Here is a 144,179-nt window from a genome sequence, read left to right as displayed (position 1 = left end):
GGGAGCCCAAGGCGTTACCAGGCCAGCCGAGAGACATAGTCCCTCCAGCGTGTCCTGGGCCATCCCCTGGGCCTCCTCCCGGTGGGACGTGCCTGGAACACCTCCCGAGGAAGGCATCCAGGAGGCATCCGGTATAGATGCCCGAGCCACCTCAACTGGCTCCTCTCAATGTGGAGGAGCAGCGGCTCTACTCCGAGCCCCTCCCGGATGGCCGAGCTCCTCACCCTATCTCTAAGGGAGTGCCCGGCCACCCTACGGAGGAAGCTCATTTCAGCCGCTTGTATCCGGGATCTCGTTCTTTCGGTCATGACCCAAAGTTCATGGCCATAGGTGAGGGTAGGAACGTAGACCGACCGGTAAATTGAGAGCTTTGCTTTTCGGCTCAGCTTTCTCTTCACCACAACGGACCGGCACAGCGCCCCCATTACTGTGGCAGCCGCACCGATCCGTCTGTCGATCTCCCGCTCCATTCTTCCCTCACTCGTGAACAAGACCCCGAGATACTTAAACTCCTCCACTTGAGGCAGGAACTCCCCTCCAACCTGAAGAGGACAAGCCACCCTTTTCCGGTCGAGTACCATGGCCTCGGACTTGGAGGAGCTGATCCTCATCCCAGCCGCTTCACTCTCGGCTGCGAACCGCCACAGCGCATGCTGTAGGTCTTGGCTAGAGGGGGCCAGCAGGACCACGTCATCTGCAAAAAGAAGAGACGAAATCCACTGGTTCCCAAACCCGACCCCCTCCGGCCCTTGGCTGCGTCTAGAAATCCTGTCCATAAAAGTTATGAACAGGACCGGTGACAAAGGGCAGCCCTGCCGGAGTCCAACATGCACTGGGAACAGGTCCGACTTAGTGCCGGCAATGCGGACCAAACTCCTGCTCCGCTCGTACAGGGACCGGATGGCCCCTAGTAAAGGGCCCCCGATTCCATACTCCTGGAGCACCCCCCACAGGGCATCACGAGGGACACAGTCGAATGCCTTCTCCAGGTCCACAAAACACATGTGAACCAGTTGGGCAAACTCTCATGAACCCCCGAGCACCCTGTAGAGGGTATAGAGCTGGTCCAGTGTTCCACGGCCGGGACGAAAACCACACTGCTCCTCCTGAAGCTGGGGTTCGACTATCGGTCGGACTCTCCTCTCCAATACCCTGGCATAGGCCTTACCAGGGAGGCTGAGGAGTGTGATCCCCCTGTAGTTGGAACACACCCTCCGGTCCCCCTTCTTATGAAGTCTGCCAGTCCAGAGGCACTGCCCCCGACCGCCACGCAATGTTGAAGAGACGTGTCAACCATGACAGCCCTACAACATCCAGAGACTTGAGGTACTCAGGACGGATCTCATCCACCCCCGAAGCCTTGCCACCGCGGAGCTTTTTAACCACCTCGGTGACTTCAGCCTTGGTGATGAAAGAGTCCAACCCCGAGTCCCTAGCTTCTGTTTCCACCACGGAATGCGTGATGGCAGGATTGAGGAAATCCTCGAAGTACTCCTTCCACCGCCCGATAATGTCCTCAGTCGAGGTCAGCAGTCTCCCGCCCCCACTATAAACAGTGTTGGCGAAGCACTGCTTCCCCCTCCTGAGGCGACGGACGGTTTGCCAGAATCGCTTCGAGGCCAACCGGTAGTCCTTCTCCATGGCCTCACCGAACTCCTCCCAGGCCCGAGTTTTTGCCTCTGCCACTGCCCGGGCCGCAGCATGCTTGGCCTCACGGTACCCATCAGCCGCCTCAGGAGTCCAACAAGCCAACCACAGCCGATAGGACTCCTTCTTCAGCTTAACAGCATCCCTTACTGCCGGTGTCCACCACCGGGTTCTGGGATTGCCGCCGCGACAGGCACCGCAGACCTTACGGCCACAGCTACTGGCAGCAGCATCGACAATAGATGCGGAGAACATGGTCCACTCGGACTCTATGTCTCCAACATCCCCCGGGATCTGGTCGAAGCTCTCCCAGAGGTGGGAGTTGAATACATCCCTGGCCGAGGGCTCTGCCAGGCGTTCCCAGCAGACCCTCACTATGCACTTGGGCCTGCCAAGTCTGTCCGGCTTTCTCCTCCTCCAGCGGATCCAACTCACCACCAGGTGATGATCAGTGGACAGCTCAGCCCCTCTCTTCACCCGAGTGTCCAAAACATGCGGCCGAAGGTCTGATGATACGACAACAAAGTCGATCATCGACCTCCTGCCTAGGGTGTCCTGGTGCCAAGTCCACTGATGGACACCCTTATGTTTGAACATGGCGTTCGTTATGGACAATCCGTGACTAGCACAGAAGTCCAATAACAAAACACCACTCGGATTCAGATCGGGGAGGCCATTCCTCCCGATCACGCCTCTCCAGGTGTCACTGTCGTTCCCCACGTGGGCGTTGAAGTCCCCCAGCAGAATAATGGAGTCCCCGGGAGGGGCACTATCCAGCACCCCCGACAGGGACGCCAAGAAGGCCAGGTACTCTGCACTGCCACTCGGCCCGTAGGCTGAAATGATAGTCAGAGACCTCTCCCCAACCCGAAGGCGCAGGGATACGACCCTCTCATCCACTGGGGTCAACCCCAACACAAGACGGCTGAGCTGGGGCAACAAGCAAACCCACACCAGCCCGCCGCCTCTCCCCGTGGGCCACTCCGGAGTAGAACAGAGTCCAACCCCTCTCAAAGAGATGGGTTCCAGAGCCCACGCTGTGCGTGGAGGCGAGCCCGACTATTTCTAGTCGATATCTCTCGACCTCCCGCACAAGCTCAGGCTCCTTCCCCCCCAGCGAGGTGACATTCCACGTCCCTAGAGCCAGCCTAAGCATCCGGGGATCGGGCCGCTGAGGTCTCCACCTTCGTCCGCCACCCAATCCTCTTTGCACCGGTCCCTCACGGTTCCCCCGGTGGTGCAGGTGGTGGGCCCACTGGGGGAGGCATTAAAGTGACCTCCGATAATAAAGTAAAAAACCTTGGTGTTATTTTTGACCAGGACATGTCATTTAAATCCCATATTAAACAGGTTTCTAGGATTTCATTCTTTCACCTCCGGAACATTGCCAAAATTAGAAATATCCTATCCAGGAGCGACGCTGAAAAACTAGTCCATGCATTTGTTATTTCAAGGCTGGACTATTGTAATTTTTTAATATCAGGATGTCCATAAAATGTCATATTGGAGATGGCTGACTTGACCCACATGCAGAAAACACGTGAAACAGAGAAACGTTTCAGGAACTTTATTTTCAGGATCCGGTACAGGAAAACAGAATCTGCTGACCAGCTGCAGGGAAACGGACGCAGGTGAGATACTGCAAATGACACCCTTAAACACTATTCTGTAAGGGAGCTTACGGTCTGGTTGGGGTCACTTGGAGCGAGACTTGGGCAACCTGAGACAGACACAGAGTATTAGTCAAGGTAATCAGAATTCTCAAAAATGCAAGTTTCTTCAAGATTCTTTAACTAGGAAATTGGCCAGGTAGTAATACCACGAAGAGGCAAAACACTCAGGCATCAAAGTGCTGGCTTGCCACCCTCTTATAGTCCTCCAGCTGATGATAAGATGCGATACACTTGTCCACCCTGATCCTTCAGCTCCTACGGTCCCTACTGGTGGAAAAAGCTTAGTAGGAGGCAGATGATAACCAGGATCTGACATAAAATGCAATTAAAAGCCTTCAGCTGATTCAAAATGCTGCAGCAACAGTTCTGATGAAAATTAAAAAGAGAGATCATATTTCTCCTACTTTAGTTTCCCTTCCCTGTTAAATCCGGAATAGAATTTAAAATTCTCCTCCTCACATATAAAGCCCTTAATGATTTAGCTCCATCATACATCAGAGATCTGATTGTTCCATATGTTCCTAACAGGGCACTTCGTTCTCAGATTGCAGGTTTACTGGTGGTTCCTAGAGTTTCTAGAAGTAGAATGGGAGGCAGATCCTTTAGTTATCAGGCTCCTCTCCTGTGGAACCAGCTCCCAGTTTTAGTCCGTGAGGCAGACACCCTGTCTACTTTTAAGGCTAGGCTTAAAACTTTCCTTTTTGATAAAGCTTATAGTTAGAGTGGCTTAGATTATTCTGAGCTATCTCTGTAGTTATGCTGCTATAGGCTTAGACTGCTGGAGGACATGATGACCACTTCACTATCTTTGCTACATTCTCACACTACTCTCCAATTTTGCATTATTTGCTGTTATTTCAGCTTTTAACTTTGTTCTCTCTCTTTTCTCTTCCTAGAAGCTACATCTGACCTGGCTCTGTATCTACCTGTGACACCTTTCTGGAGGGGGGCATTGTCCAAGCTTCTCCTGGCAACAACTTAATGCTCACCTTCTACCGATGATCCACTTGGCCCTGTCTTTCAGTGTTTAACCCTTTCTCTCTCCTAGACATGGCAATTGACTGAGCTTTTACTGTGACTAACTCTATGTGCTCTCTTTCAGACTCTAACCTTGAAAACTGGCTCAGAGTTTATCTGTTCTTTCTTTCTAGGTGAAACGACTAAAGGACCTACACCCATTAACATTTACTTTTCCTTCCCATTGAAAGTACTCCTGGATCAGTGCTTCTGTGTTCTTTTTGTGTCTCTGCTCTGTTCTCTCTAACCCCCAGTCGGTCGTGGCAGATGGCCGCTCACACTGAGCCTGGTTCTGCTAGAGGTTTCTTCCTGTTAAAAGGGAGTTTTTCCTCTCCACTGTCGTTACATGCATGCTCAGTATGAGGGATTGCTGCAAAGTCAACGCCAGTGACTGTCCACTGTCGCCACATGCTCATCCAGGAGGAGTGAATGCTGCAAGTCACTGACTGGATGCAATCTGCTGGGTTTCCTTAGATAGAAAAATGTTTTATCCAATTTGAATAAATAACTGAATCTGACTGCACCGTTCAATGGTTAAGATTAATTGGAATGTATGTGCCTGACTTTGTGAAGTGCCTTGAGATGACGTGTTGTGAATTGGCACTATATAAATAAACTGAATTGAACTGAACTTTTGTGTTCAACATGATTTGCAGTTAGTGTTCCACCACACATAGTGTGTTCATGTTATCCAGGCTTCTTATAACTTGCTTCAACAATTGCTTCATTTACCATAAGAGCTAAATTTGTTTGTGTTTAATTAATGTCCAGTTACAATTTTTTCCACCTAATCTGTTGATCTCTGCAGCTCCTCCAGAGTTAACATTGGTCTTTGGTTACTTTGTTGATAAATGCTTTTCTAGTTCAGCCTGTTCATTTAGGTGGGTGGTCACACCTATGTAGGTTTCCAGATGTTCTGTGTGGTTTCCATATCTTGATAGATTTGTTTTATTTTTTATTTTCAAATTAAGTGACTAAAATCTTGATGCCTCTGTATAGCCTATGGAACATATGTAACTTCATGGATGGATTGGTTAGTGGGTTCACCAGAGATGAGTTGTCCTAATCTGAATTTATGTACTTGTGGTGAAATCAGTAAGGATTAGTATCACCATTTGTTGCTCTGACATGCCACATGTTTCCAGCCAGTTTGCTTTCATACATTTTGCCAAAATCCATTCCACTTTGATTCTTCTTTAAATTGAATCCAGAATATTAAGGCCCCATTTACTGAGTGAGCACACCTTGTTTCAGGAGATTTGTGTAAAATCAATCTTTGAAAACTATGTAAAGGAAAAAGCCTGGCCTGCCAAAATATTTATGTTCACTAGTCAGCTGCCGTTTATACAGCTGATGAAAGAGGGATTAGATTTGAATCCAAGGAATAATAAAGAGAGTTTTTTTTCCCCCAGGCATCTTGTTGCAAAGACAGCGAGAGAATTGGCATTACTGAGTGATCAGATCTATTCTTCTCTTCTCTTTGCAGTGTCCAAAATATCCAACCCTACAACTAGTTTAAGAGTCAAAAAGTGAATGAGAACTCCTGAAGCTGTGATGTATTCATGTTCTTTATTTGTTGGTTTTACAGGATGCAAGCACATGTATATTTTGTTAAAACTGACTCAGGGCAAAGCAAAGCCTCATTGGGAGGACGTTCCCACTATGTTGGAAACCACGGCATGACCGGCGCCAACTCCAATGAAGCATGAATTATAACTCCATATTTTCCAAATTCAAATAAATAATCCCTCACATATTTAATCATTTAAAATCTCATTATGATTCGCAGTCATTCCAATGACAAACTATGATTAATGTGTCACACACCTGCTATGTTGTAATTGCCGCCAGGCTAAAATAGTGCAAAATTATTGTCAGAGCGTTTATCCAGCAGCAGCAGGGGTCACCATTCTTGCTCACCGGCACCAACAGAAGCAACAATATTCAGCCGACCTTTAAGCACATGCATCCACTCGAAATGAGACCCTAGTAGTTACAGTGTTGCAGCTATCAGAGTCTCTCAGCCATGTGTTGAGTGCAATAATGTTAAAGGTAATAACAGGCTCGGCTTATGCTCGCAATAAGGCTCCCCAAGTGCTAGGTGTGGAAAGGTGTCTGGCAGAGCGCCTGACCACAGCACTCAAAGACCACTTTGTCTGCTTGCTTAACTCCCACCGTTACCTGCTTGTGTTGTGGAAACAGCCCCAATGTTGTCACACAGTTGATTTAATAAAATTAGATCCTAGAAATGAGCCTTCTAGTGTTTCAAGGGTGCAATGATGGAAACACACAGACACTTCCCCCCAACCCTCTCTCTAGCTTCACAGACATCCTTCCAAAGTCAGAAAGAGCGGGGGAGACCTGGGGGTAAACGGATACTTTCCCACTGAAAGTCAAGTCGTCAGAGTATGGCACAAGTGCTGCAACACCGCATCCAATCCAAGCTTACATCCAGCCACAGCCCTCACTGTTGCTGCGGTTCACAGACTTGTTAAATGATGATTACTTAAACAGAAAACGTCTAGAAGGAAAATAAAGGTGGCACCCGTACATTTGAGGCTCTACTGTGGGTTTGTAAGTTGGTTTTGGGACTGACAGGATGTCAATTTATGTAGTTTCCTGTAGGCTAAAATGAAACCTATTAGATACTGACTGTTTTGAAGAAGCGAGTTTTTATAGTCACAATGAAACTACATTATAATTACTGGACATGGTGGATTTTTGCATGGTACATTTCAGCCGGTTTTGTCCAAAAGCTGGGAATACAGAAGGATGATCAACTTGCCAGACAAGGTTGGCAGGATAGAAGCTTGTAAAACATGAAGATCCCCCACTGATGTCCTAAAACAACTGATTTACAGCATTTTGTAGAAATACAAATTACTCCCTCTAGAAAGATTACACTTACCAGACAGCTTTGCCACTGCAATAATTGTTAATGTTTGGAATAAATTGCAGCCTTCATCGACAAACTCCTGTACATGTTTATAGGGACTAAATAAATATCTGCACAAGGGAACAAACTTTTCGTATTTAATGGTCAATTAGAGATATTTGATACAACCACTGCAAATACAGTGGTGCTTTTGCTCAACATTGTATTATATATGTGCCAGGCATAAAGTTGGCTACTCTGGTCCACTCTTAACGAAGCAGTTTCATACTAAAAGTTTTAGAAACAGAAAAAAAAAAATCCACATTAAGGGTCCAATATTCGTGCCACAAGGTAGTTCAGTCTAATTATTGTAACATGCGGACATTTTTGCATTAGGTAAACCTGTCACAAAACCCCTATTTTGCACTTTTAACAACAACTGGTGGATGAAGGCAGTATGTTGTTTTAAAATAATTTATTAAGTGAAAGAATAAATCAAAGATGATGGAAAACAAGACCAAAACTGCACGGTAGTCAAATATAACTAACACAAGAAAAAGTTAAAAATGCAAAAACTATCAATACCATCACATAAAGACAAGGAATATGAAGCATACATTTGAGCACCAATTATAGGTACTTCTCGTCTTTTTCATGACTAACTATTAGTCAGATTTATGTGATTTTTATGGGATAGTTGTGATGGCAACAGTAAATTCTTGTTTCTTATACATTCTTATATGTGAGCATGTTGAGTATTGTTTTAAGTTTATTTAAATTTCCATTGTGCTTGGAATCTTGTAGGAGGGTTTAGATAAGCACCCAAAATAAAAGGTTCAGAAAAAGGAAGTAGGGAGGTGAGTCACAAACACTTTTTTACTACAAAAATGGACCTGCAAGGCAAGTCATCAGAAACAAAGGTCAAGAATTAAATAAAACAACAAAGTTTGACATGGACCTACAAGGAACTGCAAATACTTTATTCTATGCAATAAGTTAGGATGCCAAAACATATAGCTTTCTGCCACACTAGAGGAGAGCAGAAAGTAAAACTAACTCCCCAAATCATGGAAAGCAAACCAAAGTATCGTGAACTCAAATCATGCTGCATATAAGATCACATAGATGTTAGCTGGTGGGGCAATGTTTAAAGAGTTTGTTAAGAAAGTTTGAAATGTGCAACACCTTATTGATTCAAGCAATGACTTTGAGCATTTTAAAGTTCAATAAGTTAATCTAATTATTACAACTTTGTAAAAGTTGCATATCAGTATACTTGCATGCTAAAGATATCTAAAGGTTTTCTAAATCCTATCAGCTATACATAATTCTACCTTTCTCACCCTACAACTCTGCAAAACAAAAACATGGCTTGTTTTTATAGATTTCAAGGTATGACTTATTGGGCTGTTTTACTTTTACAAGGTAAGGTAAGAGTAACTAACATTCATTCATTCTGTTCAGGATGGGGGATTATCTGGGCAAAGTATGCATTTTCACATTCTTGCTGTTTCTTGAACCTTTTTAGCACGTAGTTTTTACCAAATTCTGTTTTTAAAATGGTTTAATTGGGGTTACTATTTTTTATTTGATGTACGTTTTGTCACTGACATAAATGCAAACCTTAAGTAAAGGTGTTCTATTTTTAAGCAAGCAATTCAAATTGTTTTCCTGGGAAGGCATAGAGTACATAGGTAAACACCCTAGTAATTTCTGAAATCGTCATAGTACCAGAAATGTAATATAAAGGATGTGGCATCAGAGACTCATGTATGCCTGTCTTTGCACAGTGGGTCCTCAGAGTCCTTAAAGAGAACTATGTGATCGTGACTGGGTGCAGCAGAGACACCCCATTACCATAAGTAATGTTTTGCATTCTCACACCAGCAGACTTACTAAGTAGCATTTAATGAGTGTTTTTCTCAGGGATTATTTAAATAATTATTCCAGACATTCAAATCAGAAGCTTGATAGAGGCAAATCTCTGATAACATGAATGCACATTTCTTTTAGTAAAAAGTTTTATGAGGTATTTTAGGAAGGGGTTTCTATCCCTAAAATAGTCTATTTTTACACTTCCAAGTATACTAGCTGATATTGTTTATATCACACATGCATCTTCTGTCGCAATAATAGTGCCTTGCAAAAGTATTTACATTACTTATATACATTTCTTACTTCATTAAATATACAGATTATACACTACCGGTCAAAAGTTTTAGAAGCCCTTGTGAACACACATGGAATTATGTAGTAAACAAAAAGTGTGAAATAGCTCTAAATATTTTTAGATTTTAAGTTCTTCATAATAGCCACCCTTTGCTTTGATCACTGATTTACTCTCTTGGTATTCTCTCCCTGAGCTTCATAAGGTGGTCACCGGAAATGGTTTTCGAAGAGTTTTGAAAGAACTTCCCAGAGGTACATGGAGAGATGGCCAAAGGTTAATATTTCAGTCTTTACAGCAAAATCTTCTTTAAGGAATCTAAACTATAACATATTTAAGGTTCTTTAACAATTGTTTATTTAATATATAATTGCATATGTGTTCATTCACTCTTTTTCTGCATACAATGTAAGTAGTCATAAACATAAAGAAAACCATTAAATGAGAAAGGCGTTCTAAAACGTTTGACCGGTAGTGTATGAGTCAAAGAGTTGTTTGTGCATTTTAAGGACATGAACTAGTGAACTGAGTGTACTGAAATAAAGGGCATGATTTCAAATGTTCCGCTCCTGAGCTCAACACGTGTAATCTAACCATGAGTCAACAATGAAAAGTTCTCAAAAAAGAAACAACCAAATATTCGAAAACCCCAGAATGCCCCCTATCATTTTACTTCCCTTATGTCTTCTCTGTCCTCATATCCCTCTGTTCTTCTTCCTTGTGCAGTATTCTTAGGAGGGTAGACGGAGTGGGGGAACTGCACATCTGAGGTTTATTGGGCCTTCCCCTTAAGGGGAGCAGTGAAGCTCTGCATCTAAAGGAAACTGCCAGAGTTTTCAGTTCAGCTTAGTGTGTTTTTTTTTTTTTTTTGGTGTTTTTGGTTTTTTTTTTGGTGCTTGGTGGGTTCTTAGAAGCACAGGCAGACATACAGGCGTACATTTAAACTCTGCTCAGCTGGTTGAAGTCACCACATAGTGCTTTATGGCGAGAGGTGACTGTACAGTGGTAAACGCTGTACAGTTTCCTTGATCCTGGTGGTTTAAATCAAACCTGTGCAACTTAGGTAACAGCATAACCCCTTTGGTTTTTACATCAGAATCAGAATTAGACAAGTTTGTGCGCACAAACAAGGAATTTGACTTCAGTTCAACGTTGCTCTAAGTGAAGACATTTAAATATAAATATATCAGGAAGGAAATAACATGAAAGTTATTTGGAGGTAATATTTATATATACAGTGTTTTTTGAAAAGAGAAAGACTTTGTTGAAGTGGTGCATGTCAGGATGTGGGGTTTGTTGGTTCTGTGCCTGTATGTTTTTGTCCTGCAGCTATCCAACAGAGGGCCTCCTGCAGTCGGCTGGTGGCTGAGCACTCCTCCTCCTGCTGCACCTCTTCACAGGTGCAGCACATCAGGTGCAATCAGCCTGGCAGGATAAAGAGGCTGGAAGCCAGTCACTCTTTGCCTCACTGGTAACAACAACCACCTCTTGTTATTCTGAGCATTCGTTCTAGTGTCTAGCTACCTCTGAGCCAAGCCTGAGCTTTCTCCTGAGCATTTTGTGTTCTCCCTTCCACTAACCTTCGTTCCCGTGTCTCTCCTCTTCAAGGGTTTCCTCACACCAGCCCGGATTCTGATGATCATTAGTGGACTCACCTTTTCCGTTCCAAGCTTCCTGTTGTCTCTGGATCACCACGACTGGCTTCCGCCTTACTGCACTACCTGTCCGCCCAGCATCGCAGCCATCCGAGCCCTCTGGTTTGCACCTCCGCTGCAGGCAAGCAGACCACAAATCATTCTCCGGACATCTCTTACTGCCTTCGTTCCCCAAGGACCTCTCGCAACTAATAATAGGGTTTGGTTATGGTTATCTGTGTAAATAGTGGTGAACTTTAAATGCACACCACAATATTTATATTAAATCTGGAAAACAAAACTGAGAAGATAATAACAAAAGATATACATAGATGATTTTTGTCCAAGAGTGATCTCAAAAGAACTATGGGATTATTGGAGTTTGAAGAGGAAGATTGATGCTTGATCATCACCATTCTGCCCACACTGTAACGTCCAACTCCAACCACAGATTTGTAGGTGTTTCTGCTTTTAATGCAGCTTTGTTGAAAAACTATTTCTCCTTTATTTTCAAAAGGACATTTTGAAGAGGTCTGTCAGTCTAAGCACACCTCACCTCAAGACACACAGACAACAGCAGTGACACATCACCTCTCAAACACTGACTGTCCAAACCCCCTTCACATATGTCAATCCCCACCTGAGTGCCATTAGGGTTAACATCTGGATCATAGAGAGACAATCACAGAGAGACTCCTCCTGTGACCCGGGTGTACTTATCCCTCCCCAAGTCTGTCGACCCTAAGGAAGTGATTTGCAGTCCGAGTGACCTCCCCTGGTGGCCCTTCCTGTCCCCATGTTGCCTCTCAGGAAGGAAGGATGCGGTCTGTTGTCCTCAGGCTCCGCTCAATCACTCTCCCCTCCTCGGCTTGACTGGAAAAACCAGATTATTGATTCCAGGCTCGTCTCTTCTCATGCTCGCTTATTTTTGTCTATTCCATTTTTCATCCTCTCTCTTGTCTCAGCAACAGCTTGATCCCACTTTCATGCCTTTTTTTTCTTCTGGTATTTTTTATGTGTCCTTTTGAAAAGATAGAACCCTGCGAACACTGACAAAGCACCACAATCCCCCCATTCCCACCCAATTAAATTCAAGAGACTAACAAGTGATTTACTGTCTATGCTTTGATTTTTTTTTTCTGCCTCACATATGTTTAATTGTGTTGTTCTTGTTTTACTGGCCATACATTCACATTAAATATGACATTTATTTGGTGTGGTGGAAAAGTCCCAAGGTCAGGCTTCTGGGTTTGTGTCTGTTTTCAAATGATGCGCATGAGCAGCGTTAAAAACAGGACCGCCATTTAGGAAGAGAAGGGGCTTTCCAGGCTGGGAGATAGACAACAAAAACCTCACTAACAATATCAGACACTGTTTTGGTTACTCTTGGCAAAAGATTAAAAAGAGGAACTTAAACCAGAAAAAGGTGAGAAGGTCAGGACAACTCTTTGCTCAAAGCTCAACCATGAGTCAAAACTGTAGCTGTCAAAAAACAGTGTCATGGAGGACAAAACATCTGTAGCTTAAAGAGTTCTACATCTTTTTTGAGTTTTCAACAGGATCAAATAACATCAACTCTTTCACAACTGTTAGATGTAACAGTGCATGGTAGCCAGTGGCTCATTCCAGAACAGTATAAAATCAAAAGAAAGCTACAACAAAAAAATCTAAGTATCAATAAAGTTGATAAAGAAAACATTACAATCAGTGTGTAATATACATCTTTTGAGTGGTGTATGTATCTATCTTTCCAAACACACATCCATGTGTGTGCATGTATATGTGTTTATGTGTATGTATATAAAACGTGGTCTAAATAATTTTTGATATTGTATCTATTATAACTATTTTTAGTGTAATTAATAAGGTGCTTAAATTTCAGCAGTTTGTTGTAGAGGTATTACTTGTATCCATTTTGTATGTATTTAATTATTATTATTACCAATATTTATTAACTTTTTGTTTAGTTAAAAATTTTATTATCAACTGATAACATGTAACACAGCTGGACTGTGGATTCACTCCACTTTGGATTTAAACAGGTGCAAACATACTTTTTGTCTTAAATTATAAAGATATAGTTTGATTTAAGACAGGGCAAAATGCACAGAAGCAATAATTAAAATGCATGCATGTTTCAGTTTTAGCCAAGAAGTCACATCTAAGGTTTACATTTTTAAGGCTTTAAAAAAAGAAAAATTGGATAGTTTTACTTGAAGTTGGCTTCATAGAAAATGATTTCATCCAATTCAGCTGGAATTTTTCTGAAACTTCCAGCCTCCTGTCCATTTTCTCTTTCAGAAATCAAACAGCTTCATTTGATAAAAGTGTCATTTCTAGTGGCATGAAGTGAGTGTGAAGGGACATGGTGTGATTTGCAGGTGTGTTTCTATCTCCTGCTCTGTGAGTCTACAGCTGCATTGCCACCTAGTGGAAATCACACAAACTGACCCCTGGCTGTTGTGATTAAATTATTGTGCATTTAGCAAAAAGAAGATGTATCTTTTTATACATTTACTATGTTTCAGCTTGTAATTTGTAACAATCTTTATCAGCAAATTGTGGGGACGTCTCTAGCTGAGGTCCACCATTTACCCCTCCAACAAAGCCCAGAAACCAGTCAGAGGTTTTAAATTCATATCTGGAGTGTGTGTGGGATATTCTGGCTTAAGTGGAGTTAAGAAGCATCAAGGAGACTGGGAACAGATATTCTGAGCGCTTCAAAGTGGTCCGAGGCATTTTAAAATATGGCCTGGCTTGTCAAGGAAAGTGAAAGAGAATGTGAGGGAATAAATGAACAAAAGGTTAAAAAAAAACACTCAACGAGCTGTAAAAGTGAGATAACATTTAGCTTACCTGGTTTTACTAAATGGTCTCACTGGTGTTGATAATGGTTTAAGGTATGTGTACAAGCTTCGCTGAAAACATCATGTGGAAACTCACAAATGGTTTGCTGGTGTGTTTGATTCAGCTACAGTATAGGAATTTGAAGTGCACAAACGGAACATGATAAAATCACCTAATGTAAATCTAGAGATAGCAAATGCCACATATACATATGTATGCAGATAGCATGAAGTTTAACTCCTGTTTAGGTTTTTTAAATGTCAAAGTGTAAAAGTGCTTTCCACCATTTTATTAACTCCAATGTTTGTCTCCATCTTTCAACTGTCCCAGGTTATAAGTGGCCCTTCCCCCATCTTCCCTCAGCAGTCCGTTCTGTCCATCTTTCATCGGTCAGAGCTGAGGCATGCAGCAGCAGAGCTCTGCTGTGGTCAGGTGGCATCTGTCCACTCAGTAATCCTGGCATTTTCGCTACACATCAAAGCAGTAAAGGCTTGTATAATTGAGTTACCGAGTGTGTTTGGTGTGTAACCTGATGCTTTACTCTGTATGAGGACTGTGCTCACAGTGTGTGACCACAGATATGGGCATAGAGGAATAAAGGCCTTTAAAGCCATGTAACAACTGTGGGTTCCCACTGTGGGACTGGCAAACTGCTCAACACCATCAGCCAGCATTGGGATAATGAAAAAACAACATGGGGTAAACTCTGGTGTGGAGCTGGGACCACAGCACCATGCTCACCACACAACTGCCTCGCCTGGCACTAGCCACAGCACCAGTTGTTACAGCCTTAATCCTTTTTGCAGAGTGAGCTCATCATTGCCAGCTTGCAGTGGCTGCAAGTGACCTCACCTACTCAAAACACACGCACAGCCTCATGCAAAGCAGGCAGATATTGTGGTGCATTGTCCAAAACATGCAAAACTCATAGTATCTTACCATGCAAAGGGTTTCAGTTTTATGTGGCCAAAGACTCCACTCAGAACAGAACAGATGATTTTGTGATGCTTACAGTTTGCATTTAACCTTTCTTCTAGGGTAACAAAACTGCAAAAAATTCATTTATACCAAGGACTAAAAGCACTTGGTAATAAGTCAGGTTAAATAGTTTAACATGTATCTGTTGTTTTTACAAACTACTATTTGTTTTATAACATAGCAAAACTTACAGGTCCTTGTCTAATGACTTTGCTTTCTTCTTGACACATGTCATTATAAGCAAGATTTGAGAAGTGGTTCTGTCAACAGACACATGAACTTCGGATCTCTACAGCTCCTTCGGAGTCACCATAAATATCTTAGTGACCAAAATCTTTATTTGTCATTGCACATGTAATGCACATTACAACAAAATTTGTCCTCAGCATTTAACCCATCCCTTATAGGGAGCAGTGGGCTGCCATTGTGCAGCACCTGGGGCTAAGGGTCTTGCTCAGGGACCGAGAGTGGCAATCTGTAGGATACAAACCTGGCCCCTTGTGTCCCCTCCAGAATGCACACCTCCTGTTCTAACCACTAGGCCACAACTCCCCATCTCTAATTGATGCTCTCCTTGCCCAGTCTGAAGGCATTAGTTGCATCAGGTTTCATTTAAAGGTGGAATGGTAAATGGGGTTGCATAATATTTGCATGCTAACGTTTTAGATTTAAATTTGTAGAGTATGAAAACTTTTCCTTTCGCTTCACACTCTGAAACTTCTTTTTGCTGATTTATCATATAAAACCCCAGTAAAGTAAGTTTGTGGATGTAATGTCAGTCAGTTATTTTCCACCGCTTCTTCCATAGTGGGTCACGGGGAAGCTGGTGCCTATCTCCAGTAGCTGATGTCTGTGGAGGGAAGGCAGGGTACACCCTGGACAGGTCACTAGTTCATCGCAGGGCAACACACACCTAAGAGCAATTTAGAGAAACCAATTATCCTAACAGGTATGTCTTTGGACTGTGGGAGGAAGCCGGAGTACCCAGGGGGAACCCATCCATGCATGAGGAGCACGTGCAAACTCCCTGCATAAAGACTCCCAACTGGGAATCGAAACCAGGACCTTCTTGCTGCAAGGCAAAAGTGCTACCAACTGCGCCACCGTTCAACCTGTGGATGTAATGTAACATATGTAAATGTAAAGGTAACGTAAATTCAAAAAAGTCCAATAAATGCTGTTGCAAGGCACTGTAGCAGTAGTGAGTGCATGCAGGGATTGCAAATAAAATAATTTGTTCCTTATTTTCGTACTTTTGCATGTCTGCCTATTATGTTGTGCAACTAGCATGTAGTCCTAGTTTACATACTTTCCAATAATTCTAACAAAATCCGAAAACTATGAACTTCTCGTGTCAGACATAAACACATGTGCGTACAGTTCATTACTATACATCCACACGTACACATTTGTGTGTCGTGAAAATAAAGAGACACTTGCTCTGTTGGCACCTCCTCCAATCACACACGCCGCCTCCACTCCCTCATCCCAGCTGTCACAACTGCAAAAACTCTACAAATACACACGCACACTCTTGCATATTCACACTCACCCACACACACCACTTTTCTTGCTCACACCTTTTCTCGCTCGCCACGACTCTCTCCAGTTGGTGCTCGTGTGCCCACTCTCGGTTGCATGTAAAGTGTGTGTGCGTTCATATGTGAACATGCAGACTTTTTGTCGTTGTGGTTCCAGCTGAGTCCAGATATGATTTCACCCACCTCTGTTTTAGCTGGGCAAAATGGAAAAGAGATTATTTTAATTTCACTCCTAAATTTGATCTGTTGTACAAATGAGAGCAGAGAGGGGGGTAAAGTGACTTTTGGGTAATTCGTGCCCACTTTGTTTGAATTCCTACTTTTTATGTGTTTTACACTCGTTTATTCACTCAGCTCCAAGTGTCCATTCAGATGCATCTTGAAGTTAACAGGATGTTTGGCCCTTCTCAGCTCACTGTTCATGTGTAAAATTACTCTGCTGCTGAATACACATGTTTGGGTGTGTATGAGGGAGTTAGTGCAACACCAAATGCTTCCTTTTTTGATAGCAACACCATATGCAAGGTCATAAATCTGATCACCAGCGACAGTGCTGCTTGCAGGAAGCAACCGGGATTAGCGAGGATTTATGGTCAGGCCGTAGATAACACAACCATCGCTTGTGAATAAACCCATTTTCTGCTCTCTTAAGATGACAGTCTGACAACTTTGCAAGTGGAAATGAAAGTGCAAGTAGAAACACAGATGAGTTTTGGAATACATTTAATTTTACAACACCAATGTCCAAGAAAATGAGGAGACTGAAATACAGATCATATATTGGTTTGAAATTGGACTCCTGGTTGTAATGATTACCCATGTGGAGTTTTTCCACTCTGGTAACCTGGCTCCCACTTCTATGCTCAGATCCTTTAAAAGGCCCAGTGAGACATGTGCATATATTATATTCAACACATTGGATTAAAATTTACTATGGCTCCCTGAGGCATGACTAACATGCACCCCTCTTGAACAGTTATGGCTAAATTAAAAATAAGGAAATAAATAAATCAAAAACTCTTAAAAGCAGCTGAAAAAACCTGTTGGAAATTACAGTTGTGACATTTGGATTCTGTGATGTCTTTCAAAGGTAATATTACATGTTGTCACCTTTTTTATTATGCAAAGAAAGTGAATAAAAATTCTGAATGATGACAGATTTGAAATCCAGGCTTGGCATTGTTACTTTGCACAATTGTTTAGGATAAAACTAATAATGATGCCAAAGCAATTCCAAGCAGCTATAAAAGCAAAAGCCAATACCTTGCAGGCATAGGACACAGAGGAATTATGTTTCTTTGGGTTTTTATTATTTTTACAGAAAAAAGTTCTAACTAAGAGAGAATCAACACCATATAACATCAAATCTAAATATTTAATCTTAAAAGTTGCTTTTTAAGGTTGTTCTCTGAGAGTAATTAAAGTGAAATGCTCTTTTATAATACTATATATTATAATAAACAGACCAATTGAATACATTTAAATATTACTGAAAACTTCATGTTTATGATACAACACAATAAGATATGATTTCACATTGAAAAATACAATACACTGTGATGCAATACATTAGTAGGCATTATGGTGTGATGTCAGACTGTATTTACAATACAGTAGCAGTTTATAACATACATTACATACAATACTATATGATCCAATGCAACATTATGCATTGTAACAGGACATTAAATAATGCAATGCCATGTGATACAATGTACAATACAGAATGATTGAATATATATAATGATATAATTTATTTTTCATCTGATAAAATACAACATTATATGATTTATTCTGATAAAATATAATTCAATGTAATCAAACAATAGTAATACAATGCAATATAATATGATACGATACGATATGATATGATATGGTCAGCATGATACAACATGTAACAATACAATATTACACAATACAAGATGATGTGATACAAAACAATCCAAGTTATACTATATGATATAACATTATTCTGTACAATGCGATAAATGATGTGATACAGCAAAATGCTATATATTTTGCATGACCCCTAAAATAGTGCAGAGACACATAACACTGCCCGTTCAGCCTGTGGAGACATTACTTACAATTTTGAATGTGAGGACAAATTTATTTCTGAAGCAAATATGTTTGTATTTTGAGGTTTTAGTATATTTTGTTGTATATGAGAACATAAAATGTTCACTGTGTTCCAGCTGAAAGGAATAATTTTGAAACTACTAGATCCCTGGATTGTGGGTACTCTTCTGATGAATTTCCCAATCTTTCTAAGCTACTCAAACCTTTAAAATAAGAATTTGTTTCTCATGTAGAAATGTCGAGCCACTTTCTATATGAAAAACTTTCCTTTCTTCATATATACTTGCATGTGAAGTTTTCATTTTGGACAGTCCCTTGACGTTTTAACTGAGATGGTAACAGCTTTCGATTTTCCAACAGATAAATAAACTTATGTAATGCAAATGGTTAACAAGCTAATGTTTTTTAAATCTAATACAATAATTTTAAAGTCTTTTTAATATACAACAAACAACTCTTTTCTCTCTGTCTCAAAGATGCTCTGTGTTTTTCTCTTGGTAACGCCTCAGTGAGTGAATGTGTGCCTGGCAGTGCCAGTCTGCTCTCGCCAAGGCTTGACAAACAGGGGTGAAGCCTGGCAGGATGCCCCCTGGTGCCCCCACCTCCCCACACGCCACAGTCGGTCCAAAGGCAGCTGAAAAAGAGAGCCGCCAAGAGATCAACAGTTGCTCTGACTTTAGTTAAGCAACTGGCCAGGCTGCTGCACACCAACCAGTGCACACTTGGGGCACCTGACCCTGGGTAAACTGACAAATGCCTTGGCTTTGGGTGTGCCTGCAGAATGATGTGACCCTGAGGCCTTGATGACCTTTCTGCATTGGGTCTGCACACGCAGCCACATCAGGGCACTTACAGCCAAACGCTGTCTGTCTCATTTAAAAAGTCATAACACTAAATTACTTTTACATTTAAACCATCCTTTCCTAGTTGTTTGAGTTGGCATAATATGATCAAAAACATCTCTAAGGATGCTAGTGTTTCAGCTATTATGTGGAAGTGTTTGGATGACTTGTTGACTGTTGTTTTACAGTTCACAGCAATTCACAGAATCTTTTATTATGTTTGCTGCTTTATTGGTTTTAACAAAGAGCAGCCTCACCAACCTTATTTGATTTCTCTGAACTGGCTCCACAGTTTGCATTCATAGACCTGTTTATAGTTTTATAGTGCCATGTATTTCAACAGAGACATTTAAAAGTACATAGATGCAGATGGCACACTGACTATATGTCACAATTTTCCTATGTATGTTGCGGCCATTGGGAATGTTTAACTCATTTCTGCAAGGCTGTTAATTTCCCTGAAACCAAGAATGGATTCCGGTGACCCTTTCCTATATTCCCTCCAAAATGCCCAGCTGTTGCTTCAGTTGACAGCTGCTTTGGGGGCAGACCGAATCTCAGCTGTCGATGGGGCGCTATGAGTGGGGGTTGGTGGAGTCTGAAATTTGGATTCTCTTAAAACCAGTGACACTTCGATCTTCGGCTCTGCATGACGTTGGGTGGAGTGTGGTAAGATGCTGACAGGCAGCAGATTTGGAGACAGAAAGGTGTGTGTGTTTACTACCAGGCCCCTCGGTATAGAGAACTGTGCGCAAGAAGAGATATAAAGTCAACTTCAACGTGGTGATGATTAAGCTCATAATGAGGAGAGGAATAGCCACAAAGTTTTAATGTAAACTAATATGCAACCTCATTGGAATCAGCTGAAATACTCTTCAGATTCTGTAATTAGCTAATGAAGTTTAACAGGCACAAATGGCTCTGTTGTTTTTTATTTGACAAAACTAAACCTTTACATAATCTTTAACCTATGATTTCCTAGATCTTAATGAGCCTGAGATTTACAGTGCTATGCAAAGATGTTCAACCCCCTTGAACTTTCTCATGTATTGAGATAAAAAAATTGAGAGATTAATTGATTATAATCTGTAATTAATTAATCTAATTAATCTCTTTTTTTTAATCTCATGTAAAAATAGCTGAGAAAAGCCCTCAACTTTATTTTGATTTAGATTAATTACATTCTTTTGGCTGATCAAAAGATTGATATATAACAAAAGGGACTTATAAAGCATTTATTGTTTTTGACATGAACAGATGCAGTACTTTCCATTTACATTCTGCTGTATTTGAGACTAGTCCCAACTGCTACCTGCAACCTTCAGTTTTGAGCACCGAAGAGGAAAGGATATTGCTATGTTCTTTAAAGAATCTGTTCCACTTTTGATTTCCTCATTTTCACAGAAAAGCACAGTGGAGGGCAATAATTTTGTTTCTTCCCCTTCATAAATTGATTCTCTTGTTCATAGTGTTACTTCATCATTGCGTGGTGCATTAGACAATGCAGCCCCCTTGAAAAAGAAGGTAATTATTCATAGGAGCCTAGCTCCATGGTTTAATTCATAGCTGCGTACTTTAAAGCACAATGTTAGAAAATTGAAGAGAAAATGGCGCTCTACACACCTAGAGGATTCCTACTTAATCTGGAAAAATAGCCTACTGTTGTATAAAAAGACACTTCGCCAGAACAGCTTATTTCTCATCATTAATAGAAGAGAACAAGAATAATCCTAGGTTTCTCTTTAGTACAGTTGCTAAACTTACATAGAGTCATAGCTCTGTTGAGCCATCAATTCCCTTAGCTCTTAGCAGCCATGACTTTCTTCCAAAATAAAATTGATTCCAAAATAAAATTGATTCTATTAAAAAGAAAATCTTTGACATACTCCCGAAGATGATTACTTCATCCTCAGCAAGTGAGACAACATTGGAAATAACTGCAGAACCTGATTTGTGTTTGGACTGTTTTGATCCTGTGGAGCTTCCTGAGTTATCAGAAATATTAGCTTCATCTAAACCTTCAACTTGTATGTTAGACCAAATCCCAACAAAATTATTTAAGGAAATGTTCCCTCTGATTACCAGCCCATTTTAGATATGATTAATTTATCTTTAGCAAATGGATATGTACCACAAGTTTTTAAGTTAGCTGTAATTAAACCTTTACTTAAGAAACCTTCACTTGATCGAGATAACTTGAAAAATTACAGACCTATATCCAATCTTCCATTCTTATCTAAAATTCTTGAGAAAATAGTTGCTAATCAAATGTGAGCATTTACACAGCAATGACCTGTTTGAAGAGTTTCAGTCAGGCACTGAAACAGCTCTGCTGAAAGTCACTAATGATATTCTTATGGCCTTAGATAATGGACTTGTGTCTGTACTGGTTCTGTTAGATCTCAGTGGTGCATTTGATACCGTCCATCAGAATATTCTCTTAGAAAGGCTGGAATATGCTGTAGGGATCAGGGGAACAGCGCTAGGCTGGTTTAAATCTTATTTATCTGACAGATTCCAGTTTGTTCATGTTAATGATAAATCATCTTTAAACTCCAGGGTTAATTGTGGAGTACCACAGGGTTCAGTACTTGGGCCAATTCTCTTTACTATATATATGCTTCCAATAGGTCAAATTATCAGGCAGCATAGAATAAATTTTCACTGTTACGCTGATGATACTCAGCTTTATTTATCCATAAATCCTGATGAGCCCAACCAGTTAGATAGACTACAAGCATGTCTTGAAGACATAAAAACTTGGATGACTTTAAATTTTCTGCTTCTAAATTCAGACAATACAGAAGTTGTCGTCTTTGGACTGGAGTCTTTAAAAAAGAAACTGCTTAGTCAATCACTTAACCTGGATGGCATTAAAGTGACCTCCGATAATAAAGTAAAAAACCTTGGTGTTATTTTTGACCAGGACATGTCATTTAAATCCCATATTAAGCATATTTCTAGGATTTCCTTCTTTCACCTCCGGAACATTGCCAAAAATAGAAATATCCTATCCAGGAGTGACGCTGAAAAACTAGTCCATGCATTTGTTACTTCAAGGCTGGACTATTGTAATTCTTTACTATCAGGATGTCCACAAAATGCAGTTAAAAGCCTTCAGCTGATTCAAAATGCTGCAGCAAGAGTTCTGATGAAAATTAAAAAGAGAGATCATATTTCTCCTATTTTAGCTTCCCTTCATTGGCTCCCTGTTAAATCCAGAATAGAGTTTAAATTTTCCTCCTCACATATAAAGCCCTTAATGATTTAGCTCCATCATACATCAGAGATCTGATTGTTCCATATGTTCCTAACAGAGCACTTCGTTCTCAGACTGCAGGTTTACTGGTGGTTCCTAGAGTCTCTAGAAGTAGAATGGGAGGCAGAACCTTTAGTTATCAGGCTCCTCTCCTGTAGAACCAGCTCCCGGTTTTGGTCCGTGAGGCAGACACCCTGTCTACTTTTAAGGCTAGGCTTAAAACTTTCCTTTTTAATAAAGCTTATAGCTAGAGGGGTTTAGGTTATCCTGAAATATCTTCCTTATTTGTTACCTCCAACTTCTTCCCTCCCTGTTGGATGGAGTAAGGGGGAGTCAGGTTTAGCCTAAACCGGCTCAGTTATGGTTGAGGTGCAAACACACCCTCCATTTCTGCTACCTGTATGACTCCCTCTCTTTTCCAATGGTTATAATCAATCTGACGGAGAGAGGTATCCCAATCGTTGTGGTTTTTAGTATAACAAAGGCCATCAGTGGGCTCTAGATGGACAAACTGTCTACTTTTAAGGCTAGGCTTAAAACTTTGCTTTTTGATAAAGCTTGTAGTTAGAGTGGCTTAGGTTATCCTGAGCTATCTCTGTAGTTATGCTGCTATAGGCTTAGGCTGCTGGAGGACATAATGACCACTTTCACCCTCTTCGCTACATTCTCACACTACTCTCCAATTCTGCATTATTTGCTGTTATTTCAGCTTTTAACTTTATGTTCTCCCTCTTTTCTCTTCCTAGAAGCTACAACTGGCCTGACTCTGTGTCTACCTGTGACACCTTTCTGGAGAGGGGCATCATCCAAGCTTCTGCTGGCAACAACTTAATGCTCACCCTCTACCGATGATCCACATGGCCCTGTCTTTCAGTGTTTAACCCTTTCTCTCTCCTAGACATGGCAATTGACTGAGCTTTTACTGTGACTAACTCTATGTGCTCTCTTTCAAACTCTATCCTTGAAAACTGGCTCAGAGTTTATCTGTTCATTCTTTCTAGGTGAAACGACTAAAGGAGCTACATCCATTAACATTTACTTTTCCTTCCCATAGAAAGTACCCCTGGATCAGTGCTTCTTTGTTCTCTTTGTGTCTCTGCTCTGTTCTCTCAAACCTCCAGTCGGTCGTGGCAGATGGCCGCTCACACTGAGCCTGATTCTGCTGGAGGTTTCTTCCTGTTAAAAGGGAGTTTTTCCTCTCCACTGTTGCTACATGCATGCTCAGTATGAGGGATTGCTGCAAAGTCAACGCCAGTGACTGTCCACTGTCTCTACATGCTCATCCAGGTGGAGTGAATGCTGCAAGTCACTGACTGGATGCAATCTGCTGGGTTTCCTTAGATAGAAAAATGTTTTATCCAATTTGAATAAATAACTGAATCTGACTGCACCGTTCAATGGTTAAGATTAATTGGAATGTATGTATCTGACTTTTGTGAATGTTGTGAATTGGCGCTATATAAATAAACTGAATTGAATTGAACTGAACTGAATTTAGAAAAAAATAAATAAACAAACATAAAACATCAAGTGCATATTACGTGCTTTAAGTCAACAAATCAAAAAACAGAATGCTGAACAATACAAGCATTGAACACTAAACTTGTAGCTTTTGTTCTGCTTCAAATATAAAATAGATAAAACAGACTCATCAATCAGTGCTGTAAGTTTGCACAAAAGAAATAACATTTTTCATCAACACAAAATAAAATACTGAAATAACATCAAGCAATCACTTCTAGCAGGCTGCAGAGGACAAAACAGCTACCTCTTGCCTCTTATTTCCTCTTCTTCAGCCAGTCTCTGAGACAGACCAGTTTGGTCACATTTTCGGGGAGCAAGGCTGCCCTTTTCTTCTGTACTATGTGGCCTGCGAGGCTAAACAGTCTCTCACAGATGACAAAAACCAAGCAGCACTACAGAGCAAGAGATGTACCCAGCAGCTTAGTCACATATCTGCACAGGTGCATTAATTTGCAAAATAAACTTAGCTGAATATTTAATCTTACTGGTTTGTTATTTAATTGTCCCAATACGAAACTACATTATGTTCTTTCGTTTACACATGCGACAGTAGTTTATTTTATTAAAGCGGACTGGTCTTTATTTGGGCTTACCTGCATGGTTCGAGTGGGACCTCCAGTTTGTGCAGTTTCCCCCACTCATCTTCAGTTGGCATGACCAATTGTGGTTGTTCTGTTGGTCCAACCTAGCCTGGCAAGTCTCTCAGTTGCGTAAGAGGCGTGAGACCATTGGGATTGTGGAATTCCACCTGGTAGGTACATCTTGCATACGTTGCTCACTCTTCTTGTTGCTGGTTAAGTTCTGTGGTACTTGCAGAGCTTTGTGTAAAATGGCCAACAATTCTGCAGCACTTTGCAAGTACACCGGCAAACCCACTGCTATCGAGGCAGATGGTGATGGTCCTCTGGTGAATATGAGCATTGCAGGCGATGTGCTCATATGGAAGGGCTCTCATAGCAGCCGGCATGTTTGCGGCGCTGTCTGTACCAAATCCACCATTGATACAGAGAGCGCCGCAAACATGCTGACTCCTCAATTTTCACGACTCCTATATGCAACTCACGGCTCCTCATCTATGACCTTGCCCTCTGAACTACAATGGGAGCCTATGCTAAACAAGCCTAAACCCAATGGCAGCCAATCACTGTCCATTTCAAGATGTGACTGACTACCCAAACAAATCAAGGACAAGAAAACTAAATTAGAGATTAAAAATTACATTAACGTAATTAAAATGCATGATGCACTAAATATGACTGTAACTAATTAATTGCAATTAACTGGGATTTTTGGGTCACATTTGTATTCACCCCAGATGCCCCTAAACAAAATCCAGTACAACCAGTTGCCTCTTAAATTCAATTAGTTAGTAAAGAAGTCCATCTGTGGTAATATAATCTCATCATAAATCCAGCTGTTTTCTGAAGGCATTGGAGATTTGTTAAAGAACGTTAGTGAACAAATTGTCGTGAACCGACATCTCTGGTTTTGTTGTGGTCTTGTGTTTTCTATTAGTTTGGAATTTCTCTAAGTTTTTTAGTAGTTTATTTTCTATTATTTGTTATGGTTTTCTTATGACTATTATTATATTTGTTGTATTCTAGTTCTCTTGTCTTTCTTGTAGTTTCTAGTTTAGTTTCCCTTTTAGTATATCTGTGTTTATTTATGTTTAAATAGTTGTTCACCTGCGCTCTTTGTTTACCTGTTTATTTCCTCTGTTCCTTCTCATCCTGGTTCCCTTTTTGTGGTTTAAGTTTTGTTTATCTTCGGTCAGAGTTCCTTTATGGGTTCTTTGTTAATTATTAGGTTTTGATGTTTCTTCTATTCCCTCTAGTTTCTCGGTTTACTTTAGTTAATGATTATTCTAGGTTCTTATGTCTCTTTTGGTTTATTATCTTCGTCCATAGTTTTGCTTAGTTTCCTTGAGCTTTGTTATTTAAAGTTTTGTTTTTGTAGTCAGGTTCTTTGGTTATGTTCCTATCTAGTTTCCCTCATGTTTTGTTTCTAGCCTTGTCACCTTAGCAACTATTCACATTCCCTCAGTTCTCTACTACCTGGTCCACACCTGTTTTCCATTCTCCTCTGATTACCTGCCTCTGTTTCTCATTGGTTCGTACCTCACTCTCCTCTGTTTATAAGCTCTCTGGTTTTGATTGTTCTTTGCTGGATCTTACTGTTCGAATCTCCGTTACTACTCCGTTCACTACCTTCGTCTTAGTGCTATGCTTATCATCTGCCTGCAGAGTCAACTAGTGTAAGTTTTGGATTTTGGTCTATGTTTTTGTACCTGCAGTGCTTTGCTTCGTTTTGGATTATTCTTTGAATAAAGAAGAAGGCTCCTTTAAACATGCTGCTGCCTAGCTCTTGTCTGCACGTTGGTTACTCTAAACCACAGAACGCGTCACAAACAACATGTCGACCAAGACCAAGGAACCAAGGAACACAGCAGGGAGAAAGTTGTGAAGAGGTTTAGAGTTAAACTTCTCTACAACTTTCTGATCAGCTTACAAAAAATTGACTGAGCATTAAATATCTCATGAAGCACTGTTCAATCATCTGAAAATGGAGGGTGGAGGTATGCCACAACTGGAAGCCTATAAAGACATGGACGTCTGCCTAAACGGACAGGTCAGGCAAGGGAAGCATTTATCAGAGAAGCAGGCAAGAGGCTCATTGTGGAGGAGGTACAGAGATCAGAGTTCAGGTGGTAGAATTTGTTTACAGAATTACTCTTGGTCTTGCACACACACTTTATGGAAGAATGGTCAGAGAATAGCCCGAAGAAGTCCTGCTAAAACTTTGACACAAGATGTGTAGGGAGCAAAGCAAACATGTTGGAGAATGAAACTTTTGTGGTTGACATGTTTTTGTCTTCATGGTATTGGTGTTTGTAATGAAGCAAAATGTGAAACACTTCGAGAGGTGTAAATATGTTTGCAAAAGACTGTAAGTGAACCCTGCATGGAATATAGTATACAGAGAGGAACGTTTAGAAGGTAATCAACTGACTTTATTGTAGCTTTATGTTATTGCTCTAGTTGCACTTTGCTTTGGAAAATGACAAAATGTTTTTTAGTTCTTGTAAAACATATATTCAGTCTTGCCATACACTTAAATCGCCACATTTGACAACTCTAAACATACTTTGCGACTGCAGTATGATCATGTAATTTTCTATTATACATTAGTGTAGCTACCTCTTGTGGCGTTTTCTTGAAATCGCAGTAAACATGCTCCACAGGTGGCAAATGTGTTTCAGTTGTTTTCTCCTAATTAATCGTTAATAAATACTAACGACTATTATTCCTCCTATTAGCCAGTTTTTTTGTTTGTTTTGTTTTTGTTTTTGTAGTATGTCGACATCCTTGCCGTGAACTTCCAAAATTAAGCAGCTGATGGCTTAATACAATTTCTAAAAGAGGCTGTTTAAAACTTTTCATTCCATAGAAAAGAGGAATGCAAGCACATATAGATTTTAAAATCTAAATATTAAATGTGGAATGTAATTAGGTTTTCAAAGTAATAGATTACTTGCAGTTTATTTTGATTTTTATAGATATCACTCTTAAATTAAAACACCGGCTACAAGCAAAGAGAGCATTTCAGCACCAAGGACAGTGATGCATTGTTTCAGCAATGTCATCAATCAGTGTCATTGATGATATGTAGACTCCAGTGTTTCTATCCTAACCGGCACATCTCTTAACTCTAAGCGTGTTCTGGGTTTCAATTTTAACCAGTTGTTTTCAGTTTTGATGTGCCGTGAAGGTGAAGTTTTCTGCTGCATCACATGTGCTCGTTGCTGCAAATGCGCTCAGCGCCGAAGCTGCTGTCCTGAAACCAGAAGGAGCAGGAACCTGCAGAAGAAGCAGCCAGGGTGCGCTGCGTTTTCACTCCTACTTTGAAAAGCAGCGAATTGTGAACAAACATGCGTTCAACGCACAGGTGAACGAACTGATTCAACTTCTGCACTGCTGCAACTTTTCACATCCCATTTCGCGTGGATTTGGTTGTTTTTTTGTGGGGGTGGGGGTTTGGGTTGTAGTTTGAGATTGCCGAGAGAGATAACGCGGTAGTTTAAACCTTTTTGGGAAAGCGATGTCTCGCAAGAAGGCAGCCAAAGGCAAAGCCACAAACAGCAGCCCGTCAGCTGGCTACCCCACCGGGAAAGGCTCCGGAAAAACTGCGAGGAGCAGCTCGAGCATTGTTCAGATGAACGGCGTAGTCCATCCCATCAGACCCTCCATCAGCAACAGCAACGAGTTTTATGACATCGCTTTCAAGGTAAGGAACAACGGTAGCTCGGGTAAGAGCAAATTACTTTATGTCAGTCATTTTGATGAAAAGAAAAAAGGGTGAGGGACAATTTAATAACACTGGGGTGTCGACTTCATCAGACAAGTCTACACTTTTTTCTCATAAATATTAAATGTTGTTGAACTGACTAATATTTACACGATATAATTTCCTGTTTTGATTATCGAAAATTTTAAAATGGATAAAATATAGCAAGAAAATGTTTTTGTCATTCGGATTATACAACTAGTTTTGCCCTCCAGGTTGTGTACACAATAAGTAAGTGTTGCATGGTTTCATGCTCAGAGCACGTATGTGAGTGGAAAGCTGCCACTTCACAGGAACACAAACTCAGATTCACACCCACAGATTATCATTGTCTGCCTTAGAAACGCTTTAAGTCTGCCACCTACTTTGTGTTTTTGAAGCCACAGTTTGAAGCAAGTGCAACAATGTCCTTGTTTTGCTTGTTTACAAAGTACTGTGCCTTGCGAACCTATTCATACCAATTAAACCTTTCCACATTAAGTCTAAAACCACGGACTTTGGTGTATTGTATTTGGCCTTTTATGTGAATGACCAACATAAAGTAGAGCATATGTGTAATGCTGAAGGAAATGATACATGGTTTTCACTTTTTTTTTTCAAAATAAAAATCTGAAAATTGTGGTTTGCATACAGTACAGACCAAAAGTTTGGACACACCTTCTCATTCAAGGAGTTGTCTTTATTTTCATGACTATGAATATTGTAGCTTCACACTGAAGGCATCAAAACTATGAATTAACATGTGGAATTATATACTGAACAAAAAAGTGTGAAACAACTGAAAATATGTCTTATATTCTAGGTTCTTCAAAGTAGGCACCATTTCAGGTGACGACCTCTTGAAGCTCATCAACAGAATGCCAAGAGTGTGCAGAGCAGTAATCAAAGCAAAAGGTGGCTACTTTGAAGAACCTAGAATATAAGACATATTTTCAGTTGTTTCAAAATTTTTTTTTCAATATATAATTCCACATGTGTTAATTCATAGTTTTGATGCCTCCAGTGTGAAACTACAATATTCATAGTCATGAAAATGAAGAAAACTCTTTGAATGAGAAGGTGTGTCCAAACTTTTGGTCTGTACTGTATGTGTTTAGTCCCGCTGAATCAGTTCCTTGGAAAACCTTATTTTGATTATATTTCAGTAGCAGATGAAAGCATCTGCACAGCATAACACTGCTATCACCATGTTTCGTCTCTCTGAAGCCTTCACAGAACAGCTAAATTAATTAAAAGAGAGTCAATTCCACACAGGTGGGCTCTGTGACTTCTGAATGAAAATGGCTCCACTGGATTTTATTTAGGGCTATCAGCTTAAAGGGGAGTGAATACATGCACATGCCACTTTTAAGATTTTAATTGTAAAAAACTTTGCATGATTTTCCTTCTGTTTTCTTATATTGTACTACTTTGTGTGGGTTTGTTACAAGATCCAAATAAACTATGATGACCTTTCCAGTTGTAACCTGTTAAAAGTGGAGTTAAAGGGGAGGAATGCTGTTCCAAGGCACTGTATGTCTCTTTGTTACCATTGTCCTGGTACCATCAGTCCTGGTCACTGATGGATCTGATTAAAATTACACAAATATTAAAAATAATAAAAGCACTGGTTAAAAATAGCACAACACAATAACAATACCAAAGGGTGAGATTTGCACCTGCTTCTATAGCTGTGCATCTGCTGAGTGACCCTGTTCTTTGCATCCATTCACTCTGCTTCCTCTGTCTTTCATCTCGTGTCTGCATCCTCTCTGGACCCAGGAGCCACTTTTGATATCCATATCTGGGTCCCACAGTCCCTCAGCTAACCTGATAACTGTAATCACATAAAACCTTTAATCCAATCACTGCTCTGAATAAAACCATGTGCAAAGAAGCACAGTAATGTATGTTTGTTCTACATGCAAGAACACACTCACAGGAAGGATGTAAGAACATCCACTGGTCACAGACTTGGTCATGTTTGCCCTCTACACTGACCAAACACAGAAATACAGAGGAACTGCAGCCTTTTCATGCCCATATGTAGGATTGTCTTCTCTTTTTTGACTGGATATATTTATTATTATTTATTATTATTCAGTGGAGTGGCTCAACACTTGCCACTAATTGTCAGTCCTTCGAAGATGACTTTTCGGCTTATGTGTTTTATCGTGCAGGTTATGCTTGTTGGAGACTCCGGTGTTGGGAAAACCTGTCTACTTGTCCGTTTCAAAGACGGGGCTTTCCTTGCCGGCAGCTTCATCTCCACTGTGGGAATCGACTTTAGGGTGAGTTCGAATCAATGGGCCGAGAAAGCAATCACAAATTCCCCCACAAGCAATACATGTGCTTTCATATTTTTCATGTTTAGCACCCTTAGTGAAACAGGGCCAGTGTCTAATAGGATTCTTTTTAGAGCCATTCTGTGTCTTTAAAGCCCAAGAGCTTTGAGTATTTCCTGTGCCAGAAGATAGATATTGATTTCTTAAATTAGTTTGACATGTTTTAGTTTTCCAGCCTATTTGGGTGATTATGGTGTCTATCATGTACCAGTTTTGTGGACATTGATGGGCAGCTAGGAGAGAATGGGTCCATTTTTTATGAGACTTAAAAAGAAATCAATACATCATAAATTGCATCTGTTTTTATTTCATTAACTGAAATGCCCAAGGATAAGCATTCTCATTCACACACAAACATCAGCTCATCTCCATAAATTAGAATATCATTTATCATAAAAAAGTTAATTTCTCACATGTTATTCAGTTTATTCAGTTCCAAAAGTAAAACTTATACACTAGTTAGATTCCTCAATACATTTGAAGGGTTATTTCTGTTAATTCTGATAAATTTAGCTTGCTGCAAATTAAAACCCAGATTTCAGTTTCTTGGAAATTTTGAATACATAAGATCAATGAAAAGTGATTAAACACAGAAATCTTTTGTGGCCTATACAATTATTGGGGAGCTTTCTGACTTGCAGACAGAAAGGTAGGAATTGCTAAAGAGCATGGCAGCTCATAATGAGCTGTTTGCAATGATTAATGAAACTTAACTGGAAGGAAAAAGTGTGGTAAAAAAAAAATACAAAAGCAACAGGGATAATTGCACCCTTTAGATGATTATGAAGCAAAGCCAACTTAAAAGTTTGAAGGGGGATTCACACGTCATGGGCTGCAGCTGGACTTCCATGCTCACCACATATAGACGTATCCAGGACATAGGCTATGGATTGTCGCATTCCTGGTGTTAAGCCACTCCTGTGCAAGAAGGAACTAAAGAGAAAGAGAACTGGAATGCTGTTCAGTTGTCCAAGGTCCTCTTTTGAAATAAGTTTTACATTTCATTTAGAAATCAAAGTCCCAAAGTCTGGAGGAAGAGGGGAGAGGGGCAGAATCCAAGCTGCTTGAGGTCCAGTGTGACATTTCTACAGTCAGTGATAATTTGAGGGACCGTGTGTTTCACCAGTGTTGGTCATCTGTATTTTATCAAGTCCAAAGTCCAAGCAGCCATCCAGCAGGATATTTTACAGCACTTAATAGTTCACTTTGCTGACAAGCTTTATGGAGATGCTGGTTTTATTTTCCAGCAGAACTTGGCACCTATCCATACTGCATTAAATACTAATACCTGCTTTAATGACCATGTTATCGCTGCGCTTGACTGGCCAACAAGCATGCCTGACCATATAGGGAATCCACAGGTTATTGTCAAAAGAAAGATTAAAGACACCAGAGACAACAATGCGAAAGAGCTGAAGATGGCTATTAAAGCAACTTGGGCTTCCTTACCGTCTCCACAGGCTGATCCATGTCACGCCACATTGATGAAGTAATTTATCCAAAAGACTAAGCTATAATTATAACAATGAATCGAAATAAATGCTTGAAATATAACACTATAGTGTAGTGAATCTGTTTAATAAACTGTTTCCTTTTTTGGAGTGCATTTATAAAGCAAATTAACTTTTCAGTGGTATTATAATTATTGAGAGCCACCTGTAGTGGATTTTATCTGTCCCATGAAAATACATTGTATTGCTATCCTAAAGGCAATCCCTTCTTCTGTGGATTTATTGCTACACCCTCTGACTGATTTAGCTTCACAGATTTAGGCTTGCACTATTATTATTCTGTCCAGTTTGTACATTTTTTAATTATTTTAAAACTGCCCTACTCATATATTTATTTAAATCGGAGGATGGTATTCTCATTACCTCTACAGTATTATTTATTATGCCCTTACTGTCTTTTTGATTCTTATCATAATCCTTATTTTTACCTTATCTGCATACTTCATTTGCCTTTCTGGTAGACCTGAATATTCCCATTGAAGAACAATGAAAGATATCTCTATTCAATTCTATTCTGATTTACAGTTTAATAGAAAAAAACTGCATAAGAGTTGAGAGTGCACAATAATAGATATCATCTTGTCAGGCTCCACTTTATTCACATTGCAATCTGAAAAGTCATCAGCTGCAGACTAATGACTTTGCCTCTGGGGCCATTGACCAATATCTCTGCGCTCCTTGTGCCGGCAGCAGAAATCCTCATGATAGATGGAAAAAGACTTCCTGTTGCATGCATTGGTCATTCTTTTAATCTAAAATGTGGGGAATAAAATACTTAAAGAAAAAAGCTAAAAAAAAGATTGAACTTGTCAGCACATTACTGCTGGTTTTAAAACTAAATATTTCCAACTACACATGATTGGTTACAAATGGAAACCAAATTGCTTCCTATATCAAGAAACTAAAAACATAAAAAACAATCCTGCATCTACAGTTGGTTTGTTGTAGTATTTTGGCCCATTTTTGGTGACTGTGGCTCAGTGTGGATAAGCGGTCATTTGGCAATTTGTTGATAGAGAATTCGAATCCAGTTCCCCTCCACCACATGTTGAAGCATCTTTGGGCAAGATACTGACGCCCATGTTGCCCACCAATCTGTGAATCGGTCTGTGAATGAGCGAATGTCACTGTAGTGCAAAAACTGTCTGAATGGTCAAAAGACTAAAAGAAGCTATAGAAATGCAATTTACATTGTGTAAAAAGTACGATTTTTTTTTCTTTGCCCATTTCTCTTTGGTGCTTTTCAAAATGAAAAAAGACAAATATACCATTTAGATTAGACCAATGCGCCTTCATCTTCATAGGTAAGAAAACTGCTACATAAAATAGCTCCTTGTTCTAACTGGCTTGCATTTTCAGTCATAATGTCAGTGATTTAAAACTATTAGATCTGTGAATACTACATGGAAACCTCTCCTGTTCTACAATCACAAACATGAAAATGTGAATTTAGTTAAATTAGAGTCTTAAACTAGAACCATGTGCTTAGGTCAGATTAGACATGTCAAACACTCTCACTGACTTGTTTAAAAAAAGGAAACATATGTGGAAAAGCACCCTGGTATGGTATCATAAAATTATCTTCATTGGGTCATTCATATGGAAAGACCCTAAACATATGGCCAAGTCAATACAAATAGGATTCACAAAAAATCCAATCAACCTTCTTTGATTGCCTTCTCATGCTCCAGACTCAGAGGTCAACTGCACAATAGGCCACATCTGTTTTAAAGGCACAATGGAGACCTATATTAACAAGTTTATTTTAAGTAGCAGTATGTACCATTTTATGACATCTGATGGGAAAAATCAAAATTGCTACCCACTTACTACCCATTAATTACTAACTGTAAATTTATAGAATAAACTACCACAACATGTTTTAGAGGAGGCATCTGGGAGTATTTGGAGTTATAGACCCTCAGAAATCTAACTTTTTGTAAACACATTACATACTCTCATTAGACTGAGCTGAAATAATCATACAGTTGACCTTCCTTAGATTTTTAAGCAATGTGGTGTGTTTCTGACCATGAAGTAGTTATAAAGATGTTTATTTAGAGGTGTGTCAATGCATGTCATATAATGCAATTTAAAGTAATGATCTTTTTTCTGCCACTGTTGTTTAGAATGCAATATGCTTTAAAATTGACACATTATTTTTATTATTTTTCCTTCAAAGGAGTGCTTGTCAGTCAATGTTGAGCACAAACTAGCTCCATACAGTTATCTTCATTTCAAAAGATATTTTACTCTGAAATAAAAAACAAATAGTGCAATCTTTTGTTTTTAATGGTCACCTAATGACATGTGGCAAACAATGAGCAGTTGTCTATGAGCTAAGCTCTCAAACTGACTCAGAAGAGAGTGGGTAAAATGATGGACTAACAGATTAAGGGCACAGAGCCATCAGAGAAGATGTGTTTCAGCCAAATGCTAATTTTCCAGGAAACATTGTTTGTTATGTCTCCATGGACCTACTGTAGAGACACTCCAGATAACTTATTTTGCTTGCTTGCCAAGTTGTTTCTGAATCCAGAGATGAACCTCAAGATGTCCAGACTGTACTTTCCATTCAGTGAGGCTTTCCAAATGAGTTTTGTAGAACCTCATAGTCTCACAGGCTGGGAGATTCTGTCAGGTGAGGAAGACAGAACATGGTTGCAGCCAGTGCCAACAAACCCTCCAGCTGACAGAGAAAGGGCCTAGAACTGACAGACCCTAAAGCAGAAACCCAACTTAGTTCTAATAAAGTAATCAGCAATCTGATGAAATCATAGGTGCTCTCTTGTACTGTTTTCTAAATGTGGTCGTTCTGCATGGAAATTAACAGACCAAAATACCTTCCTCCTGTTGAATTACTACAATTTATGTCTAATAAACATTTCCTTTAACCAACTGTTGATAGATGAAATGGAATTGGACTTTGAGCAAAAAGTTGATTTAGGTTTTAAAGTTTGGAAAGGTAAATTAAATCCAAGGTCCTTATACTCTGTTGAAGCACATTTGCCACCTGTTTCTGTTAAACTGCAGTATCTGAGCCCTGCGTGGCCCTATGTGTGGGTTGGATGTGTTTGTGGGAGGATGAGCAGTTGGTTTATTTACTTGTGTAACACCTGGCATAACACTCACACATTTAGGTCTATCCAAGGACACCAAAGGCCTTCATCAGCTCTCTCTCTCTGCCTGTGACATTTTCTACTAATGATGATAAAGTAAAAAACTCATAGCTCTTACTGCTTACTCTGCTCTTTTGTCTTTTTGGCTGATCATTTAATTGGAGTGTGGTACAGAACTGCTTTGCTCAAGGCTCCAGCTCTTGTATGCTCAGTTTTGGTAAATGGGTTTAATATTTCCACACAAGTTGAAAAGATCTCACTGAACTTATGAGGTATTTTTCGACCTGTTTTAGTTTACAACATTTACACAGAAGATGTTTTTGTTTCTTTTTCTTGGAGCGTCTACAGAGATTGTGTGACAGGGGGGTGATGGTTATTTTTAGGAAAGCCAGTTTTGAATGCTTTTGTTATTTGGAACGCAACACAATTATCTGCTTTGCACTGGGATTTCATCCGCTTCCCACTTCAAAGCTGCAGCAACCATGTTTCTGTCCTTTTTACTGTACTTTCATGTCATTTAAATCTCAGCATGTTATCAGAATTATAGAGCTGCTTTGGTGCACTGGTTTGCTTAACCTGAAGCAAATCTCAGTGCAGTTTTACATTTACATTTATATTTATAAAAATATTCCTTTGAATCTAATTATGGCAGAGGCAGTGGCAGTATATCAATGATAAGCGACTGTACATAAATGTTATGATATGAATGAAATTAATTACATGCAAATTCTTCTCTAAAGCTGCCTAATGTATCAAACATTGAGACAATGCTAATATTCTAGATATTATCTTTGGTTTCCAGAGAATGTGTAATTATGTTAATTTTATATTTCTCCAACCCACACCACCATACTACTGCATGTATAATATTAATTGGAACCGGTAGATAAAACAAGTTCAGTTATGACAGTAATTCACCTTTTTATCTTTCTTTTAAATTTGAAAGCACAAAACAATGATGTAAAATGAGTGATATAGCATAGGATTACATTTTCAAACTATATGAATAAGAATATGACAATTTTCAAAGAATTTATTTATATCATAAATTGCCATAGTAGCTGTGTTTTAGATCTGGGAGCAGACTTCACTGTTATGACCCTTAAAAAATGGCTCTGCTTCTACTTCAAACTCCTGTCCTAATTCTGGCATCCAAGAGTCTTAATTTGAAAATAACATAAGAAGACTTTGAAAAAAATTTTCAAAACTGAAGAGTAACTTGAAGAAACAAAGATCTATAGAAAATTAATTATGAAGAGCTTAGGAAAGATAGTAGAAATGCCAGAGAGATTTTAGACACTACTGTATTCTTTTTTGCTTGCCTTTCATGAAAACCACAAAAACAAATTATAGTTTTATCTAGATTTTTTTTTTACTTTCAGATTTGGTCAGACTCAAAAATAGGTCAGTGTTAAAAAAATTGGCTTTCAGGGATTCCATCAATAGTAGATCACATGACTTGTATGAAAGTAAAGAAATGTTTTTGTGAAAAAAACAGTCAGATATTACCTTAATGTTTACAAGCATTTTGTAAGTTGTTTTGTGATTGTGTCTTACCTAACTCAATAACCAATTGATGTTTTGTTGTTTTGTTCTTTTATAGTGACTGGGATTATCATTTATTTTCTAAAGGTCTGTAGCAACATAAAATCTTAAGCATTGAATTTGAAAATTAATTAATGACTAGGGTTATTACTGCGTGCTGCGCTGTGCTTTGGACTCTCCCATGGTTGGTTGTTCTGAGTTACATAGACAGCAGCAAACACAAGCAACCAATAAAGATTTAAATTTGTGCAAGTTTTTCAAGTTTTTTTCAAGTGTCACTGATTGACTGCATTCATATACCATTTAAAATAAAAAATATTTCTTATTTCTTTGCTTCCTTCTTCCTTTGTTTCAAATGAAACTATTTCAGGAAGCTTGTAATTGTGAATACTCAACTGAAGTAAAGTTGAAAACTACAATGCCATTAATTTTCCTGTTTAACACATAGAGGTTTGGTTTATGTGTGAATTTCCAAAAAGCCATGTCTGAATCAAATGCCACATCTTAATCTCAGTAATTATCCCTCCTGGATGGTGATATGTCACAAGAGCTCATCTAGTGTTGGCTCACAATTTATATCAAAATACCTAACCCTGCTTCATTAAATAACACATTTCCAGTCTTAACATGTCCATACAGGCTGGGTATACAAATGGGTCTTTGAAACACTGATTTACATGTTCAGAATTTAATGTTGAATGACCTAAATAATAATCTACAAAACTGAATTTCTAATATTATTGTTGTCATTCTTTCTTCTGCCTCTTCCTTCCTTTGTTCGGTTTTAGTCCCTTTCTGTATGCACTATCACTGCTTTTCTTCTTTGTCCTTGTAAATTGTGACTTGAAAATCAATCTTGGAGAACATCCTGACTTCTAAAAGGTCCCTGAAGGACAGAGTTTCAAGTAGTGAATTGGCTTGTCAGGGAAATACAAGCGACAGTGCAAAGGTGTATCACTTCGAAAAGACTTATTGTTTTTGTCAAAGTCAAAAAATGTGCAGTGTTGTAACATAGCGCAGAAAAGATTGTTATACAGTGTTGTTAATTTGTCAGTGATCTTAATATTCTGCAAGCTTTGACAAAACAATATGCACGGTGATGCAGAGTAGCTACAAGTCATATTTTATTCATTAAGGTTTACCTCTGTCTCATAATGCTAAATATCTGTTCCTTTAGCTAAGTTATTTTCTTGCTTTGTCCAGCACCTTAACCAATACAAAGAACCTACAATCAACATCAATAAAAAAAACCTAATAAAAAATCAATAAAAAGGAGAAAAATAAAAAATTGTTTTCTTTTGTTCCACTGCTTCTGAACCACATGCAATTTTAAAATAGCATGCATGTATTATTTTAATAAAACTAATGCTTTGCTAATTCTATGTAATTTTCAAAGCCCTGATCCAGCATATTTGCATAATCATAGGTAAACCGATGCTAAATCAGCGAAAATGACCATAGAATATTAAATGAGTGTAAAAAAAAAAAAACATTTCAGTTTACTAAACAGAGACTTTAGCAGTGCCTAAAAAGTGGGGGGAAATCACTCAAATAGAAATTTTGTTAAAATTTCCAATCCAAGGAAGAATAGTTTCTGTTTTCAACAACACTCTGAAACCAAGGACTTATGTTGCATAACAAACCCTCCTTGGATGTTTAATGATTTACTGGGAACGCTTGTTGAAGTGGCCAGTTTATAAAACAGATTTATGAGAGATGAATCACATCGAGCATACTAACTGATGCCATTATGCTTGTACCTGGTGATACAAAGACAACCGTTCTTTGAATGGTTTACCTTTACAGCAGATGGACTGAGTAAGGTGCAGGGATAGCAATGGAAAAATAGTCAGCAGCTGTTTATTCTGGGATGTGCTAAACTATCACAGTTTATGAAAAATTAGCAATCATCTCAATAAAGGCGACAATAAAATAACGTTTAATACCCATTCGTTCGTTCGTCGTTCGTCGTTCGTTCGTTCGTCGTCTTCCGCTTATCCAGGACCGGGTCGCGGGGGCAGCAGACTCAGCAGAGACGCCCAGACGTCCCACTCTCCAGACACCTCCTCCAGCTCCTCCAGGGGGAGCCCAAGGCGTTCCCAGGCCAGCCGAGAGACATAGTCCCTCCAGCGTGTCCTGGGCCGTTCCCTGGGCCTCCTCCCGGTGGGACGTGCCTGGAACACCTCCCGAGGAAGGCGTCCAGGAGGCATCCGGTATAGATGCCCGAGCCACCTCAACTGGCTCCTCTCAATGTGGAGGAGCAGCGGCTCTACTCCGAGCTCCTCCCGGATGGCCGAGCTCCTCACCCTATCTCTAAGGGAGTGCCCGGCCACCCTACGGAGGAAGCTCATTTCAGCCGCTTGTATCCGTGATCTCGTTCTTTCGGTCATGACCCAAAGTTCATGGCCATAGGTGAGGGTAGGAACGTAGACCGACCAGTAAATTGAGAGCTTTGCTTTTCGGCTCAGCTCTCTCTTCACCACAACGGACCGGCACAGCGTCCCCATTACTGTGGCAGCTGCACCGATCCGTCTGTCGATCTCCCGCTCCATTCTTCCCTCACTCGTGAACAAGACCCCGAGATACTTAAACTCCTCCACTTGAGGCAGGAACTCCCCTCCAACCTGAAGAGGACAAGCCACCCTTTTCCGGTCGAGTACCATGGCCTCGGACTTGGAGGAGCTGATCCTCATCCCAGCCGCTTCACACTCGGCTGCGAACCGCCACAGCGCATGCTGTAGGTCTTGGCTAGAGGGGGCCAGCTGGACCACGTCATCCGCAAAAAGAAGAGACGAAATCCACTGGTCCCCAAACCAGACCCCCTCCGGCGCTTGGCTGCGTCTAGAAATCCTGTCCATAAAAGTTATGAACAGGACCAGCGACAAAGGGCAGCCCTGCCGGAGTCCAACATGCACTGGGAACAGGTCCGACTTAGTGCCAGCAATGCGGACCAAACTCCTGCTCCGCTCGTACAGGGACCGGATGGCCCCTAATAAAGGGCCCCCGATTCCATACTCCTGGAGCACCCCCCACAGGGCATCACGAGGGACACAGTCGAATGCCTTCTCCAGGTCCACAAAACACATGTGAACCGGTTGGGCAAACTCCCATGAACCCTCGAGCACCCTGTAGAGGGTATAGAGCTGGTCCAGTGTTCCACGGCTGGGACGAAAACCACACTGCTCCTCCTGAAGCCGAGGTTCGACTATCGGTCGGACTCTCCTCTCCAATACCCTGGCGTAGGCCTTACCAGGGAGGCTGAGGAGTGTGATCCCCCTGTAGTTGGAACACACCCTCCGGTCCCCCTTCTTTATAAGAAGGGGGACGCAATTTTGAAGAGGCGTGTCAACCATGACAGCCCTACAACATCCAGACACTTGAGGTACTCAGGGCGGATCTCATCCACCCCCGAAGCCTTGCCACCGCGGAGCTTTTTAACCACCTCGGTGACTTCAGCCTGGGTGATGAAAGAGTCCAACCCCGAGTCCCCAGCCTCTGTTTCCACCACGGAATGCGTGATGGCAGGATTGAGGAGATCCTCGAAGTACTCCTTCCACCGCCCGATAATGTCCTCAGTCGAGGTCAGCAGTCTCCCGCCCCCACTATAAACAGTGTTGGCAAAGCACTGCTTCCCCCTCCTGAGGCGCCGGACGGTTTGCCAGAATCGCTTCGAGGCCAACCGGTAGTCCTTCTCCATGGCCTCACCGAACTCTTCCCAGGCCCGAGTTTTTGCCTCTGCCACAGCCCAGGCCGCAGCACGCTTGGCCTCACGGTACCCGTCAGCCGCCTCAGGAGTCCCACAAGCCAACCACAGCCGATAGGACTCCTTCTTCAGCTTAACAGCATCCCTTACTGCCGGTGTCCACCACCGGGTTCTGGGATTGCCGCCACGACAGGCACCGCAGACCTTACGGCCGCAGCTATGGGCAGCAGCATCGACAATAGATGCAGAGAACATGGTCCACTCGGACTCTATGTCTCCAACATCCCCCGGGATCTGGTCGAAGCTCTCCCGGAGGTGGGAGTTGAATACATCCCTGGCCGAGGGCTCCGCCAGGCGTTCCCAGCAGACCCTCACTATGCGCTTGGGCCTGCCGAGTCTGTCCGGCTTTCTCCTCCTCCAGCGGATCCAACTCACCACCAGGTGATGATCAGTGGACAGCTCAGCCCCTCTCTTCACCCAAGTGTCCAAAACATGCGGCCGAAGGTCTGATGATACGACAACGTATTATCTATGGGTATTAAACGTAAACGTTGTTTGTTGACGTTTAATACCCATAGAAGATCAATTCCCTCTTCTCATTAAACTTGTTTATCTGACTCTGACCCTGCATGCCACTTGTTGAACTTTAACTAAAAGGCACACCTATGATGTATGTAAAGGCATATTTCTATTTTAATCACAACAGGGGAGTTTACCATGTAATATGCATCTCCCTTGATTCATATATCCTCTGATGTTGTTTTTGGCTGCACTTCGTATGTATGTGGGGGTAGGAGCTATGATTCAGGCAACCACTAAAACTTCCCGTGGTGTTTTTAAAAATTTCAAAATGCAATTAATTTCTCACTGTTGCAATAAATACAGCTTCTTCTTCCTGCATGAAAACACTCTGGGCAGTACATATGAAAAATTCTCACTGTTGTGTTTTAAAATCTGCTTTTAAATCAAGGCTTCTGTGGCTCAGGTGGTAGGAGTTTGTCCTGTAATTGGTGGGTTGCTGGTTTGAACCCCCACTCTGTCCATCTCAGCTGTTGTGTTCTTGGGCAAGACCTGACATGCCTGCTGATGGTGGTCAGAGGGCTCAGTGGTATAGCAGCCACTGTCAGTCTGCCACAGGGCAGCTGGGGCTTCATTGTAGGTTACCACTGTGAATGTGTGTTTGAATGGGTGAATGACTGATTGTAGTGAAAAGGACTTGATAAAGCACCATTTAAATCAACAGTTAACTCTGAAATAAATACCTGCTGTTATTACCATGTATTCCTATGCAACAGTAATTTTAATAAAGAAGTGATACAAAAAGAAATGGATATCTACTTTACACACAAATCATGACATGGAATACATGGGCTGCAAGTGTGGTTAAAACTATTTCCAACATGTTTTAAAGCACCTGTTGTGATCCTTAGTTTGTGTTTTTGGGGGTTTCTTTTATGTCTCTTTTTCCCTCATTTCTCTGCTGTTTATGTTCTCTAGTTGTTGCCATTTTAATTCATCCCTTGTGCAATAGTTTCTTAGTTTTTTTTTTACATCTTCTTTGTTCATTTAAATTATTTCTGTAAGATCTCTCTTAGATTTTTCCCCTGGGTGTTATTTGCTTCTCTATTCAGCTCCTCTGTGTTAATTAGTCTCCTACCCTCAGCTCCATCTGCCTCACCTGATTACTCTCACCTGCACTCTATGCCTTTCTCCACACTTCCCTTGGTATTTAAGCTTTCTTATTCTTTTTACCTACAGCTGGATTCTTCTGTTGTTATACGCAATATTTTGTTTCAAATCATGCCAGTTGTTATCCATCGTATTCCATGCCCTGTTCCTCTGGTGCAGTTCTGGAAGTTTGCCTTCGTTATTAAATATTCTCAGCTCTCCACCTCTTGTTTCTGCATGTGGGTCCAATTACCAACTAGCCATTACAGCGCCTTTCAATGAAAGTCCCAGCTGGGCTTTTATTAACTATTAAAGCTGTGTGTTAGATACAATTCAATTCAATTCAATTTTATTTATATAGTGCCAATTCACAACACATGTTGTCTCAAGGCACTTCACAAAGTCAGGTACATACATTCCAATTAATCTTAACCATTGAACAGCGCAGTCAGATTCAGTTATTTATTCAAATTGGATAAAAAGTTTTTCTGTCTAAGGAAACCTAGCAGATTGCATCCAGTCAGTGACTTGCAGCATTCCCTCCTCCTGGATGAGCTTGTAGAGACAGTGGACAGTCACTGGCGTTGACTTTGCAGCAATCCCTCATACTGAGCATGCATGTAGCAACAGTGGAGAGGAAAAACTCCCTTTTAACAGGAAGAAACCTCGAGCAGAACCAGGCTCAGTGTGAGCGGCCATCTGCCACGACCGACTGGGGGTTTGAGAGAACAGAGCAGAGACACAAAGAGAAAAAAGAAGCACTGATCCAGGAGTCCTTTCTATGGGAAGGAAAAGTAAATGTTAATGGATGTAGCTCCTTTAGTCGTTTCACCTAGAAAGAAAGAACAGATAAACTCTGAGCCAGTTTTCAAGGTTAGAGTCTGAAAGAGAGCACATAGAGTTAGTCACAGTAAAAGCTCAGTCAATTGCCATGTCTAGGAGAGAGAAAGGGTTAAACACTGAGAGACAGGGCCTTGTGGATCATCGGTAGAGGGGGAGCATTAAGTTGTTGCCAGCAGAAGCTTGGACAATGCCCCTCTCCAGAAAGGTGTCACAGGTAGACACAGAGTCAGGCCAGTTGTAGCTTCTAGGAAGAGAAAAGAGGGAGAACATAAAGTTAAAAACTGAAATAACAGCAAATAATGCAAAATTAGAGAGTAGTGTAAGAATGTAGCGAAGAGGGTGAAAGTGGTCATTATGTCCTCCAGCAGCCTAAGCCTATAGCAGCATAACTACAGAGATAGCTCAGGATAACTTAAGCCACTCTAACTACAAGCTTTATCAAAAAGCAAAGTTTTAAGCCTAGCCTTAAAAGTAGACAGTTTGTCCATCTAGAGCCCACTGACGGTCATTGTTATACTAAAAACCACAACAATTGGGATACCTCCCTCTGTCAGATTGACCATAACCATTGGAAAAGAGAGGGAGTCATACAGGTAGCAGAAATGGAGGGTGTGTTTGCACCTCAACCATAACTGAGAATCTGTAGGATTGGGAATCATTGCTGGTTCTTATCAAGCCTAAAATCTCATGCATATCTCATGAGTTTTTAAGTAAACTGTATTTAAATAACAATTCCATGGTTTCAATTTATCATAGTGCTTACACTAAAATTTAAAACATAATTGTATAACATGATCTACATAACTGATTTTATTTTAAAAGACTGCTGCTAAAATGATCTAAGATATTGATCATTACTATTCTAATATTTATTGGTAATGTCATTTATTATATTTGGTTATTGATTTAACATGCATTAGGTAAAAACAGAATAAGCACCAGTTAAATTTAGTTGAAGTCCTCATGCGCCTTTGAACCTTATTAACCTTTGTCCTGTTTATACAGGAAGACGGTTAATAACACTGGGATTATAACAAACTGATTTTAGTTGATTTATTGGTCAGGATGTCTGCTGAGGTTGCTAGCCTATGCATGAATTGTGTATATACCTAGTATATATAGTGCTGTTTCTACTGGATTAAAGAGACAAAACGAGATGACAATAACTGATTTAACTTCAAGGCAAATCTATCTTCATCACCTGATGAGGCAGGAGTTTGTTGTTTTTTTACATTTCAAACATTCTTATGGGCTGCACGGTGGTGCAGTTGGTAGCACTGTTGCCTTGGAGCAAGAAGGTCCTGGGTTCAATTCCTGTCCAGGGGTCTTTCTGCATGGAGTTTACATGTTTTCCCTGTGCATGTGTGGGTTCTCACTGGGTACTCCGGCTTCCTCCCACAGTCCAAAGACATGCCTGTTAGGTTAATTGGTCTCTCTAAATTGCCCTTAGGTGTATGACTAAGTGTGTGCATGGTTGTTTGTGTTTTGCCCTGTGATGGACTGGCGACCTGTCCAGGGTGTGCCCCACCTCTCGCCAATAGACTGCTGGAGATAGGCACCAGCTTCCCTGCGACCCACTATGGAATAAGCGGTAGAAAATGACTGACTGACATTCTTATTATATACAAACTTTAAATCCACCATGAGTTTCTGTTTGATGCCAACTTAATGTTTTAATTTAAACCACAGGCAAAATTTGAGTTGTTGAATTGATAAAAGAGGTGGCAAAACTGTGCAACACTTGTGATGTTTTTGTCCTTTCAGCTGAAACATGATCTGTGGATACCGATTTCATGCCTCACCTCTGACCCCATAATCCTCAGCACGTAATCGTTGGCACTGTCTTATTCACTGGAGTTGGTCACTTTGTTGTTTGATCAGCCTCCAGCAAACATGTTTTTTAGATAAATATTCCTATAATAGTATGGTCAAAAATCTCTGATTGTAGTAAACTGAAAATATGTTGTTTACCAGGTTTATTGTGAAAAATTAAAATACTGTATACTGTTTTGCTAATAAAAAATTATTTTAAAGGATATTGCCAAGCGTTGATTTTTTTAAGAAATCCAAATTCTTTTGCACCAGTTAATGATTAAAAATGGTTCAACCATCTGCCTTCCATTCATTTTTACCAGTCACACATTACGCAGCACATTTAGCAGCTGGCAGTGATCACATCTGCACAGAGAAAATAAAAACAGAGATTGATAACAAAGCTGAGCAGACGAGGAAGCTTTTAAATAGCCGGGGAAGGTTCAGGATGGCAGCGTTAGTAATGCCGATTCCTGACTACAGCCAGACATTGTTCACAGCCTCCCTTACATCACTGTTGGCTCATACGCTCTATGAAAACTGACAACTTCACCATGACAGCTGTTATTGAGTCTAAAGGATGAAAGCAGTGGGCCAACATGTAGGGAGTTGCTCTGGAAAATTAGGAGTAAATTTGTGCTTAAAAAAAACAACATAAAGCTAATCAGATTTTTCAAAAAAGAGGTCAAATACAAAGATATAAAAATACTAATATGTATAAAAAGCCTCAAAGTTAATTCATTTTGTATTGCTGTAGTATAATATTAAACAAAAATATTTTTGAAAATTCAGCATTTTTCTTATATTTATTCAGTGGGGATTCCACATCAAGAAAAACTGTTTCCACACCCAAGCCTTTGTTTATAATAAATGTAACTAAAACCTTTTTTATCTATAGACTTTTTTGAGTTGATTAAGTTTTGAACCAACTGAAGGTTTGAATTCTACAATAATAAGTACAGCTGAATGCCATTTGCATCTATCTATCTATCTATCTATCTATCTATCTATCTATCTATCTATCTATCTATCTATCTATCTATCTATCTATCTATCTATCTATCTATCTATCTATCTATCTATCTATCTATCTATCTATCTATCTATCTATCTATCTATCTATCTATCTATCTATCTATCTATCTATTTATCTAAGGGCGAGAGGCAGGGTACACCCTGGACAGGTCACCAGTCCATCGCAGTCCATTCACACCTAAGGGCAATTATAGAGACCAATTAACCTAACAGTCATGTTTTTGGACTGTGGGAGGAAGGTAGAGTACCCGGAGAGAACCCACGCATGCACGGAAAAACATGAAAACTCCATGCAGAAAAACACCCGGGCGATTGTGTGTGTGTGTGTGTGTGTGTGTGTGTGTGTGTGTGTGTGTGTGTGTGCGTGTGTGTGTGTGTGTGTGTGGCAAAAAGAAGGAGGCCAAAACAGACCCCTGGAGTACCCCACATGTTAGACCAGTAGAATCTAAAATGATTTGGTTTCTGTTTGACAGGTAAGATTTGTTTGACTCACTCCAAAACAGTTCCAGATATGCCAATAAAATTATGGTGGACATGAACCAATATTTATCTTGCCGCCATTCACACTGAGCTGAATGGAAAGTGCAGTAAAAATTATCTCTAAAGCTCAATATTAGAGAAAAAGAGCAAAGAGTGGCACATTGTGGTCTCCAAGTATCAATAACGAAGGATGACTCTGTGGAAAAGCACCTCATGGCCACTAAAGCTGTAAGTACAGTGAAGAATATGTGATGGTGTGGGCCTGTTTCTTCCTACTGACAGAAACAAAGCAGCTCGGTCGCTCAGTCTACCACTCAACAAGTTTTTGGCTGACTGTTGCTGCACTGTTTAGTTATGAAAGTTTTTGATCAATTATTTAGGTCAGCATTTTAGTTTTTCGGGCCAAGATTGAACCACATAGAGAGCAGAATAGAAAATCAAGATTATTTTGCCGCATTGTATCCAGTTTATCCATCCATCCATTTTCTTCCACTTATCCAGGGGGCGGGTAGCGGGGGCAGCAGCATAAACAGAGAGACCCAGACTTCTGTCTCCCCAGCCACTTGGGCCAGCTCGTCTGGGGGAATCCCAAGGCGTTCCCAGGCCAGCCTAGAAACATAGTCCCTCCAGCGTGTCCTTTGTCTTCCTTTGAGCCTCCTCCCAGTGGGACATGCCAAGAACACCTCACCAGGGAGGCGTCCAGGAGGCATCCTAACCAGATGCCCGAGCCACCTCAAGTGGCTCCTCTCGACGTGGAGAAGTACCCTATTCTGAGTCCCTCCCGGATGATCGAGCTTCTTACCCTATCTCTAAGGGAGAACCCAGACACCCTGCGGAGGAAAGTCATTTTGGCCGCTTGTATCTGTGATCTCGTTCGTTCGGTCATGACCCAAAGCTCGTGACCATAGATGAGGAACATAGATCGAAAGGGCCTGGTACACCATACTCCTGGAGTACCCCCCACAGGATTCCCCGAGGGACACGGTCAAACACCTTCTCCTTTTCTGAATCTAAAAAGCACATGAAGACTGGTTGGCCGAACTCCTATGCACCCTCTAGGACCCTCCTGAGGATGTAGAGCTGGTCCAGTGTTCCACTGCCACGATGAAAACCACACTGCTCTTCCTGAATCCAAGGTTTGACTATCCGATGGACCCTCCTCTCCGGAACCCCCCAATAGACCTTACCAGGGAGGCTTAGGAGTGTGATTCCCCTATAGTTGGAACACACTCTATGTTCCCCCTTTTTGAATAGGCACACCATCACCCCGATCTGCCAATCCAGTGGAACTGCCCCCGATGTCCAGACGATGCTGCAGAGTTGCGTTAGCCAACACAACCCTACAACATCCAGAGCCTTAAGGAACTCATTCAACCCCGGGGCCTTACCACCGAGGAGCTTTTTAATCACCTCGGTGACCTCAGCACCAGAGATTGGAGAGCCCGCCCCAAGGTCCCCAGGCTCCCCTTCCTCAGTGAAAGATGTGACAATGGGATTGAGGAGGTCTTCGAAGTACTCTGCTCACCACAACGTCCCGAGTTGAGGTCAACGGCACACCCTTCCCACTGTAAACAGTGTTGGTGGTGTACACAGGTCTCACTGTCATTGCCAACGTGAGTGTTGAAGTCCCCCAGCAGAACAAGGGAGTCCCCCTCCAAGAACTCCAAAATGGGTGGGTGGCCTGAACTGGTGCCCGGTGCATAAGCACAAACAACAATCAGAACCCGTCCCCCCACCCATAGAGTTCAGGCGGCCAGCCCGGAGGCCGTCCCAGGCAGACACAGAGTTCAAGCGGCGGGCCCGGAAGCCGTCCCCTGCAGACCCAGAGTTCAGGCAGCTGGACCAGAGGCCGTCCCCGGCAGATCCAGAGTGCAGGCAGCTGGACCAGAGGCCGTCCCCTGCAGACCCAGAGTTCAGGCAGCTGGACCAGAGGCCGTCCCCTGCAGACCCAGAGTTCAGGCAGCTGGACCAGAGGCCGTCCCCGGCAGATCCAGAGTGCAGGCAGCCGGCCCGGAGGCCGTCCCCAGCACATCCGGCGATCAGCGGGCCGTCCACTTAGATTGTATCCTCCATCTCTTTCTGTAAACATTTACTGAATATTTTTGGCAATAGATTATATCTTGCTTTGTACATTATCTGTGCTGTTTTATATTGAACCAAGTCCAGAAATTTCAATGTTCATGTTTTTGAAAATACTAGGTTTGTATGTTCTTTGGATCCTACTATGTGTATTATCCTTATTACTTTTTTCTGAAGTGTGCATATCTGCTTTAGAGTACTATTACTAGAGTACTAGAGTAACTATTTCCCCAGACCTCTACACAATAGGGTAGGAACGGTACAAACATTGACGAGAATAGTATAGAGTTTGTGATCCAGGATTACACCAAGACATTTTATTTATTTTACTTGTTCAATTTCTGTGTTTTCAATTTTTAGTTCCACATTAGTTTCTGTTTTATGCCTTCTAAAAAGTATAATATTTGTTTTACTTAGGTCTAGTTCAAAATCTATATCCTTCCTATTGTTCATCCAAGTTTTTTTTCACAACTATTATACTAAGCGGAGTCATGAAGTGACCAAAATGTTCTTTTAGGTTCTTAGAATTTGCATAAAACTTCTACTATTGAAGTGAATAACTGATATTTTATGTTTAGTTTCAAGTTTGTCATTATATTGCTATTCTTTTTCTTTTTTTTTTTGTTACAATACAGAATAGCATTATATTACTGTTCTGTACTGTAACTGCAGGTGTGGTTGATATTACTCAAAAAGATTATTCTCTGGATTAATATAATTTTCTATATCTAATGCTTTGCGTTCAGTATAGATGAAACTGTCCAGTTCTGTTTGTTGTTTTTTTCATGGTTGAATTCAGTCCCAGTCACTACAAGTTTAATCATGTCTTCATTTATGTGAACTTACTTCAATATTTGCCCAGTTCATTAATATCTCTGACCACAGCTATGGCCTTTTCCCGGGTTCCTTTCAGTTTAATGAGTACTTTGCAATTTTGTGTCCAGGTATTTTGTATTTTTCCTTGCTTCCTCAGTAGTCTTGCCTTTCTAGCTATGTCTGCATTTTTCTTTGTCAGATGCTTATTTAAATAGACATCCGATTCTTTTCCTTGCTTTAGTAATTCCATTTTGTTCTTTCTGTTTGCAAATCTTTTTATTATGGCCGGTTTTCCAGTGTTGTTTCTCAGTGGGATAAAATATGACATGCTTCAATGTTTTTGTTGTTTACCACTATTTCCTTAGAATGAAGAAATGTTGTCACCTGCTGCTCCAAGGGGTTTACAGTCTCCTCACTCTGATCCTCTCTTTCTCCTCCTGACACTGCCCGTGCATACGATTAAAGTTTAATCCGCAGCCCGGTCACAATGATGTCATTTAGGTGGGCCACACAGCTCTCAAGAGACGATCCTTTTCTCCTTCTCGATATTCTGTAACCACACAGATTTAATCTACTCCACCAAGTCCAATATATTTATCTGCTGTAGCCTAACAGTAGAGACTACTTCTTCATCCAAAAAATTGAGGGATTTCTTAATTTCTTCCAATTCCTCTACCGAGGGAATTTGTTTCGGAGCTGTTTTCGCTGAAAATTGGCTAATGGACATGTAGAGATTACTAGGAAATCTGGATTAATCCAAAGTTGACACCGAGCCTTCCTGCTTATAATGTGAAAAGGATTACATTATGCCATAGATAGGATGTGCAAATCTGAAAAATGTTTTGAATTATAGTTCATCAAATGCAAAAATGTACTGGCTATTACAAAAAAACACACATTAGTTTATTAGGTCATTATGAATTGCCTTTAGGTGTGATCATGTTTGTGCTTGGTGGACTGGTGGTATTGTAAATACTTGTGTTTTACCACGGCGACTTATTGAACCAATTTGTTAATCAAGACAGTATTTTTCAGAGATGGGGCTGATCATTAATTGCAGCATATGTGGGACTGATTCAGACATGCAAAACATACAAACATACTCGTGCTGAAGGACTGAGCCTCCAATCTTTGTGCTGCTGACTCATAAGCTTGTTCATCCTCAGTGATTGCACTCTAGAATGGAACAAATAAAGACAATCAATGTCTGAAGCTCTCAGACTGTGTTCAGAGGTGTTGTTTGTGTTTCTGTGCATACTTGAACAACCCAAAAACACTAAATGAGGGCTGCCTTTTGCATCAGCATCATCTGATATAGGGGCATTGAGTGCATCATTACATGCTGAAGTGTCTGTGACAAGTTAAACTGGTTTTATTATGAGAAACATGAGGTCATCATCTTCAGGTGACTTTGAAAGGCTGACTCATGTAACAAGTGGTTGTTAGTCATTGCTTCATTGCCGTCACATTGTTAGAAACTAGATTTACTTTGTTTTAGAGTGTTTTTAAAGGTCATTATTCTTCATTGTTATTGAATATTGTCCTTGGGTTTCCTTTGTGTTCAAAAATATGGTTGTTTAATCAACTTTTTGATGTGACATAGAATACAAATATAGTTCAAACACAAGCAACCTAGATTAGTTTTGCTGGTTTTGTGTTTTCTTTATCAGAACTTTGTAATCTTTGGACTTGACTGTAGAGGTTATGGAAGTTAGCAGTTTCTTATGTTTTACTTCCTACTGTACATCTAAATAAATAGAATATTTTGCAAAGCAAAGATCTAGATTATATTTTATAAATTCATGACATGCAAATTAGAGACTAAATTTGGGGATTTCATTATTTGTATGCCATAATCATCCAAACAAATAGAAAGAAAGGCTTGAAATATTTCACTATATGTGTAATGTATCTATATATGACTTTTAATTCCTGAAATAAGTGAGAAAAAAATAACTTTTTTCAAAATATTCACATTTTTTTAGATGTACCTGTAATTACCAAAATGATTTGAAATAGCAAATCAGTCACAGTAAAATGCTTAGCAATAGTATGTGTACCATTTGAGCATTTCCATATTTTGTCAATTATACGACCATAAATTTATTATTTTATTAGGATTTTTATGTGATGTTTCAACATGAAGTAGTGCATAAGAGGAGAGGAAAAAAATACACAGTGTTTATATAAAAGAAAAATGTTGATTAAATATTTGTCATGTCATCAGATTTATCCACCTGAACTGTGGATCTCTTCAGCTCCTCCAGAGTAACCAGAGTTACTTGTACTACCTATCAGTTTATCAGTGCAGATTTTTTTCTAATGATGGATTTGACAGTGCTCTACGAGATGTTAAAAGCTTGGGATATTGTTTTATAACCAACTCTGCTTTGAACTGCTCCACAACTTTATCCCTGACCTCTGTTATATTCCTTGGTCTTCAAGATGTTGTTTGTTCACTAATGTTCTCTAACAATTCTCTGAGACCTTCATAGAACAGCCTGGTTTACACTAAGATTAAATTACACACAGCTGGACTCTGTTGGAGAAAATGTGGAAAGGTTCAAGGGGTTTAAAATACATTTATTTTGCGCTGTACATCTGGTGAGTGATGGTTAAATTGAATTTTATAACCATTTTGGTTCGTCATGGAGAGTGAATACTGTCGAGCAGGCGGAGATGCAGCAAGAGGATGAAACACATCGTAAAAATGAAGGTCATGTTTTATCATGTCCAATTCTTTCAAATCTTATGTAAATGTGGATGTCTCGGACTATCCACTCATAGCCTCACTGATTTTTTTTCTGTTGTACATAATGAAGAGATGGCTGACTAGTTTCTCTGTTACCATCTGTGCTGCCTGCTAGTTTGTACCCTGCCTGCTTTCCTGAGTGGGTTCAAATAAGGCAGAGAATTATACAAAGTGGCGGTGCTTTTTAAAATGTTCTTTCATTCATTGAAAATGACTTGAATTAAAATATATTAGCTTGTCCACTGCCACAGAGAATTGGTTCTTTAATCAGGACCTACTGTATCTTGCAGTGCTTATATGCAGGTCTCTGCCTTCACTAAATCAAACGTATTGGATGGGTGTTTGCATTACCAATAGACGCGTTTGTTATTAATGATATGCAGCTTTGCTACCTGCTGCTCTAATGTCACTGGAATCTAGAGAGGTGAGCCCCGAGGAGCACTGTGTATTTTTAATGATGGAACGAAAGAGATGCGGACTCTATTGTTGGGAATACTGGGAAAAATAAAGCAGTAGTAAATAAATATCAATAAAGATACACTAATTGTGATTACTCAAAGGTATCAGGAGTAATTGATGAGACTCGACAAAACTAAATTTACTAAGCATTTCTCAGTGGTAAATAAAGTCAGAGACAATACTTTCTCAGTGTGGTTGCATTTAATGGCTGCTTGAGTCAGGGGAGTGCTCCAGCTATAGAATCGTTTGGTGGAACAGAATGGTGGAGAAATTAGATGTTTTGAAAGCATAACTTCGCAAAACTGTGATAAATCTTTACACCGGTATCTGCCCCATGCCTAGTTTGTGTATTCTTTAGACTCATTATCTAGAATAACATTAACATTTGAGAATTGGGTGTCAACTTGTAATTATTTTCACAGCTTGGTCCCTCGACCGCAAACGAGTATTTACTATCACACTTGGCCACAACACAAACACATACATAAAGCCGTGATGCCATTTCCATTTTTATCAAAACTCCTTATATAAGATCATAGAGAAGAACATTGGGAGAGTCGAGGCTGCATCTCACTGCTGTCAGATGAGAAATGACTGCATGATAAAGTCTCAAAAACTCTGCTTGTATATGACCTGCCTCAGGGATTGGTTTGCTCACACTGAGTCTCTGCGTTGGTGTTAGCATTTTCTGCAGGTTACAGATGAAGGATCAAACCCAAACTAGAGGCTTTCACTAAATCTGAAAATGCAGCGATAGTAAGAGAATAAAAGTTACCCAGGTAATTCAACTCACCTCTTGAAATGTAACATTTTAAGGTTTTATGCTTCAGCCAAATCCTATCTCTTTTTTTTTTTCAGGAAAATGACAAATTAATATGTTATTTAGCCATGCTTTCATACAAAAAGGTCAAACCTTGTCATTATGTCTCTGTTACGATTGTTATTCTAGTTGTTTTTCTTTGCTGCCATCCCCTGCAATGGAATGAGGACAGAAGATTATTTTTGCAGGACTGCAGTTTTAGTACTAAAAGAACCCAAAAGCCCCTCGCCCTTTCAATTAGTCTGGTTTCAACTTCACCTGGTCACCCATGTGAGAAAATCAATAAAAATGAAAGCTGCCTCTATTACACTGAAAACAAACGTTCAGTCACAAGACAAGAAAGCTGTACCCCAGAACTCTGCAGAGGGGTTTCAAATACTTTGATGAAACCTTATTTGTTTTTTTGCTGCATTTAATCTTTGCTATCAAATGAATTTAGAGAACTTTGGCAAAATCATTTTCCCTTAAGAAATATTTCCGTTGTCAACCAATGCATCATCACGAAGTTCAGATCTTTAGACGATGGATTTCATGGGATCTGTAGGTTTTATGGTATGTAAATCTGATTTAACATGATTTGTTGTAAACTATAAACATGTCCAGTACTTTCCAGCTTAAGTACTTGTGCATATATTTCATCTTGTAGTTTGCAGAGGGTAAGCAAGCTTTGCTCTAAATCTTCTGAGGAAGAAAACAAAGAGATGTATTCATTTATTTTTTTCATAACAGCATATCTAAGAATGATTAACTGCCATATAAAAAATATCTGTGCTTAATTTTGCGCAAAAGAATGTGTAATTTTAGGGTAGTTTAAGTTTGAATTTTTGTTGGTAATTTCATTCTTTTAAAGTTAATCCAGTAGTGTACTGAGTGTACAACCCGAATGTTTTAGAAATGCATTGTTAGTTGTGTCTTTTTTAATGAAAAACATGTGTTAACATTGTTATCAGGCAGCTAGCATTGCAACATTAAAACCACAGTAATGCTGGCGCAGCGCTGGTGGTGTAGGGGTTAAGCGTGCAACTGTATGCAGAGGCTATAGTCCACAATCCAGCCATCCTGGGTTTGTGTCCCGGACCCGGCGACCTTTGCTGAATGTTTCCCGCTCTCTGTGCCCTCTTTCCTGTCTGCCTACTGTCAAAAAATAAAGGCCTCTACTGCCAAAAAAACTAAATCTTAAAAAAAAAAACACGGTAATGTTTAATGCCTTGTTTATAATTGCAAGACCTCTTAAATGATGTTCAGATTTTCTGTTTCATTTTCATTATTAACTTTACATTTTAAGATACCTAGTTGCTCTGAATACGATTTAATCAAATCATTTGCAATTACAACTTAAAGCTATATTTACTGACAGCCCCACACAGTTGTTCAGGTCTGTTTCATCTTTAACACTAATCTCTGCCTTGCAAATATATTCATATCCTTTTTAGTGCATAGTTGCAAAGTTAAAGAAAAATTCAATTTGCTTGTAAAAAATGTTGACAAGCATATGGCACAAGCAAATGAAAGTGGTGAATACATTTGTTTTCAGCCCCCAGTTCAATTATTAAACCATTCTAAAACCGCTTTTTCCTGAAATATTAGCTGCAACTCTTCTAGAGTAAGTGTCAGTTTTTAAGACCATCTTTGCAAAATAGCTCATGATTAGTCTGAATGGATGGAGAGCATATCTTAACAACAATTTTAAATTAACATTCATAGATAAATTTAGGATCCTGACATTAGTTTTGCTTTGCTCTAAATCACCCCATCACAGCTCTGGCTGTATGCTTATGATCGTTGTGTTACAGGTGTCTTCCCTTACACTCTGACCAACATTCCTGTCTTGGCTGAAAAAACGTTTCTGCACAACATAATGCTGCCACTTCTCCACCATCTTTCAACGTTTCTTTGGTAGGTTTGTAACTGCCGCACTATTTTGCCATACTCCTTCCATTTTTTGTAGCTGGACTGAACGGTGCTTTGCAAAATGTTCAAACATTGAGATGAATTATAGCCAATCCTGCTTAAAATGTTCCACAATTTCTTTATGATGTAGTTTTTCTACTAATGTTTCCTAACAAACATCTGAGTCCTACACAGAACAGCTGGATTTATATTGAGATTAAATTTCACACAGGTACTGTTAAGACAATTGTTTGCAATGGATTTGATTCAGGAGTATCAGACTGAAGGCAGCTAAAGACACATAATAGCCACTTTTTTAGATTTGTACTCATATATAGAAATTATATAGAAATTGAAAATAGTAAAATACAATCTGACTCAGTCAAATCAAGATCTTTATTCAGTTCTTCTTTAATGGAGGTTAAAGAGTATTATTGAAAGTTTGGCCAATAGCTTTAAGCCCAGCTGGTAAAATGTGTATGTGAGAGGTTGTCATCCGACTGACTGTTTCAGTGCAGTTTGTTTGCACAGTGTGTCAGTGTGTGTCTGAAATGACAGCTGGGGACCGGGTTTATCACCATGCCTGACAGTATTTCCATTGCACATCTGTTCTTCACTTTATTGCCCTGGTGAGTTGATTTATAACTTGTTTGTTGAGTGCAGGTAGCGTCATGCACCAGTAAGCTGTGGACGCTGAAGCAAAGACATTGAGGAACAGCTTTACATGGCGTTTTCATTGCAATTCTTATCAGAACTAGTAATTTTGTCACATATAGAAGCTTTCTGTGGGCATCATGTTCCTGTTAGTTGCCTCATGCTGCGGCCATTAATGTTTTATATGCTCACACTTTGACGGGCTCCTCTGAAAGCTCCTCCAGCATCTGTAATTTATGATCCATGTGAAGTGCTGTTTGAGTGAATCTAACATTGAGTGTGTTGCTGTTAAGTGAAAGAATTGAAGATGTCCTTATCGTAGATGGGATATTTGCAGCAGTTTAGGGAATGAAACTTACCAGAAAGTGGAGCTATCTGCCAACACTGCATAAATGTTAGTTGAGAAAGACTTTTAGGCAAAGTGAAAGTAATGTCAGTTAAAGTTGGATTTGCTGTCCTTCTTTGTTTTTCTTCCTATGTCACAGTAATCTAGCTGCTATAAGATGATCAGAAGCTCAACATCATCCTGTTAAGTCTTTTTTTGGGATCAGTAGGTCTAAGCTAAAGATTTTTCTCTTGACAAATTCAGCATTATTATTAAAGCAATCAAGCTGAAGAAACCCCCGAAAATCCTGACTGTGCTCTGATCACCACACTTCTTTCTGGGTCACTAAATATTCATGAAGGCTATAAGCACATTTTGGGTTGTTTTTAGCAACAACAACAAGGAACTTGTCTTGTGAGATTCCTTTCAGACTCCACTTACAGTCTAGCTTGCAGCTCAAATCCTGCCATGAATATGTATGCCATTACCCCCTTTGTGACTCTCGAAGAAGGAGATCAGCTTCACATGTCAACAAAGACTATCCAGGTCTAAGGTTTGTCAGCAGTAAAATACCTTTGGTTTCTGCTCAACTATCAGGGAATTAGAAGGTCAGCACCAGCACTCTTTTAGGAATATCCTAGAGGTGTCATCATTCGCCTGTGTTAGGAATTTTGAATTACCTTGTTGTCTGTTTCCTGCTCTTCCCTCTTTATGTTCTTTAGTTGCAGTTATTCTAGTTTGTTCATTGTAGATTAGGTCAATGGTACATTCTTGTGTCTTGTTACGCTTAGTTATTTCTGTTATTTTCCTGTTAAGCTCTGCTAATTAGCCTACCTCATTCTGTTGCTCTGCATTCTCCGTGCCACAGCTGCTCCACATTTCATCTGGTTATCTCTTCTGGTTCATTTATCACTTCTCCTCCCTGCCTTTGTTTATAAGTTGTTTGATTTTTATTGTTCATCTCTGGATTTTACTTTTTGCCTGCCCGTTTCGTGCTCATTTCTTTGCCTATATATGCTCCATGTCCTGTTTTTACCTTGTAAGTTATCAGTTATGTTATTAAATACTTTACTCACCATGCGGTTCCCACATGTCTGTTTGCATTTTGGCCCTGCAAGAAACTGCCTCCTCATGACAAGAGGAAGTAGGTCGATTGTATTGGAAAATGTCGTGTTTTTATGGTATCGGGTGACATAATTTGTGTTGGTATACTAGTTTGATTACATGAAATGTGTTATCTCTTAAAACACAAATGGTAAATATCAACCTCAAATGGAAATTTAGACATCTGCTCTACCTCTGACCTAGTTTATCGTGGTGTGCTTAAGGTTCAGTTCTTGGACCTCTTCTGTTTATCATTTATGCTGCCTCTTGGTCAGTTCATGTGAAAAAAACAGTCTCTGCTATCATTTTTTGTGCTGGCCATAAACACAACCTTTTCCCATTACCAAACCCTCGGCCCAGCGCCTCTCACAATCAATTGTCATTTTTTTGTAATATCAAATTCTGAATTTGAAGTTTTTTTTTAATGTGTCCTTCTAATTCACATTGTTAGTTCTCACCATCCCAACATGTTCGCAGGCTGGGTGTCATTCAGGACTCCACAATTTTATTCCAGGCTCTCATTAAATTTGTCACCAAGGCAGCTTTTTCTCAATTGAAGAAAGTCTCTAACTGACTCTGTAGCAGATCCTTGCCTTTGTTACGACCTGCCTGGATTACATTATTGTGGTCTTGTTTGACATTTCCAGCAATGCCCTGGACAGATGTCATTAGGTATAAACTCTATTTGTAGCTGCTTGGCTACAAAGACACACTAAACCTTACTAGCAGGTCACCCTAACTCTCACAAATCTCTATTGACTTCTTGCCAGGTCCTGCATTCAGACCTCCTTCACCCATATCCACAATCCTTGGACACTATGACACTAAGCCTAGGGTTTACTTTCTGTCCCATGCACCAACCTTTCTGGCTTTGTGGATAGAACCTACAGTAGGCAGCACTCACCCTGTGATAATCCATCCCATGTGTCTTAGAAGAGCCAGTGATCTTGCACATACGATCACTGGTTCTCCTAAGAAGCTCTTCCCTTTTTATAAAGCATCCTTGGATTTCTTGAAAGGTGCCATTTAAAAAAGGGACCGGAACAATGGCAGATAAAAATCCAGACACCTGTGTAGGTGGTGAAAATCAAACATCACTACTAAACAAAAACAACAAGTGCTTGAGTGGTGTAAAATGCAAAGAAATACAAGAATGAGTGGTGGAAAAAGGGTTTGCTTTGGAGACATCATGTCCAGATACATCAATCAGCTATAATTATGCCACCTGGCTACTTGTGTGTTGCCCTTTTGCTTCCAAAAAATGTCCTGACCCACTGAGACATGGACCCCTCTAGACCCCCAAAGGTATGATGTGGTATTTGGCACCAAGATGTTTGCATCAAATCCTTAAAGTCCTGTGAGATGTGAGGTGGAGCTTCCATCAATTAGATTTCCTTGTTCAGCATATCTCTTAGATGCTGGAGTAGGTTATGATCAGGGGAATTTGGGAACTAGGTCAACATATTTACTTGTTGTGCAAACCATTACCAAACTACTGAGGGAAATTGGAGCCACATCATTTCATTTAGGGGTATCTTAGGGTGCTGGTTAAAAATTTACATTATTTATTCAGATTTGTCTTGTAAACATATTTATCATTTTCATTCTATTTGACAATTAAGCACCACTTTGCCTTCCTCTATCACATTAAATCCTGATAAATAAGACCGAAGTTAGCAGTCACAAAGCATCAATAGTTCAAGGGTATAAATACTTTTGCAAGTCGCTGCAAGATTTCAATACAGCTTAGAAGAAACCCTCCAGAGATGAGACAAAGCGAAGTGAGGAATGCAGAGGGGTTTAATCCTCCAAAGGAATTAAAATAGGCCACGCTTCATCTGAAGAGACCCAAGTGAGGTATAGACATGCAGTATTGATGGGAAGTGCACAGGAGTATATGTAGGTTATGTAGAGTATGACTGGATGAGATGAGACTTTTACCCACAAACAAAAAGAAACTATAACATGTTGCTTGTTTAAAAACATTTAAATTACTTATTTGTTTGCTTTCATTCCCAGAATAAAGTGCTGACCATTGATGGAGTCAAGGTGAAGCTGCAGGTAAGTGCTTGAATTTACCATAAAAAAGAAAGCTCATAGAAAATGATAAGATCTGTAGATGAAAGCTTCCAAAGATCAAAACAACATTGCTCCTTGCAATAGAAAAAAGGATGAAATGTAATTGGACCCAAATTGTGAGCAGTCAGGTCTGTCTGGTTTGCTTCAAAGAAACATGTTGCTGTTGAATGTCATGAGCCACACTGATTGAAAAACGTTAGTTGAAAATGCGATTTCTATATCTGATTTTACTCAGTTCTGTTGGCTACTGTTTATAAGTGTATACTCAGTTGTGTGGGCAGCTTCATTTCTTATTTTTATCTTACAAATTTTATAAAATGCACATAAAAAAGTCACCTATAGGGTGAAACAAATAGGAACAACAGTGTTCTTCAGTTGTGCTGAAACCTTTAGTTGGTCCAGCTGTTTCAGAAGCATTTTTTATCGAGCTATTTTATTTTGTAGTTTTGTCCGTCGCGATGGTATTGGCGACAGAGCTAAATCAAGCTGTAAGCCTGAGCTGCTCCCACATCACTTTCTTTTTTTTCCCATATTGCTTTCTTTTTTTATCCCCACATCGCTTTCGTCTGCTCTGTTCAGGCTTTCAGACTGTAGACTGGGCCCCCTCCCCTAACCTCGGCCCAGAACAACAGGCACGTTTGTCCCCCGCTTGACCAAGAATGTGTTTTACTTGCATCAAAAACGTTTTTGGAAAGCTGCCTCTTTTTTAGTTATTCATGCACATCTGTTTCCGATTGCAAACCTGCTTTGTTATGGCAAGAAAGACCCATAACTAAAAGCATATCAATGTTGTTTTGAAACCCATCTGTTTTCTAAAAAGTGGCTCAAAAGCAAGATGGAGGAGATTAACCAAATAAGCAATTACTGTGAATGGTATTTTTCTCAGGAGGTACAGATCAACACAGAGCTGTGATAAGAGTAAACATGATTTTATTTTGAACAGAAATGTGACTAAAACATGAATACAAATTAGCTTTAACTTTGCTGGATGTGTCCAAAGGAAACCATTAAAATTAATAAAATTGTACTAGGGATGTCTAAATTATTTAGCATTTATTGTTGTCAGTCCGTGTCATTTAAGACCTGGAATTTGCCAATATCGAGTCTGTCTCTCCTATCCATTTTTCTTTTTTCTTTCCATAATATTAAATTACAGACAGCACATCAACAGCTATTGGGAGTGGAGTTTGGTCAGGGACTCTGATACCAGTCTATTTAAAAATGCTTTTATTGAGACTCAGATCCAAAACTCTGTTGTTTTTACAATATTTCAACACAGCTGAGAGCAAATCATGTTCACCTCTTAGTAAAAACAGTAAACTGATGGTTCAGGCTCATCATAGTAAACCAGGATCTTCAAAGTAAACCATGTTTATGTTTTTTCATCAAATATTAATTTATTTTCTTTTATTTCTACTCAGTGATTACTTTCATCTTGTCTCCAGATCTGGGACACGGCTGGACAAGAGCGCTTTCGCAGTGTCACACATGCCTACTATCGTGATGCTCATGGTGAGAAACTCATGCACTCCTAATTTGAGCCTCTCGAATTTGAGGAAGAAGGCAGACTTTACTGTGTTTGGTTCTTCTTGAGATATTCTTATTCAAAACATAAAGACTACTTCATTCTCTGTAATTTCATTTGTGCTCAGGCTGGCAGATAAAATATGGTTAATATCTGATGCAAACTATTAGTGTCTTCAAACTGGCATTTTCTTAATACAAATGCACAGATTCTGACTGCATTTAATTACATTCAAGCTAGGCCATATTTAATTGAGGTGCATTGAGTCTGTGTAACTGGATTAAATCAGACCTTTTTCTAATTTCTAAATCTTGCTTTTTGGTTTGTATTGAAAATATATTAAACTATAATGCCTTTATATAGGTGTATACACTGCCTTGTTTTCATTGGCATAAAAGTAGTTAAGTGGTGTTTTGATGAGACGTTTAAATCAGAATCAGCTTTATTGCCAAGTTCGTGCATACAAACAAGGAATTTGACTCCGGAACACTTTGCTCTTTTGTTCTGTTTTTGCATTACAGAATATACAAATTTACAATTTACAATTTACAATATACACATATCTAACAGAAAAGGTGCATTTGCAACATCTGTATGCTGTTGTTCTGTACTCTATTGAATGTTCAACAGAGAAACAGCCTGGGGGAAGAAACTGTCTTTGTGGCGGCTGGTTTTAGTGAACAGTGCTCTGTAGCGGCGGCATGAAGGTAAAACTCTAAACAGTTTATGTGCAGGGTGTGTGGGGTCTGCAGAGATTTTGGCAGCTCTTTTCTTGACCCTAGACCTGTATAAGTCCTGGATGGAGGGAAGGTCAGCTCTGATTATTCTCTCTGCAGTCCTGATTATTCATTGCAGTCTGGACCTGTCCTGTTTTGTGGATGAGCCAAACCACACTAAAGGCTTCTCAACCGCCATCAAAATAAAATGTATGCTGCTTATATATCTCAGACATGTTTTAGATGTGAGCATTTTTCTTCCACTCTGCAGAGTTTATCAAGTACTGAGGTTTTATTCTATAAAAGGGGAAGGATGACACTTTGTAATCAGTCACACATCGGTCTGTTGCTGTGACTGGATGTGTGGACACATCTTCCATTTTTTATCTTGATGTTAACTTAGATAGCTCTTAGTTATGGCTCTCACATGTTGGTGATAATCCTGTCAGAAGGGATTTTGGGAGTAGTTTATAAAGTACAGCAGATTGTGCAAATGATGAATCAAATCAGCTAAAGGAATTTATCATAGTCTTATTTTTCAGGTACAGCCAAAGGTTTGAATGCTGACCTGTAATGATTGGATTTGTCATTAACATAAATATTTAATTTGTCATAAATAATTTTTACTGCAAACATGAAAAGCTGTACAAAAAAGAAATTACCTTGAAGGATAATTGCTAAAGCATCACTCGACACACTACTTTTCTTTTCAAGATGATCTTCAATTATATATTTGTACTTTATGCAGCTGTCCTGTGAATGCTCTTTCCTTGTAATGAAATGTAAGAAAGCAAATCTAAATAAAAAAATATATTTATTTCCCAACAAATGTATATATTTATACTATATTTGTACATTGAGAGCAAAGAGGAACCAAAGTCAAATTCCTTGTTTGTTTGCACAGACTTGCCCAATTTGGCTGATTTATTTGGTCTTTGAGTCTCTGGGGAAAAGTGAATCCTGCGTACAAAAGGGAATCTCAACTAATTAGCTTTGAAGTACAGTCTTACACTTCTCGGTATCAGAACTATGAGTTACTTTTTTATTAGTATTGAATAAAAGGATGTCCACAAATCCTAGTCAGGCTTTTAACCAGTATGGAATTCATGAAAATCTCCTCCTAGCTCTCCACATCAGGAACAACTTTGAGAGCAGAGCCAATCATTTACAGATTTTTATTTTCAGTTGGCAGACTTAAGCATTTCTTCACCATAGATCAAATTTCACAAAAAACTAATTGGCGTTAATGGCATGGGTTTGTGAAACCATGGTCCAGGTGCTAGTCATGGAGACACAAGTTTGTTTAGGAAACCTTCAGTAGGACCAACACAGTTTAAAGTCAAATCATCATAAATAGAACCAAATTCTTAAAAGTAAATAATAAATCAACAGAATTGAATTGCAGTATTTTTCTTGACCCACAAGGTTTTTCTGTCAGTTTGATTAGATCTGTTATTGAGTGTGCATGTACTGTGATAGAGTAAAAAACATACTGACACATTGACATATTGACAAAAAACATATTGACGCATAAGAATAAAAAGTCTAATACTGCAAACATTTTAGGAAACCACCCTGTTTGTTCGGCATGAGAAAATCCACGAGGAGATGGTGTATGTTTTTATTTGGCCTGCTGTGTTACTCTATCATCCAGTTTGATGGATGTCTCCGCTGAGGAACTTTAACATCTGCACTGAGCTTCATGATGAACATTGTTTAGACAACATTGTTTGCTGCTGGACTAAACTGCATAAGGAAATCTCTTTATCTCCTTTTGGCTTTTTCTATTAATTACATTTTTTTTTTGTGTTGCTTGAAAAATATTTGTTACTTACCGAATTATTTGAATTTTGAACCACATGATGACAATTTGAAAAAAAAAAGATTTTTTTAATACAGAAGTTAAACCTTGCTCCTTAACACTTTACAACAATAAAAATGTGGTAGTGCGGTGGGGTTACAACAAAACTAAAAAAGGTTAATAACCTAGTTTTTAAAGATTCAAAAAATCAAACCATGTGTTTCTGAAAAAAAAAACAATTGTCACTAATTAAAAATCTCTGTGAAAGATCTTTCCAAGACTCTCAACGAAATTACTTCAGCCTGATGTTTAATGCTGATTGCAAGTCCACAATTTTAATTTGTCCCTTTAAGATGTTTAGTGTAATGGAAATTATCCAAGCTCCATTTATATATTCGAATTACATATGCAAACAAGTCATAAAGTTCTAACACACAAAGTTTTTTCTTTGCTGTTTAATTTATTCTCCAGAGTTTTTAGCGCTACTTTCTGATCAATATAGTTTGTTTTCCTCTTATTTTTCTTGGTTTCTGCTTGTCCTTTGGCAAAATAAACAATGTATTTATGCTGCATCTGCATCTATTTGAATGTCTATGAAGTTTTAGTCTTTGTTTTGTGCTTAGCCTTTTGTCTATGATGATTTTTGTTGTTTTTAACCTTGTTCCCCAAATTGTGAAACAAAAGAACATCAAATGTATATTCAGTAAAAGCTGAAGTCAGCTGTTTAATTTCTTGTTTGTTGAAGATTGTAGGTTGACAAGATTTTTAATACAAGACATCACAAATGCACACACAGTCAGACAATAAACAACATTTTATTTCCCCTGATCCAGTTATGAACCACTGAATGACAAATGAGTATTATTATATGGTTTATGATCAATTTTATTTTCCTGTACCCTGAGCTGCAAAAGAAAAAAAGTGAGCTGAACACAACTTGGTGAATAATAAATGATGAGAAGCCTTTCTACTAAAGTGTTTTCAATATAACCCTTGTTTTGTCTCTTTCAGCTCTTCTCTTGCTGTATGATGTCACCAACAAATCGTCTTTTGACAACATACAGGTTTGTAATTTGTTTTTCCTTTTGAAGGCTCTCATTTGACTGTGAATATTTTTTTGTTAGCTCCAGCCAACAGCTGCTGTCGTTCTCTCCATCAAATTATTCTCCAAATATCACAGCTAACCTGTTTTTCATTTTAAAAGCTTGACGTTTTTGCCTCCATCAACGGCTCTCAAAAAATTAAGAAAAGGTTGTTTGCTACCAAAATTCCACTTTTCGTTATGTAAACAATAAGACCATGATAAATCATTTCAAAGCTTTTTTTTATATATATATATTTATTAAAACGAAAGAACAAACAATTCTGATTCATTTTCAATATTCAATCTTGTTGAGCTCAAACCATAAATGAATGTCTGATAAACCTTATTAACTTGCAGTCCTATTTGGATTTATTTGATTTCTTTCCACTTTTGCATCCTTTAGCTAAAGCCACAGTTTGCAGAAAGGTTACAAATAATCGAAAGAATCTCAAAGGTATCACTGGTGATGAGTTCAAAAGGTTCCACAGCATTATTTATATACCATGGTACAATGGTATATGATTGAAGAAAATGCAAGACAACATTCACAAACTAAATGTTTTAACAAAACCATTGAAAAATGAGATGGAAACTGGTCAGGGAGAATGTCAAGAGACTGACATGACTGAAACAACACTCAACAATGAAAGAACAGCATACCCATAGTGAAACATGGTGACGACAGCATCATGCTTTGGGATTGAACCTTTAAAGATAAAATAGAGCTTTTATTTGCTTGATGAAATTATGAAGAATTACAAACATCAGTTTGTCCTTCAAGGTCATTTTAGTTTAGGGATGTACACACTTTAGTGCAACCAGGTCATTGCACCTTCTGTTTTTTTTTAAATATGCAGATTTGTTCAATAAAATTGTAAAGGATACATGTCTCATTCTATGTGGAAAATGTTTAAGAATGATTTGTTGTTGTCAAATGTTTTACTTCACAAAGCTCTGGCATTTCAACAGGGTTCTGTACACGGTTACAACCCCTGGATGATTAAACAACAACTGGCTGAATAATTGCCCAGATTGTTTGGAGAAAAACAACACAACAAAATATAAATAGGAAATCCTAATTCAAGTAGACTGAATGTGACTTGGGATAGCTAGATTGGCCTAGATTTTGGGCTCTCCTTAGACAAGAAGAGTTTTGTACCGGACTGCATTGCCTACTGAAGCAGAAATACAACTTGTGAGAAGAATGTGAACATCAAGCAGTCCCAGGTTGCAACATGAATCACTGTTCAGAACAGAACAATGTGTAGAGAGCTAATGTGTTTAATCTCACCTCTCTTTCCTCTAATCTTTACATTGTACTGTACCTCCTAATCTATTTCCTGCAGATGTATGCCTTTCAAACAATTTGGTTAAGATCTCCCTGCAGGGGGATGTATCTTCTGAACTTGATTAAGATTAAGTATTATTGTTCATTGAGCAGAACCACTTTAGTACCTAAGGCAAGCTTAAATTCTCATATCGGCGTATTGTTAATATGACTATTCCTAAAAAGCTGTATTACTCTTGCTGAGTCTGAGTATTGCAGGAAAGAGTATGATAACTCGACACAGGAAGCTCCCAGCTGAGTCCTGGTCGCACTGGAACATAGTGATTTCATTGGATAACATCATAACTGTGGCACCTGGTTTGTCTTTTAGCGCTGACTGGTGATAACAATCACATAAGCACTCATCTAAAGGAAGCTGATCATTACAAATTTTTGTTATGGATGTAATCAGGTCAACTCAGGACACAGCTCATGTTATGGATAAAGACCTGAACTCTTGTCATCGATCTCCTAGTTTGGTGTTGTTTTGGTTTTTTATGCTTTATCTTATTTAATTAAACTAATTACAAGACTTTTACAATAAGCCTAATACTATTAATTTTTTTTATATTTATGTATTTCATGGAAACAATGAACCTTGCAATAGTTATCTGAGATGCTTAGCGAATCCGTTTTAAGCTCAAATTTCATCTAATTGTATTTAATTATTTGGCAAAAAAAATTAAACAGTTTATTAAAATAAATGTACCAGAGAATCAGCCTGCTGATTGTGATTTCAGATGATTTTGTCTGAGAATGAACAGCACTTTGTTTTCTCTTTAGAAACTGGCAGAAATTCTACAGGTTATTGGATTTTTTTATGCCTCCAGTCTAGTCTCCAGTCTAGCTCCACACTAATGATTATAACAACTGTATAGTTAACTTTTGGGATAAAGACCATGCACAACGACCCCCACCAATACATCACATCACATATAAACACCCCATTTCCACACAACTATCTTTGAATCCTCACACCCTCCACCTCTCCTTTCACCACCATTAAGTCACAGTTTTTTAACATTACCTAAGGGGGTCCAGGCTTACCACGTTTACTCATAAAGCCACCTTGAACTCCTGCCAAATGCCTCCAGAGTGTTTCCCTTAATTATTTGGTGTATTGTGCACTAGCAAAAATAATTAAGGTCAGAGCAGTGAAATAAGCAGCAGACACATATTGCCTTGCAAAAGTATTAATATCTGTTTTTTTCACATTTTGTCACATCACAGCCACGACAGGCCAACCAGTGATGCAGTAGAAACAACATTAAGACAAAGAAACATAGCAGAGAGAAGGTTATAGAGAAGTTCAAAAAAGGGGTTAGTTATAAAACAAAATCAGAGCTTTGAGTATTGAAGAGAACATCTGTCAACATTCAGTCAACATCGGAAAACTGAAGGACTATGGCACAACTGCAAACCTACCAAGAATGGCCAACCACCGAAACGGGCCACTAAAGGAGAGCGTTATTCAGACAGGCAGCCAAGAGGTCTCTATAAACTCTGGAGGAGCTGCAGTGATCCAAAACCTAGATGGGATAATATGTTGTACACTCCACAGATCTGGCCTTTATGGAATAGTGGCAAGCAGAAAGCTATTCCTGAAAGAAAGCCAAAAAAAGCCTTATATAGCATGTGGCAAATTGGCCACAAGCCATTTGGGGAATGCATCAAACATGTGGATAAAGGTGCTCTACTATGATGCATGGTACTGGCAGCAACATGCTGTGGGGATGCTTCAATTTAGCAGGTGATAGAAAGATGGATACAGATTAATCTTGAAAGAAAATTTGTCAGGGACTAGAGAAGACTTGAGACGGAAATGGAGGTTCACTATAAGCAGGACAACCCTAAACATACAACCGGTGGTTTAATGGAATGGTTTCATTGTGTTAGTATGGTCCAGTCAAAGTCCAGACCTCATCTGAAAATCAGTAGCAAAGAGTTCAAAATTATTGTTTACAAAATCACATTCAGAGAGAGCCTGAACTATTTTGCCAAAAGCAACAAGTTTTCGGTCTCTAGATGTGCAAGTTATATCCCAAAAAACCTGTAACTGCATGAAAAGGTGTTTCTACAAAGTATCGACTTAGGGGGGTCTGAGTACATATGTACAATTTCTTTCCACTTTGCAATTATGCACTACTTTGTGTTGATCTGTTGTAATAAAGTTTGTGGTGGTTCCCATCTAGAAATGCAAAAAGTTCAAGGGGTATGAATATCTTCAAAGTCATTGCACATCTTTAGAAAATAATGAATAGTTACCTTTAAGTGGCCTACTTACATCTGTACTTCCTCTGATAATATAACAAAACTTAAAGATACAACAAATAGTCAAGTGGTAGTCTTCCTCACTTTGGATGTGGGTTGTAAAAACATTTCTGACCTCCACATCACACCTATGCATAAACACACTGAGCTCTGACCATGAAAGCTCTGAACGAGGTTGCACAATAATATTTGGAAATAATAACATCCGATTGGAAAGCTTTAACACGGCTGGTTGATCTTTTGTGTCTGTAATGTCTGAGCTTGGGATTTTTCCGTTTGTATTGAGAAAGTGATTGGCCCATCCAAGAAACAAGAAATGTCAGCATCTCATTGGTGAGATGTGGGAAGATGCATGTGGAGAGTCAGATTGAATGCCCTCTGAGGGTAGAAAGACAAATGTCAGCTAAATCAATGATAACAAGTAGTAATTGCAGACTCCCTGTCACAAAATGAAACAAACACAAACAGATATTTTCTTTATGTTGGAAGACAAGCTGAAAAGAAACACTTCGGCATTATTAAATAATTAATATGTCACAGTTCAACACTTGTAAATGCATAATTATCATTTAGGGCTATATAATTGCTGTCTTTCTAAGGCTCCATTTCCCATGATACCTTCTTACCATGAGTCGTGTCTGCTGTCAGAAAGGTTGAAGTTGTTCCAGCCTGCATATCTGCTATTTCCTATTGTGAAGTAAGTTTGTCTCACAACTCAAATAAAGGCAATTTTCAGCTGCTGTTTTTGACATTGTAAACAAAAATTGCTCTTTCAGAGCACCAACGGGCTCTAATAGAAGAAGAGGCTGTTTGATACTAGACTGTAGAGCAATGTAATGTTCCTTTACGCTTTGAGTGATTCCCTGAAGCAGGAAAGATGCTTTTTGAGTTCATATGTGAGCAAAAAGCAAAACAAAAGTCAGAGCACAGATTGCAGGGAAGAGGAATTTGTTTGGCAGCTACACAGGGGAGGAAGAGTAACTGTCAGCAATCTGACACACTGTCTCCTACCCTTTTATAGCAGGGTGGTGTAGCTACAGAGAGTCTCCTGCATTTTTCTTTATGGGTACAACACGTAGGACTCAAGGCTTTGCTTTCCGCTTAGATCTCATCTATCCAAAAACCTCTAGTTTTCTACTGTAAAACAACTTTGAATGTGTACTCAGATAAATGTGCCTCTTAGCAATTTTTCTTTAACAATTGTTAATTATTAGTGCTCACTTCAAGCACCACAACTATATTGCTTAACTAAGGTATAGCACAGTAGCACCAAAAGGTGAAAATCCTGCATGCACAAGCTTATGTCATAAATATTCTTTTGTGCAAAATATTTAGAGTTCACTCCATCCATATATCCATGCATTTTCTGGTGTGGATCCAGGACCTGGTGTCATCACCAACCATGTAAGCAAAATGTCTAAAACCTCTCTGTCCATAGTTAGAGGCACAGAGATGTTCACAACATGGCTATGAAACAAACCTTTTCCAGGAAGTCTTATGTATTCTGCAAGCCTTCCTCCCAAAGTAACTAAACTGAAAGTAACTTCTATTCTGACAGTAACCCATAAGTTCTGGGAAAGTAAGGGCTCTGTTATGTAGTGCTACCAAAAACCATAAGGTTTGGCCAATGGATTTAAATAAGAAACTGGTACTGTGAAATATTTTCAAGTCCCAATGATGCATCCTGCCAGGACTGATGGCCAATTATTGGTTGCCAGGCAGACACAGTTATGATGAACACAATCCTACCAGTTAGCCCCAGAATGTCTACACCTTCAGTACAGCCATTGTTATCACCATCATTTCAGTTAACACCAGTGGGAAGAAGTAAAATATAAATAAAAAATCACATTGCTCTGCATCACTGTCTATGAAAGAGAGATGTTATGTTTGTCAAGCATGGTTCTTAGAGTTGGACCCCAGAATGCAGACAGGAGCACGGTGAATAAAAAGGTTTTAATAAATAACCAAAAAAAGAATAAACTCACATCAGGCATAAACATGAACAGACTTGGCATGACAAACAGTATGTATCTGTGAGAAGTAAAGCCAGAGTCAGACAGAAAAGCCGAGCATATAAAGAGCATGGCAAAGGTGAAAAACGTGAGACTGATAGGCAATAAGCAGGTGGATTGGATGAAGCTGATTACAATGACAAAGAGTGAAAACCAAACATGACTGGAACTAAACCAAAATTCAAGGACACCATTTTACCAAATGAAAATCTTGCAGGAAAATCAATATAACATAAAATGCACAATAAACAGAACAAGTAAGAAACAAAACCTAAAGGAATAAACTAAAGCAGCACCTGGAAAATATGATAATAATCATGACCCAGGAACAACCAAAAGACACTGAAAAACAAACCCCAAAAGAAAAACAAAACACCTAAGAATCGTGACAGAATCTATACCTCCAGGGCGGATACCAGACACCCCAAAAAGTCCATGAAAAACAAAAGTCAACCCAAAGAAGGCGGGTGAAGAGGGCCAGGAAAGGATGACGAGACACAAAAACCCGAGTTCAGGCGGGCAGTTCAGAGGTCGTTCCGAGAAGGCATAGAGTTCAGGAGGCCGGCAGTGGCGTAGAGACTTTGGAATCTGAAGACTGGCTGAGCTGAAAACTTGGTTGTTGGCTGCAGAGAAGACCCAAAGAACCCTGGAGGTTGGCCACAGGGATGAAGGAACTTTGGATGCATTGCAGTCTTTGGGGCCAATGTTGGCATTGCGGTCTTGAGGGCCAGCCATACAGCCTATAGCACCCAAGACGAACCCGTCTAGTAGAGATTTGGATACTGGCCAGAGCTTGAGAGACTTGACCCCAAGAAGGAATTTAGTAGTCTTGAACCCACGAAGAAACGTCGACGGCTTGGCATCACGCTAGGACCCTGAAGGAAATGTTGGAGGACGAAGTGGAAGCCTGAAGAACCCTCATCGAGGCTCTTGAGTTATGGATGTGAGGCGGGTTCACCTGGATACCTTTGTTGCAAAAATCTGTCAACCCTCCTGAGACTCGAGCTGAAGCCTGAAGTTGGCAACGTTGTCTGCAATGAGGGAGCTAATTCTCAATGGCTGTACTGAAGGTGGGCTGAGGCATCGGGCCAACAATCAGTAGCATGGACTGAGAACATAGGAGCGGGCAGATCAGCAGCGCTCTGGAAACATATAGCGGGCTTGCTGTGGCGTTCTGGAGAAATGAAGTTGGCCCAGCTGCAGCAGTCCATCCACATCCTCACATGGTGAGGATGTGGATGGACTGCAGTAGAAACTTCTCCCTGATGCCTCTTAGCTCTCCATCTCTATTAACTTCCCCATCAGCTGAGGAGAGGGATTGAGCTGAATGGCCCTTCTGATGCTCCGAAGCAGATGTGCAAACCTCCTCAGTCTCTCTTCCAGCTCATCGGATGTTGCCAAGGTGATCTGAGCAAGCGAGGACAGGGAAGGCTCCACAGTGGGAGATAAAAGTGTGGAAGTTGCAGCTGCAGAGAGTTCAGCTGAGCTTTGGAGACACGGTGCGGGCTCCTTTGCTCGTAAGCAACAAGGAGGAATCAAGGCATCAGCCCGACCCCGCCCATCTCCTCCAGCAGCAGTGAGAGATTGTAGAACCTTCAGGTCATCAGGCAGATTCCTTGGAGTCTCCTCCATCTGCTGCTGGACCCAGAGATCCATGTCACTTGCATGCCGTTCGTCCCCAAAGTCCATCGGATATATTCTGTCAATCATAGTTCTTAGAGTTGGACCCCAGAATGCAGACAGACAGGATTACAGAGAATAAAAAAGGTTTTTTTAAGGGACTAAAAAATGGGAAAAAAAACTCACAGCAGGCATAAATGTGGACAGGCTTGGCAACAGTCAAGGACATGACCTGGCTTGGCATTACAAACAGTATGTATCCACAAGGAGTAGATAAAAAAGCAGAGCATATAAAGAGCATGGCAAAGGTGAAAAACTGGAGACTGATAGGCAATAAGCAGGTGGACTGGATAAATCTAATTACTTTGGCAGAGCCACAGTATAAAAACAAAACATGACTGGAACTTTACAGAACTCCAAGGACACCTAACCAAAGGGGAAAAGCTAACAGAAAAATCAACAGAAAAGAAAACACAATATAAACAGAACAGGTAAGAAAAAGCCTAAATGAATGAACTAAAGCACCCCCTTGAAGACATGGTAATAATCTAGGCAAGACCCAAGAACAACCAAGAGACGTTGAAAAACAAAACCAAAATAAAAATAAAACCCAAATACTTAAGAATTGTGACAATGTTAGAATGAGGTAAGAGTTGACCAGGTTCACCAGGTAAAGTTGCAATGGTTTGTATGCTATACTGCCTTTGCAAACTGCTTGCACTGTCACTGCATGGGGATGTCAAACGACACAACATCCATTGTCCTTATCACCTCAAGCAGCATTTATGCATTCATCAGGACTTAAAATTGTCAGTCAAACAAGTTAGGTTGAATTCCTTGCTCAACTTTGATCTTCACTATATTCTTCTAAATCTGGGTGGTATTCCCACCCAGATAGACCAGATAGAAGTGTTTCAAAAAAACCTTCCTATCAATGCTGATCAAGCCGTGTGGTCACAAATGAATGGATTATTGTTTCAAAATGCTGTCTAGAAAGGATATGTTTTACTTTGGATAGCTGCCATAAGTGGAAGAAACTGGATTTTACAACGGCTCTAATATGTGCTTCCAACTTAAGACCAGCATCCATCTTGACCCCTAAATTTGTGATAACCGGCTTTACATACTGGGCCAGAGAGCAAAGATTAGTCAGGGAATCTGTAGTAGATCTGCCAAAAATCACTACCTCTGTCTTATCTTCATTTAGTTTCAAGAAATTTAGGGCCACCCAGGCCTTTAAATCATCCAGACATAATTGCAGAAACCGGAGAGAGGTGGAGTCTGCATTTTTCAGTGGTAAGTATATCTGTGTGTCATCTGCATAACAATGAAAAGCAATCCCATATTTTCTAAAAATAGAGCCAAGAGAGAGGAGGTACAACAAAAAAAGAAGAGGGCCTAGAACTGAGCCCTGTGGGACACCACACGACAGTGGAGCAGAGGGGACCCTATGGGCATTAAGACAGACACAAAAAGTACAGTTGGCCAAATATGATCTAAACCAACCCAGAGCTTTGTGACCGATGCGCTTTCCACAGCGGTGGGCTTGCTTCCGCCGGAGAGGTAGAATCCAGAAACGACACAAGTGAGCCGAAATGCCCAACAGCAGGGTCAATGTTTTGTCTGTAATACAAGTCCTCGATGGCATATTTTCAGCCGAGGCTCTAATGTCCAGCAATGTTTGGCGATCATACACAATCGGAGAGTTTACACTAATAGTAAAATTAAAAGCGGACAGCAGACAAAGACAAAACAGGAGGAGCGTCAGACGGCAAGCCTCAAACACTGGCGCCATCTTAGATTAAGACCGTCATCTGCTTCTATATACCCCAGGATGGTCTGCAACCACAACTCCCAGCAGGAATTGCAGCTGATGGGAAGAGGTTTGCAGCACTGATGTCACAGTGGGCTATATAAAGACACGGGAGACACCCACTTTTGCTTTTTCCCGCTGGAAACCGAGACCGGTCACCACGCAACGGAGGCACGCAGCCTTCTGGAAAAGAAACTCACACGTGGGTTTTCATTAATCCTCCCCACTGGCCAAACTCATGAGAAAAGTTGTCTGGGATAAGAAGACCAGTAGACTTTATCGAAGGCGTGGATTTAACACGCAACACAAGAGAGTTCTAAGTTGTATGTGCATGCAATGTCTTATTGAAACTTTGATTGGTGTTGGACTCTGAAAACCACCACACTTTGAAGGTGTGTGTGTCTCACTGTGTTTGAACACCTGAGCGCAGACTCAGATGAACTTAAAGTTGGACTGCTAGAACCTCATGATGGAATACTCACTATTCCTTTGTCTTCACTTTTCGTGTTTTTACACTGGTTGCCTCCTAAAAGTTTTATGACCCTTTGTGTTTCACTGAGCTCCAACTTTGGAGGTTTTATGACTGCAGCCTGGTGGATGCCGCTCCCAAAGCTTTGCTCAGTACCATATTTTCTCGTTTTGCCAAAACTGCTGGTTTGACTTTCATACACACTCAATGTTGTCTTATCTTGTTTAGTTAGTTTTTTTACCCCTTTTGTGTAGAATTTTCGCATGCTTGATTAGGTGAAGATTATTGAATCAGAATAGCAAGGTGTATCAGGGCTGTTGATTTAATAAATATTCACGTAGATAAAGAGAAGCGTTTGTTTATTTTGAGCAAGAGTGATTTGTCAAAATAAGGTCAAAGTTCCCCCACCTTCGGTGAAGCGGTTGATTAAACTGTGACATCTACTAATAGTTATCAATTATCACTGAGAATTTAATAATTGTAATTATCAAGGCCCTTGAGCCATAATTACAACACCAGATGACATCTCTGATTTTGATTCATAAGTAATGATTTTTGGTTAAGAAATTAATCTTTTTCAAATTATGATTTTAAATTATAATTCTTGATAAATATTAATTAATCAATTATCTTAATTGGGCTGCACGGTGGCACAGTTGGTAGCACTGTTGCCTTGCAGCAAGAAGGTCCCGGGTTCGATTCCTGGCCCAGGGTCTTTCTGCATGGAGTTTGCATGTTCTCCCTGTGCATGCGTGGGTTCTCACCGGGTACTCCGGCTTCCTCCCACAGTCCAAAGACATGCCTGTTAGGTTAATTGGTCACTCTAAATTGACCTTAGGTGTATGAATGAGTGTGTGCATGGTTGTTTGTGTGTTGCCCTGCGATGGACTGGCGATCTGTCCAGGGTGTACCCTGCCTCTCGCCCATAGACTGCTGGAGATAGGCACCAGCTCCCCCGCGACCCACTATGGAATAAGCGGTAGAAAATGACTGACTGACTGACAATTATCTTAATTCTTACACACTGGTTCTTAGCTTTAAGAAATAATGTCTCCAAAGTGTTCACACATAAGGTTTAGGGACATCTAATCCCTCTGGTTTGTAACTGTCAGTATTTGTTAATAAAAATCAGACTTAAAAACCTGCAGTGTAAACCTACTGAAGTTGTTGCACATCATTATTTTTCTATTTGAAACATATTTTTAACCTCACATTGAATGGGAGCAATCTTAGGAAGCACAGATTGACACATCTTTCCTCCTCTCTTCTACAACAATCCACTGCACAGTTAGTCAGTGTCTGTTAGTGAAATAAGAAATTCTGGCTACAAGCCTCAGATGCCTGCTGGCACAAGGCTTCCTAACAAGCATTGACTCAGGTTATTAAAAACTAATGGTGATAAATGCTACTCTGAGGGAAAGACATAAATCAGATGGGAATATATATTTTCCTTTTCCACCCTCAGACCTGCTCCTCTCTGTATTCTGTCACTGCCTCCTCAACGAGGCAAGGCTCTTCTGGTAAAATTTTAAATTTCAGTAATTTGCTGTCCTTGACATACTTAGCCATTAGTTTTAACACTGCAGCACAGCTTGCTACTGGAGGAAGTTAGAAAGAAAAAGGCCTTTAAAGCTCCCATGAGCAACTGCCACAAAGATAAGGCAAAAACAATTTTTTTGAATTTGAGGGGTTTTTTGTCATATGGTTGTTTGTGTGCTTTCAATGAACTGTAAAACAAATATTTTTTTATTATCCCTTTAGTATCCAAAGGTATGTTATCTGTTAGCCCAGGACGATTCTATAGTCTCAGCTGCTCTGACGTTCGGATTGCATGTCCCAGGTCATAAGGAAACCTGGTTTCTACACACCACTAAGGACACATAGGTGTGGTTCCTTAATCTCTTTTGCAATAAAAATTGTTAGTTACAGATACATATTTTAAACAACAAAATAATAAAAACAAAACACAGTTAATTATATTAATAGCTATAGCCAGTCTGGTTAAAAAAAGAAAAAGCCTTTGATTCAGATAAACATTTTTGGATATCTCCTTACCCCAGACTTATCTAAACTTAGTTAGCTAGCCTAGTCTGACAGTTTCACAAAAGTTTGAGCAACCTTGTATTAGGTAGGATGATTAGTACCTTTACTAATTCCTAAGTCTAACCATTGCCCCTTTTCCACTGGCTCGTTTTAGCTGGCGCGGCTCTGCACCACTCGGTTTTGCTCTACTCGGTACGGTAACTGTTGTGTTTCCACTGACCCCCTAATGGCTGAAGCTATGGCGACTGAAGCCCCGCCTCCAGCTATGAGTGTAGAGCGTTGTGCTGCTAACGTTAAACTGTGTTACATTGTCACATTAAAGTAATCTGCGTGAAATGATAAAAAATAAATAAAAAACAAAAACATAAATAAACTAAATACTAATAACTAATAATTTGTATAAATGTATATGCAAGAATGTCTTATTTATGTTTTTATCTCTAAAATGATCCACTGAGATAATTATCTGGACCACAGCTCAGCCAGAACTTATGAAATGAGACTCAGGTGTTCTGATGTTAGGGGTGTGGCAGGAGAAGCAGAGAGGAGATACGCTGCTGTCTGGATGGTGAAGCTCCAAAGTTTGCCTGAAGAAGTTACAATTTTGGGCTTCATGAAAATGTTTTTGTCTCAGCCTTGGCAATAACGAGGACAAGGACTTAAAAGCACAAAACCGCGGACTTTTGACCTTCGAAGTTTTAAGTTGGATATTGCATATTCGTGCTCTGCAGATTCAGCGGGCTCGTCCTCCGTTTGGTCTGATGCAAGCAGTCTGATTACGGGCAGCTGCTCTCTGCCTGCTCCCTCCTCTTGCAGACGCTGGTTTGCTAAAGGACTGTAAATAAATGTCTGAACCAAACACGTTATTTAATGGTGGTTTTGTTTTGTGTGTTTTGGGGGCAATGCTTGGGCCTCTGAACAGCTGATTTTATGTGTGATCAGCTGGTTTAGGATGTTATTAAATACAGCGCTCTGCCTGCATGTAATCCAGAAAGGTGATTTGTCCTTTTTCTTTTCTGTCAGCCTTCAAGCATGGTTAATGACCCGTAAATGGTAAAATTACATGTTTGACCTGCTCCGGCCACTGTGGTCCTTAATATTATTGTAGCTGCTCTTGTGCTTTATTAACTTTTCCCTGCACTGTCTCAACAAAAACCTTCTCATTTTTCCTCCTCCCATGGCCAATCAGTGAAAAGCAGTCTGGTCACGTCACAGTTAGTCCCCACTCAGCCCCGGTCGTATCTACTCAGGAGCAGGGACCAAAAAAGTAGGTACAGGTACGGAAAAAACTGTAACGGAAACGCTCGCAAAGCGAGCCGAGTGGAGTCGAGTAGGGCCAAATCGAGCCAGTGGAAAAGGGGCATATGTACTATAAGGCTGTTACAAGTATATCACCATGTCTCAGGTAGTTGTTGGAAGCTGACCAACATCAAGTTTGTTTTACTATTTTCTGTAACAAAAGTTGCCTTTAATGAGTAGAACTGATTAGGATGATGCCTTCATAGAGTTTTAAAGGTGTTAAAAGGCCATTGACAGAGGTGGTTATTGCATGAATGGTGCTCTGGGCCAGCCCCTCCTTCTGCCACCCTCCAACCAATTAAAATGTTAGCAATTACCAGAGATTCCGGGGAGAGTAAAGTAAAGTTCATGCAGAAAGCATGTAACCTATTCACAGCAGCAAGTAGGGGAAACATGCACTCCACATACATAAAAGCAATAAAAAAACTATTCAGGGTAGTTATATTTTATTCTCTAGTGTTTATGTGACCTCCTTACTAATGTCGGCTTGTGCAGCTGCCCATATGGTTCAAATTATGGTTCAACTGTTGAACTATACTCACTAACAACGTTTTTATGTAGACCTGTTTAATTTCTTGTTAATGCAACAATTAAATCAACCAATCACATAACAGCAACTAAATGCTTTTACGCATCTGGATGTGGTGAACACAATTTACTGAAGTTCAAACCAAGCAACAGCAAGGGGCAACAAGTGGATTTGTGTGGTGTCTCGATTTGCATCTCGATTTCAGCTGGCACATTCAGAGGGTAGCATCTGAATTTGGCGTATGCAACATGAAAACATGGAACCCTCCTGCCTTGAATCAACTGCTGGTGCTGGTGGTGTCATTGTGGGGGATATTTTCTTGGTACTCTTTGGGCATCTACCAGAGTTTTGTTGTTGACCATGTCCATCCCTTTATCACAGCAATGTTCTTCTGATGGCAACTTCCAACTGGATAAAGCATTATGTCATAAAGCTTTAATAATCTCTAAGTAGGACAAGCCAACAGATTAATTTTAATCCAGTAGCCTCCACAGTCACCAGATTTCAATCCAGTAGCTCACCTTTGGTATTGCTGGAGATTTCTGTCATGGATGCAGTGTTGACAAATGTGCTGCAACTGTGTCATGCTATCTTGTTAATTCAAATCAAAATCTTAGAGGAATGACTCTGACTCTGTGTTGAAGAATAAAGGCAGTTTTTTAGGCAAAAGTCGGTCCAACCCAGTACTAACAAAGTATATCTAATGAACTTACCAATTAGTGAATATCTTGCTAAGACAATAACATGTTTTTTTTTTTGGCTCGAGTTTGAAATTTGAAAAATAACATGTTCTCTTGTGTTTATTTAATGCCTCCGTAAAGTTTGATGTCCTTTATCCAAGAAAAAGAGAAATAAAGAACTGCAAAGAAAACTATTGTATTTTGCGGTCAATGGAATCAACCATTATAGCAAGCAGAGCTTTATGGACTTTTGAAGAATAAACTAAAACTCTGATTGGTATTTCTGTGCACACTGAGTTTCTTTTGTATTTTCTTCAAATAATTTCAACAGCTTTAATGAATACATATTGTTGTAGCTGAACAAGTGCCAGAATATTTTTTCATACCTATCTCCTGAAAAAGTCCAACCTATAAATGTTTGATTTTCAGTACACTCTGAATCTGAAGCAGAAAATTTTAAGCTTTTTGTTTATATTAAAATAAGTCAGTCGTAAATCAGTTATCCCGATGAGTTGGGTGCCTAAAACATTACCTCGCTGACTGTATATTGACTAGCTCCAACCCAAATTAGAAAGTGCGCTTTGTGACCCTGTAAAAATAACACCATGTTCCTTATTGAACAGCAAGGGCTTTACACTGGCTGTTAAATTATCTGTCCCTGCTGTTCTTGCTTTTCACATTTTTGTGCAAGATTGCACGTGCTGATGTCCCAGTGCTTCATGTGTCTGTGTTGTGGAAATACAATGAAAGCCTTGAGGGAGATGAAACATTCAGGTTCTTGTTTTCATTCATCTCTCTGTCAGTCCCCAAGGCATGTTCTGGCTTCAAATTAAATGACTGCCTGCCTACCACATAGCTGCTAGTTAAATGTCATGGCACCAGCACACCAGATGGTGATGAGAGAAACTGTCTGTAAATAATGCAGTGATATCAAGTCAAATAGCAATTATTTATAATAAGAGGATGCTCTGGCATTTGATGAGTGACTCATTTTAGGTTTGCAAGTGTGCTTTAAGGCAACTTAAGAATTTTTCCACACTATCACGTTTAGCCAAAAAATGCAGTAATCTATAGTGACTCAAATGCCATATGTGTGTTGCTCTTCTGTGAGAAATATTATGAGTGTGTTAGCTCATGTAGTCATGTAGGCTACAGTCAGGGCAGTGCTGCTCTGGGAAGTATTGCAGGTAAAAGAACCCTGCAGGGCTTAGGCAGCCGTTCTCCGTGGACATTCCGATTTACTTTGAATGTAGAGAGCATTGTGACAAAAGATGGGGCGATTACTGTATGTGCACACAAACAATGCAAGATGGATTTTACAGCTGCTTGCTGTTTGCTGTGGTAGAGTCAATTTCAGCAGAACTAGGATACCTGCAGTAACCTTATTATATAGATCAGATAAAGGTGTTCCATTTAAAAGGACTAAAAGGGCTGGAAAAATCTATTTATCTCTGAAAGAAAGCGTCACATATTCCTCATATAGTTTTCTTTGTTATATAACACCACAACAACAGTCCTAAACATACAGCCAGAACTACAATGCAATGCTTTAGATCAGAGCACTTTCATGTGTTAGATGGCCTATTCAAACCTAAATCCAATTTCTAATCAGTGGAAGACATGTAACTTGATCTTTAAAGATGTGCTCCATCCAGTCTGACTGATCTTTAGCTACAGTATTTTGCAAAGAATGCCCACATGAGCCCTACAAACCACCCATGCCCAAAGGAACTCATTTTTTAGCTTGACGGCATCCCTTAATACCGGTATCCACCACTGGGTTCAGGATTGCAGCTGCAACAGGCACTACAGATATTACGGCACATAAAAATTAGACGTTGAGAACATTGTCCACTCTGACTCAATGTTCTTAGCCTCCCTCAGGACCCTGGAAAAGTTCTGCCAGAGATGAGAGTTGAATACGTCCCTGACCAAGGGCCCCGCCAGACATTCCCAGCAGCCCCTCACTAAACGCTTGTGTCCGGTTTCCTCCTCTTACAGCAAAACCAACTCACCATCAAGTGAGGATCAGTAGACAGCTCAGTCCCTCTCATCACCTGAGTGTCCAAGACATGCAGCCAAAGGTCAGAAGACACGACAACAAAGTCAATCATCGACCTCCTGCCTGTGGTGTCCTGGTGTCAAATACACCAATTAACAACCTTATGCTTGAACATGGTGTACGCAATGGACAATCTGTGACTGGCACAGAAGTTCAATAACGAAACACCACTTGGGTTCAGTTTGAGGAGACGAATCCTCCTAATCACACTCCTCCAGGTGTTGCTGTTCTTTCCCACGTGTGTGCTGAAGTCCCCGAGAGGATCTCTGTCCAGCCTCCCGGTGGGAACGCCAAGCGGCCGGGTACTCCGCATTGCTGCTTGGCCCGCAGGCTTAAACAACAGTCAGAGACCTCTCCCTGACCCGAAGCACAGGGATGTGAACTTCTCATCCACCAAGGTAAACCCCAACACAAGACGACTGAGCTGGGGGGACAAGCAAACCCACCCCAGCCCGCTGCCTCTCTTCACAGGCTACTCCAGAATGGCCTATCTGTGTTGTTTTAAGCAGTTTGGGACGTCCAACAGCCTGTGAGTTTTTCTAACATATTTGAACAAATGAATATCTAAACATAAATTCAAATAATATAACCCCTGGAAATTAAAAATGAAGGAAAGTGCTTTCAAAATGCTTTTTAAAATTTAACTTTAATTGGATACAATTTCTGATGAGGAATAAATTAGGACATCTCCACATTTATTCTCAATTAAAATGGATAAAATCGTACACAGGCATATCACATCAGATGCTTTTCAGCATTTTGAAGGAGGTTTGCCGTCATTAAACCTTGGAGATTTAGTTTGGTTTGCTCCAAACTGAACTAAAAGTGAACAGCATAATGATATTGAAATTCCTGTCAGAGGCTTTCAGACAGAAGATTGGAGTAGTATGAGTATAGTAAGAAACCTAAAGAAGTCTCAAAACAATTTGAAATCAGTGATTTTACTGAAATTAAAAAAAAAGTCTACAAATGGAGGACATTCAAAACAACTGCCAACATGCCCTGATCTGGACGTCCCAGCAAGTTAATCCCAAGAGTGGAATGCAAGATTCTAAAAGAAGTCTCCAAAAGTCATGAATGTCATCATGGATCCTACAGCTGGCTCTTCCTATGGTTGATATAAAGTACATGCCTGCACAATCAGGAAGAGACTCCATACATTCAACTTTCATGAAGGGTGTTCATTGAGTAGACCTTTGCTCACTAAGAAAAACACAAAGGTCAGACTGTAGTTTGCCAGAGAAACCAGGACTTCTGAAATAATGTTTTTTGGTTAGATGAGTTCACCATCACAGAATCCACAGTGAAATCTACTTAAGGAAAAAGTGAGACCATGAGAGTAGGGTGTCCTAACTCTGTCTCTTAGCAGGACAACACATTTTGTTGATATATTTTTTTCTAAAGGAATTCAATGAAATTACTTCTTTTACAGAGAAAGGAAAACTATTAAACACCAATATGTAAACATTTCTTAGTTAAGAACTTGTTTTTCTTTGGGGTGTCCTAATTTTTCCATATGATTGCATATGTTTATATGTTTAATTAGTAAGGGTAACTGAAGCACACATTAATCCCCCCTAGAGGACAAATAAAGTTTTATTGAATTGAATATCATACAAAAGATGTATTTCCTGAGTTGTTCATGGTGTGTTCTGTCTTACACTGCTCAAAAAAATAAAGGGAACACTCAAATAACACATCCTAGATCTGAATGAATGAAATATTCTCATTGAATACTTTGTTCCGTACAAAGTTGAATGTGCTGACAACAAAATCAGACAAAAATCATCAATGGAAATCAAATTTATTAACCAATGGAGGTCTAGATTTGGAGTCACACACAAAATTAAAGTGGAAAAACACACTACAGGCTGATCCAACGTTGATGTAATGTCCTTAAAACAAGTCAAAATGAGGCTCAGTATTGTGTGTGGCCTCCACGTGCCTGTATGACCTCCCTACAACGCCTGGGCATGATCCTGATGAGACGGCGGATGGTCTCCTGAGGGATCTCCTCCCAGACCTGGACTAAAGCATCCACCAACTCCTGGACAGTCTGTGGTGCAACGTGACGTTGGTGGATGGAGCGAGACATGATGTCCCAGATGTGCTCAATCGGATTCAGGTCTGGGGAACGGGTGGACCAGTCCATAGCTTCAATGTCTTCATCTTGCAGGAACTGCTGACAAACTCCAGCCACATGAGGTCTAGCATTGTCCTGCATTAGGAGGAACCCAGGGCCAACCGCACCAGCATATGGTCTCACAAGGGGTCTGAGGATCTCATCTCGGTACCTAATGGCAGTCAGGTTACCTCTGGCGAGCACATGGAGGGCCATGCAACCCTCCAAAGAAATGCCACCCCACACCATTACTGACCCACTGCCAAACCGGTCATGCTGAAGGATGTTGCAGGCAGCAGATCGCTCTCTACGGTGTCTCCAGACCCTGTCACGTCTGTCACATGTACTCAGTGTGAACCTGCTTTCATCTGTGAAGAGCACAGGGCGCCAGTGGCGAATTCGCCAATCCTGGTGTTCTCTAGCAAATGCCAAGCGTCCTGCACGGTGTTGGCCTGTGAGCACAACCCCCATTTGTGGACGTCGGGCCCTCATACCAACCTCATGGAGTCGGTTTCTAACCAATTTTGCAGACACATGAACATTTGTGGCCTGCTGGAGGTCATTTAGCAGGGCTCTGGCAGTGCTCCTCCTGTTCCTCCTTGCACAAAGGCGGAGGTAGCGGTCCTGCTGCTGGGTTGCTGCCCTCCTACGGCCTCCTCCACGTCTCCTGGTGTACTGGCCTGTCTCCTGGTAGAGCCTCCAGGCTCTGGACACTACGCTGACAGACACAGCAAACCTTCTTGCCACAGCTTGCATTGATGTGCCATCCTGGATGAGCTGCACTACCTGAGCCACTTGTGTGGGTTGTAGAGTCCGTCTCATGCTACCACGAGTGTGAAAGCACCACCAACATTCAAAAGTGACCAAAACATCAGCCAGAAAGCATAAGTACTGAGAAGTGGTCTGTGGTCCCCACCTGCAGAACCACTCCTTTATTGAGTGTGTCTTGCTAATCACCAAAGATTTCTCCCTGTTGTCTATTCAATTTGCACAACAATATGTGAAATTGTCAATTAGTGTTGCTTCCTAAGTTGACACTTTGATTTCACAGAAGTTTGATTTACTTGGAGTTATATTGTGTTGTTTAAGTGTTACCTTTATTTTTTTGAGCAGTGTATATACTCATGTACAATATCTTGACTGACAAGAAATAAACTAAAGGCAAAACTCCCATTTAAAACACAGTGGAGGAAACAACAACACAGAGATCTGTATATTGGAATCATAGTTGTGTTTTTAAAAAAGCGTGTTAATAATTGTATATAATTGCTGGTTATAACTAAGATTGTACACTGACGCATTGTACTCTGCACACAAGCCATGGTTTTTCCTAATTGGCTGGTTAATGACTTCACTCCATTTTTCATTGCAATGAAGAAGCTGTACAACCCTTTGGCAACAAGTCCCCACTTTACTGGCTCTTGACTCTTAGCACCCACTTCAGCATAACCTTCGTATTATACTAAAAAGCTTCAATTATTCATCTTTATGTTCATGCATTTATAATTTTGCAATACAGCCTTAAATGATGCGAAGTCAAGAATTACTAGTCTGCAACCTTTACATCTCTGACTGTAACAGTGGCATGTGCTGGATGAAAAACTGCAGACTTTAACTGTCAGGTTAAATCTTTAGTGTCCTGCTGTGCTCCACAGCATCTTCAACAGACTTTAATTAAGTTTTTTTAAAACATGTCATTGGTGTTGTTATCTTTACTGGCTCATTTTTAAAAGTGTGATGCATATGTTTCTGATTAGGCATATTATGCATCTGCATACTTTTTTATAACAATACTCCTGAACCCAAAAAGACCAAAATGATGATAACTTCATATCAATATACTCCTGTCTCATTTCCCTGTAGAACAACACTAAGTGTTTTTGGATGTCTTAAAATCAACCTGAAGGCTCTTTTACTTGATGTCCTTAATTTGCTTAATGATCTGAGAAGCCCAGTGGTCACCTTTTATTCTGTTGTTTTGTTATTTGATTTTATTTGGCTAACTTGTGTCAATTACTGGCTGGGGTTTTCCTGGACTTCTTTCTACTGCATACAAAATGTTGTTTTTAAAGATGACATGTTGAATTGACGTTCAAAAAATGTTGGCGAGCCAATGTGACGATTATGAGTAAAAGCTGAAAAAAAGGTCCAAAATGAGCAAAAGTGATTTTGATTTTACTTGAAGTAACTTTTTTAAAGATAATTTGATGGTGTGTGGGGAGAGTTTCTGAAAATCAAGTTTGACCTTGCAGCAGATAACAAGATGGAAATTGGCAGCAATTTTCCCTCTGAATCTGCATACAACTGCTGTCTTTATATGTGATATAATAGCTTCACCCTTACTTGCTTATGCAACACAAAAACTTACTGTTATATTTGAAAATGAGCCCTATCAGTATTTTATGTTTGAAAATGTACTTTGACGCTAACATCAATAATTCAACAATTCAACTTTAAAAACTAAAAGTTTTTAAATGCCTTTTGTTGGCATGTTTTGGTGCTGTCAGGTAACTAAAAACGTCTTGCTACCTTATGGAGGCTCAACAGAAATCCTTGTTGCTGGTTCAGCTAAATTAAAACGTTCTTCATTCTTTCTCAAACTACAGTAACAGATTCAAAAACCTGGGAGTAATTTTCAATAAAGATGGAAATAGATCATCCATTTTCCATCTGAGGAATACAAGATCGAACGAGTCCTACCACTGAGATCTTTGTCCATGTCTTTCTGTTTTCATGGTTAGACTAGAAGAGTTTACAAGGTCTTCGGAATGTACAGAATCGCACAGCTTGGGTTTTGACATGTACAGTAATAGAAAACATTCACATTTTATTATAGTCTCTCTGCACTGGCTTCTAAGAGAAGCTAGAGCAGATTTCAGGTTAGTACCTTTAACATACAAAATAATAAAAAATAAATTGATACGCAAGCTTTTTCATGCCATGCATCAACATTATACAGCAGTCTACCTCCAGATATTAGCCAGGCATGTTCAGTTGATTTTTTAAGTCAAAATAAAATATCTATTTCTTTATCATGGTGTATATGTTTTTATATATCTGTATATATCTCTGTTCTATAAGGCTTTTACTGAATTGAACTTTTTAATTTTCATTTTTATTATTTGTTCCCCATTTTAATTTCTTTTATTTTGATTTTATTGTTTGTATAGTTGTATTATTTTTATTGTTATCTATTGATGTGCATGTTTCAATTATTAGAATTTTGCACACAACTTTGTCATTGGTCTGTTTTTTTAGAAAAAAACAATGATTAAAAGCTTTTTATGAATTTTTTATTTTTTATTATCAATATTAATAAAAATTAAATACAAAAAAACACAAAAACACCTGACATAATATCCACATTGAAAAGTTTTAACGGAATTATTAAATGATTGTGTTTTGTATTACAGCATTTTTTGTTCTTTTTTATGTTAATATTGCCTTAATTGATCCATGGGGTTTGGCTTTACTGCGTGAATATAGTCTGATTCTTTCTAATTTCTGAGTAAATCTGAAACGCTACCATCAGAAAACAGGATTGACCGCAAATATTCTTATTTTACCTAGTTTGAGATAAATAAAAAAGAAAGTGATTAGTGCTCTTTTTTTATCCTACACATTTATCTAAAATGCAATTTTTTAAAACTAAACATTTGCTGTTTAGAACATTAAAAAATTAGAATTATAAACAGGGTTTTTACTGACAAATCTTTTTAACCAATATATACTCGTCTTCAAAAATAAATTATTTTTGGCTTACCAAAAAACCCAAGGATACAGTCTTTCAACAAGCTTTTTATTCCCAATCAAACTGCAAATTTGTAATTTAAAAAGACCAAGGTCAGTGGTTATATCCCACCTCCGCAGAGCCTCACAGTAATTCAAGTTTACATTAAGTTTTACTTCAGCTTTTCGCAGCTCATGAGTCTACAGGAATATTTCACATTCATTTAAAACATATCTGCCTCTCTTTTGCAAAAATAAAGCACTTTCTGCATAATTATTATTGCTATCATTGCGGAGTCTTAGAACAGAAACATTCTCAATTCTTTACTGTATTTTTGTTTGTATTTTTGCCTGTTTTTCCATCAGTGTGTCAGTGTTTTCCTGTATTCGTTGTGTGTCAGGGCCACAGTGTTATTGTGTTTTGTTCAGCTGCTTAAAAGCTCCTCTCACGGGAGAAGTCCTACTTTCACCCTGCGTTCCTATGGGTCGTTCAGTCTGACTCAGCCTGTTGTTGGGAGCAGACTTCTCCCTTCTGTCTCTCTGTGTAACACTCTGATCAAAGCTGGGCAAGAATAGCATTGTCAACCCGAAGCAAATCTGCTTAGACAAGAGAGCAACAGAGAGAAAGTTGCAACGTGAGGGAAAACTCCAAGCCTCCTTGAAGAGATTTAGGGTTTGTTAATGAAGTCAAAGCAAGACCTGGGATTTACCACATAGAAAATGATCGTGTGTGCATGTATTAGGCTTCTTACTTTTTGTGGCTCATAAGACATCAGGGAATTCAAGGACAAGGCATTTGGATTTCTGATTGTTTGAAGACGCTTACTTCTCATAGTTTAAATAAGGATTCTTAATCCCATTATTTAAGTGTCACAGTCTTATCAGACACAATGTCAATGTTCTGACTGTGTTATTGTGAAAAATGTTAATCCTACGTGGATTTTGTTTTGGAGTTGCTCTAGATGTTTCTTATTGACAACTCATTATGTTATTTGTACTCCATTTGAGCTCTGCTTTCTAATCTTAGGAGTTCTAAGTACAGACTAGACCTAAAAATGTGAGCAGAAAAACAATATTGATTGGTTAAATTATATTGAAAAAAAATGTTTTTCTCATTTATTAATTTGTATCTGTAGTTTTGCAACATATGCCTGGCTCATAAGAAGGGTGACCGGAGGGTGTGTTCCAACTACAGGGGGATCACACTCCTCAGCCTCCCTGGTAAGGCCTACGCCAGGGTATTGGAGAGGAGAGTCCGGCCGATAGTCGAACCTCGGCTTCAGGAGGAGCAGTGTGGTTTTTGTCCAGGCCGTGGAACACTGGACCAGCTCTATGCCCTCTACAGGGTTCTCAAGGGTTCATGGGAGTTTGCCCGACCGGTTCACATGTGTTTTATGGACCTGGAGAAGGCATTCGACTGTGTCCCTCGTGATGTCCTCTGGGGGGGTTGCTCCAGGAGTATGGAATCGGGGGCCCTTTATTAGGGGCCATCCGGTCCCTGTACGAGCGGAGCAGGAGTTTGGTCCGCATTGCCGGCACTGAGTCGGACCTGTTCCCGGTGCATGTTGGACTCCGGCAGGGCTGCTCTTTGTCACCAGTCCTGTTCATAACTTTTATGGACAGGATTTCTAGACGCAGCCAAGGGCCGGAGGGGTCTGGTTTGGGGACCAGTGGATTTCGTCTCTTCTTTTTGCAGATGACGTGGTCCTGCTGGCCCCCTCTAGCCAAGACCTACAGCATGCGCTGTGGTGGTTCGCAGCCGAGTGTGAAGCGGCTGGGATGAGGATCAGCTCCTCTAAGTCCAAGGCCATGGTACTCGACCGGAAAAGGGTGGCTTGTCCTCTTCAGGTTGGAGGGGAGTTTCTGCCTCAAGTGGAGGAGTTTAAGTATCTCGGGGTCTTGTTCACGAGTGAGGGAAGAATGGAGCGGGAGATCGACAGACGGATCGGTGCGGCTGCCACAATAATGGGGGCGCTGTGCCGGTCCTTTGTGGTGAAGAGAGAGCTGAGCCGAAAAGCAAAGCTCTCAATTTACCGGTCGGTCTACGTTCCTACCCTCACCTATGGCCATGAACTTCATGACCGAAAGAACGAGATCCCGGATACAAGCGGCGGAAATGAGCTTCCCCCGTAGGGTGGCCGGGCACTCCCTTAGAGATAGGGTGACGAGCTCGGCCATCCAGGAGGGGCTCGGAGTAGAGCCGCTGCTCCTCCACATCGAGAGGAGCCAGTTGAGGTGGCTCGGGCATCTATACCGGATGCCTCCTGGACGCCTTCCTCGGGAGGTGTTCCAGGCATGTCCCACCGGGAGGAGGCCCAGGGGACGGCCCAGGACACGCTGGAGGGACTATGTCTCTCGGCTGGCCTGGGAACGCCTTGGGCTCCCCCTGGAGGAACTGGAGGAGGTGTCTGGGGAGAGGGACGTCTGGGCGTCTCTGCTGAGTATGCTGCCCCCGCGACCCGGTCCCGGATAAGCGGAAGACGACGAGTACGACGAGTACGAGTTTTGCAACATTTCCAATGTATAAATCTTCAGCAGAATTTATGAAAATGTACTGCTTTAGTTTAGAAAACCGTTGCCACAGACCTTGAATAACACAGCTGTTTCTGAGAGGCGGGGTTTATGTTGAGCTTTGTTTGGATTTGAGGTTGTAGCTTAGAAACAATATTCAAATTAAAACAAGAGTTTATTGGCCATAAGGGGCAACTCTTTAGTCATTAGTAAAATTGTGTGTAATACAGGCCCAGAGTCACATGGATCTCATGAGACTGTTATGGTTGGATAAACTTGAGGGAAAATATTACAGTTTCATGGTGTTTTTTAAATGTGTAACCTGATCAGATTGCTTTTATTTATAATTAATTAATAGCTGTACTACTGTTGAAAATCTAACACATTAGTTATAGCAGCTTTAGTTTCTTAACACTGCAGAACCATGTCCTTTGGTTAAAACCATCACAGTTTAAGAAATGTTGATGTCTCCTGTTATGTTGCAGTCTTATTTCTATTTGCAAAAAACACCCACAAAACTCTTTCATTATTAGATTCTTCTCATGTCAAACTGCACATAAGCTTGTATATAACTTTTTAAGGGTTAGGTCGGTTTAAATCAAGGGAGCCTGATAAGAACAAAATGACTCATTTGTCTTGTCAGTGACAACAAAAGAAAAACTAAAACAGCTACATCAGAACAGCCTCTGCAACCTGCACAAAGTGACAGCTTGTCTTGTTAATGTCAGAGCTGCCAGCCGCCTCTAAAATCTTTTAGTCTTTCTTCCTTCTTTACTCAGTGTCTCCATCTTGTTACTTTTTAACATCCTTTTCACAAACGTAACTTTTCCAGTGTAGATTAGTTAGGTCCACTACGTTTATTTCCCTCTACTAAATGCCAGAATAAGGATAGAGAAAGTTTTACTTTCTTCAAATTCAGAAGTTTACCCACACTAAATTTACTGTTCATTGAAACAATTTGGAGAAATCCCAGATGATAATGTAATGGCTTTGTTAATGGCTAAGTTTCCTGTATGAGGTGCACACCTGTTGAAGTATTTAATGAAAACAGAGCAAACACTCTGCTTCCTTGGAAACATCTAAAGAGATTAGCCAAGATTTTAGGAACAGAATTGTGGACCTGTATGGTTCATCCTTGGGAAGAATTTACAGATGCCTGAAGGGACCACTTTTAATTGTATAAACAGTTATATTCGAGAATAAACAGCATGGGAATGTCCAGCAGTCAAACTGACAGACTGAGCACCAGAGATAAACCTGTTTCAGTCCCACAAAGCAGGTAGAAAACCTTGTGAGGATCCTGGTTGATGCTGGTGAAAGAGTTTCGTTAACACACTGAGGCCAGAGGAAGTAATTTCTCCAAAGGTCACATTACAGTTTGCAAATGCACACAGGGACAAAAACCCCGCTTTTTGGAAACATATCCTGTTGTCTGATGAAACAAAAATTTAAGTGTTTGGCCACGCTGACCATTGTTGCATTACTAGAAAAAAAGATTAAATCTCATATGCCTGAGAACACCATCCCAGATGTCAAACAAAGGGGTGGCAGCATCATGCTGTGTGAGTGCTTTGCAGGAGTGACTGATAAACTTAACCAAATAGATGGCATCATGAAAAAATATTATAGTCAGTCATTTTCTACCACTTATTCCATAGTGGGTCGCGGGGGAGCTGGTGTCTATCTCCAGCAGTCTATGGGCAAGAGGTATGGTACACCCTGGACAGGTTGCCAGTCCATTGCAGGGCAACACACAAACAACCATTCACACAAGGCAATATAGAGTGACCAATTAACCTAACAGGCATGTCTTTGGGAGGAAACTGGAGTACCCAGTGAGAACATGCAAACTCCATGCAGAAAGACCCCCAGTCAGGAATCAAACCCAGGACCTTCTCACCACAAGGTAACAATGCTACCAACTGAGCCACCGTGCCATTGGCATTTCACAAAGTGGAAATAATGAAGCAACATCTCAAGATGTTAGCCATGAAATTTAAGCTTGGGCACAACCAGGTCTTCCAAACTGATTCTGGCTTTAAGCATAATATGAAGTTATTTAGGAAGGGCAGTGTAAATTGTTTTGAGTGGTTACCCTGATCTCAGACCTACAGAAAATTTGTGGGCAGAGCTGAAAAGATGCATTCAAGCAGGCTGGGCTGCAAATCCAACTCCATTACACCACTTGTGTCAGGGCTAAACTTAAAACTATTAACGTTTACCCAAAACATTTAACCTTGTGATTAACTAAGCCACAAGTGCTGTGGCTTATTTGAGAGGCGTTGTAGTTTAGTTCATTACTGTGCCTGTCTTCTAGACAGGAGATCCTGGGTTCAAATCCCAGCAGTGCCTTTGACTACATTTGGTCATGTGAAATACATTTAGTGGGAGCAGTGGCCTAGTGGTTACAGAACATAACATTTGTGTCCTAGAGAGGCCACAGGTACCCTTGTTTGAATCCCACAACCTGCAACTCTGGGTCCCTGAGCAAGACCCTGATCCTCTGAATGAAAGAAAAAGAAGTTATCAAAACTTGCTCCATAATTATTTTATATTTTTGGCAATAGTTTTGTCTGATTTAATGTCAGACAAAGAGAAGCAGTTTTCATACAGTGTGTGTGATTTGCAGTCAGCTCCAGAGTACCCGTGTCATCTTAGACTGAGCAGAGGCAGAAGAGGATTGCAAAATGGCCACATATTTCTGAATTTATTAGTCATTACAGTCTGTATGAAATGTGACAAATGACAAGCTACAGAAAGAATATCAAATTATAAACTAACAGTTGTGACTTATGATTCTTAGCAAACATTACAATGTGGTCATTTTTAAGAAATTATTAATAGTAATAAAAATAAACATAATAATAAAATAACTAGTGCTAGTCATTAAAAAGTTTTAATTTAAACTTATTTTACCTTAAAGCAACTATACACATTTTGTTTTTTACATCTGTCTATGTTAGAGGTATCTCTGGCAACTGGTGGCTTTGTTTCCTTATACCTTGGGTCGACTCTGTTTCAGTGAAGCTTTAAATTATCTGAATTAAATTAAACTTTTTTATTTGTTGTCCTGACTCGCAGAACTCACATTGCTGAATAGTTTTTATTGGTCCTAAAAGCTAAGCAAGCTGCATTTGAATGGTAGCACTCTTTTGAAACTTTAATTCAAGGGAAACAAGGAGGTAAAGCTATTTATCACCTCCTGACACCCAATTCATTGGGATTTGGCTCCAGGTACATTTGGTCAAAGATCTCGGTATTGAAACTGAGCAAACAGAGCCCCTTTTGTCTTGCCTTGGTTACAGAAGACATTAGACATGTTCATTTTTGTCTGTATGATGATTAGTTACTCATGGGTTTGAATATATTTAGCATAATGGTCTGAAAAGATGGTTGACTGGCCTAGACATATAGACATAAACAATGTACACTAACAATATACTGACCATTTTTTTCTTATTTATCTGAAGCTGGCAGCGGCATAAAAGACAGTCCCACTATGACCTTGCTAAGTAGACTAAACATCAGAGTAATTAATGACTATAAGGCCCTCTGGGGAATATTATATGTAATTTGTACCCGTCAGGTTTGTTCTGTTGTGGCTTATTGTGATGCTGTAAACAAAGCTTAAGTCATTTTCACAACCTTGACTCACTTTTGCTCCAAGAATAGGTTGATGAATGGTATAATCCTCTCGTGTCATTAGCACAGGGATGCATATGTCTCTGCATAATTACAAATTCATGCTTAAAAGCTAGAAGGATAAACTTGTTATTTTATAGGTATTTAAATATTTTTCCATCAAGCATAAATTTGGTGATTTAGGCCAAACAGATTAATTCTTGCTTTATCTGTCTCCAGCAGTCATTCCCAGAACAACAGTTGTTTTTAGTCTGGTTTCCCTCTGATGATTCCTACATGTGAAGGCTCCTTGTTTGTGCAATTACCTCACAGACAGTAAACCACCACTCCTGTACCTGAGTTGTAGTGTGGTCTTTCTAGATTTTGTTGTAAATAAACCTGGTAGATAAATGGGGGATTTAAAGTTAGCATAACCCAAAAGAGCCAAATAACCCACATTAATGACCACCACACTGGTTTAGATAAACTGGAATGGTCATATTTACTGCATACAGTAGCTCATAGTTAAATCAACTCCAGCTGCTATGCTACTGCATTTTATTTTTATTATTATATATAGGGGTATTACAGTGAGGGGTTCTGAGTACTAATGCACACCACACCTTTCAGATTTTTATTAAAACCATTTAAAAAACATTAAAACCTTTGAAAACAATGTATAGTTTTTCTTCCACCTACATTGTGTTGCTCTATCACATAAAATCCCAGTCACATAAATTGGAGTTTGAGGTTCTAACCTATCGTGAAAACGTGTAAGGGCTCTAAACACTTTTGCAGAGCATACATGTATCGTTCACAGTGTCTACGCATTACATATATTGGCTTATATGTATTGAAGGGAAAGACGTTTACATTGTACTGCAGAGAAAGAACCCAGTATGTAGCTTCCTGTTGAAGGCTTTTTTTCAAGGCTTTTTTTCAAGGCTTTCTTTCAAGGCTTTTCTTGCCTGTGAAGGTCTTTATAGCTGTATCTTGTATTTACAATATGTGGCAATTACAGGTGGTTATAAAGCAGAGGTTGTTGTAATTATTTAAAGACTGTTCCACTACAGAATAACTGTACCTAAAGTAAAATCATCTCAGAATCTTTACTTGTGGGTTTGGCATTTTATAGATTCAAGGACAACGCTCCCTATTTTCTGCATTTTCTAAGTGCAAGACCCTGTTTGGTTGAAGATTCAACATTGCAGCTCCATAGGCTTTGCATGAGTACCCCCAAATTGTCAAATAATTATTCGCTGAATTGCTTAAAGGTAGGAGCGAATCAGTCTCTTCCACTGTTGAACAGGGGAAGAGACAGTGGAAGGGGACAGGCTATGGCACTTAAATCTTCATCAGTACAGACAGAGCGTTTTGGACAATAGTAACTGTTAGGTATCTTTTTGCAGTTTGGCACATGTGGGGTTTATGTACATATTTTAAGCTGCTATGCTCATTCTGACTAGGGGTGTTGGTTCAGGTACAAGTTCAGGCCTCCTGTTATGACTCCCATAAAAGAAAAACAGTTATTACATGAAATGTATGAATGTCCAAAAGCTGTTGTTGACTTTAATTAGGATTTACTGAAACAAATGTCTATAGATGTACTGATCCGATTGCATCTCTTTTCCGTGAAAAGAGCACGACAGGAAGCGTTATTTCTCCTGAATGGAAGCAACAAGAGGCCTCATCTGGAATCACTGATTATATCTGTAAAATGACTCATGAGGGGACATGCTATAAACAGCCAAATGATATAATTACCAGCAATTTTTTATCAAGAGCATCCAAGTATATGAGGAGAATCACTGAGGCAAGCTGCCAAACCTTTCTTATGCAGGTCTAGTGCTCTTGTTGCGGAAAAATTATACTGGTGACAGATAATAGCATCCATGATGCACTTCAAACAAAATCCAATATGATGTTTCTTTTTTGTGTTTAAAAAACCCAGCAGAATATTGAAGAAGCAAAAATAATTTAAATTTGAATCTGATTTAAATGATATTTATTTGAGACATTTTAGGTGCCCTTAAAGGAGCAGCTTACTGCATGCTTACCACAGACTCTCCATCAGGTCTGACTTTAGTAACTCAAGTGCACATCAAATCAAACATGATTTACCATTGATTTAAAGGAAACGCAGCAAATTAGAGGATCGATCAAAGGACTAATGCTGTACATGTGAAGAGCCATTATAGGATTTTTGCAAAAGCAGCTTTTGCAAAAGGATGAGGATAATTGTTTACAAAAACAGTTGGGCTGAATATAAAATAAAACCAAACAAGTAGCTGTAAGCAAGTTGTGCATTTTCAATTAGAGAATTTCATTTAAAAAGTTTTGCACTTCATTCACCATTGATAAACATCCTCGAGAGTGCATTGACTCAGGTTCAGAGTGGACCAAATATAGGTGGTCAGTTAAAATGAATATGGATTTCATTTTTGTCCTTCTTTTCTTTCAGTGATTTAAAGTAGTTTTTAAAGGTTGAACTATAATGAGATGGTGTCTGCATGAAATATAAAATGTTCATTCTGGACTTGTTTGGCATTGATAAAAAGGTTAAACTTGCTGTTTATCCATTACTGCTGAGACTTAGACTGTGGAACGGTTGTATTTATACATATCTAAAAATATATTTATACCTCCACTGAATCAGCTTATTTTATCTCATCACTAAGTAACAGAACCTGAAGAAAGACCTTATTTTATACATTTTATCAAAACACTTTTTAAAAACAGATATAGTGGAGAGATTTATTAACATTGTAAACATGTTAAACATCCATCCATCCATCCATTGTCTATACCCGCTTGTTCTTGCAGTGATGCATGGGGGCTGGTGCCTATCTCCAGCTGTTATGTTAAACATTTTAAATGAATTTAAAACAATAAAAATGTTTAACATAACCACTGGAAATGAAACATGTTACTGGTGTTACCCGACTTTAACATCTGCAAAATACCTGAGGACAAAACACAACTTATGTAGCTGAAAATGGCTCTGGAGGAAGGCCACAGCAGAAAATAAAGTGCTGCCTATATCTTGAACAGAAATGACCAGTAATTCAGTTTCAGATGTTATAATCAAAAGCCAGAAAAAATCATTTTAATGTCTGCCTTGCATACACACATTTACTATGTGTCACAAAATACTTTATCTGTATTTTAACTACAGTGAAGGCAGGAAAGCATCCAAATTATTACCTCTGTGTTTGAAAAATTCCCAAGCAGGTACAAATCTTGAACCTCAATACTGCCACATGCTATTAACATTGGCTTAAAGATGTTGTTATTTCAGAATCAGAATCAGAAAAGCTTTATTGCCAAGTACGTTTTTGGACATACAAGGAATTTGTTTTGGCGTAGTCGGTGCAATACCGTACAAATTAAACAGTATAAACATATCTACAATATAATATAATATGTAAGATTCTTTTCTTTTTTTAGCAGAAAAACAGATGTATAGACTATCAGTTCTGCAGTCCTTCTCAGGGCTAATGCACTCATACCTGTGACCAGTTTGAAATCCCCATTAGGCTTCAAGTCATGATGCAAGTCCAGGCCCAGTGTGTCAGTGTGGAAAACATTGTTGGTTTGTAAAGGTGTCTGTGACTTTAATTTCTTGAGTCTATTATGATGCTGTTTACTAGATGCATGAAACGTATGATTGTTCTTGACAAAGTATGAAGGAGCTCCCTGAATCATATTTAAAGCTTTAACACTAAAGGATCACATTTTAGTTTCCGTGGTCTGTCATTGTGACTAATGTTCTAATTTCTATCCATCAAAGGTATTATTTTAAAACTATTTACTTACTTACTATAACTCAAAAGTTCCAGATTTTGCAAGAGAAACAATCAAAGTTTGTACAGATGCCAAAGAAAGAAACTGTGACTGTTTTTTCCTTCTCTGCTGCATCACAAACATAGGTACAGAAATATGTTGAAATCCGAGCCTTGAAAATTAGGAAATATGTAAAGAAGGAACCCAGATAGGAGAAAATGCTTCAGCTGCCCTCAGAGCAAACACTGTCACAAGTGCTGTTTGCTGTTTTAAGGTTGTATCTTTCCCGTGTATCAGACAGGATGTGGCAGGTGCAGTGTTGATTAACCTGGTTTATCACAGTAACACCGTTTCCTCTTCAATCACTTTCTTTTGCTCTTTTTGTGTTTTTGTATTATGTTTTCTACAATGTATCATCACCATTTCTACTTGCTGATCCATTTTTCTCACAAAGAAACAGCCACTCTCCATATTTTTCTTTATCAATGTTATTGGCTGTTCTTGTTTTTTTTGGCTGTTTTTTATGTTTTGTTTAAGGTATAGCTTTCTTTCGTATTTATTATGTGTTCTGGTTTCTTCTTTCTGTTGTTTTTACCAGGCATGGCTGACTGAGATCCATGAATATGCCCAACAGGATGTGGTTCTCATGCTGCTTGGAAACAAGGCAAGTGGTCAAACAAAATAAAAAAAGAAAAGGAAGTTCTTTTCTTTGTCTATTTATGAAGGTATTTTAATGTTCACATTTCCACACATTAGATTTTAAGTCAATAAAAAAAAAAAATTCTATTTTATTTCTTTCTCGTTTCCAAGCACCCAGATTTAAGGAATGGTTTATCCAGCTTTCTGAAGGTCTTTTGTTTGTTATTTGGACATTGTTTTCTTTTTAACAGAAACATGTTTGTTGAGGCACTGCACAGAGACGGTAAATGTCCTGAACCTAAACTGTATAAATAAATCGCCCCAAAATGTATAATAAGTTAAACGTAACTTGAACAGTGAAAACTGTGAAAATTACATTTCAAGACATATTTACAAGAGAACAAAAACTTCTTGCACCTTTGGAGCAAATCATCAAGAAAAACATCACTCTTACAATCTCTGTCAACCACAATTTTGCATGCCAGGGGTGTGTATAACCTTTGGGGGATAAAGATCATATATCATATTTCTGGGTTTTATTTCTGGATTAAGTTTGTAAATGTAAAGATTTCTCTCTTTAGGCTGATGCCACTCATAACCGGGTGGTAAAGAGAGAAGATGGTGAGAAGCTTGCTAAGGTAAAGGACCTGCAAACTTACTAACAAGTATATGACATTTGGTTTACTTATGTTGAATTATAAAGCTACAAACATAATCTGTAATTCAAATAATTCCACAGCTTTTCAACACAAAATGCAAGTTCTGTCTCACCAACAGTGAGCAAAATAAAGATTAAATTTAAGGTTGAGAGTAAAAAACATTCAGTGCTTTGACTCTGCAGGAGTTTGGGGTTCCTTTTATGGAAACCAGTGCCAGGTCAGGTCTGAATGTAGAGCTGGCTTTCACCGCTGTGGCCAGGTGAGTATAATTCAGAGGATAGATGGCAGCTGTATTTCTCCTAGCTCCTGAGTAGTTCTGTTAATATTTATTAAAAAAGAGAAAGAAAACAGACATATTGCTTTTTATTTAAAATAACAAAGCTGTTTTCAGAAACGGATATGAATATTTGCTGCATGTTTCTCAGCTTCATTACAGTCAAATAAATAAATTCACTACAGTTCACTGGGTTATAAATGAAATACTGAATACAGTGTCTTGAAAAAGTTTTCATGCCCCTTGAACTTTTTTTACATTGAGTTATGTTGCAACCACAAACTTCAATTTATGGATGGCAATCCTTGAAGAGAACCTGTTAGAGGTTGCAAAAGAGTTGAGACTGGGTTGGAGGCGCATCTTCCAGCAGTACATAATTCTAAACTTACAGCTACAGTCGTATGATTCAGATCATAGCATATTGATGTGTTACAATTACACAGGCAAAGTCCAGCCCTAAATCCAATTGAGAATCTGCAGCAAGACCTGATAAAATTCATTTTCTGAGACACTCTCCTTCCAATCTGACTGAGGTTGGGCTTTTTTGGAAAAAACATTGGCAAATTGTTTCGTCTTTAAATGTGTGAAGGTAGTAGAGGCATATCCAATGAGACCAACAGTTGTAACGTTTTCACTAGTTGGAATAAGACAAACTGAAAATTAGAGCTACTACTGTGCAAATAAAACGGGAACTAACTGCATGTCCTCTTATTTTTTGCTGTTTTACTTCAGGGAGCTGAAACACAGGTTCATGAAGGATCCCAGTGAAAAGTTTAAGCTTCATGAGTACGTGAACATGGAGATGAAGGGCGCTGGCTGCTGCAGGACCTAATAGGCTGAAAATGTGTGTTCATGTGCTGATCAATCATCGTTTTAATGTTGGAAATCATTTCTGGACACCTCTATACAGTCGTAAAAGCTTGTTAACCTTTTGTTTGTCTTCTTTTCATTTGTTTTTATCGTGCTTCTCTTCACCTCCCTGTTTCTTTAAATGTGAATGGAGACCAAGGTTAAGATTAAACATATAAAAGATAGAACAGCTCAGTTGGCTGCCTGTTAGTAGTAAACGTTTTTACTTTTCAATGCAGCTGTACAGTCTTTGCCATGTGTAATTACTTTTATTCAAATTAATTTAATCATAACAATATCCTTCTTTTTGTTGAGAAGATGCTTGTTTTGTCAGGCAGCTTATTTCCCACATGTTAATGTTTATATCCATATTGGCAGCTTCTGTCAAAATGTTAACTTACATTAAAACTAGATGTCGTAATGTTTCTCCTGTCCGTGTTTCAATTATCAAAGAAGTGATTTAGCAGGCTCCAAAAAGTCCGGTTGACTTACCAGCACTAATTCAGAATATTTTGATTATTCATGGGTGGATAATTTAGGGATTTGCATCCTTTCATCACACAGCAAAAGCTGCTATTTTGGATACCAAGTTACTGATGAGAAGAGCTTGAAAACTCTTAATTGTACAAATATCTATCTTGCATTGGTAACTTCTATTTGTCATGATCTACTACATTTTTTTCTTTATCTAAAACCTAATTGAGGTAGCACTTTGGATAGTGGTTAGACCTGTTTCCTCACAGCAAGAGAATCTTGGACTTGAATTGCAGCTGGGGTCTTACTGATGTGAGGTTTCCATGTTCTCCCGGTGCATGACTGGGTTCTTTCTGGGTATCCCTCCCATAGTCCAAAGTCATGCATGCTAGGTTAATTGGAGAATTTAAATCACCCTGAAGTGTGAGTGAGTGTGTAAATGGTTGTTTGCCCCACATGTCATGTGTTGGCTTTGTGAGGAATTGGTGACCTGTCCAGGATATAGCCCACCTCTCACCTGCTAACCATTCGAGATAGTCACCAGCATCTCAATGACCATGAAGCTGAGCAGGAATAGAAAATGGATGCATGGATAAAAAGTCTAATGTTTAAATACACTATATGTAAACAACAGGCATTAAACTATGTCAAAAATTTTGTAAATACTGATTTTCCCCACATTTAGATGTTTTAGTAAACCCTAATAGTACTTTCAATGGAGTTACCTGTGAAGTTATCTTACATGTTGTATTAGAAATATGGATGTGCTGATCCAAGTCCCTGAAAAAGCTCAAATCCCGATACCTGTTGGTCTACTGTCTGCTATTTCGTCAGCCACGGTCTGTGCGCTGCTCTCAGATACACCAAAACAGCTCTTGGTTTATGGAAGAAAGAGACTTGGAACCACTTCTTGTTAAATTTTATGACATTGAAAGCAAAGCGCCAAGCTTATGTAGCAGCAGAACCCCTTTTTCTCTAAGTTTTGAAAATCAAAGTGAAATATGTTACGAGCCAAATTATCTACAGGTCATATCAAAACAAAACTCATTTTAATATAGAAAAAAACTGTTCAGCAGTAAAATATCATCAGATAGGACAACATGTGAGTTTACCGAAGACTTTTACTATATGCTTCAGGTCAGTTTTATATTTAGAAAGAAATAAATACAAGCACATTTTAGATAAGACGTATGTTGTGCGTTTTAAAGCTAACTGGTTTTCAAGCATATATATGCTATATTTGTTAATGAAGAATCTGACTCTGTATCTGCAAATGCCTAATCTTGAATAACTGACATCAGAAATGGGGACCAAAAAAAATCTGGATCATGGACATCCCTATTATGCAGTATATGTAAATGTCTGTGTTGTTGTGATATTTGAATATAAATATAAGTGTGATATATAGTGCCATGTTTTCTTAAGAACATTCAAACTTGTATGTTTGTATCTGTTAACAAAATAAAATCTATTCTTTGGGGAAGACAAAAATGTGTATTTTTTTAATAAACATTTGCATTTGTAGACTCAATCTGGATCTTAAAAACCTTTAACCTGCACACCCCCTGTGCCGCACATTCATACAGATGGTTTTTGCTCCATAATCTGTCCTTGATCTAAACAATAGCATTTAAAAACAATGCAGATATTAAAATGGCGCTAACAGATTTTAAAGGAACCATAGCTGATAATAAAACGTCCCCCTGCCTTTCTATTCACTGTTCATGCCCTGCGGGCACCAGTTAGGTGAGATAAATGAGCCGCTGGAGATTTTAGGGTAACACTTGTTAAATTTTTAATTTGTCTCCCTCTGCTGTAGGAAAATGCAATAACATGTCACCCATTAACATAAAAAGACTGCAATGAAAACCTGGATTTAACATGAAGCTGCTTAATTGAAAAAAAAAGTAAATCAGTGCTTGATATTACAATATTACAGGAATTGCATATCTATTTAAACAGTTAAAAAAATAAATAATTAAATACAATTGCACTTGAACATATAACATGCATATGTGAGACTATCTACACCTTGTTAGTCTTGTGTCATATTATTCTTGCAGTCTTCATATTACTGTCAAATGGTCCACACTTCATTCATTTGCAGTAAAGACCAGTAATTGCAGTGTTGATTATTATAGAATGTAAATTAAAATTAGACAATGATGTTTCCTCACATCCAAGCAGCAACAGTTTTGTCCTGTTTCAAGTATGTAGGTCACATCACACAACAAATGAGCATGTTATATTAGGAGCGTACTTGTCCTAGCATCCAGGAGCTTTGGAGTGACAGATGTTTTTAGAGAAATGGGTGTGGCTGCTGTTGTTGCTAAGGTCAAAGTGGTTGATGAAGAAGAGGGGTTGTTAAAGCTCTTTCACCTGTGGATCAAACATCAGTTTTTGTCTCCACTGTGAGATGCACTTTCAGCAGAGGGACAATCATCGCTTGTGCTTAAAATAAGCCTCCACTGCAGGAAAAAAACAGAAATAACACATCCAACTTGTACTATGAGACGATATATGTAAATATGACTTGATTAATCTGCTTACGGGCATACTCCTGTGGCAGCATCGGTCTGTTGATAACAATCTGAAATGCTGCCATCCAGTTTTTCTGATCCTCTTTAGTCTCACAGGCGAAAAGAAACTTCCTGTCTGGAGTCACTATAGTAATCCCAAATGGCCAGTGGGTCCCCTGAACATTAGAAGGGAGGCCAGGAAGGACGGTGTAGCTGTTTTCCTTACTGCCGATGAAAACCTCACCTCGTGCATAGGCATCCTATTGATGGAGCAAGAATCACACAGATGTTACAATGCTAAACATAGTTACTTAATGATCTGAAGCCATACGGCTGTCGTGACATTTTAGGCACCACAAACCAAGTGAAATAGGTGTCTGTTCAGTTCTTTTGGCAACTATCACTCAGAACTGCAGAACTGAGTCATTTATACTATAAACAAGAGGCTCAGCAGCATCTATTGGTAACTGAGGTCAACTACAGCATGGTTATTGAAATGTTCTTGTTCATACCAGAGGATCTTTGAAGTACATGAGCCTCCTGTCATCCATTGTAAACCACCTCTTCTTGAAGCCTTCAGTGTGCTGTAAGTACCAAAAAAAGAAAGGTTCCTTCATAACCTTTAAAACATGCAATTTTAAATCATAATTGAAGAAGTTCCCATTGGGGTTAATAAATATGAATAAGCAGGTCACCTTTGGGCCAGTCTTCTCCATGTAACCCTCCTTTATGTAGTTCCTGGTGAGCTTTGGCAACAACTACAAAAAGAATAAAAATCAAGGTCTAGTTACATGATTAACTACTGTATGTCTTATTACGACTTTGTTGTGTTACAAACTTGGAAGGACTGAAAACTGATGTTCACAGAAGCCCTCCATCTAATCTGACTGAGCCTTAGCTATTTTGCAAAGAAGACTGGGCAAAAATTTCAGTCTCTACATGTGCAAAGCTAGTCTGTAATTATAGCTGCAATTAAAGTCTTGCAGCTATTACTGCTGCAAAGAGTGTTTCTACAAACTATTGAGCGAGGTGGGCTGAGCACAAATACACCACATTTTTCAGATTTTATTTTGTAACAAAATTTGAGAACCATGTATTATTTTCCTTCCACTTCACAATTATGCACTACTTTGTGTTGGTCTATCACAATATGTCTGAAGGTATTGACCAGGGACATAACAGTTACTAACATCTGCATAAAGAGAAATAAACTCTTAAAAAGAAAACAAAATATATTTTTGATGAAGAGCAGTGAGGATTACATGGAGTCATGTGGAGACCACAACACAATCCTACTATTTTCACGCAGCAACAATACTCTGTGGAAACTTTAAAATGGCCTTTAAAGTAGTGGATTTATTAGCCTATCACATATAGTGTCAAGGATTCACACTACTTAAAAAGCAATAGTAAGCAGTTCTCATAGTAACAACCCTTTTGTTTCACAGCAGCTTTTCAAAATTTTTATATTTCAGGTGTAACCTTGTTATTACAGTGATATATGTTCAACAGTCATCCAGCGATCTTCATGTTTATTTTACTTGCAAAAGCAATGATAATTCAAATATGTCTTTCTGTATGTCACAAGTTAAACTTAAAGGCACTTGGATCCATTTTTAGTCACGTGGCAATTAAAGTGACAAGGCTTTTATTAGTACTTTTTACAGAATACAAAGTGACCATTTTTTCCAAGATTTTACTGTTGAAATTTGAAACGAATTGTCTGTTTAAAAACTAAGAACTCCCTCTGCATGATATTCTATTTGTGTGATTTAGCAGGTAAGTCATATTGGTGCGAAAAAAAGGTAAGTTGAATTAAATGGTTGTAATGTTATTTTTTACTTAAAACTGTGCATGACTCTTGACAGTTAAAATAATACAAATATGGATTTGATAACTGATGCACTTTCAAAATGTAAAAAAAGCAAGACTAGAAAAATATTTTCCTGCCGGTTTGTTGAAACTCCAACTTGTCTATATGGTAATGTGAATGGTCCAGATCTTTTATACACATACTCACCTCAGAGTTTGGAGAACCAGGAAATGCCACCTGCAGGTAGTGATATCTTGCCGCTCTGATTGCATTGAACCAGTCCACCATTTCCTTTAGGATGAAACATCAGGATGCATCAGCAACCAACTCACTTCCAGCTCTCTCTCAGTCATATGTGTCTCAAACTGCTCCATCACAGCAAATGGCCCTTAATATGGCTTAAAATGTTTGATTTTAAGCAATTCTTACTAAAAAATACAATCAGAAAACCTGTGAGTCTACAGTAGATGTCAACTTTTACAAGCAATTGCAAGCTCTTCCACCAGAGGGACACGAGGCTCAATTTCTCACAAAGAAACTCCACTTAATATTTTTTTTTTGAAACAAGCATGCCAACCTTCCCATCCTCATGGTAAACAAAGACATTCCTGGTGCTGTTATCTTTCAAATAGGTAATCTGCAGCCCGTGAGGAAGGCCAATTTTAGTTGGCTGGAAAGTAGCATTCACAGTGTTGAGCTTCATGATTGCTTTGGGCTCTCTGGCCTGCAGGAGAAAATCGGGACCATGATAAAGCATTGTGTCTTAATTTCATGTTTAAGAAAATTAAATATCCATTAGTTGAACTCAAGCTGAACATTATGCAGACCTTAATTCGCTTGTTTAGCTCATAAAATTCCCTGTGTAGCATTTTGCAAAGCGATATATAAGGAAGCACTCACATCATGCTTGTTGAAGTATTTAAGGACACCTTCACGTTCAGTCAGAATAAATTTTCGGCTGAGGTACTGTCCGTTGTCTCTTCCTCGCTTCCACAAGCATCCTTCCCTGTAGCCTACCAAGAGCAGAGTCACAAAGACCTTTTCATAATTAAGGATCCAAAACACACAGAAATGAAAAAATACATATACCAAACTGAAATCTCAGTACAGAATATTTAATGTGTCCGATATTATTTTAAAAATTCCAAAAATCTTTAATAAAGTATCATAATTCCTGTCCAACACTTTACCTTTTAGATGTAGCGTTTTTGACACAACAGTATCGTGTCAAAAACGATTTAGAAAAAATGTGCACCCATGTAGAAAACACTGTAGTATGCATGCCAGGCCCAATGGTGGCGCAGTGACACTGCCACAGAAACACACAAAACGGTGGGACAAAAACACCAGGTACGTGCAGGCAACTCATGCAAGGTAAACACGGCAACATGGAGGCAAAGAGGTACATGTGGGTTACAGAGAGAGGTAGAGCTACAACGTCCATCAATTCAGGTGTGTTTCTCATGTACACATGGAAACACAGAACCAGCACATTGAAATCTTTCCACTCTGTGACCCAGTTTTAAAAATTAAAAATTTTGGTCTCCCAAAATGCCTGATCCTTGTAGACGAAATACCTAAATGAAAAAATAATTTTGCGGAATCATCCAAGCTTCTCTCTCTGTGGACAGGGCCTGATCCTTATTCAAAATATTTTAACCTATTCACACTGATATGAATGCAAACTGATTCATTTTAAGCTTTGCAACTTAGATTTAATCACCTTTCACAAGAATAAAACCCTGTCAAGAATATGCTACTAATTCTGGCAACAATAAGTTCATCTCAGGGCACTAAGAACCATAACACATAAAAGAAAAAAAATGTGCTGCGGGTCTGTTGATAGAGCTAGCAGAATCTAACATAAAATATCAAAATTACAAGATTAATCCCATTTATGCATCAGAAAACATTGATTTTTATTCAACTCAAAAGATGCATAAAAGTACATACTGTTGGTTTGTCTGTTTAGACACTGAAATTGGTATGAGTTTAGTTTTGATGTTTTTAATAAAAACAATGGGGGGAGGGATTCTGAATCTTACAGTATTTGACCTGCTGTTTGCGTATTAGAGCTGAATTAGGAAACATTAATTGATCTCAGGTCGATTGATTGGTGCATCTTTAGAGGTATCCAAAAGCTTTTTAAATGTGACCCTTCCTGTCACCAACATCTGCACGTTTTAGATGTTTCCCTGCTTTAACACACCTGATTTCCATTGATGGCTGATTAACAGGCTTTTGCTGAACTGCAATCACCTGAATCAGGTGTTTTTGACACTATTGCTCCACCTTGTCATTCTTCCTGCAGCGCTCGTATACTGTGGAGCACTTAAATTAGTGGACTAATGGACTAATGATTCATTGTAATCGCTCGGCCGAAGCAAGTAAGTTTTATTAGGGTTTCCAACTGAGATTTTTCACCTAGTCCTTGTAGTAAAATCTCTCTTAATATATCAATTCACAAACACAGTGAAATATCAGTGTGTGCAGTATAGCAGTGGATGTGATATTTGTGTTTTTTTTTTATTCTCATGGATCCTCAGGAACCTTCACTCTGCATGCCAATAGTCTTTTTGGCCAGTAGGATGGATTGTTATTGTAGACCCTACAGCCCACGAAGCGTGTTGATGAAAAAGATACAAAAGACTGAGGAAAATGTTGGGTAAATGACACTTTGTCATTTAAATATGGCAACTGAATGTTTCCATTCTATTGTGGATAAATGGGAACGTCATCTACTATTCTTAACAAGTAGTAAATAAAGCAGCAGTTTTTGCATTTTTGCTGCTCTTGCTTGCAGTTAGTTGTTTCACCATGAGGTTTCTGTTTTCTTTTGTAACGTTTCGTCATGTAAAGCAACCTGAATTGTCATGTTGCTGAAATGTACAAATTAACTCATCTTACTTTGCCTATGAGTGGATGGCCTCAACTGTTTGCACTTTACTTCTACTGTGTGAAAAGCATCTAAAGTTTAAAAATAAAACCCTTAAAGCTAAGACATAAATCCTGTAAAAATGATGCATGTGTGGGTCTCTGCGTGTTGCAGATGAACCCTTTCAGCAAATGTGGTCACTCTTGTCAAACCTCATCGGCGTCGGGAGGAGGAACATCTGCTGTTAAAAGATATAAATTATTCAGCTTCAACCCATGTCTTCAAGTACCAGTCAGAACATCGCTAAAGAAAACACACACACACACACTCTTGTTTTGCTATATGTAGTGAGGACCATCTGTTGACTCCCATTGACTTCCATTGATTTTCAGTCATTTTCAACCCTTTCTATGCCCTAACCCTGACAATAACCCTAAACCTAACCATTACCAGTGCATGCCTAACCCTAACCTTAACCTAAAGTCAATTCACACCTTAGTCCTAAACCTAACCGTTAGCAAAATAGGTCGTGAGGACCAGCAAAATGTCCTCTCTTTGGTACAAACGGTCCTCAATTTGATGGTGAAATCGGGAAAATGGTTCTCACTGTGATGCCAAGACAGGAACACACGCACGCACGCACACACACACACGCTGATCTTTAATAGATTCCTGGGCCTCTTCCTGATACTGGCCACAATGTCCATATTTAGCCACTATCAGAGAGAACACACTGCATGTATTTAGACACCCAAACATCAGAACACACACATGCTGATTCAGTCATAATATTAGTACATACATTTAATATTATCTAACAAACTGCTGTTTGATGCAGTTAGCAGCACTGATTGCAAGCATCATTTGTTCCTATATAATAGGAAATACAATTTTATATATTTACTTGTTTGAAGTACTATGGATATAAAAACTGCATAATTAAACTTTTTATTAATTACTTTGTTTCACTTTCATGTTTAAAATATTTTTACATTTTAAAAGTTCACAGTTCTAAACCAAAGCTGTTGGACTTATAATGGGCGTGATGAATGACTATAATAAAACCTTACTACACCAACCCACACTTATACAGCTGACTTTTATACCACACAGGAAGTTTCTGAAAGTGGACTACATGAGAAACAACTGAACCAACCCACTTCCCCAGCTAAAAAGTGTTGAAGAGAAGCATTTCCCTATAAAGATGAGATAATTTCGCTGGTTTTGGATGGAATAAAGCAGAATGCCATAAACAGCAAGCAAAGGAGCATATCTTAAAAATTATAGCTGCAGCTTTTTCTGGTAAATACGCCTGGAAATAAGGAACACCTTAATGTCTGCTTTGCGAGTTTGTCCGAGTCCGCTCATTAGGATCTTATTTCATTGTTCAGTTAAAATGTAACCGTTTTTTATTCACATGCAGCAGTAAATTCCCCGTTGAGCAATGGCATTATCAATGATTCATGAGTCAGACTGCTATTATTGCACTAGAGAGAGGGCAGGGTCACTCTGGTCATAATTTCGTCAACAAAGAAAAGGAGAAGAGGTTATGATGTTCAAGGCTTACAAAAACTGAAATGAAAATAGTGAGTTTACAACCATAGCAGCTGGTTTGGGTTCTAGGGTGAAGTTATACCAAGGTTTTAAAAGGTTGTGGTTTCAAAACCACTGACATTTTCCATCAAACGGTTTAAAGTCCTCCCAACGAGATACCAGTGAACTTGCCAAAGCCAGTGGAGTTTTCTCTGTATTTATGGTGCTGCTCCTCCCCCACCTGTTGCTGCACACTGGTGGTAAACTGTCAATTGATTATCCTATCAGTGTTGCTCAATAAAATGAGAGAGCAGAAAGACAAACATTTCATATTTGCAGTCAGCAAGTTTGCTTAAAACTATTGTTTTAAGCTAACTGTGCAATTAATCATTCAGTTTTTCAATGACTCCACGCAATCACAAAAACTATGTAATCAGAAAAAAGCTTTTTATTTCTATTATTATTTTATTATATTTCACTTTGTAGGTATGCTGTTATTCTGTAATGTCTCTCAAGTAGTGCGCTTCCGCCTGGTCAGTTGCTGAACCCACTTGCTTGTTTAGATCTTGTTCATACCGCTGGCGGTTATTAATTGGCATAATTAGGTTTGTAACAGATTGAAACACAATAACAAAAGCCGCAAAGGTAAAAAACAGAAAATGTGGGCGCAGCGCTGATGGTGTAGGGGTTAAGCGCGCGACCATATGCAGAGGCTGCAGTCCTCGAAGCAGCTGTCCCGGGTTCAAGTCCCAGACCCAGCGACATTTGCCGAATGTCCCCCCCTCTTTCTACCCCTCTTTCCTGTCTGCCTACTGTCAAAAAAATAAATAAATAAAGGCCACTAGTGCTGAAAAAATATCTTTTAAAAAAAAAGCAGAAAAGGAGAAAAGTGACCAGCACCTTAGCAACACAGGTAAGCACAGATTTGTTGTATTACCCTAAATGTGTGCAAATGTTTCCAGTCAAAATACATTCACCGGCCACTTTATTAGGTACACCTTGCTAGTACCGGGTTGGACATCCTTTTGCTTTCAGACTTGCCTTAATCCTTCATGGCACAGATTCAACAAGGTATTGAAAACATTCCTCCGAGAGTTTGGTCCATATTGACATGATAGCATCACACAGATGCTGCAGATTTGTCAGCTGCACATGATGCGAATCTCCCGTTCCTCCACATCCCAAAGGTGCTCTATTGGATTGAGATCTGGTGACTGTGGAGGCCATTTGAGTCCCGTGAACTCATTGTCATGTTCAAGAAACCAGTCAGAGATGATTCATGCTTTATGACATGGCACGTTATCCTGCTGGTTACTACCCACGAAGATGGATCCATGCTTTCACATTGTTGACACCAGATTCTGACCCTACCGTCTAAATGTCACAGCAGAAATCGAGACTCATCAGACCAGGCAACGTTTTTCTTCTATTGTCCAATTTTGGTGAGCCTGTGCAAATTGTAGCCTCAGTTTCCTGTTCTTAGCTGACAGGAGTGGCATCTGGTGTGGTCTTCTGCTGCTGTGGCCCATCCACCTCAAGAGATGCTCTTCTGCATGCCTTGGTTGTAACGAGTGGTTATTTGAGTTACTGTTGCTTTTCTATTAGCTCGAACCAGTCTGGCCATTCTCCTCTGACGTCTGGCATCAAATAAGCATTTGTGCCCACAGAACTGCCGCTCACTGGATATTTTCTCTTTTTCAGACCATTTTCTGTAAACCCTAGAGATGGTAGTGCGTGAAAATCCCAGTAGATCAGCAGTTTCTGAAATACTCAGACCAGCCCGTCTGGCACCAACAACCATGCCACGTTCAAAGTCACTTAAATCACCTTTCTTCCCCATTCTGATGCTCAGTTTGAACTGCAGCAGATCGTCTTGACCATGTCTACATGCCTAAATGCATTAAGTTGCTGCCATGTGATTGGCTGATTAGAAATTTGCGTTAACAAGCAGTTGGATCAAATCCCCAGTCGGTCGTGGCAGATGGCCGTTCACACTGAACCTGGTTCTGCTGGAGGTTTCTTCCTGTTAAAAGGGAATTTTTCCTCTCCACTGTCGCTACATGCATGGTCAGTATGAGGGATTGCTGCAAAGTCAACGCCAATGACTGTCCACTGTCGCTGCATGCTCATCCAGGAGGAATGACTGCTACAAATCTCTGATTCGATGCAATCTGCTGGGTTTCCTTAGATAGAAAAACTTTTTATCCAATTTGAATAAATAACTGAATCTGACTGCACTGTTCAATGGTTAGGATTAATTGGAATGTATGTACCTGACTTTGTGAAGTGCCTCGAGACGACATGTGTTGTGAGTTGGCGCTATATAATTAAACTGAATTGTATTGAAGAATTCAAAGATTAGTTTTTCTTAGGTCTTTTAAAGGTTTAAAATTTATTTCCAGCTTAGATTTTGTTCTAGAAATTGTTATAGGGTACTAAATGACGTAGCTAAAAATATTTTATATAATCATGCATCCAATACCAATATTTAAGGTGAAATATTCTGTTCAAGACAAATAAGTGCATTGTTTGTCTGCACTAAATGCACCCTTTCTCCAATCGTGATTGAATTTGCTTAAGCTTACATATAAAAATCCAAAGAATAAAGAAATGTTGTAGATACAATTATTTTATTGTTTTATTCAATTTATTAGTCAAAACGTTAAACGTCAATATTTATTTTTATAGCACAGTTGAACCAAGTGCTGATTAAATAATAAAATCACAGTAACTTAACCAAAAAAATAAAGCTGCAATAAAACATAACCAGATAATGAAACTACTTAAATGAATAAAAAAGTTTCACAGTAAAAAGCTAAAATATTCTGCTCAACAGGAACTAAAAGCAAAGGAGTAGAAATGTTTTTTTAAATGATTCATAAAATCATAAACAGTCTGTGCAGCTCTAAAGAACAAAGGTCGGTTATTCTACAGTTTAGGCAGCACCGCTGAGAGGGCTCTGTCACCCTATCTTTAAGCCTCATTCCAGGGATGTCTAATATTTGTTTTTCTTTGTTTTTTTTATCTTAATGCTCTGGATGGAGGATGACGGTGCTAAAGTTCAGTCAAATATGCTGCTGCATATCATTATGACTTTTAAAAGCAAGCACTAAAACGTTGAACTGTATTCTAAAGCAACCCAGAAAGTCTGTCAGCTTAGGTATGATGTTATCACAGTGTCTACTTTTTGTCAGAAGAAGGATCTTAGACAGTTTGCAGCCACTGAATTGAGAATTTATCAAGCCCAGCAAGCACAGAGTTACAGTAATCCAAGCAGAATGTAATAAAAGCCTGAAATATTTTCTCAAATTTCAAAAGTTATCTTTTTTTAGCAGCAGTAAGAATAATTGTTGCTTTTCCTTGATCATATTATACATTTTTCTTGTCAGTTTTTGTGTACATACTGCAAAACTGTGGTATTTTTACACATAGTTATTTCACCATAATCTTATACCAGTTTGTTCCTGTAGGTCCTTTGAATATACTGGACTCTAATTCTGTGAACAATGTTACCCAGAATGCTTGCACACAAGGAGGGCATTCTTCCTCAATGGCAGAGGCGCACAGCCACATGCTCCCAAAGCTCTGCACAGAAGCCACTGACAGAGAGAGACAGTGTTCAGCAGTCACAAGACTGTGATTGGAGCTCCTGATCCTTCACCTGAAACTGAAATTGGACTTTTAGTTCCTACAAGCATATGTTGTTTATGTGTTGCATGGTGTTTATCCAAACTAGATACTTTAGACTATAGTGTCAAGGATAAATACATTCTATACTAATTACTGATGTTTACAACTCAAAAGCAAAGATGATTTTTTTATACTGGGAAGTGTTAAGTGTTTTATTTGACGATTGATAAATAGCAGCAGAGTGGCAAAACTTGTGTTGTTACAGTAAGGTTGAATATGGCCATAAGCCAGGCTTTCTTTAAGGAAGGTTAAACTGACTTTATTTTGCAAGCTTCCTGTTTCTTGCGCAGATGCAACCAAGGAAAAAAGTCTATTAAATCTGATACAAACCATTTTTTTTTAAATCAGCAAAACCGAGAGACTTGCTTCTTCTTATTTCGCCCCGACACTGTGTTGATTATTTACTTATTTACATGCTCTACCTAACATTTTCGGATGCAATAATGACAGCAACTGTTCTGTCTTTAGGGGTGTCCATAAATCGAAACTATTAAGTCTTTAAGGTGCATCATACAAAACCGAGTGACCAATGACTGTTGAGAATTTCATTCTAATGAAACAAAAATGGAATGTAAGTTGATATAATTTACCACGTTTTCTATTTTTCTTTTTCTTTGGAAAACAAATTCAGATGCAGTTACTCATTTGTTACAGTGCCTTGTGAAAGTATTCGGCCCCCTTGAACTTTTAAACCTTTTGCCACATTTCAGGCTTCAAACATAAATATATAAAATTCTAATTTTTTGTGAAGAATAAACAAGAGGGACACAATTGTGAAGTGGAATGAAATTTATTGGATGTGTCAAACTTTTAAAAAAAATAAAAAACTGAAAAGTGGGACGTGCAATATTATTCGGCCCCTTTACTTTCAGTGCAGCAAACTCACTCCAGAAGTTCAGTGAGGATCTCTGAATGATCCAATGTTGTCCCAAATGACTGATGATGATAAATAGAATCCACCTGTGTGTAATCAAGTCTCCGTATAAATGCACCTGCTCCGGCCGTCCCTCTAAACGTTAATCTTGAACAAGGAGAAGACTGATCAGAGATGCAGCCAAGAGGCCCATGATCACTCTGGATGAACTGCAGAGATCTACAGCTGAGGTGGGAAAGTCTGTCCATAGGACAACAATCAGTCGCACAAATCTGGCCTTTATGGAAGAGTGGCAAGAAGAAAGCCATTTCTCAAAGATATCCATAAAAAGTCTTGTTTAAAGTTTGCCACAAGCCACCTGGGAGACACACCAAACATGTGGAAGAAGGTACTCTGGTCAGATGAAACCAAAATCCAACTGTTTGGCCACAATGCAAAACGATATGTTTGGCGTAAAAGCAACACAGCTCATCACCCTGAACACACCATCCCCACTGTCAAACATGGTGGTGGCAGCATCATGGTATGGGCCTGCTTTTCATCATCAGGGACAGGGAAGATGGTCAAAATTGATGGGAAGATGGATGGGGCCAATTACAGGACTATTCTGGAAGAAAACCTGTTGAGAGTCTGTAAGAGACCTGAGACTGGGATGGAGATTTATCTTCCAACAAGACAATGATCCAAAACATAAAGCCAAATTTACAATGGAGTGGTTCACAAATAAACGTATCCAGGTGTTGGAATGGCCAAGTCAAAGTCCAGACCTGAATCCAATCGAGAATCTGTGGAAAGAGCTGAAGACTGCTGTTCACGAACGCTCTCCATCCAACCTCACTGAGGTCGAGCTGTTTTGCAAGGAAGAATGGGCAAGAATTTCAGTCTCTCGATGTGCAAAACTAATAGAGACAAACCCCAAGCGACTTGCAGCTGTAATTGCAGCAAAGGGTGGCGCTACAAAGTATTAGCGCAAGGGGGCCGAATAATATTGCACACCCCATTTTTCAGTTTTTTATTTGTTAAAAAAGTTTGACACATCCAATAAATTTCATTCCACTTCACGATTGTGTCCCACTTGTTGTTGATTCTTCACAAAAAATTAGAATTGTATATCTTTATGTTTGAAGCCTGAAATGTGGCAAGAGGTTGACCAGTTTAAGGGGGCCGAGTACTTTTGCAAGGCACTGTTTAAATAGCAGGCATGAGATTCGAACAACCCCTACTTGAACCGCCACCTTAACATGGTGGAGGGGTTTGGGTGCTCAAATGACCCTAGAGGTTATGTTTTCTGAGGCTTAAATGCACCTGATAGGGTCTCCCATGGCAAACAGGCTCTGGGTGACGGGTCAGACAAAGAGCGGTTTAAGACACCTTCATGAGTCTCCTCAATCTCCTCAATCCTGCCGTCACGCATTCCGTGGTGGAAGCAGAGGCTGGGGTTGGACTCTTTCATCACCCAGGCTGAAGTTACCGAGATGGTTAAAAAGCTCCAAGGTGGTAGGGTTTCAGGGGTGGATGAGTACCTCAAGTCTCTGGATGTTGTGGGACTGTCATGGTTAGCATGTCTCTTCAACATTGCGTGGCGGTTGTGGACAGTGCCTCTGGAGTGGCAGACCGGGGTGATGGTCCCCCTGTATAAGAAGGGTCACAGGAGGTTGTGTTCCAACTATAGGGAGATCACATTCCTCAGCCTCCCTGGTAAGGTCTATGCCAGGGTATTGGAGAGGAAAGTCTGGCCGATAGTCAAACCTCGGCTTCAGGAGGAGCAGTGTGGTTTTCGTCCCGGCCGTGGAACACTGGACCAGCTCTACACCCTCTGCAGGGTATTCGGGACTGTGTCCCTCGTGGTGCCCTGTGGGGGGTGCTCCAGGAGTACAGAGTCAGGGCCCTTTATTAGGGGCCATCCGGTCTCAGTACAAGTGTAGCAGGAGTTTGGTCCGCATTGCCGCACTAAGTCGGACCTGTTCCCGGTGCATGTTGGACTGTGGCAGGGCTACCCTTTGTCACCGGTCCTGTTCATAACTTTTATGGACAGGATTTCTAGGCGCAGCCAGGGCCGGAGGGGGTCTGGTTTGGGGACCAGTGGATTTTATCTCATCTTTTTGCAGATGACTTGGTCCTGCTGGCCCCCTCTAGCCAAGACCTACAGCATGCGCTGGGGCGGTTCACAGCTGAGTGTAAAGTGGCTGGGATGGAGATCAGCTCCTCCAGGTCCGAGGCCATGGTTCTCGACCAGAGAAGGGTGGCTTGTCCTCTTCAGGTTGGAGGGGAGTTCCTGCCTCAAGTAGAGGAGTTCAAGTATCTTGGGGTCTTGTTCACGAGTGAGGGGAGAATGGAGCGGGAGATCGACAGACGGATTGTGCCGCTGCCGCAGTAATGGAGACGCTGTGCCGGTCTGGTGTGGTGAAGAGAGAGCTGAGCCGAAAAGCAAAGCTCTCGTTTTACTGGTCGGTCTACGTTCCTACCCTCACCTATGACCATGAACTTATGGTCATGACCGAAAGAACGAAATCCTGGCCGGGCACTCCCTTAGAGATAGGGTGAGGAGCTCGGCCATCCAGGAGGAGCGAGGAGTAGAGCCACTGCTCCTCCACATCGAGATAAGCAAGTTGAGGTGGCTCGGGGCATCTATACCGGATGCCTCCTGGTCGCCTTCCTCAGGAGGTGTTCCAGGCACGCCCCACCGGAAGGAGGCCCAGGGGATGGCCCAGGACACGCTGGAGGGACTATGTCTCTCGGCTGGCCTGGGAACGCATTTGGCTCCCCCCAGAGGAGCTGGAGGAGGTGTCTGGGGAGAGGGATGTCTAGATGTCTCTACTGAGTCTACTGCCCTCGCGACCCGGTCCCTTATGAAGCAGAAGGTGACAGGTATGAAAGGTATAAGTACGAGATTCGAATAGCATTACAATCTTCATTAAAAATACCAAGACTTTGACGTAACAGTAATAACAGAATGTATTTTTCAAGAGAATAATATTACATTCTGGCATTCTGCTTTCATAAAGTAACACTATGAGTTTAATATTATCTGATAAATTACCTGCCTAACAGGCATGCTGCTCATCAGCTGATAACGGCCCCTTTAAAACAATGTTACCTCATTTACAATAATGGTTATGCGAAATTTTAGCACCTTTGAAATAGAAACTTCTTAAAACCATTAAACCATTGTAAGCCTTGATACCGGTAACCGCGTCATGTCTAATATATTGTAAAGAAACATTTAAAATATCTTACAGCTGGTTTGATGCCTGCCAAAACAGGTTCTAAAATAATACTGAAAAGTAAGATTGTGGTGTCTTTACATTTAAATCCAAATCAGCTTCATACAAAGACTGGATATTTTCAGAACTGTTAACTGCAATTCAGTTCTCCAGTATCTTAATCTTTACGCACATTTCTACTTCGGGAACCTTTTTAGGTACCATAGAAGTTATTGTGGCCCATTCTGGTTCCTCATGTTAACTACCCTTGTTGTCTTCCTGAGTTCCTCCTTGTGGTCAGTTTTCTGTTTGCCTCCTGAACTTGTGTTTTGGATTTCCTGCCTGAACTCCGTACTCTGCCTGCCTGCCTAATTCAACTGACCCAAAGCAAGTTGTCACCTTTTTGGTTCAACAACATTTGTCGGAAGGCGTGGTAAGGCATATTCGTCACCTCCTATTTTCACTGTTGCACTCTGTGGATTGTTTGGTGTGTGAAGGCTCGTTTGATCTGATTTCTCTGTACTGTGATATCTCTTACTTGTTATAATACATAAGCACGCTAAAACACATACTTTCTGTTGCTGCATTTAACATTTGGGGACTCTCCATGTCTTACGCGGTTTTTTAGTAGTGGTAAGGGGTCGCTAGGCTTAGCGTTAGCTTTAACTCCACCATGGCTACCCGTTCTGCTGTTTCTATCTCTGAGTCTCCTCCTCTCTCCTGCTCTCTGTGTCAGATGTTCAGTTACTCCTCTGCCTCCTTTAGTGATAATGGTAAGTGTAATAAATGTAGCATTTTTGTTGCTTTGGAGGCGAGTGTGTCGAAATTGGAGGCCTAGCTCCACGCTGTTGAAAAACCAGCAGATAGCCGAGGCCCCTTAGCCAGCACGGAGCCACTGAGGGTAGCTCCTCGTAGCCTCAGGTCGGCTGGGTGACGGTACGTAGAAAGCATAGTCCTAGATCCCAGCCCACAGGTCACCACCAACCCGTCTGCATTTCTAACAGATTTTCCCCACTCAGCGACACACCCGCTGAGAAGCCAACTCTGGTAATTGGCAGTTCCATAGTCAGAAACGTGGCACTAGAGACACCAGCGACCATAGTCAAATGTCTGCCAGGGGCCAGAACGGGCGACATCAAATCCTACCTGAAACTGCTGGCTAAGGATAAGCATAAATACAGTAAGATTGTTATTTCCGCTGGCGGTAATGACACCCGGTTACGTCAATCGGAGGTCACCAAAGCTAGAGTTGCTTCGGTGTGTAAGTTTGCCAAAACAATGTCGGACTCCATAATTTTCTGTGGTCCCCTCCCCGATCTGACCAGTGACGACTTGTTTAGCCGCATGCTGTCATTCAACCGCTGGCTGTCTAGGTGGTGTCCAGAAAACGATGTGGGTTACATTGATAATTGGCGAACATTTTGGAGAAAACTTGGTCTGATCCGGAGAGACAGCATCCATCCCACTTTGGATGGAGCAGCTCTTCTTTCTAGGAATCTGGCCGAATTTATTAGTTCTCCAAAACTCTGACAACCCAGGGTTCAGACCAGGAAGCAGGGTCGTAGTTTAACACTCCTCTCTGCAGCTTCTGTACTGCTACCCACCCATTACCCTATTAAGACAGTGTCTCGCCCACGGCCAAAATTAAAAACAGATTAACAGATTAAAAAATAATGTAAAACGAGGACATCATGAAAATCTCATAAAAATAAACACAACTCAGACTGAAAAGAAAAATAAAACAATTAAATGTGGCTTACTGAACATAAGATCTCTCTCTTCAAAGACTTTGCTAGTTAGTGACCTAATTTGTGACAATCAGATTGATTTACTTTGCCTGACAGAAACCTGGCTGCAGCAAGAGGATTATGTTACTATAAATGAGTCAACTCCTACTAATTATTTAAATTTTTACATTTGTTGAAATACTGGGCGAGGAGGAGGAGTAGCAACCATCTTTCAGTCCGATTTATTGATTAGTCCCAGACCAATCAATAGTTACAACTCTTTTGAATATTTAATCCTTAGTTTTCCTCGTCCAAATTGCACAGCACTAAACCCACTTCTGTTTGTTGTTTTGTACCGTATACCACGCCCTTGCTCTCAATTTTTAGATCAGGTTTCAGACTTTTTATCTGATTTAGTGTTAAATACAGATAAGGTTATTATAGTGGGGGATTTTAACATTCATGTTGACATTAAATATAGCCTTTCATGCTATCTTAGACTCAATTGGCTTTGCTCAAAACATCACCAAACCCACCCACCTTTGTCTTCATTCTCTAGACCTTTTGCTGACATATGTCATTGAATGTAAAGACATAACAATATTCTCTCATAACCCTGTCCTGTCTGACCGTTTTTTAATTACCTTTGAGTTTAATTTAACCGAGTACTCCACGCCTGAAAGAAAATTTCATTATAGTAGATCATTATCAGAAAATGCTGTAACAACCTTTAAAGAATCTGTTCCACTTTTAATTTCCTCATTATCACAGAAAAGAACAGTGGAGGGCAATCATTTTGTTTCTTCCCCTTCACAAATTGATTCTCTTGTTCATAGTGTTACTTCATCATTGCGTGGTGCATTAGACAATGCAGCCCCCTTGAAAAAGAAGGTAATTTTCCATAGGAGGCTGGCTCCCTGGTTTAATTCAGAGCTGAGCACTTTAAAGCACAATGTTAAAAAATTGGAGAGAAAATGGCGCTCTACACACCTAGAGAATTCCTACTTAATCTGGAAAAATAGCCTACTGTTGTATAAAAAGACACTTCACCAAGCCAGAACAGCTTATTTCTCATGCCTTCATCATAAACTGTAAGCCTTTCTATTCCCCCCGTGAGTTTGCTTCGTTCATCCTGGTCGTGTTTACATCCCACCGCAAGCTAACGTGCAGGTCGCACAGCGCATGCTCGCCGACCAGATACTGAGTGTGGAGCGGACCAACCCGGACTCCTTAGTAATCGTCGCTGGTGACTTTAACAAAGGTAATCTGACCCACGAACTTCCCAAATACAGACAGTTTATAAAATGTCCGACCAGAGAGGACAACATTCTGGATCACTGTTACACCACCATCAGAGACGCTTATCACGCCGTCCCACGTGCTGCACTGGGCCAATCCGACCACATCATGGTCCACCTGATTCCTGCAACAGGCAGAAACTAAAGCTCTGCAAACCTGTTGTGAGGACGACAAGGAAGTGGAGCAGTGAGGCTGTGGAGAATCTCCAGGCGTGTTTAGGCTGTACAGACTGGGATGTGTTCAGGACTACTACCAACAGTCTGGACGAGTACACAGAGGCTGTGACTTCCTACATCAGCTTCTGTGAGGACAGCTGTGTACCATCATGCACCAGGGTGAGTTACAACAACGACAAACCCTGGTTCACAGCTAAACTCAGAAGGTTAAGACTGGATAAGGAAGAGGCCTTCAGGAGTGGGGACAAAGACATATACAGAGAGGCGAAGTACAAGTTTGGCAAGGCAGTGAAAGAGGCCAAACGACTGTACTCTGAGAAGCTCCAAAACCAGTTCTCAGCCAACGACTCTGCGTCTGTCTGGAAAGGGCTCAAGCAAATCACCAATTACAAGCCGAAAGCCCCCCACTCCATCAACGACCGACGCCTCGCCAACGACCTGAACGAGTTCTACTGCCGCTTTGAAAGACAAAGGGACAGTCCTGCAACCATCTCCCACGACGCCCCCCAACAGCTGCAGCCACAATCCACCACCCCCATCTCTCCAACCTCAAGAGGGGCCTTGGCACCTCCAACCCCCACCCTGAAGTTCCCCCCCACCAGCCCCCTACCCACGCCGAGGACGGCTCTTTCCATCCAGGAGAGGGACGTCAACAAACTCTTCAGGAGACAGAACCCCCGGAAAGCTGCTGGTCGAGATTCTGTCTCACCAGCCAGCCTGAAGCACTGCGCTGATCAGCTGTCCTCCAGTATTCACAGACATTTTTAACACCTCACTGGAGACATGTCATGTGCCAGCCTGCTTCAAGTCCTCCACATCGTCCCTGTTCCCAAGGAAGCCAAGGACCACAGGGCTTAATGACGTCAGGACCCGTCGCCCTGACCTCTGTGGTGATGAAGTCCTTGAGCGCCTTGTGCTCTCACATCTAAAAGACATCACCGACCCCCTCCTGGACCCCCTGCAGTTTGCCTACAGAGCCAACAGGTCTGTAGATGGATGCAGTCAACCTAGCCCTTCACTTCATCCTCCGGCACCTGGACTCCACAGGAACCTATGCCAGGATGCTGTTTGTGGATTTCAGCTCTGCCTTCAACACCATCGTCCCAGCTCTGCTCCAGGAGAAGCTCTCCCAGCTGAGTGTGCCCGACTCCACCTGCAGGTGGATCACTGACTTCCTGTCTGACAGGAAGCAGCGCGTGAGGCTGGGGAAGCACGTCTCTGACTCCCTGACCATCAGCACCGGTTCCCCCAAGGCTGTGTTCTCTCTCCTCTGCTCTTCTCCCTGTACACCAACAGCTGCACCTCCAGTCACCAGTCTGTCAAGCTTCTGAAGTTTGCGGACGACACCACCCTGATCGGACTCATCTCTGATGGTGACGAGTCCGCGTACAGATGGGAAGTGGACCATCTGTTGGACTGGTGCAGCCAGAACAGCCTTGAGCTCAACGCTCTAAAGACAGTGGAGATGGTTGTGGACTTCAGGCAGAACCCAGCCCCACCTGCCCCCATCACCCTCTGTGACTCCACAATTGACACTGTGGAATCTTTCCGCTTCCTGGGAACCATCATCTCCCGGATCTCAAGTGGGAGCCAAACATCAATAGAAGAGAACAAGAATAATCCTAGGTTTCTCTTTAGTACAGTTGCTAAACTTACACCGAGTCATAGCTCTGCTGAGTCATCCATTCCCTTAGCTCTCAGCAGTCATGACTTTATGGGATTCTTCTTAAATAAAATTGATTTTATTAAAAATAAAATATTTGACATACTTCCGAAGATGATTACTTCATCCTCAGCAAGTGAGACAACATTGGAAGTAACTGTAGAACCTGATCTGTGTTTGGACTGTCTTGATCCTATGGAGCTTCCTGAGTTATCAGAAATATTAGCTTCATCTAAACCTTCAACATGTATGTTAGACCCAATCCCAACCAAATTATTTAAGGAAATGTTCCCTCTGAATACCAGCCCCATTTTAAATACGATTAATCTATCCTTAGTAAATGGATATGTACCACAAGCTTTTAAGGTAGCTGTAATTAAACCTTTACTTAAGAAACCTTCGCTTGATCAAGATGACTTGAAAGATTACAGACCTATATCCAATCTTCCAGTCTTATCTAAAATTCTTGAGAAAATAGTTGCTAATCAAATGTGTGAGTGTTTACACAGCAATGACCTGTTTGAAGAGTTTCAGTCAGGCTTCAGAGCTCATCATAGCACTGAAACAGCTCTGCTGAAAGTCACTAATGATATTCTTATGGCCTCAGATAATGGACTTGTCGTCTGTACTAGTTGTGTTAGATCTCAGTGGTGCATTTGATACAGTCGATCACAATATTCTCTTAGAAAGGCTGGAATATGCTGTAGGGATCAGGGGAACATCGCTAGGCTGGTTTAAATCTTATTTTTCTGACAGATTCCAGTTTGTTCATGTAAATGATAAATCATCTTTAAACTCCAGGGTTAATTGTGGAGTACCAAAGGTTTCAGTACTTGGGCCAATTCTCTTTACTATATATATGCTTCCAATAGGTAAAATTATCAGGCAGCATAGGATACATTTTCACTGTTATGCTGATAATACTCAGCTTTATCCATGAATCCTGATGAGCCCAACCAGTTAGATAGACTACAAGCATGTCTTGAGGACATAAAATTTGGATGACTTTAAATGTTCTGCTTCTAAATTCAGACAAGACAGAAGTTATCGTCTTTGGACCAGAGTCTTTAAAAAAGAAACTGCTTAGTCAATCACTTAACCTGGATAACATTAAATTGACCTCCGATAATAAAGTTAAAAACCTTGGTGTTATTTTTGACCAGGAGATGTCATTTAAATCCCATATTAAACAGGTTTCTAGGATTTCCTTCTTTCACCTCCAGAACATTGCCAAAATTAGAAATATCCTGTCGAGGAGTGACGGTGAAAAACTAGTCCATGCATTTGTTACTTCAAAGCTGGACTATTGTAATTCTTTACTATAAGGATGTCCACAAAATGCAGTTAAAAGCCTTCAGCTGATTCAAAATGCTGCAGCAAGAGTTCTGATGAAAATTAAAAAGAGAGATCATATTTCTCCTATTTTAGCTTCCCTTCATTGGCTCCCTGTTAAATCCAGAATAGAGTTTAAATTTTCCTCCTCACATATAAAGCCCTTAATGATTTAGCTCCATCATACATCAGAGATTTGATTGTTCCATATGTTCCTAACAGGGCACTTCGTTCTCAGACTGCAGGTTTACTGTTGGTTCCTAGAGTCTTTAGAAGTAAAATGGGAGGCAGATCTTTTAGTTATCAGGCTCCTCTCCTGTGGAACCAGCTCCCAGTTTTAGTCCGTGAGGCAGACACCCTGTCTACTTTTAAGGCTACACTTAAAACTTTTCTTTTTGATAAAGCTTATGGTTAGAGTGGCTTAGGTTATCCTGAGCTATCTCTGTAGTTATGCTGCTATAGGCTTAGGCTGCTGGAGGACATAATGACCACTTTCACCCTCTTCGCTGCATTCTCACACTACTCTCCAATTCTGCATTATTTGGTGTTTTTTCAGCTTCTAACTTTATGTTCTCTCTCTTTTCTCTTCCTAGAAGTTACACCTGGCCTTACTCTGTCTACCTGTGACACCTTTCTGGAGAGGGGCATTGTCCAAGCTTCTGCTGGCAACAACTTAATGCTCACCCTCTACCGATGATCCACATGGCCCTGTCTTTCAGTGTTTAACCCTTTCTCTCTCCTAGACATGGTTACTGACTGAGCTTTTACTGTGACTAACTCTATGTGCTTTCTTTCAGACTCTAACCTTGAAAACTGGCTCAGAGTTTATCTGTTCATTCTTTCTAGGTGAAACGACTAAAGGAGCTACATCCATTAACATCTACTTTTCCTTCCCATAGAAAGTACTCCTGGATCAGTGCTTCTGTGTTCTTTTTGTGTCTCTGCTCTGTTCTCTCAGACCCCCAGTCGGTCGTGGCAGATGGCCGCTCACACTGAGCCTGGTTCTGCTGGAGGTTTCTTCCTGTTAAAAGGGAGTTTTTCCTCTCCACTGTTGCTACATGCATGCTCAGTATGAGGGATTGCTGCAAAGTCAATGCCAGTGAATGTCCACTGTCTCTACATGCTCATCCAGGAGGTGTGAATGCTAGAAGTCACTGACTCGATGCAATATGCTGGGTTTCCTTAGATAGAAAAACTTTTTATCCAATTTGAATAAATAACTGAATCTGACTGCACTGTTCAATGGTTAGGATTAATTGGAATGTATGTACCTGACTTTTGTGAAGTGCCCTGAGACAACATGTGTTGTGAATTGGCGCTATATAAATAAACTGAATTAAATTGAATTCTGTATACCCTTTCATTTCCACTGCTGTTACCATACCACAGAAAACAGACCTGGTAGGGCAGTAGTTTTTTGTGTCATTATCCTAAACCAGTGGTCACCAACTTTTTTGAGCCCTTTTAAGATCCCTGGACTTGGTCCTGAACCAAGACAATATCTATTTGTTGACGCACTAAACAAAAAGAAAATCCTTCCAACTCTATGCTTTTTTTAGGTAATGATATAAGAGTTAACAGTGAAGCTCATGAACCTGCTTCATTTAGGTGAGCACTTAGTTATGCTCAAACATGTGTTCATAGTGGAGAAATGTTTATTAAAGAATCAGTTTATTTTTAACAGTACATTTGTACTTAAATCTACTGCCATTTTAGCTACCTGGTACCTTGCTGCATCTTGCGATTGACGTGAGTGACAGGGTAGAGGTTCACTTGTAAAACCGCGCTTTTCATTGACAGCTATGGCTCCAGGAGGGGAGGGAACACAAGCGGTACACAGATGGTCCATTTAATTTTCCTGTTACTTCAGGGATCTAGGGGTAAAGTCTCAAAGATCGTGATCGACTGGTTGACGATCCCTGTCCTAAACATTCAGGGTGAAGCAGGCATCTCTGCATCAGCAGACTAATTTACATTAACAACACTAAATCAGAGAAGCAGCCTAGGGTGGATTAAGGGTTTGATGTAATTAAGCTCTGGCATGAAAAGGGTTCATGGCATGAGGTAGTATGAGGGAAAAAATAATTTGAAAATGTGTAATGTGCTGAGAAGACACCACAAAGCAGTTACACTGATGGCCAGTTCTCATTGCCTTTACAAAATAATTCAAGCTGATGCATCTATCTGTCAAGCAACCATGCATACATGTTGATTAGAAGGCTAGATTAAGGGTGATATAAATAAATTGTTACTAATGCCCCTTTTCCACTAGCTTAGTTCAGGTGGCACGGCTGCTCTCCACTCGTTTTCGCTTTACTCGGTACGGTATTAGTTGTGTTTCCACTGACCCACTGAAGGCTGAAGCCATGGCGGCTGAAGCCCGGCTCCACGAGATGCTGCTGTCTGGACTGGTCTGGTCTGGACTTTTGACCATGGTAAAGTTAGTTTTAGGTGGGATATTAGATATTCATGCTCTGCGGATACAGCGGGATTTCCTCTCGTTTGATATGAGGCAGACTGTCTGATTACAGGCAGCTGCTCTCTGCCTGCTCCCTCCTCCTGCAGGAGGGAGGACAGTCAATACATTTCCAAACACGCTGTTTCATGGTCGAATTGTTTTGTGTGTTTTGAGGGAAATGTTTGTGTGTCTGAACAGCTGATTTTATGTGTGATCAGCTGATTTAGGATGTTATTAAATACAGCCTGCGTGTAATTCAGAAATCTGATGTGTCCTTTTTCTTTTCTTTCAGTCTTCAGGCATGGTTTATAATTTGTAAATAGTAAAATTATATTTTGGTTTGACCCGCTCCGGCCATTGTGGTCCTTGATAATTTTGTAGTTGTTCTCGAGTTTTATTAACTTTTCTCTGCACTACCTCAGCAGAAACCTTCTCATTTCTTCTGGTCCCATGGCCAATCAGTGAACAGCAATCTGTTCACATCACATGTAATCCCGACTCAGCCCTGGTCGGACCTGCTCAAGAGCAGGGACCGAAAAACTAGGTACCAGTATGGAAAAAATAGTAATGGAAACGCTCACAAAGCGAGCAGAGTGGAGTCGAGTACGGCCAAATCAAGCCAATGGAAAAGGGACATAAGGCCCGTAGGGGCCCTAATTACCTATCGCTTATTTTATATCCAGTACAAAACAAAAGTCACATCCTGAAAAAGTTAGTAAATAATTTTTAAACATCCCTGTCATTTAACCCCAATAAAAGTATTTCAGTAAATGTGGCAGTGTCACAAGAAGTTTATCTTCTATATCCTCGTATTGTCAGCTGTTCCAACCAAGAATGTTGCTAATCATTATCCGATGATGAGAATTCAGTCAGCACTGAATGGGTTTCACTGTGCAAGATACAAACAATTCTGTCCCCACATATGCAACAAGTATCATGTGTTTATGTGTGCAGACACGTTTTATTCCTACCTGCTGAGTAGGGCTCCTGCATCTCCACGCACATAAACTCCTTCCTCTCGTACTTGGCTCGGATCCACTGGTCCCGTAGGAGCCTGCAGAACACAGAATGTGGTGTTCACCTCATGCTTCAGCTGATATGGTTTAAACTATTGATGAACAGACAATGATGCTACATGTCTGGGGCTTTCATTTAAATAAAAAAAGTGTATAAACATAATTTTTACATAGTCTTCCCTTTTTTAGTCATGTTTTACCAAAGACTGTTTCTTTCCCAAACCCACAAACATGTTAGTTAACATAACTGGTGACTCTAAATTATTCATAGTTTGAGCATTAGTGGTTGTTTATCTCATATGCCACTGTGCTGCAACAGGAAATGACTGGTGATATGTCTTGGTTGATGTTTGTGCACGAATTTAGTTTAGAAAAATTTAAATGAAAGCCTTGCATGTGTTTTTATATTTTCTTTTACTAAGGCCTTTTCTACACTAAGGCCACTTAGTTTAAACAATCATTAGCTTTAAGGACATTTTGTTTAGTCACTGAACCTATTTTTCTTGTCACTGTTGAGTTTGTACATGTCATCTTGGTAAACCAAAACCACAGGGGGCACCTTTTTGTTCAGCAGAACTCTAAAGTCATAATAATGCCTTACTGTCTACACAAAAATTAAAAATTATACAATACAGAAGTTAAATTCTGTCTACAAAATGTACAGCAAACTTCTACTCCACACTAGATTTATTATTCAGGGGATCTTAAAATATAGTACACCGAAAGAGTACTATCCCTCCACAAGATTTCTGTCTTTTTTGCCTTTTTGTCCTATTTTAAAACATCAGTGAAGTGAAAATCAGTTAATTTTAACGTCAGGGATAATCTGACCCAGCCATATGTGAAAAAGAATCCCCCTTGATTGTCATTAACCTAATTTTTTTGGTCCAATTTCACTCACCACAATTAGGCCTTTAGATTAATGCTGGACCAATTCAAGTAATAGCTTAAAAAGGGACCTGTCTGACAAGTTGTCGTAACAGATCTAAAAATGCAAAACATCATGCTCCGATCTAAATGATAGAATAAAAAAAGGGAAAAGCAATGTGTTTGACATCTGTCAGTCTGGAGGAAAGGTTACTAAGCCATTTCTAAGGCTTTTGGACTCCAGTGAACCACAGTTAAAGCTATTATCTACAAATAGAGAAAAAGCAGAACTGTGGAGAACCTTCCAAAGAACAACAAATTACTGACTCATATCTCCTCATAAAAAGAAGTCAGAACAACATCTAAAGCACTGCAGACCTCACTTGTCCTAGTTTAGGTCATTGTTCATGATTTCACAATAAGAAATAGCCACAATAAGAAATAGCCACCATTGGTGGCAACAGTTGTTGCCACCAATGGTGGCGCAACTAGTACGCTTTTTTCACATGGGCTTAAGTTAGGTGTGGATAGCTTGTTTAATAAATGAAACCATCGTTTGAAAACTGCTTTTTGTATTTACTCAGCTTATCTTTGTGTTATGTCATTTTTTTAATGATCTGAAACATTTAAGTGTAACAAGATAGTAAAGATAGAAGAAATCTGTAAGGAAGAGATCCTTTTTCACTGCACAGTGATATAAAGTGCACTTTAAGATTTAGAAAAAACTTCATTTGAGCCTACTTTATAAAGGTTATTCATCCTTGTTTGCCTTTTAGAAAGATTTATACTCCAAAGATGAATTTGCTTAACACTTACAAGGTAATAAAAAGCTGTAACCACTGTGATACAACCTTAAATAAATGCTTTACTGGTCAGATTTCAGTGTTTTTTGTTTAATTCTGTAGCTGCCTTATAACCAAAGGTTATTCCAGATAGGGAATTAACGGGAAAAAGGGAAACTTTCAGCAGTTTCATGTTACTGTGCTGTGAAAATACAGTAATTCATCTTACATTTGAAAGTTTTGATTCAAATAACAAACATGAAAGAAATGCCTGAGGCAAAATTTAATGAGGGTTGGAGAAGGAGGACTACTTACATGCAATCTTTGGACGTGGGACGATAGTAGAAGGCAGGCACTATCTGTTCATATTTAGCCTTGGCATCATTGTTCCCCACAGAATCTATAAACTGTAATGAAGAGAAAAGAAGGGTTTCCATACAGCAAAAGCTGAGCAACAGTAACTTAGCAAGTTGATCATGTTAACTGATAATGAGTTCATGTAACATGGTGTACTGGGACACCGAAAGGGGCCACTGTCAATACAGACATAGTGTACCATAAAGGGGTGTACTTGATTAGCAGCAGAGAGTAGTTTAATAGGTATGTGTCAAACTATCAAAGTAAGATCTGAATGCATAACAAGAGCGTACACCTCCCACCATAATTTAAAAGATTTGATTTCTCTCTGAGATTGCCTAGACTCGCTGTTTTCAAAATGTGGTGCAGGTTTCACTGGTCGTACTTTTTGTGGTGCTCATAGGAAATTTCATTCTGACTTGTTTACAAAAAAATACAATGGAAACCAGCAGTAATATAAGCTAATAAACCAAAACAACCAACAGAACAGTAGGTCAAGCCCACTGACTCATGCTTCAAAGATTTGCAACTCAAAAAGGATGTGTTGTGGAAAACTCAAGAAACCCCACCCTGGTACAAACTGAAGCAGACAACTCTGAACGGATATTTCAAGCAAATCTTCTGCTGCGATCTATTTCCCCTTTAATACCATAACAATGCCATACCTTTAATCTAGGAATAACATCAAACTCAACTTATCCTTTTGCAAGTCAAGAATCTAGCAAAAATCCCTAATTGCACTCAGGGAGCTAATTACTATTAGCTATACAAGCAAAACACACATCTTTGCATATATTGCTCTCAAACAGTTGAAGGGAATCACAAAAAGGTGTACATATTTTTATGTGTGGTGAAGGACTCAATGAGATACAAACTGCTAGATGTTCAGATGATCATTTATTACTGCAGCTATCACTGTACTTTCTTGAGGCTGTACGTTCTTTCTTGTCTTTCCCTCTTGAGATTCTAAGTTCAAGAGCCCTTCCTGATTGTTTTTCTAGCTTGAAAAACCTTGCTTCAAACATGCTGTGAAAATGAATAATTTTTTATCTTCTTTGGTTTTTGTGAGAAAATGCAACACATGGAAATATCTAACTATAGTGCAATTTTAAATGTCTTGACACTATGGTGATACATAGAGAGCTTATCAGTCATATTATTTGAAGTGGCACTTACTTTCAGGACCACTGATCTAGATATAATGCTCATAACCTAAGTACATAAACACTTTAGGATTATTAGGATTATTTAATTTGTTTCTACTTCCAGTAAAACAACTGCTCCACTGACAGGCTCTATTGTGGTAAGCCAATTAATGTTTTTGTTTTACTTCAACTGTTAGTAAGTGGTCTTATTTATTTATTTATTATCAATTTTAATTTTTGGCTGAATTACATGCAATATAACTTGAAAGGTCATTAATGGTGCATTGTAGCGTCATGTGACCCTGTGACCCTGTTTTAAAAAAGTCTATACTGATTCAACATTCAAAAAGTGAAAGTCATCATCAGAAACTGCTGATACTGCAACCGATAAAAAGCAGATTTGAAAACTGGTACACACAGATCCTATTATTAAACTGTATCAGACCATGTTTAAACTCGTGAAATAAAAGGTTTGTTTTCAGTGATATGTAGTTTTAATTTTAGAGCCAAATGACATGACTTTGCATTTAGGAAAACAGAAAAAAATAACTACAAAAACATAAATGACCTCATGAATAAGCTTGAAAAAGAAAAGGAAGAAAAAAGAAAAGTTTACCTTATGAACAGCACAGCAATATTCCTGCTTTAAGACATTCCTCTTATCTGTTGCTGGCATATTACAGTGCCTTGCAAAAGTATTCATACTTCTGTAACCTTTTTACATTTTGTCATGTTGCAACCACAAACCCGAAAGTAATTTAATTGACACCAGTTTCCCCTTTCCCTGCTGAAAAAAGGTATCTCCACATCATGATGCTGCTACTTTTGTGTTTTATAGTGGGGATAATGTGTTCATGGTGATGTGCAATGTTACTCGTCAGCTACACATTGAGTTTTGCATGAAAGCCCCAAAGTTCAATTTCTGTGTCATCTAACCATAGGACCTTCATTCAGGTTTGCCGTCTCCACAGGATGGCTTGTGGCAAACTGTTCTTTCAAAAAAAAATGTTTTTGCCTCTCTTCCATTAAGGTCAGGTTTGTGGAGGACATGACTAACAGTTGTCCTGTTGACAGACTCCCACTTAAACAGTGGATCTCTGCTGCTCCTCCAGAGAGACAATGGGCCTTTTGGCTGCTTCTCTTATTAGGGCTTTCCTTGCCCAGCCTGTTACTTTAGGAGGATGGCCATGTGTTGGTAGATTTACAGTTGTGGTAAACTATTTAAAGTTTTGGATGATGGCCTGAACTGTGATCCATGGGATGTTTAAAGCTTGAGCTATAGCTAGAACCTAAACACAACTTACACAACATTTTAGGACATACTAACACACATGGGTTGCATGCAGAAACATAATGAGGTGATGCTACTGACTTCCTGCAGATTGTATTGCACACTTAAAAGCCTGTTTTGAAACCTGTGATGAAAAAATATTGAGTCCATACAGACAGAGGAACAGCAGAACCATTGCTGCAAACATTATTTTAAGTGCCTACTTTGAAAGGCATTTTTTCAACTTTTTAAGAAAACAGAGAAGTCATTTATTTCTGAACATTTTCTTTTTAACATTAACATTTCACAATTTTTTCCAAGATCTTAGATAAACAAATGCCCTTGATAACATGGACAAAGATGCAGGCTGTGTCTGCCAGCTGCTGGCTCACGCCTTTCAGACCAAGCTCAATTGATACTGTTGACTACCAGCAGTGAGGAGGCAGAAAACAAGACTTTCAGCTGTTTGGGAGGAATGCAGCCACTGGATGGAGATGTTAGTGTGAGCTAACCTTTAAACCAGGGGTGTCCGCAGTACGGCCAGGAGGCTGGTTTCAGCCTCCTGACTTTGTGTGCAATAGTTGATGCAGATTCAAGGTCACTTTATTTTTTAGATGATATTTTTACTGAATAATTAAAATCTTGTTAAAATAGAAAAGGTACAAGAAAATTCAGTTACACTTTAATTTCATAGTAAATAAACATTCATTGAGGGTTACTCTAAAGCAGACTTGTACTTTTTATAACTTGAGTGACCCATATCTTTTTTTTGTTTCTGAGAATATATTCAAAAGTTGGTTTTTTTACCAAGAAATCAGCAAACAACCCAGGAAATGTATACTTTTCATTTAATAAGGCAAACTTGCAAAATACCTTATTTTTTGCTTTGGCTCTACATTGATATTTGACTGTCTTTTTTGCTTCATTAAAATATCACATGTTTAGGACACGGTGCTGACAAAACCCTGCGTCTCTTGCTCTATTCATTATTTCTTATAATTAAAAAGGAATAAAAAAAACTCACCTCTAACTCAGAAGAGCTCCAGGGATCCAGCAGCAGAGACTTTACCTTGCTGATCTGAGCAATGTTTCTATGGAGGCCTGAGCAGCTGTGACACACGAACACCCCCAGGGTGTAGGATGCCCACTCTGGGTCTGCAAATCAATATAATAACATATATATGAAAAACGGGTTCAAGTTATCAGGGGAATAATACATGAAGGCTGCATGATCATATGGAAATCCTGCATTATCTGTTTTCCTTTAACTCATTGTGACTCTCTAATGTCTCTCTGCTCAACTGTTTTTCACATTGTGTCTAAGTTTACTGCAAAAAGTAAATATGAGCTTAATTTTACCATTTATAGATTTCCTAAGTCTTAATAAACAAAAGTATATAGTTTTACCCGAGCCATTTTATATATAAACAGATAATTATCTGTAAGACTTTCAAACCATGTATTGATAATGATATTAATAAGCAAAGCCTAATAAATGAGCAGAGAAAGAGAAAGTTTTCTCTGTAAAACCGCTGCTGATTCTTCAGTCAGATTAGAGCAGAACTGAGAGTTTCTGTTGTGGTTTTCCAGCTGATTTAAAGTTGGCCAAGCATTATGTTTTCTTAAACCAAACCACAATGTTTTCCTTCACCGAACACAGACTGAGAACTAAAGTAACCCTACAAGTTTAAGACATTTTAAAGAAAATGTCTGCAAACAAATGTTAAAATGAAGGATTGTGTTTATTTCACCATCTTTGTGAGGTCATGTTTCAGAGAAAACCTTGATCCCGTTACAGCAAAAAATATTGTACAAAGCCCTCCAATCAAATTAAAGAATTGAGTGATTATCCCACATTTGCATCAAGATGAACTGCTTTAGACAACACCAAACTTGTTTTTGGAATAAATCTCAGTACCGGTAATTATTTTGGGTAATATTGGTGCAAATACATCACAAAGATGAAAACAAAGATTAAAGACAAGAATAGTCTATGTCATGACAACATATAGTATGTTTCTATTAGGTAGTCCTGCCACTAAAAAAAAAACAATTTACAGAATATTTGATTTTATATAAGTATTACTGCAATTCACTGAAAGATTCAAAGAATCATTGTTGATTATTTTTTTAATGAACCCTACAGGTCAGCTTTCATGTTGATATTGAAATTCCTCATAACTAAAACATTGCAATGGCAGGATTTTTATCTTTCATGACCCTATGCGTAATTGTTGCATTATAAACTACAGTATTACAGTTGTTAATGTTGGTTAATCTGTTATTTTATTTCCACGATCAGAAGAAAAAAATTACATTATGTGTGAAAGTGATAGTTTAAAAGCTGAAAATTAAACTTGATTAAAAAAAACAAGTGATTTTCAATTTAAACTTTGAATATTTGCCTGTTAAATTGAGATTGTTATGCAGAGCCATGCAAAAGTATTCCTTTTAAATTTTTTTACATTTTGTTATGTTGCAGAAACACTTCAGTGTATTTTATCAGGATTTTATGTGGAAAACCAACCCAAAGTAGAGTATAATTGTATAGAGGAAAACAAAACATGGTTTTTATTTTTTTAATAAAACGAAAATTGTAAAGTTTTGCACACACATGTTTTGAGCCTCTACTAATTCAATACCTCTAAATAAAATCCAGTGCAACCAGGTGACTTCAGAAATCATCTAATTAGCAGCTTAAGTCTACCTAAATCCAATCTAATCTTATTATAAATGTAGTTGCTCTGTAAAGCCTGCAGAAGTTTGTTAGAGAACATTAGAAAACAAACAGCTTAATGACGACCAACAAACACAGCAGACAGGTTCAGAGAGAGGAGGGTTAGGATATAGCTATATGGTGCACTTTGAACATCTCACATAGTATACTTCAAGCCATCTTCCAAACATGCTAATTGTATGACAGAACTGCAGATCTCCAAGACATGGCTATTTTAGAGAAAAACACAGTGGAAATTTCAAGCAAGATTAGACTAAAAACTTGAACGCCACGCTTTGAGCATCTGAAGTGCCACTGTTCAAATGGCTCAACTGCAAATCTACCGATATATCACCACTCATCTGAGCTGACAAGGAAACAAGGAAAAGGGAGAATTAACCAGAAAAGCAGCCTAAAGGCTCAAGTTAACTTTGGAGAAGCTCCAGATATCCACTGCACAGGTGGATATCTGCAGGTGGGAGAACTTGTCAACAAGACAACCGTTAGTCATGCACAAATCTGGCCATTATAGAAGCATGACAAGAAAAAAAAACATAATTCAAAAAAAGCCATCGGAAGTCCCATTTGTTGTTTGGGAAACATAGATGTGCCAATATCATGCTGTGGGGATACCTTTTTTAGCAGGCATAGGGAAGCATGTAAGGGTTGATGGGAAGTTGATGTTAGATGTTGCAAAAGACTTGAGACTGGGGCGGAGGTTCGCCTTCCAGCAAGACAACAACCTTAAACATACAGCAAAGCTGCAATGAAAGGATTTAGACCCTCATATACTCATGCGTTGGAATGACCCACTCAAAGTCCAGACCTAAATGTAACTGGAAATCAGTGGCAAATCCTAAAAATGTATGTTCATAGACACTCAATCCAGTCTGACTGAACTTCTGCTGTTTTCCAAAGAAGAATGAGCAGAAACCTTAATCTCTGCAAGTGCAAAGCTGGTAGAGACACACCCAAAGAGACTTGCAGGTGTAGCTGCAGTGAAATGTGGTTCTACAAAGTATTGACTTATTGGTTTACATTTGTAAAAACATAGACACTCATGTATCATTTTCCTTCAATTGCACAATGCACTACTTTGTGTTTGTCTATCAAATTATATTTGAATAAAATACTACATTGAAGTTTGTTGTTGTAAAAGAAAGAAGTCAAAGAGGTATAAGTATATTTGCAAGGCACTGTATGTTCTCAGTAGATCTATAATTCAAAAGTTAGGGATATACACTTCAGCCAAAACATAAATAAGAGTTTAACATTGTAGTATATGTGTAAAAGCTAGGATAAAGAGAAAGACTCTCTTTCTATCCATTTACTTCATTCTTTTGTTCACTGTCCTTGCATCACCTCAAACCACCTCATTGCACTCCGCACATGTGAAGTAGACAGGAAGCAGGTCCGTGGAGAGCAACAAGTAACTCCCCTGTGATCACCACACATAGAGAATGAGAAAGTCTTGCAGCAGAGGTGTAAGTGACTACACATGCACATGACAGGAAACTGTTGCTGCATTTCATAGTCTAATAATTACCTGAACAGTTTGAATAGAGATGCTGTGGGGGCTACTTTCAAGGCCTGCAGAAAACTGGAACAGCTGAAACTGGGGTGTACATTCAAGTCAAAACCCTTAAACCAGTACAAATAAAAACAGTGTCAGGTGTGGTTAAAACATGCAGACACACAAGACTGAATGAGAAAGACCATGAGAGAAAATAATTTTAGCCTCACTTCCAGAGGCATACATTTGCAGAAAAGAAGTATGCACTCAGGTGAGCCTACATTATTGCTGGGTCAATTGATTACTCTAAATTACTCCTAGGTGTGAATGTGTTTTTTGTCCTTTGTGTTTCTGTGTTGCCCTGTGATGGATTGCCCACCTGTCCAGAATGTACCCCACCTCCCAATGACCGCTGGAGATAGGCATCAGCTGAAGCAGACGAACGGACAGACGGACGGGCGGGCGGGCGGGCGGATGGATTGATGGAAACTACAACCTTTTTAAAAACCTATTACTCATCTGTAAGCTTCACTGACATAAGCCTAAATTCCTGCATAAAATTGCTACAACCAAGACAATTTTGCAGTTTTATTTGCATGGGCAATTTTTAAGTAGTTAAAGTTTTGAGAATAGACTCTTTACATCTCACGTCTGTAAAGAGTTTTTTCAACAGGGTTAAGCCCAATACATACTCTGCACCAACAGAGAAATGTGTCCTCTCCCCGAAGGCTGCAAGAACTAAATTATATAATTTGGTTCTTGCAGCCCTCGTTTGGGAATTCTTGCAGCTTATTCTTGGGAAGAACATTTTTCTTCTATCGTGTCCAAGAAAGAGTGGTATGCTGCAATGCATTGGCAGTTCTAGACAGGAGCCATAACAGGGGCCACTGCCCCTTTCTTATGATGGTATATACTGGGGCTGCACGGTGGCGCAGTTGGTAGCACTGTTGTCTTGCAACAAGAAGGTCCTGGGTTTGATTCCTGGCTGAGGGTCTTTCTACATGGAGTTTGCATGTTCTCCCCGTGCATGCGTGGGTTCTCACCAGGTACTCCAGCTCCCGCCCACAGTCCAAAGACATGCCTGTTAGGTTAATTGGTCTCTCTAAATAGCCCTTAGGTGTATGAATGAGTGTGTGCATGGTTGTTTGTGTGTTGCCCTGCAACAGACTGGTGACCTGTCCTGGGTGTACCCTGCCTCTCGCCCATATACTGCTGGAGATAGGCACCAGCTTCCCTGTGACCCACTATGGAATAAGCGGGAGAAAATGACTGACTGGTGTGGAAACTGTAACTGATTAGTCCCGTGGAACAATTTTATTTTTTACCTTTACAGTTTTACTTTTACAATTAATTAAAAATTAAGGTGTAACACTTTTAGCTTCAGTTGTATTGAGATAGGATCTCAGCTTTCATCTGCTAAATCAGGGGTCTGCAACCTGCAGCTCCAGAGCTGCAAGTGGCTCTGTAGCTCACCTAACATATTAAACGATGAAATATAGCCCTGTTTTTTTGTTTTATTTGTTCTGTGCCCCCATGAAAAAAACACTGGCCCTACCCTCCCCCCCTGGTAAATTTGGCCTAGAACCACAATTGCTGCAGTGGGAGAGGCCTATGAAGACCTGCTGGCAGTTCTACACTTTGTTTCTTATGAACTATGAAATGTCCTTGCCAACAAGACCTTTGTTCTTGGTGATGCAGCCCTGGCATATTGGGTTTAAGATAGATTTGTCTTCTACACATTACACATTTGTATTACATAAGACAACGGTCTGATATTGCCTTAATCCCAATAATGTCTATTTTCTGTTCTTAAATGTCTCTAACGCATTTGGCAAAGTACTCGTACTCATACTCGTCGTCTTCCGCTTATCCGGGACCGGGTCACGGGGGCAGCAGACTCAGCAGAGACGCCCAGACGTCCCTCTCCCCAGACACCTCCTCCAGCTCCTCTGTGGAGAGCCCAAGGCATTCCCAGGCCAGCCGAGAGACATAGTCCCTCCAGCGTGTCCTGTGCCGTCCCCTGGGCCTCCTCCCGGTGGGACGTGCCTGGAACACCTCCCGAGGAAGGCATCCAGGAGGCATCCAGTATAGATGCCCGAGCCACCTCAACTGGCTCCTCTCGATGTGGAGGAGCAGCGGCTCTACTCCGAGCCCCTCCCGGATGGCCGAGCTCCTCACCCTATCTCTAAGGGACTGCCCGGCCACCCTACGGAGGAAACTCATTTCAGCCGCTTGTATCTGGGATCTCGTTCTTTCGGTCATTACCCAAAGTTCATGTTCATAGGTGAGGGTAGGAACGTAGACCGACCAGTAAATTGAGAGCTTTGCTTTTCGGCTCAGCTCTCTCTTCACCACAACGGACCGGCACAGCGCCCCCATTACTGTGGCAGCCGCACCGATCCATCTGTCGATCTCCCGCTCCATTCTTCCCTCACTCGTGAACAAGACCCCGAGATACTTAAACTCCTCCAATTGAGGCAGGAACTCCCCTCCAACCCGAAGAGGACAAGCCACCCTTTTCCGGTCGAGAACCATGGCCTTGGAGGAGCTTATCTTCATCCCAGCCGCTTCACACTCGGCTGCGAACCGCCCCTGTGCATGCTGTAGGTCTTGGCTAGATGGGGCCAGCAGGACCACGTCATCTGCAAAAAGAAGAGACAAAATCCTCTGGTCCCCAAACCAGACCCCCTCCGGCCCTTGGCTGCGCCTAGAAATCCTGTCCATAAAAGTTATGAACAGGACCGGTGACAAAGGGCAGCCCTGCCGGAGTCCAACATGCACCGGGAACAGGTCCGACTTAGTGCCGGCAATGCGAACCAAACTCCTGCTCCGCTTGTACAGAGACCGGATGGCCCCTAGTAAAGAGCCACCGATTCCATACTCCTGGAGCACCCCCCACAGGGCATCACGAGGGACACAGTTGAATGCTTTCTCCAGGTCCACAAAACACATGTAGACCGGTTGGGCAAACTCCCATGAACCCTCGAGTACCCTGTAGAGGGTATAGAACTGGTCCAGTGTCCCACGGCCGGGACGAAAACCATACTGCTCCTCCTGAAGCCGGGGTTCGACTATCGGCCAGACTCTCCTCTCCAATACCCTGGCGTAGGCCTTACCAGGGAGGCTGAGGAGTGTGATCCCCCTGTAGTTGGAACACACCCTCCAGTCACCCTTCTTATGTAGGGGGACCACCACCCCAGTCTGCCAATCCAAAGGCACTGTCCCCGTCCGCCACGCAATGTTGAAGAGCCGTGACAACCATGACATCCCCACAACATCCAAAGACTGGGGTGATGAAAGAGTCCAACCCCGAGTCCCCAGCCTCTGTTTCCACCAGGGAATGCGTGATGGCAGGATTGAGGAGATCCTCGAAGTACTCCTTCCACTGGCCGATAATGTCCCCAGTCGAGGTCAGCAGCTCCCCACCCACACTGTAAACAGTGTTGGCGAAGCACTGCTTCCCCTCCTGAGGCGCCGGACGGTTTGCCAGAATCGCTTCGGGGCCAACCGGTAGTCCTTCTCCATGGCCTCACCGAACTCCTCCGAGGTCTGAGTTTTTGCCTCTGCCACTGCCCGGGCCGCGGCACGCTTGGCCCCACAGTACCCGTCAGCCGCCTCAGGAGTCCCACAAGCCAACCACAGCCGATAGGACTCCTTCTTCAGCTTGACAGCGTCCCTTACTGCCGGTGTCCACCACCGGGTGTGGGGATTGCTGCCGCGACAGGCACCGCAGACCTTACGGCCGCAGCTACGGGCAGTAGCATCGACAATAGATGTGGAGAACAAGGTCCATTCGGACTCTATGTCTCCAACATCCCTCGGAATCTGGTCAAAGCTCTCCCAGAGGTGAGAGTTGAATACATCCCTGGCCAAGGGGTCCGCCAGACGCTCCCAGCAGACCCTCACTATGCACTTGGACCTGCCAAGTTTGTCCGGCTTTCTCCTCCTCCAGCGGATCCAACTCACCCCCAGGTGGTGATCAGTGGACAGCTCAGCCCCTCTCTTCACCCGAGTGTCCAAAACATGCGGCCGAAGGTCTGATGATACGACAACAAAGTCGATCATTGACCTCCTGCCTAGGGTGTCCTGGTGCCAAGTGCACTGATGGACACCCTTATGTTTGAACATGGTGTTCATTATGGACAATCCGTGACTAGCACATAAGTCCATTAGCAAAACACCGCTTGGATTCAGATCGGGGAGGCCATTTCTCCCAATCACGCCTCTCCAGGTGTCACTGTCGTTTCCCACGTGGGCGTTGAAGTCCCCCAGCAGAATAATGGAGTCCCCAGGAGGGGCATTATCCAGCACCCCCGACAGGGACGCCACGAAGGCCGGGTACTCCGCACTACCACTCGGCCCATAGGCCGAAATGATAGTCAGAGACCTCTCCCCAACCCGAAGGCGCAGGGATGTGACCCTCTCATCCACTGGGGTAAACCCCAACACGAGACGGCTGAGCTGGGGGGCAACAAGCAAACCCACCCCAGCCCACCGCCTCTCCTCGCGGGCCACTCCAGAGTAGAAGAAAGTCCAGCCCCTCTCGAGGAGATGGGTTCCAGAGCCCACGCTGTGCGTGGAGACGAGCCCGACTATTTCTAGTCAATATCTCTCGACCTCCCGCACCAGCTTAGGCTCCTTACCCCCCAGCGAGGTGACATTCCACGTCCCTAGACCCAGCCTAAGCATCCAGGGATCGGGCTGCCGAGGTCTCCACCTTTGTCTGCCGCCCAATCCTCTTTGCACCGGTCCCTCACGGTTCCCCCTGCAGGTGGTGGGCCCACTGGGGGATCATTTGGCAAAGTAAAATACAGTGAATTCTTTAGAATCTTAATGGAACAAAAATATTACTGATAGCCTTGAGACGGTTGTTATACATATATACTAATTGGTAGCTTAAAGTATTGTGTCTGATAAGTTTAGTATTTGTAATGCTGGGGCAGTTTATACCCCTTTCTTTCCACTGTTTGTGTTGATTTGCTGCTACTAAGCCTTAAATAGCCTGGTCCTTGGTGTCATATTCTGATAGCACTTCATCATCCCCTACCCTGTTATAAATGTTGGTATTTCTGTATGTGATTATTATTTTTCACCAAGTGAGATTGTAACTCACTTGAGTTCAACAAACTGAGTTTATGCAGGAGTGACCAAATGGCGAAAGTATTATGAAGCGTTGGTCAAATTTGTGTTTACACAACACTTTTTGTAGCCTTTTGTAGTTCTTTAGCAAAGAAGCAGTTTCTAATGACGTTTATCGACGTACAGTAAAAACTTTGGTGTGTGGCTTAGGTAGAACATAAGCATAATGCTGTTTAAATTCTTAAAATATAGTGTGAATTTAAAGCTCAAATCCCAGGAATAGACTAATCTTGGATTGGTTATGTGCCACTTGTTTTTAAATAACAAAAAAGTGACAACTGATTAGCCACATGATTATGGAAACTTGTTTGGTGAATAATTTGATACTTTGGAAATCCGGAATTTAGAGAAACTAAAAGGGTGAAAATTATTTTAAAAATTTAATGGAATTTGAAAAAATATTACATATTTGATATTGTTTGGTATGTTGTTATATTTCTTTTAAGATACATTTATTTTCCCAAATGTATGAGTAATTGACTGCGATTTTTCAACATTGTTCAACATTTTCAACACAAATATTACTCAAACATAAGTTTGAAACCTGTAGTGGCTTGTTAAATGGTTGAGTAACTTTTGCATTTACGGGGTGTTTCATATCAAACACACTATGACCTTTTTGTACTCAAAATACCCAAAACAGCTCCCATTAATGTTACATTTAGAGACATTTTTGCAATCCTTATTCTAATAGTGGTAAAACTACTTAAAGTTGTACAGTAGATAAAAGAATGGGTGTAGTTACAGATACGTAAGATGATAAACAGTGATATTGCTGCTATAAGTGTATAGTATACAGTATGAACTATGTCAAAGTAGAGCACATGTTGGTGATCAAAGTGATTTTTACTTATTAGTTAATACCTATTTATATTTCCTTTTTTTTTTTTTTTCTTGTGAAAGTTGTAAATAATCATACAGATAAAGTGCAACAATAGCGTGCTGCTGCTAAGAGGATGTTCACTGTGTTATCTCTTTGTTTTATCATGTTCTGACCTCACTGTCACTGAGGACAGAAACAAGTCCGCCTTGTAGCTTCTTAATAAAACAGCTCAAGAGCGATTGTGACAATGTGGCTTTCTCTTAAACTGTACATCTCAAAAAGGGACGAGCCACCACAATTTAGAACCAACTTTATTTGCCAGAAACAAGGAATCCGGCTCCGGTTCCACTTGCTCTAAATGAGGACTTTTGTCAGAAATACAAAAGGGGAAAAAAGTATTTTTGTATGGTTGAATTGTGCAAATGTGCATCCATATCGATGTGGGCACTGTGTTTATCAACAAGACAGCCATGGGGAAAGAAACCGTCTCTGTGGCGGCGGGTTTTTACAAAATGCTCGACCCGAAGGAAAAGGTTTTAACAATTTGTTTTCAAGATGTTTGGGGTCTGCAGAGATGTTAGCTGCCCTTTCCCTGACCCCTAGAGCCGTTCCATTCCGGAGGGGAAGGAAGGTCCGCCCGGATGATCTTCTCTGCAGACCTAATTGTTTTTAGTAGTTTAGGGTTGTGAAACACACATAGGAAAACTCCCCTGCGCAATAACTAATACTAACAATAAATAAAATGAGTCTACCAGCCTGACTCCGATCTGCTCCACAATTACCTGCAACTCCGCAGTCGGCACAGTTTCCATTCCCAGGTTTTTTCAGAAGCTCTTTAATGCGCTCTCTGATCTTTTCCTGGTCCGAAGCCATCACAAACATTCGTTCCTTCTCCGATTCCTGCGCAGAAGCTTGAAGTCCCCCAAACTGTCATCCAAAGCAAGCTCGCTGTGCTCACGGAAGCAGGAAAGTGTTTAAACTACAGCCAAGAAGGCTGTCATTTTAGCTGGAGGGAAGAAGAGACTTTGAGCATGCTCTGGTGTGTTGATGCTGTCAGATGCAAACTGTCAACTCTGTCTCTCCTTCAAGTGAGACACCCAGTGGCAGCTTTTAAGACGTGATTTTCTTGACAGTGAACACCCTTTATGAGTAACATTTTAAGGTTCTTTAGAAGACAGAATAAAGGAAATTACTCCCTCACCTCTTGGTCTTGCATGCGAAATGTTCCATCTGACAATCGATAACCCTGTCTGGAATTGAGAGCGTTAAAGTCTAATATGTGACAACCAATTAACCAAATTATTTGAAATCAACTAACCCACTGATTTCTGATTCTAAGGTGAACCTTCCACCCAAGGCTCATCCAGGTTTCTATCAGGATTGCCCTGTCTTCATCTCCATCTATTTTTACTATTAACTCTGACCAGGTTCATGCTGAGGAAATGTGTTCAGGGTGATTTTCAGCATTAGGTTTCTGCCACACAGAATTTTGCATAAGGTTCAATGTTGGTCTCATCTGACCAGGGTACCTACTTCTGAACTGAACTTTATTTGTGGCTTTCTTTTGGCCAGTCTTTCACAAGAGCCAGATGGAAGTGGCAGGAAATTCAGTGAAGTGACAAGGAAAGCAAGTACAGCAGCTTGACAGAGTATTCACACCCCTGAACTTTCCACATATTGTCACACTACAACCACAAACATAAATATATTTTATTGGAATTTTATGTGAAAGACCAACACAAAGCGGTATACAATTGTAAAATGGAACGAAAATTATACGATTTTTATTTTTTACAAATAAAAAGCTGAAAAGGGTATTGTGCAAAAGTATTCAGCCCCCCTGAGTCAATACTTTGTGAAACCACCTTTTGTTGCAATTACAGCTGCAAGTCTTTTATGCTTCGTCTCTACCAGCTTTGCACATCTAGTGACTGAAATTTCTTCATATCCCCTGCAAAACAGCTCAAGCTCAGTCAGATTAGATGGAGAGTGTTTGTGAACATCAGTTTTCAGATCTTGCAACAGATGCTCGATTGGGTTTAGGTCTGGACTTTGACTGGGCCATTCTAACACATAAATATGTTTTGTTTTAAACCATTCTATTGTAGGCCTGGCTTTATGTTTTGGGTCGTTGTCCTGCTGGAAGGTGAACCTCCGCCCCAGTCTCAAGTCTTTGCCAGACTCCAACAGGTTTTCTTCCAAGATTGCCTTGTACAGGTCCTTCTCAAAATATTAGCATATTGTGATAAAGTTCATTATTTTCCATAATGTCATGGTGAAAATTTAACATTCCTATATTTTAGATTCATTGCACACTAACTGAAATATTTCAGGTCTTTTATTGTCTTAATACGGATGATTTTGGCATACAGCTCATGAAAACCCAAAATTCCTATCTCACAAAATTAGCATATTTCATCCGACCAATAAAAGAAAAGTGTTTTTAATACAAAAAACGTCAACCTTCAAATAATCATGTACAGTTATGCACTCAATACTTGGTCGGGAATCCTTTGGCAGAAATGACTGCTTCAATGCGGCGTGGCATGGAGGCAATCAGCCTGTGGCACTGCTGAGGTCTTATGGAGGCCCAGGATGCTTCGATAGCGGCCTTTAGCTCATCCAGAGTGTTGGGTCTTGAGTCTCTCAACGTTCTCTTCACAATATCCCACAGATTCTCTATGGGGTTCAGGTCAGGAGAGTTGGCAGGCCAATTGAGCACAGTGATACCATGGTCAGTAAACCATTTACCAGTGGTTTTGGCACTGTGAGCAGGTGCCAGGTCGTGCTGAAAAATGAAATCTTCATCTCCATAAAGCTTTTCAGCAGATGGAAGCATGAAGTGCTCCAAAATCTCCTGATAGCTAGCTGCATTGACCCTGCCCTTGATAAAACACAGTGGACCAACACCAGCAGCTGACACGGCACCCCAGACCATCACTGACTGTGGGTACTTGACACTGGACTTCTGGCATTTTGGCATTTCCTTCTCCCCAGTCTTCCTCCAGACTCTGGCACCTTGATTTCTGAATGACATGCAGAATTTGCTTTCATCCGAAAAAGGTACTTTGGACCACTGAGCAACAGTCCAGTGCTGCTTCTCTGTAGCCCAGGTCTGGGGAATGCGGCACCTGTAGCCCATTTCCTGCACACGCCTGTGCACGGTGGCTCTGGATGTTTCTACTCCAGACTCAGTCCACTGCTTCCGCAGGTCCCCCAAGGTCTGGAATCGGCCCTTCTCCACAATCTTCCTCAGGGTCCGGTCACCTCTTCTCGTTGTGCAGCGTTTTCTGCCACACTTTTTCCTTCCCACAGACTTCCCACTGAGGTGCCTTGATACAGCACTCTGGGAACAGCCTATTCGTACAGAAATTTCTTTCTGTGTCTTACCCTCTTGCTTGAGGGTGTCAATAGTGGCCTTCTGGACAGCAGTCAGGTCGGCAGTCTTACCCATGATTGGGGTTTTGAGTGATGAACCAGGCTGGGAGTTTTAAAGGCCTCAGGAATCTTTTGCAGGTGTTTAGAGTTAACTCGTTGATTCAGATGATTAGGTACATAGCTCGTTTAGAGACCCTTTTAATGATATGCTAATTTTGTGAGATAGGAATTTTGGGTTTTCATGAGCTGTATGCCAAAATCATCCGTATTAAGACAATAAAAGACCTGAAATATTTCAGTTAGTGTGCAATGAATCTAAAATATATGAATGTTAAATTTTCATCATGACATTATGGAAAATAATGAACTTTATCACAATATGCTAATATTTTGAGAAGGACCTGTATTTGGCTCCATCCATCTTCCCATCAACTCTGACCACCTTCCCTGTCTCTGCTGAAAAGAAGCACCCCTAGAGCATGATGCTGCCACCACCATATTTAACAGTGGGGATGGTGTGTTCAGAGTGATGTGCAGTGTTAGTTCTCCGCCAAACATAGCATTTTGGCCAAAAAGTTAAATTTCTCTAATCCGTGCTCGGCCTGTAAGTTTAGGTAGACGGCCTTGTCTTGGTAGGTTTACAGTTGTGCC

At 40.1% G+C, this 144,179-nt stretch overlaps 2 protein-coding genes across 2 annotated transcripts; one reads left to right on the top strand and one right to left on the bottom strand.

Annotated features, from left to right (window-relative positions):
* Positions 1 to 27,761: 27,761 nt before the first annotated feature.
* On the top strand, positions 27,762 to 100,845 carry LOC124863452 (ras-related protein Rab-26-like). Its single transcript, XM_047357825.1, has 9 exons — positions 27,762 to 28,367; positions 30,587 to 30,697; positions 59,386 to 59,427; positions 60,891 to 60,957; positions 64,499 to 64,551; positions 97,064 to 97,129; positions 97,686 to 97,742; positions 97,946 to 98,022; positions 98,770 to 100,845. Exons 1-9 carry the CDS (start codon positions 28,182 to 28,184, stop codon positions 98,867 to 98,869), a joined length of 759 nt encoding a protein of 252 aa, XP_047213781.1. The 5' UTR covers positions 27,762 to 28,181; the 3' UTR covers positions 98,870 to 100,845.
* On the bottom strand, positions 98,859 to 141,211 carry LOC124863451 (arf-GAP with dual PH domain-containing protein 1-like). Its single transcript, XM_047357824.1, has 11 exons — positions 140,933 to 141,211; positions 130,984 to 131,114; positions 127,503 to 127,594; positions 125,494 to 125,576; positions 104,593 to 104,705; positions 104,270 to 104,416; positions 103,900 to 103,983; positions 102,575 to 102,637; positions 102,392 to 102,463; positions 101,911 to 102,139; positions 98,859 to 101,828 (listed from the first exon to the last, which is right to left on the bottom strand). Exons 1-11 carry the CDS (start codon positions 141,030 to 141,032, stop codon positions 101,800 to 101,802), a joined length of 1,143 nt encoding a protein of 380 aa, XP_047213780.1. The 5' UTR covers positions 141,033 to 141,211; the 3' UTR covers positions 98,859 to 101,799.
* Between the last annotated feature and the right edge of the window lie 2,968 nt (positions 141,212 to 144,179).

The sequence above is a fragment of the Girardinichthys multiradiatus genome, chromosome X, assembly GCF_021462225.1.
Source record: "Girardinichthys multiradiatus isolate DD_20200921_A chromosome X, DD_fGirMul_XY1, whole genome shotgun sequence".
NCBI lineage: Eukaryota > Metazoa > Chordata > Actinopteri > Cyprinodontiformes > Goodeidae > Girardinichthys > Girardinichthys multiradiatus.
Note: the sequence above shows the minus strand (reverse complement) of the source record. Positions and strands in the feature narration are given on the sequence as shown.

Excerpts from the sequence above, each read along its gene's own strand:
- LOC124863452 (XM_047357825.1), top strand. The coding sequence starts at position 28,182 with ATGTCTCGCAAGAAGGCAGCCAAAGGCAAAGCCACAAACAGCAGCCCG. Across the intron at positions 28,368-30,586 it reads TTTATGACATCGCTTTCAAG|GTTATGCTTGTTGGAGACTC; the intron begins GTAAGGAACAAC and ends TTTATCGTGCAG. Across the intron at positions 60,958-64,498 it reads CTACTATCGTGATGCTCATG|CTCTTCTCTTGCTGTATGAT; the intron begins GTGAGAAACTCA and ends TGTCTCTTTCAG.
- LOC124863451 (XM_047357824.1), bottom strand. The coding sequence starts at position 141,032 with ATGTTTGTGATGGCTTCGGACCAGGAAAAGATCAGAGAGCGCATTAAA. Across the intron at positions 131,115-140,932 it reads TGCCGACTGCGGAGTTGCAG|ACCCAGAGTGGGCATCCTAC; the intron begins GTAATTGTGGAG and ends ATTGATTTGCAG. Across the intron at positions 102,464-102,574 it reads TGGAGAAGACTGGCCCAAAG|CACACTGAAGGCTTCAAGAA; the intron begins GTGACCTGCTTA and ends TGGTACTTACAG.